Source organism: Geotrypetes seraphini, chromosome 13 (genome assembly GCF_902459505.1).
Source record: "Geotrypetes seraphini chromosome 13, aGeoSer1.1, whole genome shotgun sequence".
NCBI classification, from domain to species: domain Eukaryota; kingdom Metazoa; phylum Chordata; class Amphibia; order Gymnophiona; family Dermophiidae; genus Geotrypetes; species Geotrypetes seraphini.
Genome location: NC_047096.1, coordinates 10,707,064 through 10,851,242, shown reverse-complemented (window position 1 = coordinate 10,851,242; position 144,179 = coordinate 10,707,064). Strand labels below are relative to the sequence as shown.

The window sequence follows — 144,179 nt, the reverse complement described above, 5'->3', positions numbered from 1 at the left end:
ACTCACAGATCTGTTTTGACCCCAAAGCAACTAATAGGGATACTTGGATAGAGGTCAGGTCAGTCTGGGATCAGGGCCCCCTGATTCAACAAACCCTGGTCACTAATCCCTATGTCCCGGCCTCAGTCCTCTTTGATGCTTGCCATGCCATGGACCAAAACCCCACCTTCCTTGGACGTTGTGGTGCCCTAGCATGGAGGAGGGAATATATGCACAACGATAAATACATGTGCCTGGCGGGACAGAAGCCGTCCCACTGTGAAGGTTCTTCCGAACACTACTACTGTAACTACTGGAAATGTGTATCCTGGGCTACTTGGGGTATGACCCGACTACCCACCACCCGAGCCATATTATTCAAAGGGGTGACTACCTCTGACTGTGGCCTCCAGAACTGTAATCCACTTAACTTCACTATCCTACAGCCGTTTAAATGGAACCTCGATGATAGCCTCCGGAAAGCTCGCTATCTTGTGGGCCTACAGATATATGGTAAGGGCACGGACCCTGGTACTGTCTTACACATCAAACTCGTTGAGAGACACCGGATCCCTGAACAACACAGCATTGTGTTTCCTGACTTTTATGAACATATGAAACTAGACCAACAAGACTTTGTGCCCTCTGCCACCACCCGCAACCTTTTCATACAGTTCGCTGAAGCCATAGGAGCCACCTTAAATCTGACAAACTGTTATGTCTGCGGGGGCACAAATATGGGAGAGAAATGGCCATGGGAGGCTAAACAGGTTTCCATGCTCCGGCTGGCCAGCCTCCCGTCTTTCAACTACACCCCCAACTTACAGCGGGCACCCAGCTGGCCTCTGAAAAACTCCATTCTGGCAAAACACTGCATACAGCGTCTCGGACCATCCTTTACCACTCGTGTTGGACACCTGCAGTGCCAATCCTTATGGACTAAAAACAGCACCTCTCAGCCCGGTTGGACTTATTGGACCGGAGATCCTAAGTTAAAAATACCCAGACGATGGAATACTACTGGCAATGCTACCACATTAAATGTCTACCTCAACCTGCCTGCTTCTGCCCCTTGGGCTGCACCAGAAGGATACTACTGGATCTGTGGGGAAAATGGCATACCCCACTCTACCCTCAAATTGGACTGGCACTTGTTTTCTGGGCACTATCAAATCAGCCTTCTTCCTCCTCCCGTTATCCGAAGGAGAACATCTGGCTGTCCCAGTATTCGATCAACGGGCCCGTTCTGAAAGAAGCCTGGAAATCGGTAAATGGGATGACACTTGGCCCCCGGAGCGCATCATTGCTGTCTACGGTCCTGCTACTTGGGCTGATGATGGTATGTTTGGGTACCGGACCCCAATCTACATGCTTAACCGCCTCATAAGACTGCAGGCGGTTTTAGAAGTTATCACCAATGAAACAGCTAGGGCCCTGGGAGCCTTGGCCAAAGCGAACACTATGATGCGTACCGCCATCTATCAGAACCGACTGGCCTTAGACTATCTATTGGCCGCTGAAGGAGGGGTATGTGGCAAATTCAATCTCTCCAACTGCTGTCTACAACTGGATGATGAAGGATTTGTAGTTGAAGAGGTCATAGACAAGATTACCAGATTAGCTCACATTCCTGTCCAGACTTGGAAGGGTTTTTCTGCTGATATGTTTGGATTCAACTCACTGACTGATTGGGCCTCCAAACCAGGACTCTTTAAAGCCCTCACCATAATTTTCCTGGTATTCTCTGTCATACTTTGTGTTCTTCCTTGCCTGTTACCATGTTTATTGAAAACCCTTAACCGTACTATTAGGACTACGATTGACAAAAGTACCACCGCCCTAGTCCTGGCCCTTTCCTCCTATCACCCAGTCCCCACCTCTGATACAGATGGCCCTGACCTCCCGTAACCCAGTTAGTCAGCTAGCCTACAGAAGAAAAGTTGGGAATGAAGGATCCCTAGCTAGCTGACATGGCTGGGTCACGGTGTATATGAAAAACTCCATCTTAGATCAGTGGGTAGTAAAACTAAAAACAGCAACCTGTGACTCCATTTTACTGCTCTGAGAAATCACGTATGCATGCAGGCCTGTACTATGTATCTGTCTTAGTGCCTGGTACAGCCAGGAGGCAGAGGAATGTAGATGCTAGTTAGCCTAAGATGTGTAGATTATAGGATGGATTTATGGTTTTGTTTTTCTCTTTGCTCCTACCTTTTGGTCAGAACTGGTCAAACTGGTTCGGACTGGTTAGGACACTATATAATCTTTGTGTTTGAAATTCTCAGGGTCTTCTGTTTATGCAGCTAGTTCTGCCCAGAAGTCCAGCATATGCTTGTTTAATAAAAGCCTTTTTAAATCTCTTCAGTCTCTGGCTCAAGTCTCTGCAATACTAACGGAGGGCCTTATCCTAAAAGGTACCTTCACAAAACATTTTCACACAGTAAAATTCATACATCATGACTTTTTTTTTTTTTTTTTTTTCAATTATCTTTATTAACAATTGCAAAGGGAACATACAACCAGGAGCAGTGTAAGCATAAAAACAGATCAGCCAGAAAAACAGCACTTGAAAACTATAACAGCAAAAAGTGCACCGTACAAGAACCCAATGGGAGTATGCCCATCACAATTGACATTTTGAAATATCAAATCCCCCAATCAAACCCATCCATACCTCAAGCATTCGACTTCAAATCCCAACTAACAGACAACAAACACTCCACAAGCATACCTCCAGATAGCCAGCCACCCAAATACTCACACCCGCACACACACCAGTGCAGCCACCCTGTGGAAAAGCAAAAACAAAAAGAGCAACAGCCCCACCAAGAAGAAATATCAGGATAGGGACCATGACTTTTAATTTACCCAATAATGCATATTATAACCTGCAAGGAATAGTATATGTTAAGAAAAAAAAACTGCTTTCAAAGAGCTCTAATTTACCTGATCTGATTTTTAACACTAGTTTCTATAATCATCAAGCTGGCATTGTTGTTTATAGCAAACATTGAATGGAACAAATTTTAGCTTACATAGGGGAGCTGTTACTAAAGCTTAGCGTGTTTTAAGTGCGTAGGTATAAAAAAAAGGACATGCTAAGCTTTGACATAAGGGCCCCGAATGCTTTAAAATAAGATATTGGAGAATAATCCAAGGAAAAGAACTTTGCATTATGTCAATTTTCCAAAGATTTCCATTTTGACTGCTTCAAACGTTAAAAAAAAAAAAAAAAAAAAGGTTTTTCTTTTAATCTTGAAATATCCTGTCAGAATGGTGCAGCCAGAAGGCCATTTCTGTGTGGGGCCCAGGGTGGATATGAGTGGGCCCATGCATTTTCTCTCTGCCCCTCACCAATCGTACACATATAATACCTTGGATGGTGGGGATCCCCAAGCCCCGCCAGCTGAAGAAATTCTCGGTGTCAGGTCAAAAGCGCGCCGGGACAAAAGTGCACCCAGACAATTGAGCGCAGCACGGGGGTGCGCGCCCACAAAATTACTGTTTTTAGGGCTCCGACGGGGGGGGGCGTGGGGGGGGAACCCCCCACTTTACTTAATAGAGATCACGCCGCGTTGTGGAGGGTTTGGGGGGTTGTAACCCCCCCACATTTTACTGAAAACTTCACTTTTTCCCTGTTTTTAGGGAAAAAGTTAAGTTTACAGTAAAATGTGGACGGTTACAACCCCCCACACCACCCATAACGCCGGCGCGATCTCTATTAAGTAAACTGGGGGGGGGCTCCCCAACAAAACCCCCCTTCGGATCCCCTAAAAACTGTAATTTTCTTCGGCGCGCGCCTCCGTCTTTCGCGGGGTTGTCTATGAACCGAAATTCTCTGCTGAAAGGCAGCACCTTGCACATGCTCAGTTACTGCGCCCGAACTGAGCATGTGCAGGGTGATGGCATCAGCTGCTGGGAGAATGGCTGCCAACTGCCACAATGGCCCAGGAGTTCTGGCTGAGAATAAAAGGGTCTTAAAAGACCCTTAGTTCTCCCCTCTCACTGAAGTTCCCCCCCCCAAATAGAAAAGCGCCCCTGACCTTCACCCCCCTCACTTAAGTATGTGGCAACCAGCACTGAATATCACCAGCAATGTCCATATAACTTCCAGGCCCATCCTTGACTGCCAGTGGACCAACCTGTTACCGCCTGAATTGTCCAGGGTTACTGTCCTAAACAACCTGAGCGATTTACATCAAAATTTAACTTGTCAGGATCTTATAGGCCAGGGTGGTCTGAAGAGCCACTGAAAATCGGCAACTAGGCAGCTCAGTCTGATTTGAGAAGAAGCCTCTCCATCCACCCCTTAACTTCCTGTCATGGGGGTAGAATTGTCTTTCAGAAAACATAAAAATTTCTTAGCCAAATTGTAAACTTGTATAGATATAAAACAATAATTTGAAAAGAAATTCCTACACACGAGGAAATAACTTTTCAACATTTCTGGCTTCTGATTGGTTGGTTCCCTCAGACCAGTGTATATTTTATGATGCCCTGACAAGCCCACACTGTTGATAGTTGATGCAACCTTAATTATAGCTGTCTAGTTCATGGCCTGGAATATTGTAACTCTAGAATGACTACACATAATCTTTTCAGTGCAACACACTGTCAAACAAACATGACCTTATGAAAACTGGTTGTGAGACAGGCGTGAAACCAATGGAGCAAGTGAAGTATTTCTGGAGTCTACAGTGGCATTTAGGAATGAAATAATTGAGTCTTTAAGCCCTATAATGTAAACGTTTCACTTGAGTCACTGCTGAGAGTCAGGGGAAAGCAGCAGAGGCATAGAAGGAGAGGAAAGGGGAAGAGATAGATCAGGGCATAACATGATAGTGCAATGAATTAGCCTTACTGGGTCAACCCAACAGCTATCAAGCCCAGTAGGCCGTTCTCACGGGGGCCAATCCAGGTCACTAGTACCTGACCAAAGCCCAAAGAGTAGCAACATTCCATGCTAAACCGATCCAGGGCAAGCAGAGGCTTCCCCCATGTCTTAATAACAGACTATGGACTTTTCCTCCAGAAGTTTGTCCAAACCTTTCTTAAAACCAGCTACACTATCCACTTTTACCACAACCTCTGACAACGCATTCCAGAGCTTAACTATTCTGTGAGTGAAAAAAATATTTCCTCCTATTGGTTTTAAAAGTACAGTCACACCTCGGTTTGCGAGTAGCGCAGTTTGCGAGTGTTTTGCAAGAAGAGCAAAACACTCGAGAAAACTGTAACTTGCAAACCGAGTGTTGACTCGATTTGCGAGCCCCCCCACCCCCGGAACCGGCTTTGCTGCTCCCCCGAGGCCACCGGCGCTGCTCCCTCCCTCCTCCCCCCACTGACCGGCCCTATTTTTACCCGTGCGCCGGTGCTGAAAGTGCTGCCGCCGGTTCTCTGCTGGGCTGCTGTGGGGCCTTGAGCATCTGTGCATGCTCAAGGCCTTCTGGCTCTCACCCTCTCCGAGATTCTCAGCACCGGCGCACGGACAAGGGCAGAACCGGCCAGTGGGAGGCGGAGGCGATCTCGGTCGTGAAGCGAGGGAGCAGCGCCGGTGGCCTCAGGGGAGCAGCAAAGCCGGTTCCTGGGGTGGGGGTGTCAAAGTGGGGGGCAGCAATGGGGAAGACAGAAAAAGCGATATGGGTCGGGGTCAGGTGTCGGCTCTGCTCGGGGGTTGGGTCGGAGAGATGCACGAATCATCTGAGTTGCCATTATGGCCTATGGAGAACTTTGCTTTGATATACGAGCACTTTGGATTACGAGCATGCTTCTGGAACGAATTATGCTCGCAAACCAAGGTACCACTGTATTTCCCTGCAGTTTCATGAAGTGTCCCCTAATCTTTGTAATTTTTGACGGAGTGAAAAAGCGATCCACTTGTACCCATTCTACTCCACTCAGGATTTCGTAGACTTCAATCATATCTCCTCTTAGCCAACCACAAGTTTCTGAAATACTGACCAATGCAAGGAAGAATTTTGATCTAAAGACATTGGTGATTTCGTACTGGATGAAGGCAACCAACTGACTATTATAAATGTTCTTGGTTATTTGATATTTAAGCATCATTTAAATAACTTTGGGGGTTAATGTTTTGGGGTTTTGCTCTTTTGACCGAACTTCAGGTGGAATTCAGAGTGGATTGATTCTAAGATGGGATGCTTTTAGGCGACGACTTGCCAAAGCATGCGTCATCTTCTGATCTATCTGGTGGACTGATGAATAGACCAACAAGTCATCGTGGGGTCCTTTAATTAAGGTGCACTAACCATTTAGAGCATGCTAACGATTAGTGCGCGCTAAATGCTAAGGCATCCATTATATTCTATGGATGCCTTAGCATTTAGTGCGCGCTAATCTTTTGCAACTGTTGATTTTCCAGTTTCCGAAACAAGTTTGTCTTCATTTCTTGAAAGCGCTCATCATATACCAGTTTCTCTACTCAGAACTGTCCAATTTGGAAGACTACCCATAATCAATTAGAGAATGACACGGTGACAAAATTCATCACCGTCCTCGTCCCCGCGGATAACCGCGGGAAACCATCTTCATGTCATTCTTTAAGGAGAGAGGGAAGAATCAGAGTTTGATTGGCCACAACCACTGACCCTCAAGCTTTGCTTTGAAGAATGCTGGTGTAGAAGGACTGAGGTTGAAACAGACACTACAGAATGACAGTCTCTGGTATCCAGAGCAGATATTGTGATGTCATAATGCCTCATTCCACCAGTGCCTAAGAGCCAATCACATCAGTGATGTCACAATGGCTTCATTATCCTTGGCTCACATAAGAATCAGAGTATGAATGGCCACAAGCTTTGCTTTGAAGAATGCTGAGATTGAGCAGCAACATTCCAGAGCAGATATTGTGATGTCATAATGCCTCATTCCACCAGTGCCTAAGAGCCAATCACATCAGTGATGTCACAATGGCTTCACTATCCTTGGCTTACATAAGAATCAGAGTATGAATGGCCACAACCACTGACCCTCAAGCTTTGCTTTGAAGAATGCTGGTGTAGAAGGACTGAGGTTGAAACAGACACTACAGAATGACAGTCTCTGGTATCCAGAGCAGATATTGTGATGTCATAATGCCTCATTCCACCAGTGCCTAAGAGCCAAATACATCAGTGATGTCACAATGGCTTCATTATCCTTGTCTCACATAAGAATCAGAGTATGAATGGCCACAACCACTGACCCGCAAGCTTTGCTTTGAAGAATGCTGGTGTAGAAGGACTGAGGTTGAAATAGACACTAGAAAATGACATGGGATTATTTCCCGCGGTTATCCGCGGGGACGGGAACGGTGATGAATTTTGTCACTATGTCATTCTCTAAATCAAATCTCAAAATACTGGTGATTCTGTGGAGTGGTTAGGGCTGCGACCTCAGCCCCCCTGAGATTACAGGTTCAAGCCCAACGCTGCTCCTTGTGACCTGGGCAAGTCACTAAATGCTCCGTTGCTCCAGGTACGTTAGATTGCGAGTCCACAGGAGAGATAAAGAGAAATGCTTGAGTACGTGAATGTAAACTGCTTGGGCTATAAGTGGCATATAAATACTAAAATAAATAAATGTTCAAATCGATTTAAAGATCCCATTTAAATTGTTTGTCTGGGGCTGCAGACACTGTTTTAAAATTCTGTTACTATGGACAGGAGTGATGGGGTATCACTCCTGCCCAGATTACTCCTTAAACTACTAGGCTTGGGGGGGGGGGCACATGAGGGAGCTGATCTCAGGTGGATAGGGGTGCTGATTTTATTGGGGAGGGGGACTTTAGCTTGGGTAGGTACTAGAAGAGGAGCCTGTCGTTGGAATACCCAATCTTAGGGAATTGAGGTTGAGAAGAGGGGGTTTATAGAGGGTGCCTGATCTTGGGGAGGGGTTAGAAGGTGGAGGATCTACTTGGGAGAGGGGCTAATCATGGGTGGGGAGGACAGAGAGGGGTGATCATAGAGGATTGGAACTAGTGGATGTGCAGGAATCAGAGCAGGAGTGAAAGTGGCAATAGATGCGGCCTACTAGAAGTTTTTCAGGTACCAGCTGATTTTAGGACCTTTGGTGGAGGGATGGCATTTGATGTTCTGCTTTTCTGTGGTTACAGTCCAAGTGGGTTACATATTATTTTGAACCTGGGGCAATGGAGGGTCAAGTGATTTGCCCAGAATCATAAAGAACTGCAGTGGGAATCAAAGCCAGTTCCCTACATTCTCAGGTAATTACACTAACTATTAGGCTCTTCCAGGGTCTTATTTGCACTGCCCGGATTTCACAAAAGTGGCCGGAGAGGATATTCAGCCTGGCTTATTGCTGTGGAATACAAGTGGCTGGATTAAGCATAAGAATTGCCGCTGCTGGGTCAGACCAGTGGTCCATCATTCCCAGCAGTCCGCTCACGCGGCGGCCCTTAGATCAAAGACCAGTGCCCTAAGTCTAGCCTTACCTGCGTACGTTCTGGTTCAGCAGGAACTTGTCTTGAATCCCTGGAAGGTGTTTTCCCCTATTACAGCCTCCGGAAGAGCGTTCCAGTTTTCTACCACTCTCTGGGTGAAGAAGAACTTCCTTACGTTCGTACGGAATCTATCTCCTTTCAACTTTAGAGAGTGCCCTCTCGTTTTCTCTATCTTGGAGAGGGTGAACAACCTGTCTTTATCTACTAAGTCTATTCCCTTCATTATCTTGAACGTTTCGATCATGTCCCCTCTCAGTCTCCTCTTTTCAAGGGAATAGAGGCCCAGTTTCTCTAATCTCTCACTGTACGGCAACTCCTCCAGTCCCTTAAGCTTCTCCCGCCCACTTAAACCATACTGAATATTGATCCCCTCCCCCCCCTCAGCCTTTTCTGAATATTGAGCCCTATAAATCAAACAAGCCTCTTGGTGAGAAAGCTGAGGAGATCTCGCAATAGACATTTTCTGATTATATCTTAGGAATGCTCTTGCCGGTTTTACTTTCTTGTCTTTGTTTAAACCTCTGCTGGCTTTCAGCTGCCTTCCTTTCTCTAAACTATTAATTTTCTCTCTCCGTTCAGTTTGTTTTCTTGTGGTTGATATAAACTGCTACTGGTATTTGAACCTTATTTATTTATTTATTCCAGTAGCATAGCCAGACATGAATTTTGAGGGGAGCCTATAGTTGACACGGGTAGGCATTAGGCACTGACAATAATAAATAAGAAAACGGCAAAAACCCCAAAACTATCGTAATGCAATAGCATACTTCTGCTGCAACAAACTTAATAAGTGGCCAAAGAACCTCAGCCAGTATTTTCATGTGAGCCTATATCCAGGCTTCACAAATGTAGCCATCAGTCAAAAATTTGGACTCTCGAAATTAAATGCAAAATATAATAGTGTTATCAAAAATGTATCTCTATATATTACAGCTGTTTCTGTTGAAACTGGGGCTTGTACGAGACTTGGAGCATTTCTCAAGTAGCCGATGCCACAAATTGGAGGCATTCAACTCCAGAAATTGTAGGATGCAGAGAGATCAGTTTTTTGAGGTTAACCAAAATGTGGGATCGAATGCATGCAGGGATAGCTGAAGCATTTCTAATGTGGATATTCCGAAAACCTCATCTTTATTCTGTTCATGACCCTGTGAAGAGCAAGGCTGAATATCCCCCTCCCCTCCCGCCCCCTACACACATTAGAAGCTCTTACTTAAGAAAAGATGCACTTGCAACTCTGGACCAGTTGGAAACTAACACTCTTTCCCTTTCCCTGGATACTGGAGGTTTTTTTGGAGGGGGGTGGGCAGAGACCACGTCTAGTGAATGCTCAGTTACCCAAAAGAAGCCAGGTTATTGTCTGGTGAATTAAACCTCCCTTGTTAAGAGAGTCTCAGCTTCCTTTGCCATGTAATTGATAGAGATCTCCACTCTGTTGGCATTGGAACCAGACAGGTATCCCTTTTCACTTGAAACTAATGGTTTCTGCTTGAAAGGTTAATTACCCTACAACTTTGTGGCCTTTGGTCTTCCGTGAAGACAGAGCCCATCACAGAATCACAGCATGCGGACTGAACACACCGTGAGCAACTAAAATGTGGTTTTAAAACACAGAAGAGGAGTAAAAAGGTTGAAGACACTATTTTCTTGTGCTAGATCTGTTTGACAATTATAGATGAAAAAAGGCTAAAGAAGTTTAGGGCTTTTTAGGTTGGGGAAGAGAGGGCTGAAGGAAGGTACAGTATAATGGAGGAAGTGGAATAGGTGAATGCAAATTAACTAAACTAAACTAAACCTTAAGTTTATATACCGCATCCTCTCCACGGAAGTGGAGCTCGGCACGGTTTACAAGAACTTAAAATATAAGAAGAGAAAGGAAAAAGTATACATGAGCTTATATATAGAATGGAAGAGTAAGGGGGAAAATAGAATTACATGTTAGAGAAGAGCCAAGTTTTCAGTTGCTTGCGGAATAGTTGGAGAGAGCCCAGGTTCCGCAGCGGGATAGTAAGGTTTGCAGCGGGATAGTAAGGTTCCGCAGCGGGATAGTAAGGTTCCGCAGTGGGATAGTAAGGTTCCGCAGCGGGATAGTAAGACTCCGCAGCGGGATAGTAAGGTTCCGCAGCGGAATAGTAAGGTTCGCAGCGGGATAGTAAGGCTCCGCAGCGGGATAGTAAGGTTCCGCAGCGGGATAGTAAGGTTCCGCAGCGGGATAGTAAGGTTCCGCAGCGGGATAGTAAGGCTCCGCAGCGGGACAGTAAGGTTCCGCAGCGGGACAGTAAGGTTCCGCAGCGGGATAGTAAGGTTCCGCAGAGGGATAGTAAGGTTCGCAGTGGGATAGTAAGGTTCGCAGCGGGATAGTAAGGTTCGCAGCGGGATAGTAAGGTTCCGCAGCGGGATAATAAGGTTCCGCAGTGGGATAGTAAGGTTCGCAGCGGGATAGTAAGGTTTGCAGTGGGATAGTAAGGTTCCGCAGCGGGACAGTAAGGTTCCGCAGCGGGATAGTAAGGTTCGCAGCAGGATAGTAAGGTTCCGCAGCAGGATAGTAAGGTTCCGCAGCGGGATAGTAAGGTTCGCAGCAGGATAGTAAGGTTCGCAGCGGGATAGTAAGGTTCCGCAGCGGGATAATAAGGTTCCGTAGTGGGATAGTAAGGTTCGCAGCGGGATAGTAAGATTTGCAGCGGGATAGTAAGGTTCCGCAGCGGGACAGTAAGGTTCCGCAGCGGGATAGTAAGGTTCCGCAGCGGGATAGTAAGGTTCCGCAGCGGGATAGTAAGGTTCCGCAGCGGGATAGTAAGACTCCGCAGCAGGATAGTAAGGTTCCGCAGCGGAATAGTAAGGTTCCGCAGCGGGATAGTAAGGTTCGCAGCGGGATAGTAAGGTTTGCAGCGGGATAGTAAGGTTCCACAGCGGGATAGTAAGACTCCGCAGTGGGATAGTAAGGCTCCGCAGCGGGATAGTAAGGTTCTGCAGCGGGATAGTAAGGTTCTGCAGCGGGATAGTAAGGTTCTGCAGCGGGAAGTGAGGTTCCGCAGTGGGATAGTAAGGTTCCGCAGCGGGATAGTAAAGTTCCACAGTGGGATAGTAAGGTTCGCAGCGGGATAGTAAAGTCGTTCCAGAGACCTGTGATTTTGAAGAGAAGAGATTTTCCCAGTTTACCTGCATAGAGAATACCACGTAGAGAGGGGAAGGATAGTTTATATCTTTGGGCGGGTCTGGTGGAGTCAGGACTCGAGGAGTTAAAGGATAGTGGGATTAGGGGAGGAATTAACAGTTTACTCTTTCAAAAAGCACAAAGACTAGGGCTCCTTTTACGTAGCTGCGTTAGCGGTTTAACGCGTGTAATGGCGTGCGCTAAACTGCCGGACGTGCTAGCCACTACCGCCTCCTCTTGAGCAGGCGGTAGTTTTACAGCTAGCGCAGCTTCGTAAAAGGAGCCCTATGTCAGCTCTGGTATCTGGGTCCTCCTTACCAATTGAGTTCTCTGCCATGATATTGGGGGTCCTTTTTGATTCCTCTCTTTCCTTTAAGGACCCGATAAATTCCTTGGTCATGAAAAGCTTCTTTAGTTTGCGAATGCTGAGGAAGGATAGACATCTTTTTCATCACCGTCATTTTTCTATCGTAGTTCAATCAATTATATTATCTCATCTTGATTACTGTAACGCTATCTACCTCGGCATTACAAAAATTTGTCTTCATGGATTACAATTAATTCAGAATACTGCTGCGGAGATGATCTTTGGAAAACGTAAATTTGACCATGTGGCCCCGTTGCTTCAGAGTCTTCATTGGCTCCCGGTTTATTTTAGAATTCAATTTAAATGCACTTGTATTTCTTTTAAAATTCTACATGGTATCTTTAATCCTCTTATTCCTTTATTTTGGAACATTTACCGATTCTCCTTTGCAAGAGGTATCCAACAATTTAAACTCTCCCTTCCTTCTAAAAAAGGGATTAAAGGAGTCAAGATCTTCAGTCAATCTTTGGTCTTTAAACTCTCTTAACTCTGGAATGATCTCCCCCTTTTTTTAAGGAATTCCAGTTTGTTTCAATTTTTCCGTAAAGCTTTAAAAACTACTCTATTTGCCAAACATTTTGAAAATTGATAATTTTGAAATTTTGCTGTTATCTTCTATTTATCATTTGTAAATCATTCCCTGTTTATTTAATTGCTGTAAACTGAGTCGAGCTTTCTCAGAATGATGGCTCGGTATACAAAGTTAAGCTTTAGTTTAGTCTAGTCAGTTTAGTCTCAAACCTGTCCTGGGGGATCCCCAGCCAGCTGGGTTTTCAGGATATCCCTAGTGAACGGAAATTGATTTTTTAGCAGGCTACTGCTGCTGGATCTTGGTTTGGAGATCTCATCCGCATTAGCTGCCTTTAGATATGTTGGTATGATTAACAAACAGGCGTGGAGCCGTAGCCAGTGAAGCTCCTGAGGACGCCGTCGAGCATGATTATTGTTCATGATTTCCAAATATTTGTGACACTCTGGACTGAGTTGGATGAAAAATCAGAGTCAACTGAAGAACATCTGTAATAAGAAACATTAAGTGCAATTTTTGCTGCTAACATATGGATATACGGGTGGACGTTTCAATGAACTATAACAAGAGATATTGTAATTGAGTTGAATGAACTGGAGGGCTCCGTCTGTTTGATTATTGTATGTTTGTAATGTGATGTAAGATGATAAGGTATATAATCAATTGTTGAATTTTCATTAATAAATGATATATGATATTGTTATATTAGCTTTCCGTGCTTTAAGATAGTGAATATGCATGAGACAGATTTGCATATCTGCCACTTCCATTATGTAGTGTATCTAGATTTTCTAAAGCTTTTGAAAAGTTCCTCATGAGAGACTCCTGAGAAAATGAAAAAGTCATGGCGGCCATGTTAGGGATCAACACCCAAGGAAAGATGTGCGTCATTGTTGACACTACGCTGAAATCTTCTGCCCACTGTGTGACATTGGCCAAAAAAGCAATCAGGATGCTAGGAATGATTAGGGAAAGAATGGTAAATAAGCCCAAGAATATTATAATGCCTCTGTATCGCTCCATGGTGTGACATCACCTTGAGTACTACATTGATTTCTGGTTGCCGTATCTCAGAAAATATATAGTGAAATTAGAAAAGGTTCAAAGAAGAGTGACCAAAATGATCAAGGGGGTGGAACTCATCTCATATGAGGAAAGGCTAAAGAGATTAGAACTCTTCAGCTTGGAAAAGAGATGGCTGAGGGATATGATAGAGGTCTACAAAATCCTGAGTGGTGTAGAATAGGTACAAGTGAATCAATTTTTTACTCTTTCAAAAAGTACAAAGACTATGAGATCCAATGAAAATACTTTTAAAACAAATAGAACGAATGGAATGTTGCTACTATTTGGATTTCTGCCAGGTACTTGTGACCTGGATTGGCCACCGTTGAAAACAGGATACTGGGCTAGATGGACCATGGGTCTAAGAACATAAGAATAGCCTTACTGGGTCCATCAAGCCCAGTAGCCCGTTCTCATAGTGGCCAATCCAGGTCACTAGTACCTGGCCAAAAGCCAAGGAGTAGCAATATTCCATGCTATCGATCCAGGGCAAGCAGTGGCTTCGCCCATGTCTTTCTCAATAACAAACTATGGACTTTTACTCCAGGAAATTGTCCTTATCTTTCCTAAAACCAGCTACGCTATCTGCTCTGACCCACTAGGACTATTCTTATGTTCTTATATAGCAAATCTAAAGTGGAGGAGCACCAGGCATCAATATTTCAAAGGTGCTTGATTCAAATAGAAGCAGAGGAGTAGATCAATTAGTTTTAGCAACAGACTGGGAACTGGAAAAACCAGGTTCAAATCCCATGGCAGCATCCTGTGTACCCATGCAAGTCACTAAACCATCAATGCATCAATGCATTGGGTGAAGAAAATGGCAAACTATTCCTGTACCATGCCAAGAAATCCACAAGGTGGGGGGGGGGGGGGGGTCCCTCACTGTGTGGTCACCAGGAGTCAATCTAACTCAAGAGCACATCTGGAGATTCAAACTAGAGAATGACACGGTGACAAAATTCATCACCGTTCCCGTCCCCGCGGATAACCGCGGTAAACCATCTTCATGTCATTCTTTAAGGAGAGAGGGAAGAATCAGAGTATGAATGGCCACAACCACTGACCCTCAAGCTTTGCTTTGAAGAATGCTGGTGTAGAAGGACTGAGGTTGAAACAGACACTACAGAATGACAGTCTCTGGTATCCAGAGCAGATATTGTGATGTCATAATGCCTCATTCCACCAGTGCCTAAGAGCCAATCACATCAGTGATGTCACAATGGCTTCATTATCCTTGGCTCACATAAGAATCAGAGTATGAATGGCCACAACCACTGACCCGCAAGCTTTGCTTTGAAGAATGCTGGTGTAGAAGGACTGAGGTTGAAACAGACACTACAGAATGACAGTCTCTGGTATCCAGAGCAGATATTGTGATGTCATAATGCCTCATTCCACCAGTGCCTAAGAGCCATTCACATCAGTGATGTCACAATGGCTTCATTATCCTTGGCTCACATAAGAATCAGAGTATGAATGGCCACAACCACTGACCCGCAAGCTTTGCTTTGAAGAATGCTGGTGTAGAAGGACTGAGGTTGAAACAGACACTACAGAATGACAGTCTCTGGTATCCAGAGCAGATATTGTGATGTCATAATGCCTCATTCCACCAGTGCATAAGAGCCAATCACATCAGGGATGTCACAATGGCTTCATTATCCTTGGCTCACATAAGAATCAGAGTATGAATGGCCACAACCACTGACCCGCAAGCCTTACATTGAAGAATGCTGGTGTAGAAGGACTGAGGTTGAAATAGACACTAGAAAATGACATGGGATTATTTCCCGCGGTTATCCACGGAGACGGGAACGGTAATGAATTTTATCACCGTGTCATTCTCTAATTCAAACATCAGCATAGTGCTTCATGGGAACATTAGACAAGCCATGGTGAGTCAGACCAAAGTCTACTGAACCCAGGCCCCAGCATCATTTCTCCTGCAGTGGCCAGATCTGTTACTCAGTGATTCCAAACCTACCTGACTAGTGTTTTGTATGGACTTTTCCTCCAGCAGTTGTTCAAACCTTTTCTGAACCCTGCTGTGCATTTATTTCAGCTCTCAGTCATTCTGTTTTCCAATGTGCATAAATTCTACAATGAACCCGGCCCTCACACACAATAATAACTAATTATGAACAAAGCAGAAGTGTGCAGATGGCTACAATTAAAAAAACCAATTTGCCTAGAAGCTTAAGCATTTCTTCCTCCCCAACATACACACAGTCGTACACATTGGATTCATAGAGATTTCCAGAAGAAAACGGGAAGATTTTAAAACAAAGCGACTGAAACAAAAATATTTTAAATCAATATAAGGTAAATATATACTACATGGCTGTATATATTGGACAGTCCATACATATGCAGGGGGTTTGTGTCTTATTGCACAAGAAATATCAGAGAGACAAAATGGGATCAAAATATACAAAACGGGAGAGGCCATGATACCCAAGAAGGATTAGTAATTCCTGCTTGATACAGAATAAGGATCCTTCAGAGCAGGCAGTCTTTCTTACTCACCATTTCATCATCAATGCTAAGGCAAGTGAAATGAGGAAGATTCCCTCCATATCCTTCCTCCTAAGGCTAAGTAAAAGCTGCTTGGGTCTTGACCTGCCCTCTGCTGGCAGGCATGGCTTAGTGCAAGGAGATTCACTTGTACTTTAGGAAATTGAGTCAACATATGGTTTGAGCTACAGAGAACATGAAAGAAAGCAAATATTCTGTATCAAACAGAAATAAATACATGGCAAATATGATTTCATGTGCATTCTCTCTCGCCTAATGTCCTTGACCCAAGTGGGCAAAAAGGAATGCAGCATCTAGGCTTCTGAGAGGAGCTGCAGTGAGGGTGAAGGCTTCTGCTGAGGGGCCTGGATCAGACCGAGTTCACCTGTACTTTATTTGCCACCAAAATACGAGGCTTCTAATATATGTATCCTGGATCAAGTAGTGATTTTAATTCAGTATATATATATATATATATATATATATTTTTTTTTTTTTAAGGACACCTCAGCCCCACCACTCCACCGCTGTAATGATTTGCTACTGCGGGAAGACTTATGTGGTGCCTCATCATTGGCTGTCCATTTTATTTAAGTTTTCACAAATTGAAGAGATGGTTTGAACACTTTAAAATAGGACATAAACTTAAATAAAATGGACAGCCAATGATGAGGCACCACATAATTCTTCCCGCAGTAACAAATCATTACAGCGGTGGAGTGATGGGGCTGAGGTGTCCTTAAAAAAAAAATATATATATATATATACTGAATTAAAATCACTACTTGATCCAGGATACATATATTAGAAGGTTTATTGATTTCTATACTGGATATAAACATCAACAACAGTAATATAGCCATATTGTGAGGCTTTGACCAAAATACGAGGAGCATTCAATAATTTATCTACCTGAGTATGACAGAAAGTAGCAAGTGTGTTGCAACAAGTCTTTGCATGTTGTTGTTGTTGTTTTATTTATTTATTTATTTATTGAAATTATAATAAAAATAAGTCAATGCACTTGCATACAGATTAGATACAACCCCCCCCCCCCCCCAGTCTTTCAAAGACTGATAAAGTAAAAGAAGAAAATTATATATTTATGTAGTCCACAAACTTAGGATCCAAGAACAAGGAATAACAAATGAAAGATATATCTACATTTCAATAGGACAGATTAGGAGACAAGATATTAATCCCAAACAGCCGGCACTAGATTAATGGTACAGCCATTGAACCAATAACTCCTCCCCCTCCCCCCTTCTTTAGCCACAATAAACTCCAGTAATTGTTTAGGCTAAAAAAAATAATAATAATAATTTTACCCTCAAATGAGATACAGCGTTTTGAAGGAAATTTCAGAATGAAGGATGAGCCTAAAGCTATGACCCTTGGTCTGTAGACCAAAAAGTCTTTTCTTCTTTTCAGCGTTTCTTTAGAGATGTCAGGAAATAATTTAAATGGGATTCCAAGACCCCGTGTCAATGGGCGGAAGATAACACGGGGCTGGGAGGCCCTCGTGTCGCCCATCGACCGGGGTAGGTTAGGGGGTGGAGGAGTAGGTAAGGCGAGGTAGGATTGAGTAGTGGGCCTGTCAGGCAGGGAGGTTCAAATTGATTGGAGGGAAGCTGGGTGGCACGCGGGGGCGAGGTTATTAAAAGAGAGGACTTTGGAGGACTCGACCGTTCAGGGTCCTCCAAGGCGGTTTTTGCCCACCCACCCGCCCGTGATTTAGGCTGTGGAGTATAGCTCGGGATGGCGGATCTCCCGAGCTACGGGGTCATTGGGGCTCATCAGGTGATGAGCGGTGGGCCGGGATAAAGGGGCATGAGGGACATGCCACCCCTCTGACCTCAAGTGTGCCAATGTTGTATTTAAATTTTACATGGGATTTTTTCCCCATTACTTACCCTTTCTTTCAACTCTCATCAACCTCTTTCTACTAGAGCAGGGGTAGGGAACTCCAGTCCTCGAGAGCCATATTCCAGTCGGGTTTTCAGGATTTCCCCAATGAATATGCATGAGATCTATTTGCATGCACTACTTTCAAAGCATATTCATTGGGGAAATCCTGAAAACCCGACTGGAATACGGCTCTCAAGGACTGGAGTTCCCTACCCCTGTATTAGAGGTATTCAGACTTTAGATAGGCTTTCACACTGTATGGAAGGGGTGTCAAAGTCCCTCCTCCAGGGCTGCAATCCAGTCGGGTTTTCAGGATTTCCCCAATGAATATGCATGAGATCTATTAGCATACAATGAAAGTAGTTCATGCAAATAGATCTTATGCATATTCATTGGGGAAATTCTGGCCCCTCGAGGAGGGACTTTGACACCCTTGCTTTATGGCATTTGCTTTTGTGAAAATCTGGAATGACCTCCCTTCAGAAATCAGACTTCTTTCCTCTTTGACATGTTTTAGAAAAACTTTGAAGGCGTAACTGTGTAAGAAATTTTTAGCTGACATATAAGGGATGGCAATAGATGAATTTCCTGTCCAATTATTGCTCTCCTATATTCTTTTGAGTTAACTTTTGTTAACTGGTTCGAGTCCCTTTGGGGAATGACCCGGTATATAAGACTAAGGATTGGATTGGATCCTGCACATTGAAAGCTTCCACATTTCCTTGACTCTGGGATTATGGTTCAGATCTGATCAATCAGAAGGATTGAAATCGGTCAGGAGCCAAGACGATGTCTCTTCAGATAGGTAGAGACCTCATATTCCTGGTAATGATTTTCTTTGAAGTTCTGACACCAAGAACGGGTTTTTCTTGTTCTCTATCAACTTCCCTTTTGCAACAGTAACTACTCGTATAAATGTTTTTCTTGAGGGGAGAGGGTGGAGGGGCTGCCAAAGTTCATAGCTCTTTTATGTCATAGATATTACATGTAATCACTCCAGGTTCCACATACAATTGACTTGTACTTGTTTAAGAGGGAAAGACCTCAGTAACCTGCACCATGCACCGAATAAGTAATTTCAAGCAATGGTTTCTTCAGCAGGACAAAATCACCATCATTGGTCATAAAACCCTCACATCCAACCAAAACAATTTTTTCGACAGTGTCTACAGCACCGTACTATTCAAATCGGTAAGAGGTTGAAAAAATATATATAATGCACTTATCTGTTCACAAATAAGAGCCCTTATTTGTGAACAGATAAGTGCATTATATATATTTTTTCAACCTCTTACCGATTTGAATAGTACGGTGCTGTAGACACTGTCGAAAAAATTGTTTTGGTTGGATGTGAGGGTTTTATGACCAATGATGGTGATTTTGTCCTGCTGAAGAAACCATTGCTTGAAATTACTTATTCGGTGCATGGTGCAGGTTACTGAGGTCTTTCCCTCTTAAACAAGTACAAGTCAATTGTATGTGGAACCTGGAGTGATTATTTGTATTATTAAGAGGTTCTGTTCCATTTTGTTTTGGAGTAATAGATATTACATGGACAGGCTGATTAGCAGAGAGAGAGATGTTTCATTTTCACGACTTTTCACTGGTATTATCTTAGGTATTTTTCTTACTTGCATATTTCTTAAAGTGTGCTAGTTTCAAGTTCAAGTTAATTAGGTTTTGATAAAGCGCTTATCTAAAAAACACCCCAAAAAACGGCGTGAATAAAATGTTTACAAATAATTGACAATAAGAATGAACATATTACATACATACATTCTGTCAAAAATTACAAAGACTAGGGGACACTTGATGAAACTTTAGGGAAATACTTTTAAAACCAATAGGAGGAAATATTTTTTTTCACCCAGAGAATAGTTAATCTCTGGAATGAGTATGCCAGAGGTTGTGGTAAGGGCGGATAGCGTAGCTGGTTTTAAGAAAGGTTTGAACAAATTCCTGGAGGAAAAGTCCATAGTCTGTTATTAAGACATGGGGGAAGCCTCTACATGGAATGTTGCTACTCTTTGGGTTTTGGCCAGGTACTAGTAAACTGGATTGACTACCATAAGAATGGGCTACTGGACTTGATGGACCATTGGTCTGACCCAGGAAGGCTATTCATATGTTCTTAGGTAGGACTTTTTACAGAAACAAATGGGAGAGAGGGGAAGAAATAAAGGAAAGAGATGGGGGAAGGGGTTTCAGGTTTTATTCAAATTTGATATACTTCCTTATCGAAAATCAAAGCGGTTTTGCAAAGTATTATTAAAATTAAAAAGGGACAGCAGAGCAACATCAAAAACAACAGAAGACAGACAGACAAACAATGACTTACTGGAACGAAAGGTGACGGGGTGGAACGACAATGTTTAGATAGAAAAGAACAGAAAAGGGAAAAACCAGAAGGGAAGGGTAGCAGGAGGGTCAGCCAAAGTGGTTGTACAGAAGGAGGGGGGGAAATGCTGCAAATCATGGTTCTGCCGAGTCCTAATAGTTGTAAGCAGCTTTAAATAAAAATGTTTTGGGCTCTTTTTTTGCTTTTTCTCTAACAGATTTTCTTGGGCTGTATATTCTTTCATATTGCTCCTTCGTCGGTTCCCCAGGCTTTGCTACTGCTCCCTCCCCTTCTTCAGTTGTCTCGGGGAAACTCTTACCAGTTCAAGAAGGGAGGTACAGCCGTCAAGCCACTTGTTGGCCACGTGGGGGTCATTGTAGTGGAAGTCAAAACATCTGTGTTGTGAGTTGTCACCTTGCCCCAGGTCACGAAACAAGCAGTTGCAGTCCTGCGTTTGCCTAAGTATTGTGTAAGTGACCTTGTGATCCGTTCTCAGCTCTCTGGGGAGGACGGGGTATAAAACGAACTCATTAAATAAGATATCTTACAACAATTTTGAGAACAGAAATTCAAGGTACTTTCAAGTTCGGGGGATATATTAAGAACGCGCAAATCTAATGCCATTTAATAACTGGCGACCTATGAGAGTAGTGAAGGTCACGTGAAGGGCAATTTTGTGACCTACTGTAGGTGTCCCTATTTAGAAGTGGTTATGTGCTTAATTCATTAGAAAACCAGCACTTACATGCCTGTGGCTCTGGGCAAAGTCACGTAATCCCTCCATTGCCTCCGGGACGACACTTACGTTGTCAGCCTGCCAGGAAAGAAGTCCCTGATTACTTTAGTGAATGTCTTCATGAGCAAGGCAGTTATTAAATCCCAATAAATAAATATGCGTGCATGTCTAATTTAACCCCTCTTTTACCTGGGCGCGCTAAGCGGTTTAGCATGCGTTAAACGCTAATGCACCCATTATAGTCTGTGGATGTGTTAGCATTCAGCGCGCTTTTTGTAAAAGAATCTATTCATCTAATCTAACCCCCTCTTCTACAAAGCCGCACGGTAACGGCCCCGAAGCCCATAGAGATTTAAAGGGCTTCGGGGCTGGTTGCCGCGTGGCTTCGTAGAAGAAGGGGGGTACATCTTGGATTTTTTTATATATCGTGCCATGTCCCCAAAGGGAGCGCGACTCGACATAAAAAAATGAATAATCAAAGTGAAAGTAGTTAGATTAGAGCGAAAATAATTCATCCGACGTCCTAGAGAGAAGATAACCAACTTTCTAAGAACTGTTGAAATAAGTGTTTTCATAGATTTACGGAAAATCTGGAAAGCGAGAAGAGTTCTAACACAAGAGGGAATCCCTTGCTGCACAAGAGCTAAGTTCTAATTTAACCTATCACTTACAGTAGCATATATAGCAAATTAAAAAGGCAAAAAAAAAAAATCTAAATACGGAAGGAATGGCTTAGAGATGGGCAAACAGAGCAATTGTCCTTGGCCTCCATGCCACTGTGTGCCTGAAGCTGAAAGCACACTTTGAGCAACTGCAAGCACACTTTGAGGGCCACCTCCTTAGTGTCTGCCCTGTTTAGTACTGACCCTGGACCGTCTTTTGATACCATATTTTTCATCCAGGGCACTCAGATCAACACAACAACATTTATTAACTATTCCTTCTTTAAAAATAATAGGGACCAGGAGATCCACTATCTTTTCGGTCATAGCACCCCAGCTTTGGAACAATTTACCACTAAATTTACGTAAAATTAGAAAAATTCAAGCGCTCCCTTAAAAGCTTTCTGTACAAGGACGCTTTTAAAACATAGAAAGCATTATTTACTAGTACTAAATCCTTAGTTTTTAATGAGTTTTATGAATAGGTCGCCAAAATATTCTTTATTTTACTTTATATTCTGGTTATCTGCTCCCACCATATGTGTTTTTCCCTAAATGTTTCCTTTTCTTTCCTTAAAGATTGTAGTTCATCCCCTTTGCCTTTTGTACCAGTTTGTAATAGAACGTGAATAATTTGTTTATTGTTTTGTCCTCCCCAATTTTTTATTTTTATTTTTAAAAAACAATTGTTATACGCATTGAAGTATATGATATTGCGTAGATAACAAATCCCAATAAACTTGAAACTTGTCCAGCGGAACCTTTGTCCAGCACATAACATTTGGCAGGTCTCACATCCTTATACAAGAATTGTAAAAACAAGTCCAACACCGTCATGAGTATAATACAGCCAGTGTGAACGGCTTGATTGGTCTGACCCAGTAAGGCTATTCTTATTTTCAGTGTCACCCTAAAGAATAAAGGCTGCTTCTCCTACCCAGGGAATAGGACCCTTCTCTTCTCTTCGGGGCCCGGAGTGTGCATCTGAGAGGAAACCTGAATGCATGTTCACCATTGATAAGGAAAGAGAGGGGACTTGCCAGCAAGGCAAACGTAAGCTACAGATTGGATAGATTTAATTTCTTCCTTGTTATTCTCTGTGTGGTTTTGCACTAGCAAACCAAGTCAGCTTGAAGTTTTTCAGAGACTTTCTCATGTCAATGATGGCAACGTGCTCGCGCCTTTGCCCAAGCAGAATGAAAAGTTCAGGAACAGAGAGGATTCTCGAGTGACACAGCTACAGAGGGAGCACTTATTAATGGTGGGGTTAAAAGCACATTTGTGCCACTCAGCTAACCTTTCGTCCTGACCCAGTCATGTGCGGCCTACCGGTGGGGGCGCAGACCTGTCTCTAAACTTTAACCTGGAGGCTGGGAACAAGAAAACATCTGCTTTCTCAGCATTTTTCACATCTCTGTTACTACCAAGTGGACCTCTAATTAAAATATAGATTTCATAGCAAAGACAAGTTTGCAACAGGACCCTTTCCAACTATTTTTATCCTAGCTGGACAAGACTCAAGAATTTCATATTTTTTCCGACTATATCTTCTCCCTCCTTGGCTTTCACTAACATACCACTTTTTCTGTTTGCTTTTTTTCCTTTTTGCATTAAGTGTACCCAGCTTAGCTCTGAAACCAACTCGCAGATTTTCACATCAATCTGGACTCCAATCGGAGAGACTCATGACAGGGGTTGCCATACAACATATTACGAAAAATTGGAAAAACTGGGATCGTCTAAAATATGATATCTTTCGGTGGAATTCTTTGTGTCACATTTACAAAATGGAACGTGTTCTGGCCATACAGCAGGGGCATTTAAAGAAATTTAGGAAGGTTTGGGAACCATTAGAAAAATACTGTAAAGATTGACAATATTTTTTCTTGTCCTTTGTTGATTGTATACATCCAGGGGGGAGGGGAAGGGGGGATACTTAAGGTCTATTGAGTGGGAAACTGATGGGAGGGGAGGGGGGTATTTGTTTTGAAGGAGTATTTTAAGAGCTTTAAGTGATGTTAGATGTAAACTGATTGTATACTGTATCACACTTGCTGAAAGTTTTAAAATGAATAAAGATTTTTTTAAAAAAAATCTGAAAGACTCCTAGAACAGTTGATGAAATATTCATTGGAATAAACTTTGCTTATTGGGCATCTCATAGAGAGCTCCCATGGTGAACAGGAATGCCATACTACATAAATTAATGGTCATTTGGGAGACACTGTTTAGAAATTCTGTGTTGCAGTATTTTACCAGTTACATCATGCACTGGCCAGCTGGTACCATCAACTAGTCTCGGGATGGAGCAAATCTTTTTAGGGCAGTAGGCAGCCTTATAGATTAGTGCCCTATTTGGATAGAGCTGTTGGAAATTCTTACAGATTACCCTGACACTGGGATACAGCAAGGGCGGAGCAGAGATGTAATGCCTAATTGTACTGATAGATGGCGACATTCAGTCTTAACATAAACCAAATAGCTGTTATTCATAGACTCAGTGGTAGTCACCGCTGTCCGTGTGTATTCAGTGCAGTTTGCTCTCTGCATAACACTGCTGAATGCATGGAATATATTTAGCCAGCATGACTGGTGTTTGAATATTGCTCCAAGCATTTTCTAAGGCTGCTGAACCGTTTTTTCTCTGCTGAAGGGCTACCCCCTCACTCAAGTGAGCCCAAAGAGGCTGATTCAGTTCTATTTGTCCCTTGGATGAGGGTGTCCCTTACTAATTTTTTGGGCGTCCTCATAGAAGACGGAGAGTGGGTGTGTATTGGTGTTCTGGGAGAGAGGGAGAGATTTCTGTAATAGTGGAAGATCCTAGATACGGTTACCATATGGCTCTAGAGCAGGGGTCTCAAAGTCCCTCCTTGAGGACCACAATCCAGTCGGGTTTTCAGGATTTCCCCAATGAATATGCATGAGATCTATGTGCATGCACTGCTTTCAATGCATATTTATTGGGGAAATCCTGAAAACCCGACTGGATTGTGGCCTTCAAGGAGGGACTTTGAGATCCCTGTTCTAGAGAAAAGAGAACGGATTGAGATGACCAGGTTTTGCTTCCATTGGAAGCAATGGAAGTAAAACCCGGATGTCGCAATCATTCGAGGGAAATATTTATTTGTTTTTCCAACCATCAAACCTTGTTGATACAAGAGATTTTTCGATAAATTGCTCGGTTTTCAGGCAGGTAAAATGGACTAATGGCTAAGTACTATTATCTCACAGGCCCACTCTTATATGTCCTTTAGGAAATTAATAAAAACTGATCTATTTGATAAATTTGTAAACTGATGTTCCAGAATATTGACAGGCAAATTGTATATTGATCTTATAGCCAGAAGGTTCTTGGGGATTTCTACTGCATTTTAGTAAATCGCATTTTATTCTTATACTGTATAATTTTAGTACTATAGTATAATCTCGTTATAACGGATTTCAAGGGACCTGGAAAAACAGCCCGTTATATCCAGAGTCCGTTATATCCAAAGTTGCATTTTTTAAAAACTTTATTTTGGTCAACTTGAAACAACGTACAGTCAATGAACAACAGTGACTGCACAAGCGTATCGGCAACATCAAGAAGAAAACTCAGCAAAACATTGGTATGGTACGAAATCATTGCAAACCAAAACACTGTACCGGAAAGAAAAATACTCTGTCATTCTTTTCTGGGCTGCATTTTGATGCTATATCACCGGCATGCCACGTGCCTTGTAGGCGGAGCCTGCATGTCCGTTACAACCGAATGAAACTACAGCTAAAATTGGCTCTGGAGACCAAATTGTTTGTCCGTTATATCCAAAAGTCCGCTATATCCGATGATTTTCTGTATGTTTATAATGGCGCTCGGCCGGGACCAATGGACCTCGTCCGCTATAAGCGAGGTTCCGTTATAAGCGAGTCCGTTATAACGAGATTATACTGTATTTAGAGTTTTGTATTTTTATTCATTGATTGTATAATGTTAGTAATGTATGTGAACCGCCTAGAACTTTGTGGTAGGGCAGTATACAAAAATAAAATTATTATTATTATTTTATCATCTGGATCCTGCTCTGTGTGAGAATGGAGACTAATGCTGGCCTGTTCAAAAAAGGCGTTAAGTCATACTCCTTTTCTAAGACCTTTGATCATAGTTAACTATGTACCAGCAGTGGCGAAGCGAGGGAAAGAGGAGGCCGGGGTGGTGGTACCCAACCACCACCCACTCCTTCCCTGCCTCACTCCCGCCACTTCCTTACTCCCACACCTCTTTAGCGTTCTCAGTGTGTGCAGTAACCCAACCTGCTGCTCCAGCTAATGTCGCCTCTTCCTCTGACGTTACTTCCTAGGTGCGGGTCCAGGAAGTGACATCAGAGGAAGAACCGAGGCTGGCATGAGCAGCGGGTTAGGATTGCTGCTCGTGCCAGGAATGTTAAGGAGGTACAGGAGAAGGGAAAGGAGGCACGGGAGCGGAGAAGAGAGGAGGCAGAGTGCCGGCACTCCCCCCAAGATGGCGCCACTGAGTATGAGGGATGGGCGGCATCATGAATTGCTGGTACCAAGAGAATACATTTTCTTTTGGTTTTCCCTCCTATCTCTCTCTCTCTGCACATTCTGTTTTCCCCTGGGGGGGGGGGGTCTGTTTATTATAAATCATATGTTTTGTAAACCACTTTGTTTGTTTTTGTATGAAAGGCAGAATAGCAAACGACAGAACAATAAACATATTCTGAGGGGGAAAAAATGCACAAACGAAGCCCTTACAGTCGAGAGTGAAACATTCTCAGCAGTTCTTCTCTGCCAGCTAGACAAACTCGCAACAGAAATCCCATCTAAGCAGGACGCTGCAGACGTCAACGCAAGGGACAGTAAAGCATTTTGCTATTTACCGTGGGTGTCGCTAAGCACGGTTTCTCACTACTTCAAGTTAATGGCTTCCGTGGTAAATATAAACTGGTGATGTTGTAGCCAGGAGTAGTGTGAAATCCTGGCCACATCAACAGTGAGACAGAATGGACAGCCAGGTAATGGGGGAGGGGAGGGTTTCATTTAGAACAAATGTCTTTGCAAAGAGGATACACTGTTATTAAAAAGTGCACATTATGGGGGTCATTCTACTTTTTGTCTTTTCTTTTTTAATTATATCCTAATTTTTAATTATATCCTAAGTGGTTTACATTCAGGTGCGACCTCATCTGAAGTATTGTGTTCAATTCTGGTCTCCTTATCTCAAGAAAGACATAGTGGCGCTGGAAAAGGTTCAAAGAAGAGCGAACAAGATAATAAAGGGGATGGAACTCCTCTCGTATAAGGAAAAACTAAAGAGGTTAGGGCTCTTCAGCTTGGAAAAGAGACGGCCGAGGGGAGATAGGATTGACGTCTACAAAATCCTGAGTGGAGTAGAATGGGAACAAGTGGATCGATTTTTCGCTCTATCAAAAATGACAAAGACTAGGGGACACTCGATGAAGTTACAGGGAAATACTTTTAAAACCAATAAGAGGAAAGCTAAGCTCTGGAATGAGTTGCCAGAGGTTGTGGTAAGGGCGGATAGTGTAGCTGATTTTAAGAAAGATTTGGACAATTTCCTGGAGGAAAAGTCCATAGTCTGTTATTGAGAAAAACATGGGGGAAGCCACTGCTTGCCCTGGATCAGTAGCATGGAATGTTGCTACTTTTTGGGGTTCTAGAATTTTTTGCTACTCTCTGGGATTCCGGAATCTTGCTATTCTTTAGGAGTCTAAATGGAATGTTGCTACTCCTTGGGTTTTGGCTAGGTACTAGGGACCTGGATTGGCCACCGTGAGAACGGGCTTGATGGACCACTGGTCTGACCCAATATGGCTATTCTTATGTTCTTAAGTGAAGCAAGTATAGGACAATTAAGCCATTGTAACATCACTGATGAGGTTGGCTCTGAGGCACTGTGGAATGACATCACAATCTCAGCTCTGGAATGTTGCTCTCATTGGGGTTCCGGAATCTTCCTATTCTTTGAGATGTTGGAATGTTGCTACTCTTTGGGTTTTGGCCAGGTACTAGGGACCTGGATTGGCCACCGTGAGAACGGGCTACTGGGCTTGATGGACCATTGGTCTGACCCAGTAAGGCTATTCATATGTTCATATGATTCTACTTATTTTCTTCTTTTTAAAAAATTAATTATATTATTTATATACCACTTATATCCTAAGTGGATTTACATTCAGGTACTTGATCATAGTTCCCTATCTGTCCAGGTGGGCTCAAACTCTATCTAGTGTACCTGGAGTATTGAGGGGATTAAGTGACTCGCCCAGGGTCACAAGGAGCAGAGAGGGATTTGAACCCATAGCCTCAGGTTGCTGAGGCTGTAGCTCTAACCCCTGCGCCACACACTACCACATTTATTGTATATTTATTATCTTCATCTCCTTTTGTATCTAGTATTGTATCTTATGTTGCTTATATTAGGGCTCCTTTTACAAAGGTGCGTTAGGGCAATTAGCTTAGCAGGGTTTAAAAAAAGGTTTGGATAATTTCCTTAAAGAAAAGCCCATAAGTCATTATTAAGATGAACTTAGGAAAATCCACTACTTATTCCCATGATAAGCAGCATAACATTTGATTTACTCCTGGGATTTTGCCATGTACTTGTGACCTGGGTTGGCCACTGCTGGAAACAGGATACTGCGTTTGATGAACCTTCAGTCTGTCCCATATCTAAGGGTGAGCATTTTCAATCATTTGTGCTAGCTCTTTATAAAGAAGTAGGCGCCTACTTTTCTTTATAGAATAGGTTGGAAGAGGTGCCATAACCAGCGCTGGTGGGGGTTGAACACTCTTATAGAATGACCCTCTCTGTACCTTCATACTGTCTTAATTTAATAAGTCTCAGCATTGAAATGCACCATGAGGGTCCCTGATGAGGTTGGCTCTTAGGCATTAGAGGCTTTATGACATCACAATACCAGCTCTGGAATGTTGCCGCTCTTTGGGTTTCTGCCAGCAATTCCTTCAGTTGGCCTAACCAATGTCAGCAGAGGCCTATGGGACATTATATCAATCTGACTCTGGAATGTGTGACACCATGTTCCTGGGACCTGGATTGGCCACTGCTGGTAACAGGATACTGGACTTGATGGACCTTTGATCTGTCCCAGTACGGTGATGTTTGTATACTTACAGCTGTGTTTCTCATCTCGGTCCTGGAGTACCCCCTTGCCACTCAGGTTTTCAAGATATCCACATTGAATTTGCATAAACTTGATCTGCATACATTGCCTCCGTTATATGCAAATTTCTTTCAAGCACATTCATTGTGGATATCTTGAAAACCTGACTGGCAAGGGGGGTACTCCCGGACCGAGTTGAGAAACATTGACTTACGGTATGTACTTACTGTGTTTTAGGACGGAGGTTAGGCAGAGATGCAAGATACACTCATGTTATAAACATAGGCACAGGATTGAAGACCACCTTGGAGCAGGTGTAATTTTGTGTGGGAGTTTTCAAGGAAGCAATTTTATTTGGGCATCTAGGCCCACATGTTGCCTTTGTAAAATTAACCTCTAGCAGTTGAGCTCTCATCGATCCCATCTTCAAATGTTTTTCAGCTGTAAGAGATTCCGTACTCGGAGAAGCACATATTTCCTTCACATTCCTCGTACGTTACTTAAAACAGTGATCAGCAGCAGGCAGATGTTACTGGGTGTGTGTGAAGAGAGAGACTGGGAGGAAAAGGGAGGAGAGACAACTGGGAAAACCAAAGAGTCCTTTATTGGATACAAGATGAGGAATTAGCATGCTCCTAAACCTGCAGAAGGCTCGTTACATAACAATATTCAAAAGCGCTTATACATTCGTCGCCACGCTGAATTCATAAGTGCATTTTTTTTTTTCAAATTGGTTAAAACGTGTCAGCTACAAGATGAGGGTATGGCCAAACTCACATCGGCTTAGTTGACTTCTCTGTTACCTAACCTCCCTATCTTCTAGTGCATTAGAGGATAAGTTGTTGGCAATATTGTAATGTGCGTATGCCAAACAAGCAAGCAGAACAAGGAGCGGTCAACCTCCTGAGTGGAGAATAGTCAGACACAGAAGTGAGGTCCAACAAACGAGTGAAACCCAGGATCTGCAAACAAAAGTCCATTTTTTAAATTATTATTATTGTTTCCTTGTTCTTGGATCATATACCCCCCCCCCCTTTTACAAACACTTAGGGCTCCTTTTACAAAGCTGCGCTAGCGGTTTCAGCGCGCGCTTAGCACGTGCTAAATTGCCCCGTGCGCTAGACGCTAACGCCAGCAGCTGGCGTTAGTTCTAGCCGCGCGGCGCGGATTTAGTGCGCACTAAAATTCTGCGTGCGCTAAAAAAACGCTATCGCGGGTTTTAGCACTGGCAGCAACTGCTCCGGCGCGCGTAGAATTCCTATGAGCGTCCGAGCAGTTACCGCGCTATGCGCTCGTGAAAGAGGGGGGCTAATTTGTGGACTAAATGATTCATTTTGATTTCTTAGAATGCTTTTGGGATGTACTGGTCGTGCGCAGCCCGACCGTGACTGGAAATTCTTCATTTCTGATCTTCAAATAGATTTACTTGATTATATTTTGAAAACTTGAATAAATAATTTTAAAATAAAAATACCAACCCCAAAGTCCATTTTTTAGCAGCAATCAAGGAAAGATATGAGTGTTGGATGCAAATGAACTCAACACAGCTGTGTTTCGGTGACTGTGCCTGTGTCAGGAGTCAATCAATTTGTCTTTAGGATCTGTATAACATGGATAGAGTCTTCGAAAACTGAAATGAGACCAAAGAATAAAGCGTTAATATAAGTCCAGAGCGAGGGAGAGCTAGTCTGTTTCAAATAGCGTTCAGTTATGCCACCATTCAGATGGTAATCCTCATTCATTGTAATTATAATTCATATGTCTGCATTAGACATTTCAAATAACTGCTATTACTATTATGTAAATTAAATTTTGATAATTTATATTCTGCATATCCTACAATTCTACGTGGATTACAAATTATTCAGGTACTCAAGCATTTTCCCTGTCTGTCCCGGTGGGCTCTCACTCTATCTAATGTACCTGGGGCAATGGGGATTAAGTGACATACCCAAGGTCACAAGAAGCAGTGCGGGATTTGAACCCACAACCTCAGGGTGCCAACGAAGCTCTAACCACTGCACCACACACATTTCTATAGCTCTGAAAAGCATACGCTTTGCTGTACATTCAACATGTACAGACAGTCCCTGCTCAGAAGAGCTTACAATCTAATTTGGACAGATAAACAGGACATATAGGGGGATTGAGGGTGGGGGGGGGGTCTTGCAGAGATTGATAGGATGGGAATAGGTAATTATAAGGTGAGTGGGAGTTAGAATGTGATCAAATACAAGCCAAAAGCCCACTTTTTTTTAAATACATAACAGTGGTTTGAATTAGGCTTGAACAGGTAAATGGTTTATTAAAGTGAAGAACGATGGTACTCAAGAACAGTTTGAATGCATTCATATTGTGACTATGGAGATAGACTATTGAAACTCTTTATTTTCCTCTGCTTAATGTATGTTTTTTTCATTTTGTGATTTTATTATGTATGGAAAACTTGTAAGCCACCTCGGAAAAAGGCAGATTAAAAATGTTTTAAATAAATAAATCATCTAAACTGTATCAAGCCCTCATAGTCACGAGATGATTCGGTCTATAAGTCTAAGATTTAGATTAGATTACTGCTAGGGAGTCATCCTTCCATAAAAGGGAACATAAGAACTTAAGAAATGCCGCTGCTGGGTCAGACCAGTGGTCCATCGTGTCCAGCAGTCCACTTATGCGGAGGCCCTTAGGTCAAAGACCAGTGGCCTATTTGAGTCTAGCCTTACCTGGGTATGTTCTTTTTTTTAATCTTTATTAATTTTCCAAACTTTGACAGTGCCATACAATTAATTTAAACATAAACACTTCAAAGAAGGCACTTTAAATACACAATTAATACATAAAACAATCATTCCCCCCAATAACTAATAGATGAAGACATATTATGGAATTACTAAACTAAACTAAACCTTAAGTTTATATACCGCATCCTCTCCACGGAAGTGCAGCTCGGCACGGTTTACAAGAACTTAAAATATAAGAAGAGAAAGGAAAAGGTTTACATGAGCTTATATATAGAATGGAAGAGTAAGGGGGAAAATAGAATTACATGTTAGAGAAGAGCCAAGTTTTCAGTTGCTTGCGGAATAGTTGGAGAGAGCCCAGGTTCCGCAGCGGGATAGTAAGGTTCCGCAACGGGATAGTAAGGTTCCGCAACGGGATAGTAAGGTTCCGCAGTGGGGTAGTAAGGTTCCGCAGCGGGATAGTAAGGCTCCGCAGCGGGATAGTAAGGTTCCGCAAAGGGATAGTAAGGTTCCGCAGCAGGATAGTAAGGTTCCACAACGGGATAGTAAGGTTCCGCAGCGGGATAGTAAGGTTCCGCAGCGGGATAGTAAGGCTCCGCAACAGGATAGTAAGGTTCCGCAGCGGGATAGTAAGGTTCCGCAGCGGGATAGTAAGGCTCCGCAGCGGGATAGTAAGGTTCCGCAGCGGGATTGTAAGGTCGTTCCAGAGACCTGTGATTTTGAAGAGAAGAGATTTTCCCAGTTTACCTGCATAGAGAATACCGCGTAGAGAGGGGAAGGATAGTTTATATCTTTGGGCGGGTCTGGTGGAGTCAGGACTCGAGGAGTTAAAGGATAGTGAGATTAGGGGAGGAAGGATGCCGTGAATGATCTTAAAAGCCAGGCAGGAGCATTTGAAATGGATTCTGGAAATCACTGGGAGCCAGTGAAGATTTTAGTAATCAGGCTACATTTCCCTCCCCCCATCCACCCACCCTGGATGTATAAGGAAATCTAATACAAGTAGAGATACATGCAGTCAGTGGGCACCACACCCTATTAAATGTATTACTAAACCCCCAAACACTCCGCATTCATTCTCTCATACTTATAAGTGGTACAAACATTTGCCCACCAAAATGTGTAATTAAGTCTGTCGTAATTCTTCCAGTTTCATCATTGTAATCATTTGGATAGCTATTCCCGTCATAATCAAGAAAAGACGGCTTAAGATGTAATATCGTACCACAAATTATGGCTTCATAAGTTAACGGAATTGTTGAATCAAGAATAAGATTAATTTGTCCCCAAATTGACTTCCAGAAATGAAGTATCAATGGGCAAAAATATAACAGATGATCCACCTGGGTACGTTCTGGTCTAGCAGGAAATTATCTTTCCTTTTCTTGAATCCCTGAAGGGTGATTTCCCTTATAACAGCCTCTGGAAGAGCAAGCATACAGAAAGGCCCAGATTATCTAAACGGTGCCCTATTGCTACCTAATTTAATTGTTGGGTAAAGAAGAACTTCCTAGCATTCGTTTTGAATCTGTCTCCTATCAACTTTTCTGAGTGCCCTCTTGTTCTTTTACTATTCGAAAATTTGAAGAATCGGTCCCTCTCTACTCTCTCTATGCCCTTCATGATCTTGTAAGTCTCTATCATATCCCCTCTAAGTCTCCTCTTCTCCAGGGAAAAGAGTCACAGTTTCTCCAATCTTTATCTCTCTCTCTCCCTCCCTTTCTCTCTCTCTTTCTATTTCTCTCTGTCTCCCTTTCTGTCTCTCTTTCAGTCCCTCTCTACTCTCTCTATGCCCTTCATGATCTTGTAAGTCTCTATCATATCCCCTCTAAGTCTCTTCTTCTCCAGGGAAAAGAGTCACAGTTTCTCCAATCTTTATCTCTCTCTCTCCCTCCCTTTCTCTCTCTCTCTCCCTCCCTTTCTCTCTCTCTTTCTATTTCTCTCTATTTCTCTCTGTCTCCCTTTCTGTCTCTCTTTCTGTCCCTCTCTACTCTCTCTATGCCCTTCATGATCTTGTAAGTCTCTATCATATCCCCTCTAAGTCTCCTCTTCTCCAGGGAAAAGAGTCACAGTTTCTCCAATCTTTATCTCTCTCTCTCCCTCCCTTTCTCTCTCTCTTTCTATCTCTCTCTATTTCTCTCTGTCTCCCTTTCTCTCTCTCTTTCTGTCCCTCTCTACTCTCTCTATGCCCTTGCACTAGACTATAAGGAATCCCTGGGTGAGTCCTGTGGGGAGGTCAGAGGATGGTAGATAGAGTCAAGGTGTGCTTGGGTTGGGGGTGGGGTCTTCTGTTCGGTTTTGCTGTTGAGAGATTGCTATGGGGGGGGGGGGGAATGTGGAACCTGGGAAGGAAAGAGTTGACCCAGCACAATCTCAGCTTGTTCTATTCTTGTACCCAATAATCTAGAGAGGATGATTTTAGTGCTTGTTGAATCAGATTTGTTTGGGGAACTGGTACCTGATTCTGTAAGAAATATTGTACATATGTGGACCACTTTTCCCCACAGCTGTTGAAAGTGAATTCTTCGATCGGACTCTGGTGTTTCAAGCAGGATTAATGAATTCATGCTTGAATGGTCTTATTACTCCAGCCCTCACTTATTATCAATTTCGGAAAGATTTTAAAACTTATCTATTTAAACAATACAATATTGAATTGATTTCAAAATTATTATGATAAGCAGATTTTTTACTTATTTTTATGGAATAATGTTTCCAGTCGCTTATCTATTTTAGTATAAATAATCTGTATTGTGCATATTTTACTTTGAATAAGTTAGGGTTGTATTTTGTTAGTCAGTATCTTTTATTGAATTGTGTTTTCTTTTATAAGACATTGTTCTTTGGATCTGTATTTTAATTACTTGTTGTAATTACAATTGTGTAAACCGCCAAGAACTGATGATTTGGCGGTATATAAAAATAAACTGTTATTATTATTCTTCATTTGCCAGCTGAGAAAGCGTTCAATCTTTGATTTTGCCATTCCTCACCTCCCCACTCCCATCGCCCCAGCTACCACCACACCCCCTTCTCTTGGGAATTTTGAACTGTAAAGCTGCCCATCTCACTGGGTGCCTTAGCCAAACTATGCAGGGCAGGCTTAATATTACTTGTTTTTCTCTTGACCAAGATCCCAGAACATTTGGCATCAGACACGAAAAGGAATCCAGGGAGCGCACAGCACGCTCTACTGCCGACCTGCTCAAAGGCACCTCTCAGCCGCTGATCCGGGGCGTTCCAGTCCATTATGCCTGCGACGGCAATGAGTTTTCGGAGAATCCTTTCTTGACTGTTACGCTTTCCTGCTCTTCCTTCAGAGACAGCTTTGGAGAAAACGTAATTGTCTTTCATCTGCCTTAGTGCCCCTAGACTTTATTTATTCATGTATCCGTGTGCTGTCAAACATTTCAGGGGCCTGGAGCTTTTTTGAAAAGATGTCACAATTAAGGTAACCTTCTCATCACGGTTGTTTGGCTTTGGCATAGTTTATACATCAGAGCCTCGGCACTGACAAGGTGGTCCCAGCTCCACGCAGCATCGCCTGCATGGTCCAGGTGGTATTCATTAGTCACGTCCTGATTCGCTCCGTGGCAGACCTTCACATATATATTCATAGTTCAACAAGTGAGAAAGCTGGCCCACTGTTATTTAAAAAACAAATATTTAATCATTAAAAAATAACTTGAACTTAACGCCGAAGTTTACGCTGACTGATAATTTTATGTCCTACCTGCTGCTACAACTACTATTTATCACTTATATAGCGCTGAGAGGCATACGCAGGGGACATGCCCCCCACCCCCAAAGACTGACAGTCGCCGTTTGGTTCTAATCTAATCTAATCTTCTATTTCTGTGTCGCTCATACCTATACAGTCTCAAGGCGACTTTGACGAGAAGGGAGAGGATGGGGAGGGAGGGAGGAGAGGGGAGGTGGATAGGTAGGAGGGAGAGGGAAGGGAGGGAAGAGAAGAGGGAGGAGTGGAGGTGGGAGGGGAAAGGGAGGAGAAGAGGAGAGGGTACAGGAGATTGTCAAACAGATGGGTTTTCAGTTTTCTTCGGAAGATGATGTGGTTCCCGTCCACCCAACCCCCTCCTGGTGCTGTACTTTTAAATCTTCGGACAGCCACCGCGCAGCGTCAAAGAGCAGGCCTGCCCCAGAGCCCTTCATTTTACTTACAGGGGGCAGGCCTGCTCATTGATGCTCCACAGCGACTGCCCGAAGATTTAAAAAGTACCTCTTTGGGAGGAAGTGGTTGAGGGAGTCGGAAGCTAGTGAGAGGTGCCGCAGGATTCTGCTGGCTAGGGTGGAGCCTTTGCCCCCCCCCCCCCAACAAAATGGCATTCTGCTGCCTATGAGATGGAGTCAAGTATGATTCTAAGAACCTTGGACACCTTGTTGATATCCGGTGTGGTTAGAGTTACAGCAAGAGGAACCAAGTACGCAGCACTATGAAACCACCGAATTTTGGTTTTGTCCGCGTTTAATTCGAGTTTGTTGGATGCTCTTACGTGGCACTAATTTACAGTTGGGTGAGCAATCGCCCTTAGTCGGTATTCGACAAACTGAGCAAGCAAAATCTTTACCGTGCAACTGCAAGGAGGTGGACCGGGGAAGGGACCTGGACGGGGCGTGACTAGCACTTATGCATGAGATTATAGAGTGCACCTGAGTTAGGCACATAGATTTAAAGGCATGTTTGATTCAGCAAGCATTTGGGAGGGAATCAGTAGCAGGTTAGATTTTGAGATACTATAGAGCAGGGGTGTCCACACGTTTTGGGCTTGCGAGCTACTTTTAAAATGACCAAGTCAAAATGATCTACCAACAATAAAATTAAAAAAAAAACCCAACCACAAAGCACAGTATACACAGAGGAAATGTTAATTATCATTTATATTCCGGGTTTTTTTCAAAGTGGTCACTGCAGATGACTCTATGCACTGTCACCTCAGTAACAACTATACAAAAATAGACAAATATACTCCCTCCCTTTTTACTAAACAGCAATAGCAGTTTTTAGCGCAGGGAGCTGCACTGAATGCCTCACACTGCTCTCGATGCTCATAGGCTCCCTCTGCTAAAAACCGTTATTGCAGTTTAGTAAAAGGGGGCCATAGTGCAAAATATAGACAGCAGATATAAATTTTCAAAATGGACACATTTTGATCACTAAATTGAAAATAAAATCATTTTTCCTACCTTTGTTGTCTGGTGATTTCATGAGTCTCTGGTTGCACTTTCTTCTTCTGACTGTGCATCCAATATTTCTTCCCTTCTTTCAGCCTCCTGTATGCTTCCTCTCCTCCAGACCTCATTCCCTCCCCCAACTTTTTCTTCCTCTCTCCATGCCCCCTTTCTTTCTTTGTCTCCCTGCCCCCCCCCTTTCTTCTTTCTATTTCCTTCTTTCTTTCTGTCTCCCCTTTCTTTCTTTCTGTCTCCCTGCCTGCCCCCTTTCTTTTTTTCTTCCTGCCCTCCCCCAAGCCACTGCCGCTGCCATCAGGGAACAGGCCCCCAAGCCACCGCCACCCCAAGCTCTCCCTGCTTCACAAGCAGAAGCATCAGGCCGACCAGCATTCCTCTCCCCAACGTCAATTCTGACGTCGGAGAGGAAGTTCTGGGCCATCCAGGCAGCGATTGACTGGCACAGAACTTCCTCTCCGACGTCAAAATTGACGTCGGGGAGAGGAAGGCTGGTCAGCCCGGTAGAACACGATGGCAACACAAGTCTATCTCGGAGTCCGGGATGGGCTCCGCGATCGACTCATGTTGCCTTCACGATCTACTGGTTGATCGCGATCAACCTTTTGGGCACCCCTGCTATAGAGCATAAAAATGGATTCTGTGTGGGCAAGTACCATGGTTTCTGAAACAAGCATTGTCCATATACAGTGGCATAGTAAGGAGGGCAAGGCGGAGGTGGTATTCCTGGGCACCATGTTGGTGGGGGCGCTGGATTCCTTCTCTTCTCCATCCCCCTTCCACCTCTGCTCATTTCGTGGAGTTCTTTTCTATAGATTTATTATTTTGGGGATTGTTCACCACTGTTTATGACTTGCATAATAATGTGATATATCAAATGAATAAACCTGTAACCAACGGCAGACTTAAGCTAGTATTCTTTACGAGGGGTCACTGAAAACTTCTCATCCCAACCAAGAAGAGAATGAGGTGGAGCCATGAAACTTACAAGTTATTCCACACTTTTCGTTTCAGTGAGGCAAATGCATCTAGTAAAAGGGAAACCAAGCCTTTGTGACATCACTGGTGAGGTTGGCTCTTAGGGATTGGTGGAATGAGGCATTATGACATCACAATAGGAGGGGCCGCTGAAAAGTTCTCATCCCAACCAAGAAGAGGATGATGTGGAGCCATGAAACGTACAAGTTATTCCACACTTTTCTTGACACTTTTCATTTCATTTCATATCACTGAAATGATCACTGCTTATTTCTAGGAAAATCCAGTTTCCAGTTTTATCCCCTGTTATGTTTGCATAACCCTCTGCGCCCTCATCCTTAGTGGATCAAATGGAAATTTTCTGATTTTTGGATCCCCTTCCTTTCTTGATTAAAGGCCAAGATTTAGGCTTGGGCAAAAACACAGCAATAAGTTTGCAAAACAAATAGCGTTATCAGTTGGCCTGCACTAGAGAATGACACGGGGACAGGTGCTCACGGTTATCTGTGGGATGGGGCAAAGATGGGGACAGAGCCCCATGTCATTCTTTAATAAACTTGAGACTAGTATCAATATGTAAAATCTTAACACATCATAAGACATCTGCGAACCAAAAAAACTGCAGAAGCTGCTGTTGGATTTAAATGAACTACTGTTAAATGACTTCATTTGTGTCTTGTCTGCCTTTGATGTAGCAACAAGAGTCTCACCTGCTGTTCACACTCCTTCCATCTACAACATCCTTCCATCGTGTGCCCAGCTGCTCAAGCATCTTACTGTTACTACAACAGATTCATCCATTGTTGCTGACATCAAGGAACATTTCCAACATTTAATAGACACTTGTTTTCCTGTTCATCCACTACATCGTTTAGGTTCTTTCTACACCTATGTCTGAAAGACTAAAAGGTTAGGGCTCTTCAGCTTGGCAAAGAGACAGCTGAGGCAGTGGCGTACCTAGCATATGTGACACTCGGGGCCCATCATTTTTTGGCACCCGCCCATCTGTACGAAAAACATGATTTTTAGTAACAAGCCACATGTCACACATGAGTACCTAGGAAAAGGCAGCATCTTACATACTGCAGTGAGTAGTACAACATCAATACACCCATTGTAAAACTAAACAAGCCAGACTAGTACAGATCAATCCTGCAGTCAATCCTAACAGAAAACCATGTCTTTCGAACACACAGAACACAGAAAACACCTTTGCCTGGTATGGAATGTCATCACAAACTAACCCCTCCCCCTTTTATAAAACTGTAGTGTGGATTTTAGCCACGGTGGTAACAGCTCTGACGCTCATAGAATTCTGAGCATCAGAGCTGCTACCACCACGGCTGGCGCTAAAAAATGCTCCACAGTTTTGTAAAAGGGGGGATAAAATAGAAATACATAGACAAAGGTTAAATTGAACCAGCAAAAAGCTGGACTCTGCATACAATGTAACACCACAGAAACAGTGACACATGTCTCCTAAAGCAATAAATAAATAGAAAATATTTATTCTACCTTTGTCTTTTCTGGTTTCTGCTTTCATCTTCTCATTCAATTCCTTCCATTCACTGTCTCTCTTCTCTCTGTGTCTACATTTGCTCTGTTACTGTGCCTCTCCCTTTCTCCCCCCTTCCAAATTGGTCTGGCACCTATCTTCTTCCCTCTGCTCCCCCCATAGTCTGGCATCTCTGTCTTCTTCCCTGCCAGCATCTTCTCCCCACTCTCTATTCCCCATGTACTTTCAGCATCCTTCTCCCCCCTCTGTCTTCCCCATTTGCTTTCAGTGTCCTTCTCCCCCCTCTGTATTCCCCATGTGTTTTCAGCATCCTTCTCCCCCCCTGTCTTCCCCATGTGCTTTCAGCGTCCTTCTCCCCCCCCGTCTTCCCCATGTGCTTTTAGCATCCTTCTCCCCCCTCTGTTTTACCCATTTCCCTTCAGCGTCTTTTCCTATCCACCCCATCTTTCCTCCCTTTCTCCCTCCCTGCCCCTTACCTTTGTGGGGTTTTCTTCCCCCTCCCTCCCCCCCCCCGCGGACAAAAGTCCCTGCCCTATGGCTGGCGACATCTAAACTGCCTTTGTACAGCAGCCGGCTGCTGTATGGCTGCCGTAAAGGTCGTCTCTGATGCAACTTCCGGTTGCGACAGAGATTACCTTTACAGCAGCCACACGCAACTCCAGCTGCTGTAAGAAGGTAATTTAGACTCGTGGCCACGAGGTAAGGGGCAGGGAGGGAGAAAGAGAGCTGTTTCAAATTCACTGCTGAATTTTCTAGACCTGGCCGGCTGTGCACCCCTCCTAAGCCTGCACCCGGGGCACACTGCCCTTCCCCCCCCCGCCCCCCCCTTGGTACGCCACTGGGCTGAGGGGAGATATGATTGAAGTCTACAAGATCCTGAGTGGAGTAGAATGGGTACAAGTGGATCGATTTTTCACTCCGTCAAAAATTACACTCAAAGTTACAGGGAAATACTTTTAAAACCAATAGGAGGAATTATTTTTTCACTCAGAGAATAGTTAAGCTCTGGAACGTATTACCAGAGGTTGTAGTAAGAGTGGATAGCGTAGCTGGTTTTAAGAAAGGTTTGGACAAGTTCCTGGAGGAAAAGTCCAAAATCTGTTATTGAGAAAGACACAGGGGAAGCCACTGCTTGCCCTGGATCGGTAGCATGGAATGTTGCTACTCCTTGGATTTTGGCCAGGTACTGGTGACCTGGATTGGCCACTGTGAGAACGGGATATTGGGCTTGATGGACCATTGGTCTGACCCAGACAGGCTATTCTTATGTTCTTATATGAAAGACAATCCAATTACCTTTCCTGGTGATATAAAAACATAGGCAACTGAATCTTTGTACCAAAACCAGATAGAAATGGAAGGCTCTCTTTGTGATTTATAAACAGTTGTACAGAAAATTGTCCCTTTTTATATTTTAATAAAAATATTTAAATATAAAATCATAAGTGTTCGAGGCTTGTGCAAATGAAGACAGAGTCCTCGAGGATGGGACAGAGCTCACTGGGACAGGGTGGGGATAGAGACGGAGCCTGCAGGGACAGGGTGGGAATGGGGTAGGGATGGGGGGGACAAAGTGTGGCACAGAGAGCTGCTTCTTGTGACCCTGGGCAAGTCTCTCAAACCCACATTGCCCAAGGTACATGAGATAGGTTGTGAGCCCACCAGGACAGACAGGGAAAAGGCTTGAGTACCTGAATAATTTCATGTGAACTGTTCTGAGCTCCCCTGGTAGAACAATATAGAAAATTTGAATATAAAAATAAAGTTTGTCCCTGTCTGCATCATTTTTGAAAGAGTATAACTTTAGATGTAATGGTTTACAGTCTTGTAAATAAATTTGGATGAAAAGCAGGTTGGGTCTTCAGTCTGAGAATAGCAAATTTAAGAACGGCGCTGTAACTTTAGCCCAAGGGATGGTGTATCATGTTCAAAGCTCTCCAGGATATTTTCCCTTTCATCCTTGCAGAAGTTGCAAGAAATGAATGCATCGAAACTGTGCAAGCAACCTCACTTGGAGGTTTTAAATACTTTTATTTTTAGAGTTGATATTCAGCGTCGTTTTTAACTAGGCAGGAGAGGCTGCTGCCCAGTCAAACCACCCCTACTGGGCCACAAACACCACAGCGCTCTTCAGTTAGTGCCTGGGCAGTCCAGAAGCAGAGTTGGGGGATGGGGGGCAGACGTTAAGCCCGGCATCTCTGCAAAAAAGACTGTCTTGTTAACCAGATACAGTATAATCTCGTTATAACCGACTCGCTTATAATGGAACCTCGTCTATAGCGGACAAGGTCCGCTGGTCCCGGCCGTGCGCCTTTATACACATGCAGAAAATCATCGCATATAGCGGACTCGAATATAACGGACTTTCGGATATAACGGACAACCAATTTGGTCCCCAGAGCTGCTTTTAGCTGTAGTTTTGTTCGGCCTTAACGGACATGCAGACTCCGCCTGACGTGCCGGTGATATAGTATCAAAATGCAGCCCAGAAGAAAATGACAGAGTATTTTTCTTTCCAGTCCACTATGACATAATACTTTTAGGGCTCCTTTTACGAAGGCACGTTAGGGCCTTATAGCATGCGCTAAAATGCCGCGCACGCTAGCTGCTACCACCTCCTCTTGAGCAGGCGGTAGTTTTTTTGGCTAGTGCGCGCTAATCCGGTGCGTGCACCAGAAAACGCTAGCGCACCTTGGTGAAAGGAGCCCTTCGTGTTCTGGTTTTTTGCAATCGTTTCGCGCCAGACCAATGTTTTGCTGAGTTTTGTTCTTGATGTTGCCGATATGCTTGTGCAGTGACTGTTGTTCATTGATTGTACGTTGTTGCAAGTTGACCTAAATAAAGTTTTTAAAAAATGCAACTCTGGATATAACGGACTAGGGGGAGAGTGTGGCGCAGTGGTTAAAGCTACAGCCTCAGCACCCTGAGATTATACTGTAGCTATATAACTACCACCAATGAATACTAGCAATACCCAGGCAACTCTTCGCAGCTGTCCCAGACTTGGGTTCAATGCTGTTACTCAGATAAGAGCTAATAATTCAGCCTGAGGTAGCCAGCATTATAAAAAAAATGTTGACTACCTCCAGCTGTTTTTAATACATGTCCGAGGGCCATGGTACCCATATCAGCAAACAAGATGGCTCCATGTCAACAAAGCCAACATGTAAGAACTTACATGCAAATAACTCAGGGCAACCAATTGGCTTGATTTGTCTTCCGTCCATCACCCTGAAACGAGGTGACACCGTGATATCATTCATATCTGAGTGCCATAGAGGGTTTGTTGCTTCAGAGAGTCCTGGTTCCACAACACCGTTCCAAGTTGTTTGAGGCTATTGTCAAGTATCTTTCAGAGAGATCAAGGAGTTGAGATGCCCATCTTGGGACTCAAGATAAATAGCACGGAGGAGATGTAAAGAGAGGACAGAGGAACCAGTCTGTACTATGACTAGTCTAAGAGACCAGGAAGAGTCCACTTGGCTATTTATTTCTTTTATTTATTTAAAATATTTATTGCCCGCTTATCCAACCATTCTAAGCAGGTACCAACTGTAAATAAGAGGAGAGAAGTAATTCCTACAAAGAAAGCTTCATTTACAAGGGACTGCTGTTACAGATAAACTGATTTTTTTTTTGGGGGGGGGGCATTTTAACTCTGAAATTAAACCTTTATGTTGACTTTATTTTTATGCATTCTTCTGGGGTATTTCTCCTCACACAGGTTATTTGCAGATAGAGAGACTGGCCTTATTTTTGCCTCTTCCCATCCACTAGGACCTCATCCTTTTCATAAAAGTAGCCCTTGAAATGTCTCTAAAACTCCATACATGGAGCCAACAGTTACATTATGGATGCATATGTTCCAAGAAAAATTGCACACTTCTTTGCATTTTCTATGACAGCCAACTATTACTTTTTTTTTTTTTTTTACATTTTCTGCACTATCTAAACAAATATCCAAGGCTTTCCAGATAGGCTTAATAATAAGAGTTTAAAACAATAATATCAGCACAATAAAATCATACTGAAATTCTTTTCTATCTGCAAAACGGTTTCTTAGGCTCTGCTATTTCCTTGACATGGAGGCAGCCATTTTGTTCTGATGTCATCAGTGATCTTTACACAGACAAACTGAAATACTTATACTTTACTTTCCACTTATCTTCCTTATGCTTTCTTTAACTGGTAAACATACTTTGGAGAAAACACAGTCCTAAGAAGTAAATAAATTCTATTTTAATGGCCATAATAAAATGCAATATACGCAGCCATTAGTAACCAAAATGGCCCTCTCCACATCACTTGCATTATAGCCTATCATACTGTATAAACAAAAACCAAATATTAGTGGTTGAGTTGTACAGCAATGTTGCTATCGCTTTCCTTGGGCTAAATCTAAGAAGGGATTACTCCTTTAAACTGAGATTAGGATTACCAAGTGACTTCATCACTTGAGCTCTGGTTTTACCTTAATACATGTACTGACTTGTAATCCTGCTTTTCTTGGGGAATCTGAACTAATAACCCGTGCAAGGATAAACCCAGGACTGGGCCACAGCCTGTTCTGGGGGGGAAAAAAAAAAGTTGGCAAACCTACCACTGATAAACAACGTGCTCTACGGCCTACTCGGCGCACATTGGATGGTGTCGCTGAGATCAAACAGGTGAGCTGGCAATTTTCTCAATTTCTCCTCCATATGTTATTACGGATGTGCTCACACTCGCAGTGAAAGTTGTAAATTATACCAGGACCAGTCTGCGTGGCATGTTACAACAGATCTGGAAGATGTGTGTGAGGCAGGTCGGAACGCGTGGTACGTGTAAGCCTCTGGAGCCGATCTGACCCGTGGAATTGCCCTTTGGACATATTCTTCAGAATTCTCCCCTCTTCTCTGGGCTGGCACAGTAGAGGTTAACTGTTATTGTCTGGGGGGGGGGGGGGGGTTGTGGGTTGTTGTTTTTTTGACAGCAAGGCTCCCAAAGCCTCACCCAAATTCAGCCAATCAGAATGCTGTGTCTTTTCTTCCCTCCCATCTTTCTCTTTTATTAAAGACTTTGGATCTAGAAGAGGTGAGCAGTATGCTATGTCTGCCTAGTAGGAAAAGTACATAGTTCTTTAGCAAAGGGAAGTCTGCTTTTGAGAAATCCTGGCTCAGAAATGTGGATACTGCACCAGGGAAGCGAGGCAGGAAGTCTGGAAACAGTTTAGAATTTCTTGGACTTCTGGTCGCTTTTGCTTCATTTTGAAACATTGGCTTGGGGTGCTGGGATACTGATCCGCAGATCGAGCTTGTCCATCGGCTAAGGTAAGTCCAATGGAGTTCCTGCCGTCGTGCATTGTTTGATTCGGTGAATTTCCCATCAGAATCGTCATGTATTTCCCGCGGCAATGAAAAAATTATTCAAGCTCCCGTAAGAAAGTCCACTGTAGAGACAAATTATCTGTGGGTCACATGTTTACTTTCTTGCTTTGTTTTAAAAAGAAAGTTCCTGTACTTTATTCTATATTCTATACGTACAAAGAACCTGAGATTCCGTGATAGGATACGGTTGCTTGTGTGTGAGTTCGCTTTCTATAAGGCTAGTTTATGAGGTCCGAAGTGATAGAAATGCCCATATGTGATCTCTAGCATCCATAGAAGGGGGCTGGCCACCTAGGACTGATCTCTTCACCCAGTTCAGAATGAGGATGGGGTGCTGTCCTCTCTCTGATTCGAGTGATTCTTTTCATAAGAGAAGGAGCTCATTCTAGAAGCCCCTCCGCCCTCAAGTTTTCTACATGCTTTCTTGAATTTGGGCGCAGTGTGGAAGAGGGCAACTTGCGGTGAACGCAGTCAGGCTACGTGAATGCCTGGGCCACCGCGAATGGTGTAGCTGCGCCCGGCGTCTGCTGGATTTTGCAAGCAAGCAGGCGTGACAGCGTCAGAGGGGGAAACCCTAAGCTTAATGCCCACCCCTGACAAATGTTCCCTCGGACATTTGATGGGCTACGTGCGCAGAACTGCTTTGGGGGCCACTTTTTCATAAGCCGAGTTCAAATCCGGACGCTTGGAGCAAAAAGAATGCAAAGGGTGGAATTTCCAAAGTAAATGGTTTTAATGAAAGTGACTCCACATGAAATTATTTTGGCACATCATTTGTTTTAAATGATTCGAAAAGAACAGCTGCTTAGATCAGGCAATAGTTTGGCTTCTCCGCGCTGCTTTATAAGCCCTAATTAAAATGTTTCGCAGTACGTTTTTTGTGTACGTGTGCGCGCACTATGTTAATGCTATGTGAGTGGGATTCATGACGGTTGTGTGCACACAAAACACAAAATTACTCCCTGATTCAAATATGGACCTGAATGAAATTTGGAGGGTAAAAAAAATTAACCAGTAACTTAGGGCTCCTTTTACTAAGGTGCGTTAGTGTTTTTAGCATGCGCTAAATAGCATGCTTCTAGAATAACGCCAGCTCAATGCTGGCATTAAGGCCCTAACGCACCTTTGTAAAAGGAGCCCTTAAAAGGACCTCTACCAACATTATGCTCCCCTCCCCCCCCCCCCCCCCCCCGGTTACCATATGGCTCCAGAAAAAGGAGGACGGATTGAGACATCTGGATTTTACTACCATTGAAAGCCATAGAAGTAAAACCCAGATGTCTCAATCCATCCTTTTTCTGGAGCCATATGGTATCCCTACTAAGAGAACAGGAAGGGGGGGGGGGGGGGGAGAGGGGAAGGATTTTGGAAGGCACTGTATCCTGGAAGTGGAGACGGGTCAGATCCAGCGCTAGAGGTAAAATCTCTGGTGGGTGGCAGCACCCGATGTGGGGGTTTCCCAAACTGGAAGTCTGTCGGCTACACTGCCAGGTGGACGATACTTTTCCAGGGATAAATGGGCAAAGATTTCACCCCCACCCCCCTAATACTAATTTGATTACCCTCTTCGAAGAAAAAGCCTCATCTCTATGTGCTCCTATATCTTCAGCTGTTTGCTTGCAGACTGGGAAGGTCCAATGGCCTTTTGTCTTGTGTTTCTCTTTGGCTCAGGTATCCCGACTCAGAAGCGAGGTGCCCTCGAGGGCCTGGGGCAAGTGTTTGCGTGCTCCACCTGCCCCCTGTGTCAGGGAGGCACTAGGACCTGGCAGGCGGTGGCTGCCTTATGAGTCAGACCAGCACTGGAGCTTCCTCAGCCCTGCTGAGAAGAGTCAATGAGGAGAGACATGTGAATGGCTCACCAAGGTTTGAATGCAGTTCGCGGACTGGGCTGCCAGAGGCTGGGAACCAAGTTGGGAAGAGGGGATTTCACCTTGGGGAGCCTGTCAGAAGTGGGAGCCCAGCAAGGTGAGTCTTTCCAGCCAGCCTGGCATTGTCAAAATGAATCGTCATGCTTAGCAAGTGAGACTTGTTTGGTTTTATTTTATTTTGTCTATAGATAGCAAAAAAAAAAACCAAAAAAAAGTATAATACCGAGTTGCACGTTCAGGAAGCAGGTGGACGTGATTAAAACGTCTATTCTATTTGCAGCCAGAAAGCGAGCGATTTGCTCCCAGGACTGCTGTGGAGCTGCAGAAAGAGCCCTTGCAAAGGCTTGCTCCCTTCCCCCCCTCCCTTGAAGAAGGTGTGGTGAGCCTGAGCCCGAGAGCAGGCTTGAGAAGTTCAAAGCCTCTTTGCTCTTGAAAGCTCTTGCAAGGTCTCTGGCGTTTGCAAGCTCGGAGCTGTCAGGTGGGAGCGACGCAGCTCTTAAGAAGATAATTCCTGGGTGTTTTCTCATGGGAAGAAGGATCACCCGGAAGCCTCTTGGGTGTTGAGGCATAAACCAAGGCAAGGTGCTTTGGGGGAGCTGTGGGCATGGGGGGTGGGGGGGGGGGGCAGATGCTAAGCTAAACCCAACAGAAATGACCTCTCCTTGCTCAGAGATCCTCGTGTGTGTTATTGCCTACTCTTTTGACCCCGCCCCTTCTTATCTATCTTTCATTTGGTAAATCGCACGTTATAATTCGCGGTGTGTCGAGAAGAAATTGAACCTTGTGGGGGTGCTTGAGCACCTCCGATATTGAGCAAACCCATTACTTGAAGCAAGGAGCAGTCACTTGCGTGGAGTTTAGTCCCCCCCCCCCCCGATCAGTTTGTGAAAAGTTGGCCCCTATGTACTATGCCAATCTCTGCTTATGGCAAGGCTGACAATTCCAGGTCAGAAGTGCACCGGGATGGGAGGGGGGGGGGGTATGTCTGTCTGTCTGACTGTTTCGGTGACTCTGCGGGGAAGCCTAGATGAGTAAAAAGTGAAAGTGCCTTGGGGAGCTTTCCTGCCCTCTGACTAATCCTGATTCATGCTTGCATTTTCCAGCGCTATCCTGGCCACTTTCCCTTCGGGGGGTGCCGTTGTCTCGTGGCTTGTTGGGGTTTCTGCCCCGGGTGTAGCAGTTTCAAGGGACCTTTGCTTTTCGCTCACCATCTCTCCTGTGGGCAGGGACCAATCGGAACATGCGATATTTCTCCTAAACTAGCGCTTCGGTTTCTTTTTTTTATTTAACGCGCCTTATTCCAGCATAGCGCAGAGTTCTTTAGAACTCGGTCTGGGACGCTGATTGAAAAGGACTGTCCTAGACCAATTCCTGTAACACGCTGGTACCCGACACTGTACAAAAAGGGTGTCGCTGCCCTAACGTTGTCACCCGTGGAGCCTGCCATGAGCGTGGTAGAGAACAAATACTGTACGTGGAACCGGGTTTTGCGCGTTAGGATGCTTAGCGCACGGATTCAATTTACAAGAGATAAGAAAGGACTGCTCTAATTTGCTAATGTTGTACCACCTAGAAATGAACTGTTTAGACTGGAGAGAAAAAAAAAAGATATCAGAGAGAGAGAAAACTTGATTTTACTGTTTTATAAGCCATAAATTCGAGTTAGTCCGCTATGTCAAAAGATCTCAGTATGTATCATATCACAGATAATATTTCCTGCTCAACAACAACAAATACGAGCCATGTGATACATCACAGTGTTTATAGCAGAGTCTCCTGAAATATTTCAGAAATACCACGGCGAAAGTCTTGTGCTCAGCTATGAAATAAGTTGCATCTGTTCTCCAAATGCAATGACGTGAGCTGCAGTTCTAAAGCCCAAGTAATAGGGATTTTTTTTTGAATCTTTCTCTGCTGTGTTTACCTCTGCGGAGCAAGCTAAGCCAATAGTGACCTCTACTGGCCACTGCCACCCAACTCAGGAGAAGTATCTCAGATTGGACATATCTAATCAAATACTAGAATTTGTGCCAAGAATGGAAGCTAGGAAACAAAATGTTTGAACCTAAAATACATTCCTTTTCAGATTAGTCAAAGACTACAGATTCCTTAATTATGATTAAAGGGACTAAGGTCCAAGGAGTCACATTGACATGCTGACTTGTGACCTTGCGTGGAGGAGAAGGGGTAAATCTCTTTTACCTGCAGCTTCCATCTATTTCTTTGGGCTTTCAGCTCGGTTAAAAGTATTTTCTTTGGGAGTATGTGCCCTGACCTTTCTTTCACCAATACCTGACGTTTTCCCCATTCTGTGTAGCCTCCACTCCCAACACTCTACGTAACCCAATCTAATCTAATCCTTAGGTTTGTATACCGCATCATCTCCACGTTCGTAGAGCTCGACGCGGTTTACAGTAGGGGAAATAGGAAGGAACTACAACAGAGGGTTAGAGGTAGAAGTGTGAAGAAAATTTAGAGGACTTGGGATGCCTTGATTCCTAAGTTGGAGGGAGACTTACATTTTTTGAGAAAAGCCAGGTTTTCAGATGTTTGCGGAAAACTTGGAGAGAGCTCAAGTTCCGAAGAGGGGAGGTAAGGTTGTTCCAGAGCTCAGTGATTTTGAAGTGGAGGGAGGTCCCTAGCTTTCCTGTGTGGGAAATGCCTTTTAGTGATAATATAGCATTGATAATTCTTTTGGCAGTTCTTGGAACACGGAACCTGTCCAGTGGTGCGAAGCACCGTTGAGTGCTAGCCAAGACTGAATTGAGACCTAACCTGAGAAACGAATCCCGAACCCACTGCAGCTCACTGAGCTACCAGGCTGGCCTTTAAAATCTTTTTTGTGTGTGTGTGTGTTTTGTGGTGTAGAAAAATCTCTTAGTTAATACATCTATACATTCTATATCATCTGTCTCTTCAACCCAAGCAAAAGGGCAATCCCTTAACAAGTGACGTAATGTTTAGACATCGAGTATGACAGGGGTTGGGTTTGAGTATTCATGCCTCATGCCTCTAGGGTTGGGATGGGAAACCAGTCTCGGTAACTCGGATGGTTGAGTTGGCCATGATGTACGTTGGATTGTAGTTCAAGTTTTTGAGTTCCAGAATCTTTTAAGTGTGTCTATCCTCTTAAATGAACGGTAAAGACCACTGTTCTGTTTGCTGCCTTTCCTCTCTGCTACAGTAACATAACATTTGTGTGTGTGAAGGTGGGGGGGGACAAAGGTTTTTCTCCTGACGTGGTCATTTAAAATGCAGCTTCCTTCTAGTCCTCAATATGAGAAATAAAGGAAAAGAGCACAGAAGGCTTTGGGATCATTCTGTCTGCCTGTAGATTACATTTAATAGGTTCTGGTCTACCCTACCACCCTCTACTTTAAATCAGTGTTAAGATAAATATTTGTAAACCAGGCAGCTTCTAAAGGCTAATAGCAAGCTCTGTAATGTACATTATAAACATTAATGGTGCTCTGGAGCCTTTACCAAATGCTCACCAGTCGCTTTGGAACCAAACCTTAAAGACTCTGCCTTTTGTTTCTCTTTCCACCCTCCGCTTGCGTGTACCGTCTAGCCACTCAAAGCAGCCAGCCATGTTCAACACGGAATGGTTATGACCAGCTGGGACTTGAGAAGTCCCCTTATGGCAAAAGCCAGCCAGTGTTTAGAGAGAAGTGTGTCAGGTTTTTAATTGGAATTCTTAATCTCGTTGAAATCCAGTAAGATTTGCTATCCAGAGATCCTTTTTAAGAAGAGAGAGCTAGAATAACATAGGATCTTCCCTGAGGCATGATTGTGCACAGATATGTTTGTTCTTAAGGTGGCAACTCCCTAAATGTCCTAAAAGAATAACGAAGGAATCCCGTAGACTCATCTGAAGATAATCATGCATGTGGGTGGAGGTTCATCTTTTTGGGTAGCTGATTCAACTTCAGGCTTACTTGTTAATGGCATACAGCTCTTGACATTTTAACTAGAGAATGACACAGGGGCAAATTTGTCCCCGTCCCTGCAGGACCTCGATTTCACCGTCCCGTCTCCGCGGGTTTGTCGCTGCCCCATTCCTGTAAGCTGCGCCTTAACTGCACAAGCCTCGAACACTTATGATCTTAAAATGTTTGAGGCTTGTGCAGATGAGGACGGAGCTGGCAGGGACAGGAAGAGAGCCCGCGGGGATGGGACGGGAAAATGAGTTCCTGCGGGGACGGGGGAAACGTTGACCTCGTGTCGTTCTCTACTTGGGAGAACAGGATAAAAAAATTGAATAAATAAATAGCGTGAAATGTTTCAGCCTCTGATAACCAGAGCTGGTATTGTGATGTCATAATGCCTCATTCCACCAATGACTAAGAGCCAACCTCATCAGTGATGTCACAATGACTTGATTGTCCTTTACTTGGCTCAGGTTTACTACATTTTGATTTTTAGAGTAGTGCAGTGAAGAGAATGACACGGGGGACACATTTTTCCCCGTCCTTAATGAATTTAATTTCCCCATCCTTGCGAATTTTTGTCGCTGTCGCTGCCCCATTCCTGTAAGCTCTGCCTTAACTGCACAAGCCTCGAACACTTGTGATTTTAAAATGTTTGAGGCTTGTGCAGGTAAGGACAGAGCTTGCAGGAATGGGGCCGGGATGGGAAATTGCGTTCCCGTAGGGACAGGGAAAAATTTGTCCCCATGTCATTCTCTAATTTTAGACACTCCATAGCCACAAACATGGTAGCTGTCAATAAAACGGGATTTTCATACTGGATGTCATGGTGGATTATCCTGTCCTTTCTGCCTTCTTGCTCATCAGCTTGGCTTCGGCTCAGTTTGTTAGTGGCACAAGTCATAACCATCTGCAAGCCATTGGTTGGCCTAGGTCAGGGGTAGGGAACTCCAGTCCTCGAGAGCCGTATTCCAGTCGGGTTTTCAGGATTTCCCCCATGAATATGCATGAGATCCATTTGCATGCACTGCTTTCAATGCATATTCACTGGGAAAATCCTGAAAAACCCGACTGGAATACGGCTCTCGAGGACCAGAGTTCCCTACCCCTGGCCTAGGTGAAGTGAATTGCTAGGCTCAATACAAGTTCAATTGCACGTGTCAACATTCATTAAAAATAACAATTAGAACAGACTCACCCACATCGGTCTCCAATAAATTCATCATATATGTTTTCACTGACTTTCCATTCTTTTGTGATTTATGGATGCTGCACGTAAAGGCCGACAAAAGAGAAACATAACAAACTCTTTATAGACCTCCTTTTTAGTTTTGTAAATATGACCGTTTACAGAACGGTACCTTAGGTGTCTAAGGGCCAATGACTCTTTACTATAAATCTAAAATGTAAACAGGATTATTGATTGAAGTGCATACTTCTTCACTTCTAGTCTTCCATTCTCCCTTTAAAAGGGATTTATCACGCATACACGTCTCCCTCCGTATTTGCGGTTTCAGCATTCGCGATTTCGTTTATTCGTGGTTTTTAGCTTGCTGGCTCCTCCCCCCCCCCCCCCCAATTATTTCAGCTTGCATAGAAAAATCGCCGATTCCAAGCGTTCACGGAGAAAATCGCCGATTCCCGGCACTTTCTTCACCGTGTTATGCCTCTCCTTCAGGAACAGACCAGGCCTCCCACCGTGTTATTCGCGGTTTCGCCACATTCACGATGGTTTTTAATAGGAAACCGCGAATGACATATGAAAAAGTTATTTGCGGTTTTTCTGTATTTGCGGTTCTGTTAATCCCCTATCGCAGCGAATATGGAGGGAGACGTGTACCTTTTTTTTTTTTTTTTTTTTAGAGCTTGTTTGATATTTACAATTCAAAAAACTGCAAGGGAACTTGCTTATCAAAGGTGATACTATAAATAACTCTTTTACTAATCACCTTTTCTTTTCTTCAAACAATCATACTTATTTCAACGTATAGCTGATATGGTAAAGTGAACACTCAGACCCACAGCTGAGGTCCGGTGAAAAAATTACGGGGCAGCTGTTAAAGAGACCATCATAGTTGTTCACAGTCTCTTCCACCATACAAAGACTAAATAACATCAAATCAAATTTAAATCAAACAAATAAAATAATATATATGAGAAACAACGACTTAACTTTGAATGGTGTAGGTGATAAACATAACTGCTCCGGGCTCCTCCTTTATTCTCATTACCGACCCCCCAACCTAGGTTTCACCCACTGGCTTCTTCAGGAGGGGTACGGCACAAACACTCCATACTGCACACAGACGCGCTTCGTCAGTAGCGCGTCTGTGTGCAGTATGGAGTCGTTGTTTCTCATATATATTATTTTATTTGTTTGATTTAAATTTGATTTGATGTTATTTAGTCTTTGTATGGTGGAAGAGACTGTGAACAACTATGATGGTCTCTTTAACAGCTGCCCCGTGATTTTTTCACCGGACCTCAGCTGTGGGTCTGAGTGTTCACTTTACCATATCAGCTATACGTTGAAATAAGTATGATTGTTTGAAGAAAAGAAAAGGTGATTAGTAAAAGTGATATTTACAATTGACATGCATCTCCCACTCGCAAGGGACATGCTTCCCAATAAAACTGAATGTGCCAATCAGATGTGCTCTTGTTAAACATAGAAACATAGAAGATGACGGCAGAAAAGGGCTACAGCATATCTGAGCCACCTAGAGGGCTGGCCTAACAATCAACCCTTCTGTACACACCTGGGGTCATATTGACCCCAGCCTGATGACTTAGGGCTCCTTTTACTAAGGTGTGCTAACGTTTTTAGCGCACGCACGAAATTACCGCGCGGTACGCTTCTAGAGTAACGCCAGCTCAGTGCTGGCATCAAGGTCTAGCACGCGCGGCAATTTTGCGTGCACTATTCCGCACGTTAAGGCCCTAACGCACCTTAGTAAAAGGAGTCCTTAGTCGAGTTGCTTAATTATAAATTGTCATTTTGATTTCAAATTCCAGGTACCTTTTCGATAGTAACAGACAATGCGTTTCCTGTCGTCTGCGATAAATGCAGCTTTTGAAATTTTATGTTTTAACCTAGTTTAACGTGACTTCACTGATTATACACACATGGGGGGGGGGGGTCAAATCGACCCCACGGGTTTATGAAGGCAACATTGTCAGCAGCGGAATACAGCACTGAAAAAGTCGTGATGGATCTCCAGATCTTCAAAGTAATGGCCGACAAATGAGATAAGAGACGTTGAAAACGTGTGAAAATATTTTGTTAGGTTTTGCTAACAACAGACTTTTTTTTTTTTTTTACATTTGCACAGTGAATGTGCTGAATAAGAGAAGAAACATTTTTGAAACAGTTCCGGAACATCACCGGTTGTGCCGTAGGCCAAAATATACGTTTTATAAACACAAATGTTTCACTTGCGTGCCATGACAGCGAGAATTTGCTAAATTATTAAGCTGAAGCAACTTTCAGTGCTTATAAGATATTGAAGGGGATTGACTTAGTAGAGAAAGAGAGATTGTTCACCCTCTCCAAGGTGAAGAGCACGAGAGGGCACTCGCTAAAGTTAGAAGGGAAAAGATTCCATACAAACGTAAGGAAGTTCTTCTTCACCCAGGGAGTGGTAGAAATCTGGAACGCTCTTCCGGAGGCTGTTGTAGGGGAAAGCATCCTTCAGGGATTCAAGACAAGGTTGGATAAGTTCCTACTGGAACAGAACATACGCAGGTAAGGCTACTCAAATAGGGCCCTGGTCTTTGACCGCGAGAGCGGACCGCTGGGCACAATGGACCACTGGTCTGACCCAGCAGCGGCAAATCTTATGTTCTTAGGGGTCAAAATGACCCCCGGTATGTAAAGGAGTCAATAATTTAACGTATGCATGGAAGGATTAAGCAAGACAGCAGTAAAGAACAGCAATAGTCTTGATAGCCACACAGTCAAGAGCCATCACCCTGTACTTTAAATACAGGGAGTGAATTGGGATTTCCAAACAGCCCACTTATACAGCTAAATGGTTTTGGAACCTACCTTTCTTACTATATTTATATATTTAAATGTATGATGCTCAACTGTCTATATTTTTACAGGGCTGTTTTGAGGGTGGTAGTCCTCAAATGACCATGACTGAATTTATGAAATTCTCAGGGGAGCGAGAAGGAGCACAAAGCTGAAGTTGTAATAACATTGATATCCTTGCACAGGCCCTGGCTACATACCCATGGGAAAGGGTGGATTCAGATCTTTCATTTCCTTTCGTGCAACAGCTGATTCCCTGGGCCAAATGTAGGTATCCTCCCATACCTGGAAGTTGTCCTTGCCCTGTGTGTCGACAGCAGAGCATCTTCCATCAATGAATCGGGTCCTTTGAATAGCTCCCCCGGAACCTGGAATACAATCAAGCTTTCCATTCCAAGGGAATTGCAAAGACATCTCTAAAAAAAGCATCTCTTTTTAAAAAATCAGATGGGATGCTCGGTGTCAGGTCAAAAGCGCGCCGGGACAAAGGCGTAGACAATTGAGCGCAGCACGGAGGCACGCACCGCAGAAAATTACTGTTTTTAGGGCTCCGACAGGGGGGGGGGCGTGGGGGGGAACCCCCCCACTTTACTTAATAGAGATCGTGCCGCGTTGTGGGGGCGTTGTGAGGAGTTTGGGGGGTTGTAACCCCCCACATTTTACTGAAAACTTCACTTTTTCCCTGTTTTTAGGGAAAAAGTTAAGTTTACAGTAAAATGTGGAGGGTTACAACCCCCCAAGCCCCCCCCAATGCAGGCGCGATCTCTATTAAGTAAACTGGGGGGGCTCCCCAACAAAACCCCCCCATTGGAGCCCCTAAAAACTGTAATTTTCTTCGGCACGCGCCTCCGTCTTGCGCTCAATTGTCGTCGCGCGCCTTTGTCTATGAACCTTTATGGATATTATATGTTTTATCCACATTAATTGCTTGAAAAATTTCCCTCCTAAAGGTAGGATGCTTCCCATATGGAAGATTTGCCTCTTTTTCTGCACATAGCTAAATCTACTTTCACTGGAACTTGGCCTTCTGCACCCTGTTAATGAAAGGTCGAGAGCATCCCGGTTCATAGACAACCCCGCGAAAGACAAAGGCGCGCGCCGACAACTGAGCGCAAGACGAAATGATCATCTGTCTTACAGTTACACTCTTTTAATATGGCTAAATGGCCATAGCTTGAGCGGAATTCTTTATAAAGGTAATTAATAAATCTAGTTGCAGAGAGACGTACTGATCCCAGAGGGCATAATGGACTCAGTTCTTTAAATGAGCCCGAATTTGGGCACCCCAAAAAAAGCACGCCAAGTGCTATTCTTTAAATAGTGCTCAAGTTGCGTGCTGTTTAGTGCCAGATAGGATTTACTCCAAGTGAACCCAAGTGAACCCTGGGGCAAAGTCGCACTAGCGTTTTTAGCGCCGGCTGCCACGGAAACAGCTCCAATGTTCATAGGAATTCCTATGGAGCGTTTGAGCAGTGGAACGCTCTGGGCCGCAGTAGAGACCTCTACCTTGGCTTAGTAAAAGAGGGCCAATGATAGAACTGTGTTCGGTTTTTCTCTGTGTGTATGTAAAGAGCTACCTCAACTTACTCAGACCGCCCACAAAATAGTTGCCTTTGAGTTTAGCGGTTAGTGGTGCTATTCAGTGTTGCTGAAAATCAGAGGATAATCCTGAACAAACAATTTAACCAGCCAGGAGCTGGTTATATCGCTTTGAATGTTGACCCTAAGGAAAGCCATTGTGAAAGTACAGTGATCTTCTAAATTATTTTTGAGTTAAGAAAGGTAAAATGCTATGAGGAGGCATCTCGAGGGCGGAGTTCTACTCCTTACATTACATTACATTACTGGCTTATATTCCGCCTGTACCTTGCAGTTCTAAGCGGATTACATCAGAAAGATAGCTGGACATTTCCAGGAAGAGAAATACAATTAAAGAAGTTGGACCTAGTACAACAAAAAAGATAGCTGGACTTTTCCAGTAAAAGGAATACAATTGAAGGCGTAAGGTCTAAAGCAATTTTGATGAGAGGATTCTAAGAGGGGGCGAGAGGGGAAACGGGAGGGATTAGGACGTTTGGGTGAATTTCTTGAATAGTAGGGTCTTGATTTCTTTGCGGAAAGCCTTGAGGTCAGTTGAAGCTGTCAGTAGGTTGGTGATGGTGGGATCCAGTTTAGCTGCATGTGTTGCTAGTAAGTTGTTATACATCTTTTTGCGTTTAGTTCCTTTAAAAGGGGGGTAGGAGAAAGGGGATTGGGTTCTCCTCTGTCTGGTTGAGAGGTTCCTGTTTAGACGGTTGTTTAGGTGGGTGGGTGCCGTTCCGTTTAATGTTTTGAATAACATGCAGTTAGTTTGAATTGGATGCGGGCTTGTATTGGAAGCCAGTGTGAGTCTAGGAAGGCGTTGGTGATGTGGTCAAATTTTCCAAGGGAATAGATCATTCTGAGGGCAGTGTTCTGCACGGTCTGTAGTTGTTTTATTAGGTAGGTGGGACAAGAAAGGTAGAGGATATTGCAATAATCCAGTAGACTTAGGACTAGGTATTGGACTATGAGCCTGAATTGTTCTTTTTCAAAGAATTTTCTGATTTTGCGAAGGTTGCGCATGGTGAAGAATGCTTTTTGTGTGATTTTGTTGATTTGCACCTGAAGAGTGCAACCTCTGTCTACTGTTACTCCAAGGAGTTTGAGAGTGGGTTGTAAGGGATATTTGGTGGTTTTAATTTCTAGCTCAGTTATAGAAGGGGTTTTGTCCTTTTTAAGCAGTAGAAATTTAGTTTTATCTGGGTTGAGCTTCAGTTTGTGTTCTGTCATTGAGGTGCATAAGTGAACTCTTCTAGAAATAATATAGCCGTGACCCGCCTAGGTTGTAGGCGGGATCGAAATGTAAAAATAAATAAAACCAACTAGTGAAAAGTTACATGCTATGAGTTGATTGCATATGCTTTGATGGGTGTGTACAGGGACATAGTGCATAGGTTGTAGAATTCTGTGACTGATTGCACTTATGGGTAAGGGTTATACATTTGATAGACCGCCTTTCTTTGATGCAACCACAGCCATTTACATATTATATGAAGCAGGTATTTTCTCTGTCCCTGGGTACAAGTGGATCGATTTTTCACTCCATCAGAAATTTCAAAGACTAGGGGACACTCGATTAAGTTACAGGGAAATGCTTTTAAAACCAATAGGAGGAAATAATTTTTCACTCGGAGAATAGTTGCCAGAGGATGTGGTAAGAGCGGATAGTGTAGCAGGATTGGACAAGCTCCTGGAGGAAACGTCCATAGTCTGTTATTGAGAAAGACATGGGGGAAGCCTCTGCTTGCCCTGGATTGGTAGCATGGAGTGTTGCTATTCCTTGGGTTTTGGCCCCCATGGGAATGGGCTACTGGGCTTGATGGACCCTTGGTCTGACCCAGTAAGGCTATTCTTATGTTCTTACATGAGCCAAGTATAGGACAATCAACCCATTGTAACATCACTCATGAGGTCGGCTCTGAGGCACTGTGGAATGAGGCATTATGACATCACAATCTCAGCTCTGGAATGTTGCTCTCATTGGGGGTCCAGAATCTTTGAGATGCTGGAATGTTGCTTCTCTTTGGGTTTTGGCCAGGTACTAGGGACCTGGATTGGCCACCATGAGAACGGGCTACTGGGCTGACCCAGTAAGGCTTTTTGTCTGTTCTTATGTCCTTACAACTGTTTCTACAGGGATGGAAAGGCTTTGTAGATAGTGTTAGTGGAACACCTCTCTAGGAGCCAGATGTGCTAAGCATTTTTCCCAGAAATACAAATTGCAAGAATTCCCTTAGTGCATCTGGCTCCAAGTCTTTTCATCTGTTTCATGGTCCAGTTGTATGTGCAAACACAACATAACTCACAATTTACATTATAACAGGGCGATCGAAAGGGATGGAAATATTTGACTTTCATTGTATATAGCTGGCATAGATAATTATTTTCTTGTACATTGCTAGACGGCTCTGTTTTGATACAGTGAATATGTTAAGGCATCCATTACATTTACGTCTGAATCAACTGCTCTTGTTGAGTTCTTTGTTAGCTTCACTGAGCAAGTACGGCCAAAAGTAATGTATCTTTTGCTGCACTTGTATGACTGTCAAGACACCAATGGATTCAAGTGGATAGTTTCTGATTTACTAGGCTTTTTGTCACTTAGACAAAGGATAGTAGATGAAACAAGGGGTCAAGCCAACAAATTGAAAACAAATTAGATAAAGATTTTCTTATGCAGCACATCATTAAGGCAGTAGAATCTGTTGCCAGAAGCATGTCCAAGGAGGATTGGACATGCTTCTGGAGGAAATGTCCATATTAGCCAGGTAGACTTGGGAGAACCATTATTCATCCCTGGAAATAGAACTGTGGAAAATGGATCTACTTTTGGGATCTATTGGGTATTTTTGACCTAGACTTGCCACAGTTGGAGGCAGGAAGCTGGGTTTGAAGGACCATGGTTTGACTTGGTATGGCTTTATCCTGTACTCTTATGGAATGTCACCAAAAAGGGAACCCAAGGAGGTCTGAACGATGAGACAATCGAGGCACAACAAAGGAGTCGTGAGGATGAGATGTCAATAATTCAGCCACGGGTGTAAAGTGCTACTATCAATAAAGTGGACTTTGAACTTTACATCCGTGGCTGAATTATTGACATCTCATCCTCACGACTCCTTTGTTGTGCCTCTTATGGAATGTGCCAGCAGTTTCCAATGAGAAAGGAAATGCTACGCTAATGAATTTGGTGGACAAATGGTGCCATCCAGTACAGTCTCTCGTACAAAAATGATTGTTCTCCTAATGCACTTTCCATTTGAGAGAAGAGGACCGTCCCATTCTTCCCCTCTCCTTCTCCAGCTCTTCTCAAGCAGTGGCATGTTTTCAACCTCTCTCTTCACCTGGACAGTTTGCCTCGTATAAGACTGGCCGATAGCATTTTGTTGATTCTTCAAAGAAGTGAGCTCATGTTGTTGGCATGTGGTGGCGTCCTCGTCTTCACGGTGGGACTGCCACGTTCTCAGCAATTTAATCACTCATTCACATGACTGACCCCTTTTAGAGATTTGGTTTGGTAGAATGAATCACAGCAAACAAATTGAGCATATAAAAATAGTTCATATGGGTCTTAGATTTTTCAGTTCGTCCCTCAAATTTCAACAGCATTGTGCAGTACCGGCACAAGCTAATTATGAACTTGGCACTGCGGCAGGGTTTCTATGGTATAACACGATTTACCGTGACCGAAACTGCATTGCTTCCTTTGAGAACAATAACTTCCTTTCTAAATCAATTTAATGTGGTGTCACAGGATAATATGCAGCAAATCATGTTGATTTGTTAATTGCCCCCTTGTCGCCACGGTAGATCTCATGAACTCGGTGCTCAGAACGTAAGCACATAAGAGTTGCCATACTGGGCAAAGCAAAGGTCCATCAAGCCCAGTATCCTATTTCTAACTGGCCAATCCAAGTCAGAGAAACCTGGCAAGATCCCAAGTAGTAAATCAGATTTTATGCTGCTTATCCTAGGAATAAGGAGTGGATTTCCCCAAGTCTATATTAATAATAGTGTATGGACTTATGTTTTAGGAAAATAATCCTAACCTTTTTTTAAATCCTGCCAAGCTAACTGTCCTAGTGTGAAAAGGCAACAGTTAATAAGATTTTGCTTTCTTATTTGTGGTGTTTAGATTTTGGTGCTTTTTTATTATTTTGGGTAGGTTGCAGTATTTATAATCGTTAATGTGCTTAGCCTGTTCTCTCTGTTTAATTATTTTTGCGTTTTGTAATAATATTATCTGGTTATGGTGAATTCCTTTTGTAATTTTAGTGTAAATGAAGGAGATATCAAGTGTAATTAGTTTCTGATGTTGATTGCCTGTTGAAGCAAAGAATCCTTTTCCTGATTATGGTTGTCTTGCCGCATCTGAATAAGTGGAACTGACATTTTAGCCGTCATGCTGTGTGGCTTTCTTCAGGGTATGCTTCATTGTCTACAGTTTTGTCTTTAGGGTGAGGGGGGGGGGGAGGGAGGTTGCTGAAAAGTTCTCAGCCCAACCAAGAAGGAAAATGATATAGAGCCATGAAACTTACAAGTTATTCCACATGTTCAACACACTTGGCACATCGTATCTGAAGTGTCTGTAACCCTTCCAAAAAATACTCTTGATGTCTGGTCCCTGAAATACTCCGCCACTGTTGGCAATCACCTCCAAATCCACTTGAAAATTGTTGCCTTTTCAAACTCTTTTTTTTAAGGTTTAGAAACAGAAAATAGTCAGCTGGAGCAAGATCTGGTGAGTAGGGTGGATGGTCTATGCACTGAAACCCCAAATACATCAATACATCAATCGTTTTGCCAGCCTTGTGAGCAGATGCATTGTCTTGCAAAAAGAGAACTCTGTTCCATAGATTCTCTCTCCTTTTTTTCTTTCAATGCCTTCTTTAATTGGAACAGCAAGTTACAGTAGTATTCTGCATTAACTGTTTGGCCCCTTGGAAAATAGTCATTACAATAACTTGCTGATCCCAAAACACTGTGACCATGACCTTTTCTGCTGACTTGGGTCTTGAATTTCCTTGACCTTGGAGAACCTGAGTACCACCATTGCATGGTGTAAACATGTTTCATGAACAGTAACTAGTTGTTCCAAAAAGTTGGCACTAGCTCACTGAAAATGCTGCAAAATCACCTTGGAAATGTCCACTCGATGTTGTTTCTCATCAGCATTCAAACATTTGGGCACCCTCTTGACTGACAGCTTCTGCATACCCATCTGCTCATGGATTATACACCCAACGCATTCCCTGGATATCTGTAGTGTTTCAGCAACTGTTGTAGCTGATATTCACTGATCTGCCCAAATCAGGTCATGGACATGGTCAACAATTTCTGGAATTGAAACCTCCAAGACCTTGCTGAATCTTTGGTCTCGAAATCTCCATTCTGAAAGTTTGCACGCTAGTTCTTCACTGTGGAGTATGATGGGCATTTGTCATTCAACGTTTGCATCATACATTCATGGATTTCCTCTGGAGTTTTCTTCTGCAGGAATAGGAACTTCATGACGTCTCACAGGTCCACACTTGAAAATTCCGCACTTTTTATTGACATGGTTCAGTCAATGATCTGAAGCAATGTGAAAACATAGCATTATGATTTTGCAAATTGGCACTTTACAAAATCTTTTCAGCTACAATGGCAAAATAATGCCCAGAATTTAGGAAGCTGGTTGGGCTGAGAACTTTTCAGTATCCCCTCATATGTATTGTGCATTCTCAAACCCAATTGGTTGGAATTTTAGGTGGGTGGGTTTCTCTGGAGAGCAGGAGATGTTGGCAGGAAATTGAGGTGAGAAACCCCAGCCAATTAGGTTTGAGAACCCACTATATATAAAGATAAATTGCAGAGCTCACAGCATGATGGCTGAAATGTTGGTTCCACTTATTCAGATGCAGGAAGACCCAGAGAACTGTAAGAATCATCATGCATCCTTTTCCTCCCCATCTTTTCCTCCCCTGTCTAAGACTACAGCTGCAGGAATTTTGTACATTCCCAGGAGGTAAATGGACCAACATGGTACATTCCAAAATAGCCCCTGGGAAGCCGAGTCTGAGTGAGGGACTAAACTCTGGTACATTCCTAATATCCAAAGTGTTTTGTTGTTGTTGTTTTGGTTTTTTTTGACAGTAAGTGTTTGAGAGACTTTTTTGGGTGTAATTTTTCCCTACTCTGTATGTTCCTCAAGGAGATATTTTTGAAGGAGGTATGTAAAGTTTTCTTCAGGAAGAACTAGGGGCTCTAAGCAGAAGAGCTGGTCTTAAGTACTGAGATAGGAACATTGAGTTTGGCAAGTGAGATACCCAGAGGGAGAGCCAAAGGAAAGAAGCAGAAGTTGTATCCACTAGGGAACAAAGAGGAGCTCATTACTTATCCCAACCCTGTCCTGGAGGACCACCAGCCAGTCGGGTTTTAGGGATAGCCCTAATGAATATGAATGAGAGAGATTTGCATATAATGGAGGCAAGAGGCATGCAAATCTGCTCCATGCATATTCATTAGGGCTGTCCTGAAAACCTGACTGGCTGGTGCTCCTCCAGGACAGGGTTGGGAACTACTGTATTAAAGCACAGTAATGGACTGTATATTTTGCATTTACTATTGATGGAAATTCTATATCTTGGGGATGTTTCCTAATTTTTTGAAAAAAGATTTTACATAGAATATCCTCGCAGTGGACTTCTTTCAGATAAGAGAAGAAAAATCCTTGAGAAATTTAAATCAGAACTAAAAAGTTTCCTATATAGCAGAGGTGTCAAAGTCCCTCCTCGAGGGCCGCAATCCAGTCGGGTTTTCAGGATTTCCCCAATGAATATGCATGAGATCTATTAGCATACAATGAAAGCAGTGCATGCAACGCTCGGTTTGCGAGGCACGATTTGCAAGAGCGTTTTGCTCGTCTTGCAAAACACTTGCAAACCGCGTTACTCGCAAACCGAGGTTTGACTGTACTTTTAAAGCCAATAGGAGGAAATAGTTTTTTCACTCAGAGAATAGTTACACTCTGGAACACATTGCCAGAGGTTGTGGTAAGAGCAGCTGGTTTTAAAAAAGGTATGGACAAGTTCCTGGAGGAAAAGTTCATAGTCTGTTATTGAGAAAGACATGGGGGAAGCCACTTCTTGCCCTGGATTGGTAGCATGGAATGTTGCTACTCTTTGGGATTCCGGAATCTTTTGTTACTCTTTGGGGTTCTGGAATCTTGCTATTCTTTAGGATTCTGAATGGAATGTTGCTACTCTTTGGGATTCCGGAATCTTTTGTTACTCTTTGGGGTTCTGGAATCTTGCTATTCTTTAGGATTCTGAATGGAATGTTGCTACTCTTTGGGTTTTGGCCAGGTATTAGGGACCTGGATTGGCTACCATGAGAATGGGCTACTGGGTAGTTGGACCATTGGTTCTTATGCAAATGGTAGAGCGCTCTAAACCCTTGTAGTGTTTGTTCTATCTTCTCCTTGTCTCTTATTTCCTTTTCCCCTTCTTTTCTATCTTGGATTGTAGGTCTTTTCCTTTTCCCCACTTTCATTCCATTTCTGAAAGGCAGTAGAACTAGAACTTAATAATCATAAATGATATGAATGTGATATAAAAAAAAAAACACCACCACCACAATATCCCAAATGCACTGAATTTTCTTAGGGGTAGTCACTGGAAAGCAGGTCGACTTTTTTGAGATCCCGAAGTTAAAACTGAGGAGTCTCCATCCTGATGCGGTTAATACGAAAGCGTGATCGTTGCTGGGGGGGGGGGGGGGGGTCTGCTGCTTTTTGTATATAGGGAGTGAATCGTGTTGAATGAAGATATTTAAGCAGAGAAGGACATATGTTCAGATCAGGCTCATTGGGCACTATGCCAGTGCCATTTGAGATCATAATTAGTATCTGATGGTCCAACTACCCCTAGAAATTCAGTGCTTTGGGGATATTTGTTTTTCATAGTGTGTAATCCCTTAGCGAAATTCTACACTATATTCCACAGCATTGTATGCCATATGTGATGTAAAATACACATACTTGATCCCGATCTGCCTTTGCTATTTTGGGGACATAGTCCATAGATATCGTCTGTCTTGTCTCTCCATTAGAATTTTTATTTTTCCTAAGTTTTATACAAATTGTTTTGTGCACCTTCTGAAGCTTGCACCTCTGTAAGATTCAGGTTATACCATCATTGTATTCATGGCTACATTAGATCCCTCTTTCTTGTGAGTTGTGGGTTTGGATTTTTCATTTGTCCGTGCTTGTTTAAATACCTTTCTATTATAACCTATCCTCTTGAATAGCACAATTTAACAAGCAGAGCTAACATTTCTGGCAATAGAGGAGAATCCTTGTTGCAGCAGAAGATTCTTCTGTTTATAATAATACTAATAATTTATTTTCTTATATATCACCCCACCAACAGTTCTGAGCGGTTCACAACGAGACTAAAACAGAGCAGTTCAGCGAATAATATACAATTCCACAATGATAATACATTGTAAGCAATCAATAAAGTAGTGGCTAATATTCAATTTAAAATCCTAAAATCTAATGATTACAACTGGTGCAAAATGCAGCGGTCAAACTGATCTTCGGGTTGAAGAAGTTTGACCTTCCGACTCCTACATTGGCTGCCGATCTGATCATCCAGTACATTATGATATGCTCACCTCCATTCCCAAGTGTGATTATATAAACATATACCGGTATATACTTTTTGTGATATATACATTTATATTTTTTGATGGAAACTTCATAAAATTAAAATAAAAGGACCTTTAATATTTTTGCAAGCATTTTTGCAAGAATTTATCTGAAACACCGTATATGTAGTAGCTAGTTCTAGCACCTATAAGGAACTTCCTATCATTAACGCTTTACAAGTCCAATTTTGAACATCGTGTTACCCATTTTCTTCCATACAGTCTCATATTGGGTAAGATGTCATTTTAGGTCTGGTCCCTCTAATATCTTAATACCTTGGGAGGAAGGCAGGGGATAGAGAGAGACAGAAATGCTGGACTCTGGATGTGGGAGGAAGGGAAGAGGGACAGGGCACAGACGAGATGCTGGGCACAGAGTAAGAATGGAGGCAGGGACACAGAGAAGGAGATGCTGGGCACAAAGTAAGAATGGAGATGTGAACACAGAGAAGGAGATGCTGGGCAGAGTAAGAATGGAGGCGGGGACACAGAGAAGGAGATGCTGGGCACAGAGTAAGAATTGAGGCGGGGACACAGAGAAGGAGATGCTGGGCACAGAGTAAGAATGGAAGTGGGGGACACAGAGAAGGAGATGCTGGGTACAGAGTAAGAATGGAGGCAGGGACACAGAGAAGGAGATGCTGGGCAGAGTAAGAATGGAGGCGGGGACACAGAGAAGGAGATGCTGGGCACAGAGTAAGAATGGAGGTGGGGGTACAGAGAAGGAGATGCTGGGCATAGACTAAGAATGGAGGCAGGGGACACAGAGAAGGAGATGCTGGGCACAGAGTAAGAATGAAGGCAGGGACATAGAGAAGGAGATGCTGGGCACAGAGTAAGAATGGAGGCAGGGGGCACAGAGAAGGAGATGCTGGGCACAGAGTAAGAATGAAGGCGGGGACACAGAGAAGGAGATGCTGGGCACAGAGTGAGAATGGAGGCAGGGACATAGAGAAGGAGATGCTGGGCACAGAGTAAGAATGAAGGCGGGGACACAGAGAAGGAGATGCTGGGCACAGAGTAAGAATGAAGGCAGGGACATAGAGAAGGAGATGCTGGGCACAGAGTAAGAATGAAGGCGGGGACACAGAGAAGGAGATGCTGGGCACAGAGTAAGAATGAAGGCGGGGACACAGAGAAGGAGATGCTGGGCACAGAGTGAGAATGGAGGTGGGGACACAGAAAAGGAGATGCTGGATAGGTCAGATAGGGATTGAGAGAGAAGATAGACGGCAGACATGGAAATCGAAGAAATGTCAAGGGCAATTTTATTACAAGGGTTGTTTTGCTACAAGGCTATTTTTTCTGGGCTATTAGGTCGGGGTGCTTGCTCACTTCTACACAGGATGTTTTTCTTCAAGAATGAGAAAAAAAGAAGGAAAATAAACAGGGACATCACAGCGTCCTTAAATGTCAATGAGATGCTGGGTTTTTACAAATTATTGATATTTTTGTTGGTGGTTCTATCATGAACATTCATTTCAAGGCCTTGGAAGGTTGCATTATATTTGAATGTGTGAGCACTTTAGAGGTTTCTTGTGTTTTATGCTCATTTGGATGATGGTACTGTTTTATTGGTTTCATGTTGTCTTCTATTTATTTGTTCAATTTTCTATACCGTTCTCCCAGGGGAGCTCAGAACGGTTTACATGAATTTATTCAGGTATTCAAGCATTTTCCCCTGTCTGTCCCAGTGGGCTCACAATCTATCCATTGTACCTGGGGCAATGGTGGGATTAAGTGACTTGCAAAGGGTCACAAGGAGCAGCGTGGGTTTAAACCCACAACCTCAGGGTGCTGAGACTGTAGCCTTAAACATTGTGCCACTCTAGAAATTAAAATGTGAGCCAAGTATAGGACAATCAAGCCATTGTGACATCACTGAGGAGGTTGGCTCTAAGGCATTGGTGGAATGAGGCATTATGACATCACAAACTCAGCTGAAACTTTTCACACTAGTTATTCATTCAGTTTTTCCCAGGGGAACAGAACGGTTTACATGAATTTATTCAGGTATTCAAGCATTTTTCCCTGTCTGTCCTGGTGGGCTCATACTCTAATGCACCCGCTGAACAAGGACGTACGCTGATAGGGCTAGTCTCAGGGCGCTGATCGCGTGAGTGGACTGCTGGGCATGATGGACCACTGGTCTGACCCAGCAGCAGCAGCAATTAAGTGACTTGCCCAGGATCACAAGGAGCAGCAAGGGTTTGAACCCACAACCTCAGGCTGCCGAGGCTAACCACTGCGCCACACTCTCTTGAAATAAGGTGCTGTTTCAATGCTTTACCGAGGCAGAAAAGTTAAGAGTGAACTGATCCTAGAAGCAAACTCAATGCTTGTTTTCTATATTTGGGTGTCAGGTCAAAAGCGCGCTGGGACAAAGGCGCGCCAGACAATTGAGCGCAGCGCGCGCCGCCGCGCCGCTCTAAATTACTGTTTTTAGCGCTCCGACGGGGGGGTGTGGGGGGGAAAACCCCCCCACTTAATAGACATCGCGCCGCGTTGTGGGGGCGTTGTGGGAGGTGGGGGGGTTCTAACCCCCCACATTTTACTGAAAACTTCACTTTTTCCCTGTTTTTAGGGAAAAAGTTCAGTTTACAGTAAAATGTGGAGGGTTACACCCCCCAAACCCCCCATAACGCCGGCGCGATGTCTATTAAGTAAACTGGGGGGGTTCCCCAACAAAACCCCCCGTCGGAGCCCCTAAAAACTGTAATTTAGAGCGGTGCGGCGGCGCTGCGCTCAATTGTCGGCGCGCGCTTTTGTCTTTCGCGCCGTTGTCTATGAACCCTATATTTGTGTCTCTGGGCAGCAGTTTTTGCTTTCACTAGAAATTGGGGACTTAGTTATTCTTTATCCTTCTTTTTGCAAACCTCAGCACTCTGATTAATGAGAAATGCACATTGCACATACATGAGACTTGCCAGATTGACTCAGCCCAAAGATATAGTCAACTGAGCATCTTGGTTGGGCCAAGAATTTAGAGGATGTATATAAGATAAGCGGACCCATCCAACTCTCTTGCCTGTATATTGCATGCCAAGTTGTCTTGTCCCTTATTTCACCTCCCTTCAACTGCCCCCCCCCCCAAAAAAAACCCACTGAGATGGAGCATCTGCCTTTTCAGATTAAGCCTCTTTATCCCAAAGCTGACACTGGGGTAACTTTTCAGCCAATAGTGATGAGCAATTTATTTTTAGCTGCTGCTGGTTTTATGCCTGGTTACTCGAGGCTGGGCAATGTCGTGACACAGGCATTCGGGGGAGGGGAGGTTATTGTTCCCAATGTGCATCACTTTGCATTTGTTGACATTAAATTTCATCCACCACTTGGACGCCCAGTCTTCCAATTTCCTAAGGGTCCGCCTGCAATTTTTCACAATCCGCATGCGTTTTAACAACTTTGAACAGTTTAGTGTCATCTGCAAATTTAACCACCTCATTCGTTGTTCCAATTTCCAGATCATTTATAAATAAGTTAAATAGCACCGGTCCCAGTACAGACCCCTGCGGCACTCCACTGTTTACTCTCCTCCATTGAGAGAAATTACCATTTAACCTTACCCTCTGTTTTCTATCTGATAACCAATTCCTAATCCACAACTAAACTTTGCCACCTATCCCATGACACTTTAAAAGGAGATCGATTCCGTACAAACGTAAGGAAGTTCATCACTCAGAGAGTGGTAGAAATCTGTAATGCTCTTCTAGGGGAAAACACCCTCCAGGGATTCAAGCCAAAATTAGACAAGTTCCTGCTGAACCAGAACGTACTCCGATAAGGCTAGTCTCAGTTAGGGCACTGGTCTTTGACCTAAAAGCCGCCGCGTGAGCAGACTGCTGGGCACGATGGACCACTGGTCTGACCTAGCAGCGGCAAATCTTATGTTCTTATGACAGACAGCAATTATTTGATTAAGACCAATATTCAACCTCTAATCGAATAAGTGAAACCAGACAGAGATAGGACTGGTTTTTTTCTGGTCAGACTTCTGTCCACAGTGGGTGGTAAGGGGGTGGTCAGTCCCGGGCACTTTGTTGGTGAGAGCGCAACATTCCATTCCTTCCCTGCCCCCCCCCCCCGCCACTCCTGCACATGCATGCCATCTGCCTTCCCCTGTACCTCTGTAACGTTCCTGATGCGAGCAGTAACCCGCCCCAACCTGCTGTTGCGCCAGTCTCGACTCTTTCTCTGATGTCACCATGAATACCCAAAAATCACAAATAACTTTAGGGCCAGTGGTGACACCCCCCCCCTCCCCACACACACACACACAACTTACCGTTTAAAGCAGGGGTGTCCAACCTTTTGGCTTCCCTAGGCCGCATTGGCCGAAAAAAATGTTCCTGCAAGACTAACTTTAAAAAAGGAAGTTGTGGAGGGGTCTGGTAGGGGGATAAAACCCGCAAATAATCAAAGTCGCAAGCGCCAAAACCCACGAATGCGGAGGGGGGGAGTGCATTGTCCAACAACTCCTAAACTAAGCAAGAGGAAACATGGTAACACGACAGTGATGATGTGGTTCGGGCAAACGGTTTCGCTTCCTGAATAGGTGTAGAGTGTGGAACTTCCGTCCTGATTGTGAGGGAGGGGACTACAGGAAACTCATCATAGCGCAGATACAGGATTTTCCTGGTTGCCCAAGCAATGAAAGGTTACTTTTCTTTGTACAATTTCATGGACTATTTAACTTGGTATAAGGATCTCTGCTGCTTTTTGAAGGCTTGCAAAGTTAATTACTGTTTTTGAAGACTTGCAAAGTTAATGACTGTGTCTGAATTAAGGAAGGCATGGGACAGGCATGTGGGATCTCTTAGGGAGAGGAGGAGGTAGTGGATGCTGTGGATGGGCAGACTGGAAGGGCCATTTGGCCTTTATCTGCCATCATGTTTCTATGTTTCTATAACCATAATGCTCTATGACATCACAATGAAGGTATAAAGAGCCTTGGCCTATGGAAAGAGGAGATGCAATGTTAAGAGCCTTGGCCAATAGGGAGAGGAGGAGATAATGAATGCTGCGGATGGACAGAATGGATGGACCATTTGGCCTTTATCTACCATCATGTTTCTATGTTTCTATATAGAAACAAACTAACACACCACTTCAGCCAGAAAAGTGCATCTCACTCCACCGGCCTCAGAACTGGAGCCTACGCACAGTAGTTTTATCATAAACTCGAGTGATCGGCGTAGCTACTTTGCTTCTTGCTCCAATCATCGGCCGAAAAGAACTAATACTGGAATTCGTATAACTTTAATAACGTAATTATTTAATATTATTTTTAGAAAATTTTTTATTTTTTTTTTATATCATTTTAAAATGCACCTCAGTATCTTTGCAATTTCATACACATTATTTTTATTTACGTTTATGCACTTCTCCAGGATTTCAAAAAATTGACAAGCAACTTATCTCAAACAGCGCTTGTCTCTGGATGTGCTTTTCAAGCAGTGCTCATGTATTGCACATGCCACGCGGCCAGCGTTTCGCGGACTCACTGCTTGTCCGCTGCTTCAGGGCCAGCACTGCGGCATCCAACTGTCACTCGATTCCACCGTCAAGAGACAAGCGCTGTTTGAGATAAGTAGCTTGTCAATTTTTTCAAATCCTGGAGAAGTGCATAAACGTAAATAAAAATAATGTGTATGAAAATTGCAAAGATACTGAGGTGCATTTTAAAATGATATAAAAAAAAATAAAAAATTTTCTAAAAATAATATTAAATAATTACGTTATTAAAGTTATACGAATTCCAGTATTAGTTTTTTTCGGCCGATGATTGGAGCAAGGAGCAAAGTTGCTACGCTGATCACTCGAGTTTGTGATAAAACTACTGTGCGTAGGCTCCAGTTCTGAGGCCGGTGGAGTGAGATGCACTTTTCTGGCTGAAGTGGTGTGTTAGTTTGTTTCTATTTTGGATTACTACCACTTGGGATATTTGCTTGTAGATCTATGTTTCTATAACCATAATGCTCTATGACCTCACAATGCAGGTGCAAAGACCCTCAGCCTATAGGAAGAGGAGATGCAAATGTTAAGAGCCTTAGCCAATAGGAAGAGGAGGAGATAGTGGATGCTGCAGATGGGCCATTTGGCCTTTATCTGCCATCATGTTTCTCTAACCACAAAGCTCTATGACCTCACAATGCAGATGCAAAGACCCTCAGCCTATAGGAAGAGGAGATGCAAATGTTAAGAGCCTTAGCCAATAGGGAGAGGAGGAGATGGTGAATACTGTGGATGGGCCATTTTTCTATGTTTCCATGTATTTTTCATGTAGCCACCTGTTTTGGACTTTGGTGCACTCATTTGGGCCAAGAGAATCCAGGTATACATGGGGTGCACCGAAGGTTAGGATGCCTACCGATTGCACTTTAGAGCCACTAAGCATGATTCGAAACAGTGTGCCTAACGTTTTATAGAATTGCTCTTAGCGCCATGCTAGTCAGTGGCTAACTTTTAGCAGCCATTTATAGATTTCCCCAAAAGTGCTTCTGCGAGGGGGGGGGTCAAGAAGTCAAATAAGGGCTGTACACCAAAACGCAAAGCTTGACAAATTTAAAATGGATAATAAATCATAATAAGGTCTACAGTGATCCATGGAACAAACCCATGTCCCTTCCAGTAAATATATTGGCAAAAGGTACGATCGTAACTTCTTTTTTTTTCTTCTCAAACGCTCACAAGATTTAATTCAGCCCATATGCAAAATGGCAGAGAATTCCGCAAACTCAGCCCTAAAGTGAAAATGCCTGAGTTCATCAACAAGTCTTTCACACCACGTTTGGCAGAGGCCCACGTAATATGCAACTTGGATGGATCAGGGGCTTCTTGGCCACACACACACTTCACTGTAAAAAGTCTACAATACTTTAGACTTTTGATGAAGCGCCTGCTTAAAATGAGAAGGATTAACTTAAACTCGGTACTTTTGCCTCGCCAGGCGCTCTCCCTACCTTTCATACCTGCCAGTGTTCTAGCTGTTGGATTTAATTAAACTTAGGGCTTCTTTTACTAATGGCTATCATTCCGATGTCCATTAATTCCCTGTGGACGTCGGAACGATTACCACAGCAGCAGCCACTAGCGCAGCTTTGTAAAAAAGGGTGGTTAATTTAAACTAGTCACTTATTATCCATTTAGGGCAGGGGTGTCCAACCTTTTGGCTTCCCTGGGCCGCATTGGCCGAAAAAAATGTTTCTGGGGCCGCACGAACACGCAAACGCTGCAGCAAGACAGAGGAGGGAGCCGGCAAAACGGTAAACACCCGGGGGCAGCAGAGGAAAACACTGCATCGCCCTCGACCGGGGCCACACAAAATACTTTACGGGGCCGCATGCAGCCCTCGGGCCTGAGGTTGGACACCCCTGATTTAGGGCCTCTTCTATTAAACAGCGCTAGCAGTTTCTAGCGTGGGGAGCCGGGCTGAATGGCCTGCGTTGCTCCCGATGCTCCCGGAGGTCCTAAGGAAGTTCTTCTTCACCCAGAAGGTAGCTTTGAGTTAGACGTAGCTCCTCTGGGAGTAAATTCCAGAGCATGGGAGTTACTCATACAATTTCTCATACAATTTCTTATGATGCTCCTTCAGAGGACACAATGGTGTATAAAGGGCTAGTTTGTTCTTTAAATATTCTGGTCCATTTTGTCTGAGGAAAAATCAAACCTAGATGTGCACAAAATTTGTCTTCTAAAATCTTACTCAGGAACCGATTACTTGTCCTTAAAACGTATCTCCATATGACTCACCTAAAGGATCCCCTGTGCCATTAGAACCAGACAGAGCAAAGTACAACTTAATTTCTGGTGGAAGGGCCTGGAACATAGTGCTGCCTTTTTATTGGGTTCCAGAGCAGCAGGAGGAGAGGGAATAAGCCTGAAGCAGAACAGAGAACAGTCGCCCTTTTCCTGTTATGCTTGCCTCTGGTCTAGGGTTTTCATATGGCTCCAGAAAAAGGAGGACAGATTGCTGTCATTGGAAGTAAAACCCAGATTTCTCAATCCTTCCTCCTTTTTCTGGAGCCATATGGTAACCCTACCCTGGTCCACCTGCCCTGTCCCTCAGGGCCCACTGTTGTAGTTTCATTTTCTACAAATTAAGCCCTGGAGCAGAGGCAGGCTTTTCCCATGCCTATATTATACCCGCCCTTTCACTTGTAAGGCTTGTTCAAAGAAAACTTACACTATAATTAAAGACTTCCCTTCCTATAAACTGAGGTCTCCTGAGGTGAGCAAGCTACATTTGCCTTTTGTTTGATAAACAGGTATTAAAACGGTTTATACTGTACTGTCTACCCTGGATTACTGTAATATTGTCTATTTGGGGTTACCAAAAAAGACTTTATTAAGACTTCGATTGGTTCAGAATACTGCGGTCCGTTTGATCTTTGGTCTCGAGAAATATGATCATGTCGGTCCTTTTTACGCAAGATTGCATTGGCTGCCTTTTGAGGCCAGGGTGCTTTTTAAGTTCGGGTGTATTTGCTACAAGGCTCTTTTTGGTTTATTACCCTCTTAGTTGGTATTTTACCTGAAATTGTTTCAGTCAAAAAAATGCACCAGAAACTCAGGCATGTTCATCTTCCCTACCCCAAGGACCTGTCATTATAAAACCTTTCTGGACAAGACATTAGAATATCAGGCTGGGAAGATGAATTCCTGGATGAATACTTTGATTGCCCAAGCTTATTCTTATCTTACATTTAGGAAATCACTGAAAACTTACCTATTTGATAAACAGGAATGTTGATCCTTAACTGCACATTAATGATGGGGGGTTTTATTAGGATGCATTTTATTTGTACTTTTTAATTGATATTTTATTTAACTGATGTTGTAACTATAGTAGCTGTGTGTTTTGAAGCTGTATTTTTACTCTAATGTCTCAGTTTCTTTGTTGTGAACCGCCTAGAACTGTTGGTGGGGCAGTTTACAAGAAAATAAATTATTATTATTATTATTATTATTATGTAAAAATGGCAAAAAAAAACCAACCCCAGATAAAGATTTGACAACTCCAGTTTTGGTGAACCAAGGACAATGCCAGAGCAACCACTACATCTGCATCCCGTAAATGGCAAAAGATAGATAAAGATTTGACATTTCTAGTATCGTATATCACTTCTTCATTCCCTAATGTCATAGAAACATAGAAGCATGATGGCAGATAAAGGCCAAATGGCCTATCTAGTCTGCCCATCTGCAGTAACCATTATCTCTTTCTAGTCATGTTCATTTTCGTCTGTCTTGGAACCTCCTTTCTCTCTCTTTTTTTTTTTTTTTTAGCTCAGGACACAGTACTACTCAAAAGAGTCCAGAGAAGAGTGACTAAGATGATTAAGGGGCTAGAGGAGTTGCCAAACAGCGAAAGATTAGAGAAACTGGGCCTCTTCTCCCTTGAAAAGAGGAGACTGAGAGGGGACATGATTGAAACATTCAAGATACTGAAGGGAATAGACTTAGTAGATAAGGACAGGTTGTTCACCCTCTCCAAGGTAGGGAGAACAAGAGGGCACTCTCTAAAGTTGAAAGGGGATAGATTCCGTACAAATGTAAGGAAGTTCTTCGTCACCCAGAGAGTGGTAGAAAACTGGAATGCTCTTCCGGAGTCTGTCTTTTTGAGGACATGTCCGGGGTCCAGACGGCTTTTCAAAACCCAGCCCTTTGTCCGGGTTTTGAAAAGCTTCTAAGAAATCACCAGGAAGGAGGGCATCTGAGCATGCGTTGATGCCCGACGAGAGCAGGCAGCAGGGGGCGGGACTGGGGCAGGGATGGGTGGAACTGGGGGGATTTTCCAAACAGAAAATCTGGTAACCCTAGTTTTGGATGGGTTTTGGAGGGCTCACATGTTGCATCACAAGTGTACTATTGTAGTTAGAGTGGGGTATGGGCCTGGGTCCCCATCTCTATAGTCCACTGCACTGACCACTAGCCTACTCCAGGAACCTGCTTGCTGGCCATGACGTCTGAAGCTGTCATTCCAGTCTGTGCAGGGTGGGAGGGGGGGTCAGTGATTACTGGGTCATGCCTTAATCCCTCCAGTGGCCATCTGCTCAGTTGGGGCATCTTTTTGGCACTTATTCGTCATTGAAACAGATCTAGCCTCAAACATCCACATTGGGCCCTGGATATTTTCTACAATGTTCCATTACGGCAGGACAACGTCCACACCGTAAGCCTGCTCTAGTCCTGCCCAAAATACACCTCCCCCCCTGAGGTTTACACGCACGGCAGATGAACAGCACAGAAAATTGTCTACAAAATGTGCTTTGAAAATAGCAATTTGTACGTTTTGAAGGAACAAACAAAAAAAAAAACCACAAACCCCCCAAACCCCATCCATCTGTCACTTGTCACTTTTTGGACTTTTTTCTGTTTAGAAAATGAACCTCCTGTTGTCCCAAGACTGTTGTCCCAAGACTGGCAAATTTCCAACCAGTATTTAAGGCTGAATAATTAACTTTATACCAGCACAGTGTTGGGTGCGGCTGTTGCTGCTTTGTTGGGCAGACTGGTTGGGCTGTGCTGGATTTTATCTGAACTATGTTACTGTGAATAAGGGGTTAAGATTAAACAGCTGTCTTAATCCTTTATTTGCCTGTTTGACACCCATGTTTTTAATAACACGAAACTCCCTGATTGTCCTGTTTGTTCGTCTAGAAAAGATTGTAAATGCTTGGGGAGCACAGACTGTCCTTTTCCTATTCAGCGTACAATTTCATGAGTATTAGATAAGAACATAAGAATTGCCATTCTGAGACAGACCAGAAGAACATAAGAAATGCCTTTGCCGGATCAGACCGAGGTCCATCCTGTCTGGCGATCCGCGCACGCGGCGGCCCATTTAGGTACTCCTGTTTGGAGACCGGGATTCCCCGTATCCCTCAATTCAATTTTCCAGAAGGTGTGCATCCAACTTGCGCTCGAAACTCGGAACAGTAGTCTCCGCCACAGCCTCCTCCGGGAGAGCGTTCCAAGCGCCAACCACTCGCTGTGTGAAACAGAACTTCCTAACATTTGTCCTAAACCTGTTGCCACTCAGTTTCAGGCTATGACCCCGTGTCCGTGTCACCTCCGAAAATGTTAGTAATGCTGTTTCCTGGTCTATTTTATCGAATCCTTTTAATATTTTAAAGGTCTCTATCAAATCCCCTCGCAATCTTCTCTTTTAGAGGGTGAATAGCCCCAATTTTCTGAGGCGTTCTTTGTAGCTCAAATTCTCCATACCTTTGACTAGTTTCGTGGCTCATCTCTGCACCTTTTCCAGCAGAGTTATAACCTTCTTAAGGTATGGAGACCAGTGTTGGATACAGTAGTCCAAGTGAGGTCTGACCATTGCTCTGTAAAGTGGCATTATGACCTCTTCCGATCTACTCGTGATCCCCTTCTTAATCAAGCCCAACATCCTGTTTCCAACAGTGGCCAACCCAGGTCCCATGAACCTGGCAGAAACTCAAATAGTAGCAACGTTCCAGAGCTGGTATTGTGATGTCATAAAGCCTCATTCTACCAACGCCTACAAGGGAAACTCATAAGTAACATAGTCCATCCAATCTGCCCATTAGTTATATCCATTAAAAATTCATGATTAAATTAACTTCTTTGATATTTCTGGGTCATAGACTGTAAAGTCCGCCTGGGTTCAAGTTTCAAGTTTATTTAAAATTTCTTCTACCGTCCAATCAGCCTTCTAGGCGGTGTACAAATTTGTAAAAAAACAGAGGACATACTTTAACAAAAATACACGTTTGAGGTGACAATACGTCACCAAACTATAACTATAAAAACTTTTAAAATCTATTAAAAACAAAGACAAACAAAGACAAAAGGTAAAAGGCAAGAACTACATTAGGCAAAGTAAAAGAGACAATTAAGGAAAAAACAAGAGGGAGGGCTGCTGTTATACTCAATAGTATTTTCGCTTGAATGCCCTTAAAAGGACAATTAGGCCTCAAAGGCATCAAGGAACAGAAATGTCTTTAGCTTCATCTTAAAACTGCTGAAGTTGCCATCTAATCAAGCCATTGTGACATCACTGCTGAGGTTGGCTCTTAGGCATTGGTGGAATGAGGCATTATGACATCACAATCTCAGCTCTGGAATGTTGCTACTCTTTGGGTTTCTGCCAGGTAACATAGTAACTTAGTAAAATACAGCAGATAAAAACCTGAATGGTCCATCCAGTCGGCCCATAAGTTATACCCATTTAAAAAATACATGATTAAATTAACTTGTCTCTTCTTTGATATTTCTGAGCCTTAGACTGTAAAGTCCACCTGGTATTGTCCTAGGTTCCAAATGCTGAAGTTGCCGACCAAGCTCACTCCAGCCTGTCCAACCATCCTTTTTGTAGTATATTTACAATAAGTCTGGCCAGTAACATCCTCATGTCTCAAGTTAGTGGAGTTCCCATTAATGCCTTCCGTAGCCCATTCTACACCAAATCACCCCATATGGGACACAGGCCATGCAAGTCTGTCCAGTACTGGCCTTAGTTCTTTAATATACATCCTTCATTTTCTAATTAGAAATCCAAACTGACCAGATGACCACTACATGCATCGAGGTAAGGCACCCCCACACTTCCCCCTCCCCCCCCCATACAAAAAGGTCCATACCTGACTCTAGAACAGCAGCATCTGGTATGGGGAAGCCTAGTAGAGCAGCCCATAGGTGTCTTAGGTAGCCTGGTGGGTGGGTGGGCTAGTGAACCATAGAGAGGAGGCCCCAGACCCATAAGGCACTTAGTTACATTTATGGTATCAAGTATAAGCCCATCAAAACCCAGCCAAACCCTACTGTACTGCCATATAGGTGCCACCTCCAGCCATTAAGACTATTGGGGTGATCCACAGGTGGGCTTAGTAGATTTTGGGGGTATTTAGGGGGGGCTCACCATAAATTATAAAAGGGTTATGGTGAGAGATACATCACGTAACAGCCCCCACGTGGTGGCATGCCCTACCTCTGGCTATGAGATAAGAAACTTGAAATTCAGCCTTAAAACATTTCTTTTCAAAGATGCTTACAAGATCTATTCCTAAGGCTTTTTCGCTTATGAGACTTGGACAATTGGCTCTACATTAAAGACTCCCTTACCCCTTTCTTTTTAGTTTTATGCAATGTATCCTCCCCTTCTACCCTTACATAGCATATTACGTCTGTATTGTTCATGTAAGTCTGTTATCTACTTCTTTTACATTTTTAAATATTTTTTTTTACAATTTCAGTGTAACTGTAAACCGCTTTGGATTTTAAGGCGGTACATCAAAACCAAATAAACTTGAACTTGACACCGTTTATGTGAAGTTCACAGCAGTGCCCTCTAAGGTGCCCCACTGCTCTGTTGGGATGTCTATGCTGGCCCCTCCCACATCCCATCTTGTCTCTAATATGTCAGTCCGTCTTGCTCCTTCCTTTCTTATTTTATTATGCCATTACTTTAATTTTAATATTACGCTTTGTAAAACTTTTATTTTTTTAACTCTTTTTAATTAAATATTGAATCCACTGTAAACCGTTTAGGTTCCAGTTTGATAGACGTTATATCGAAGAATAAAGAAACTTGGATTACAACACCTACACCATAGATGGCTCCTGGCACCTACTTTTTTTTTTTTTAACAAGTTTTTAATTTGTTTATAATGACATCAATTACCACACTGATTAAAGCCAATTAAAACAATTGAGATTGGCATCGGTAGGGTGTCTACCGCTCCTAACTTAAGGCATCGTTTATAGAATATGGCCCTCAGAGCCTGTGATTTGTTTTGAACGGGCTTTGTGAGAGAGTCATAAGAGGGAGAATATTAGAGGGGAGAGGGGAAAACCCCAAGCTCTGGGTGGTAAAAAAGTCAAGGACCATTTTCTTTAAATTTTATTTCCTGGGACTAGCTCGTTTATTCAGTTATACAGAGGCAAACACTAGCCCAGACATTTCAGAAAAGTGCCGGGATGATTCTGAATTACACACTGCTGGGGGAGTAAAATTTATTTTTATTGATCTAAGTAGCGCCTTTGATCTTGTAGATCATTTAAAATTGTTGGCATGTTTGGATGCAATTGGAATTCAGGATAAAGTAGATTCCTGGTTCAAAGGATTCCTTACTTTGCGCTCTTATCAAGTCAGAGCAGACAACACTCACTCGAGCGTCCCTCAGGGTTCACTGCTTTCTCCACTTCTTTTCAAGGTTTATCTATCTTCCCTTGGTACAAGATTAGTTCATTTAGGCATCAAATTGATGCTATTACACTCATAATTCCTACTCCATCCTCCATCTAGAGTATTGGTCACGTTGTTGAAGAAACATTTAGGGTGATTGAAAAATGGATGAAGGAATATAAATTGAAATTAAACACCGAGAAAGCCAAGTTCTTTTGTGCATCCTCTCGCAAAGGGGAGCATGAATCCTCCATAACTGTACAGTTCATTGTGTATTCTATTCACTCTATTAAAATCATGGGGGTGATTCTTGATTGTAATCTAGCTATGAAGAATCGATTGGACTCTGTTGTACAAAAAGGGTTTAATACATTATGGAAATTGCATACACTGAGGGCATTTTTTGATCTCCCAGCATTTAAAATGTTGGTTCAATCCTTGGTCTTAAGTCAACTGGATTACTGCAATATAGTTTTATCTTGCAGGTATGAAAGAGAACATCTCCAGACTAAGAATTATCCAAAACGCTGCGTTCAGACTTATTTTTGGTTTAAAGAAGTATAACCATATTGCCTTTTTCTACCGGGATTTGCACTGGTTGCCAGAGGAGGCGCGTATCATCTTTAAACTGGGCCGCGTTTACTACACAGTATCTCTAGGTCAAGCTCCGCAATATCTGGCTGAATCTTTTTGTATATCAGCAGAAAGGTGTCCTCGTAAAATTCATCCTCTTTTTACATTTACATCCGTTTCTCTGTGTGTGTGTTATTTCTAACAACTAGTATACATTGTTTGGAGGGCTTTTTGATAATTATTACAAAAAAAAATTTTTTACATATTTTTCTTGTGCAACGTGCTGGCTGGTGAAATTTTAACTGGGAAACCTAAAAAAAAAAAAAAAGCCATGGCAAAATTACACTGGCTTTTACTAAACCGCGGTAAAGTGGAACTGAATGAGCGTCAAAGCATTTACCTCACTGGCTTGTGGTAAGAAGGCGCTCTACTTCGGTTTGGTAAAAGGAGTCCTTAATTTTTAATGCGCCAACCGTAGTACCATCTTTCACCACCAGAGGGTTGACAGTATGCAAGTGGGAAATCAGCGCCAATGTTCCGGGAAGAAGCGTAGAACTCCACGGGCATCCTCCACTGGCATTCCTACTGGTGGGGGTATGATATTGTACTTTCAATCAGAAAGGACAGGCATGAGCACTGTAGTACCATCCCCGCCACAGAAACACCAGAAAAGGATTGCTATGCAAATATAAACTTTTTTTTTTGGGGGGGGGAGACTTTAATCAGAATGACGAGAGAGATGATTAAATTTGCAGATGACACTAAGGGCTCCTTTTACAAAGCCGCGTTAGCGGTTTAATAGCGTGCTCAAATTTGCCGGCCGCTATAAAGCCGCTAACGCGGCTTCGCAAAAGGAGCCCTAAATTATTCAAAGTTGTTAAAATGCATGCGAACTGTGAAAAATTGCAGGCAGACCTTAGGAAATTGGAAGACTGGGCGTCGGAATAACAGATGAAATTTAATGTGAACGAATGCAAAAGTGATGGATATAATTACCAAATGCTAGGGTCCACCTTAGTTGTCAGCGCCCCAAACAAAGATCTAGGTGTCATCGTAGATAGTACGCTGAAATCTTCTGCCCAATGTGCAGCGGCAGCCAAAAAAGCAAACAAGATGCTAGGAATTATTAGAAAAGGGATGATGAATAAGACGAAGAATATTATAATGCTTCTGTATCGCTCTATGGTGCGATCTCGCCTTGAGCATTTTCAATTCTAGTTGCTATATATAAAAATGGTGCGCCCGCATTTGGAGTACTGCGTCCAATATTGGTCGCCATACCTTAAGAAGGATATGGGGATACTCGAGAGGGTTCAGAGGAGAGCGACACGTCTGATAAAAGGGATGGAAAACCTGTCATACGCTGAGAGATTGGAGAAGCTGGGTTTCTTCCCTGGAGAAGAGGAGACTTAGAGGGGATATGATAGAGACTTACAAGCTCATGAAGGGCATAGAGAGAGTAGAGAGGGACAGAAAGAGAGAGAGAGAAAGGGAGACAGAGAGAAATAGAGAGAGAGAGAGAGATAGAAAGAGAGAGAGAGAAAGGGAGAGAAACAGAAATAGAAAGAGAGAGATAGAGAAAGACTGGAGAAACTGGGACTCTTTTCCCTGGAGAAGAGGAGACTTAGAGGGAATATGATAGAGACTTACAAGATCAAGAAGGGCATAGAGAGAGTGGAGAGGGACAGATTCTTCAAACTTTCAAATAATAAAAGAACAAGAGGGCACTCCGAAAAGTTGAAAGGGGACAGATTCAAAATGAATGCTAGGAAGTTCTTCTTTACCCAACGTGTGGTGGACACCTGAAATGCGCTTCCAGAGGGCGTAATAGGGCAGAGTATGGTACAGGGGTTTAAGAAATGATTGGACAGTTTCCTACTGGAAAAGGGGATAGAGGGGTATAGATAGAAGATTACTGCACAGGTCCTGGACCTGTTGGGCCACCGCGTGAGCGGACTGCTGGGCACGATAGACCTCGGGTCTGACCCAGCAGAGGCATTTCTTATGTTCTTATACAGTGAAATTAGAAAAGGTTCAAAGAACGGCAACCAAGATGATAAAAGGGACGGAAGTCCTCTCGTATGAGGAAAGACAGCTTCAAAAAGAGATGGCTGAGGGGAGATATGATTGTAACTTTTGATCGAGTAAAAAAAAAAACCCAACAAAACCCAATTCACTTGTTCCTGTTTTATACCACTCAGGAGTTTGTAGACTTCAAAGACTAGGGGACACGCAATGAAGTTACAGGGAAATACTTTTAAAACCCATAAGAAGAAATATTGTTTTCACTCGGAGAATAGTTAAGCTCCGGAACACATTGCCAGAGTAATGTAATGTAATGTAATTTATTTCTTATATACCGCTACATCCGTTAGGTTCTAAGCGGTTTACAGAAAATATACATTAAGATTAGAAATAAGAAAGGTACTTGAAAAATTCCCTTACTGTCCCGAAGGCTCACAATCTAACTAAAGTACCTGGAGGGTAATAGAGAAGTGAAAAGGAGAGTTAGAGGAAAAATAAAAATAAAATAAACATTTTAACAAGACAGCATTGATCTAAATACTTTGGAAGGTAGAAGAGAGGAGAGAAAGGAATAGAAGCAGAAGGTGTATCAGAGTATGTGGTAACAGTGGTTAATGGAGATGGGTTTAAAAAAAAAAGTTTGAAACATTTCCTGGATGAAAAGTTCATAGTCTGCTACTGAGACAGACATGGGGGAAGCCAGTGCTTGCCCTGGGATCGGTACCATGGGATGTTGCTACTGATGGCACCTAACACACATTTTTGACCTGGATCGGCCACTGTTGAAACAGGATACTGGACTAGATGGACCATTGGTCTGACCCAGCAGAGCTAGTCTTATGTTCTTAACTGCAAATTGCTATACACAGTAGGGTTTACTCAGACTAAATCAAGGCCTTCAGGCAAATCTGGAGCCAGCTTCTAATGCTATAGTTAAAGGATTGGGATATCATTGTTTTCTTTTTGGCTAAACACAATCTCCCCCACAATACTCGGAGGGAAAGGGAGAGGGATGGATGTTCTTGATGTCCCTTTGCTTACTTTGGTGCTTAACTGAAGACATGAAATTGCGGTGTTTCCCCTCCCCCCCCAAAAAAAAAAAAAAAAAAAGACAGTGTCTTATATTAATTTTGGGCACAAAAAAGGCACTAGGTCTTATTTTGGGGGTATGCACATGATCATCTCTCCCTTCCTCTCCTTCACCCCAATTCTTCCTCTTTCCTTTCTCTCCCCCACATGTGCAGCATCTTTCCTCCCCTCCCTCCCTCCCATCCCCCTGTGCAGCAGAAGTTTGCCCAGCTTCTTTCCTTAACTCCCTCCCATCGCTCGTGCAGCATAACCCTTGCCTAGCTTCTACCCTTCCTTCCCTCCCTCCCATCCCTTGTGCAGCAGAACCCTTGAGCACCCCCGCCCCCCCACCACACGGCCGAACCTCTGCTGACCCTCCATCCTTCCCTCCCCGCCGACCGCGAGCGAGCCCTTCGGCCTTGTCCATCGGGGAATTCAATCTGCCACGTTACTGATGACAAAGCTGAAGCAGCCTGTTTAGAGTGCTGCCGGCCCGACGCTGCTTTGGATGAAGATAGGGCTCGCTCGCGGTCGGCGGGGAGGGAAGGATGGAGGGATAGCAGGGGTTCGGCTGCGCGGTGGGGGCGGGTTGAAGAGTTGCTGCTTGCGAATCCCGGGACTAGGGCTTATTTTTGGGGTAGGGCTTATATTAAGACCTACCCCGAAAATGGTGCTAGGGCTTATTTTCGGGGAAACACGGTAGAAGCTGATTGAGACTGAGGGTGGTGAGAATGATTAGGATTATTTTATTTTTAATTTTCTTTGTGCTTTATTTTTGTTGGGCTTGTTCCATTTTGCTATTTTTTTTCCTGCTTTTTGATATTGAAGCTTTCCCTTCTGTTGTGCCTTTTATGCACCTATGGTGTTGAATTTATTGTATTATCTTTTCCCTCTTCATTCTCTTTATAAAGATAAATGTAAGTACAGTAATTATTTCTTTCATAGGTACTTTAGTTAGGTTCTGAGCCCGTTAGGACAGAGAGGGAAATTCAAAGTACCTGATTAGATTTTTGGCCATTACTTAAATCAACTACAATTATTTTGTAAACCGATTCGAATCCTTTGGGAGATTTAGCGGTATATAAGACACCACATTAAATTAATCAAAACACTTTCTTATTTTCTGGCATTTTTGCATTTGGCACAGTTGACTTCAGCTGTGTGCCGTTCCCCTTTTTCCCTTCTGCATCAGATCCTTGATTTAGCTGGCAAGGATGAACAAGAAGTTAGAGTGTATTTTGTTTTTTTACTAAACTACTGGAAAAAAAAAAAAAAAAAAGCAGTGGGGTGTTGTGGTTGACTTGGCAGACTGGCACATCACGGGTGGTGAGAAAACGAGAACCAAAGTTGTATTTTTAAAGCCATTATTACTTTGTGTAAATGCATACAGCTGGACTCATTGAACCCCCTTTCTGCACAGTAACGATTAGTAAAGATTTTCAGCTCCGCTACATTAGATATAATATTACCTTCGGTTGTTTAAGCCAGGTCTGGGAATTTGTTCCAGAATCCTCACGCTATGCATATGGTCTAACACAGGGATAGGGAACTCCGGTCCTCGAGAGCCGTATTCCAGTTGGGTTTTCAGGATTTCCTCAATGAATATGCATTGAAAGCAGTGCATGCATTAGATCTCATGCATATTCATTGGGGAAATCCTGAAAACCCAACTGGAATACGGCTCTCAAGGACCGGAGTTCCCTACCCCTGGTCTAACATATGAAATCGGCGATTCCTCCATATTTTTTGACTTGACCTCTTTGGTAGACTAATATTACATTTAGAAATTCTGCTTTGAAAACATGTCTTCAAATGCCCTTTATAAAATGACGAGTGCATAATGAAAGGGAGTAAAATATTTAAACCCTGTCTGGCTGAAAGGGGAGGGTCGCAGATTCATGGAAAGTGAATTCTCAATCAAGATGCTCAGGGCAGGATTAATTCGTCGAGGGCCCCTAGGCACACAAGTACCCTGGGCCCCCTGCCCCGCCCCACCCCACCATGTGCCCAGGCGGAAACAGGAAGCTGCGTCAGAGGGAAGCTTCGGGCAAGCAGCACCGCTTGCACAATTACAGTTCCCGTTGCCTTTCTTACTTTGCTTGCTTGGCTTACTTTCCGTCGATGGGGGGGCTGCGTTGCCGATCGGGGTGGGGCTCACATTGCTGATTGGGGGGGGGGGGGCCCGCGATGCTGGAGGGGCCCATCGCCGTTTGGAAAAAAACAATGTTGATGCCCTCCATCATCGGACCCCCTGACCATTTCGGGCCCTAGGCACGTGCCCACTTGGCCTATTGGTTAAACCTGCCCTGAAGATGCTTGGAAGCAGTAAGTGGAGCAGGTCAAGCCATTCGGACAATAGTGAACCGGGGGGGCTCCTTTTACGAAGATGTGCTCGCGTTTTTCAGCGCACGCGCCGGATTAGCGCGCGCCAGCTGAAAAACTACCGCCTGCTCAAGAGGAGGCGGGAGCGGCTAGCGCGCACGCTATTCCGCGCGTAAAGGCCCCAATGCACCTTCGTAAAAAGGAGCCCTGGATTCGGAAGCGTAACAGAAGCATCCCTATTTATGGAACTGGGTGCGAAATTCGGAGCGTTGCTGTAGACATAAGCTGCAAAAAGCCCAGATCACTAAGGCCTGAGCTAAATTCATAGAATTATCAGAAGGATAACAAGCCGTGGGTTACCTAAGTAATGAACCACGCTGTGCTTAATCCACAGAGTTATAAAGTTGTCAATAGTTAATGTGTTAATACCGCAGCATTACTGAACATGTTATCATAAGCTTAGCAGATTACAGTGGCAGTGTTGCACAAACATCAGATTCAATGTGGTAAATCCAGAGTGTTATTATAAGAATACCAACTTAAAATATACTAAAGCTGTAGGTTATATCATCCAAAAGCTAATTAAAGTTTGTTAAATCTATGGAGTTAATTTGTGACAGATGAAGTTCAACGTGGAGAAATGCAAAGTAATGCATTTAGGTAGTAAGAATAAGGAACACGAGTATAGAATGTCAGGCGCAACTCTGGGTAAGAGCGAACAAGAAAAGGACCTGGGTGTACTGATAGATAGGACCCTGAAGCCGTCGGCACAATGCGCGGCAGCGGCAAAGAAAGCAAACAGAATGTTAGGCATGATAAAGAAAGGAATCACGAGTAGATCGGAGAAAGTCATAATGCCGCTTTATAGAGCAATGGTCAGACCCCACTTGGAATACTGTGTCCAACATTGGTCTTACAATCTAAAGAAGGATATAAAACTGCTGGAGAGGGTGCAGAGACGAGCAACGAAGTTAATAAGAGGTATGGAGAACTTGGAATATGAGGAACGACTCAAGAAACTGGGACTGTTCTCCCTTGAGAAGAGGAGGCTGCGAGGGGACATGATTGAGACGTTCAAAATGCTGAAAGGCATCGATAAAATAGAGCAGGAAAATAAATTATTTACATTGTCCAACGCGACACGGACAAGAGGACATGGTTTGAAGCTAAGGGGGGACAAGTCCAGGACAAATGTCAGGAAGTTCTGTTTTACGCAGCGAGTGGTAGACGCCTGGAATGCTCTCCCAAAGGAGGTTATTAAGGAATCCACTGTGCTGGGATTCAAAGGCAAATTAGATGCACATCTCCTTATGAGAGGCATAGAGGGATATGGGTGACTAAAACTACATCAGGTGTATACCTGACTGGGCCTCCGCGTGTGCGGATCGCCGGACTCGATGGACCATGGGTCTGATCCGGAGATGGCAGTTCTTATGTTCTTATGTTCTTATGTGACAGCCTGGTAGCTTAAGTCCAGCTATCAAACGCGTGTCTTGAGAGAGAACTGTCCAGTCAGTTTGACCCACAGAGCTTTTTTTTTTTTTTTTTTTTTGCTCTTCCAGTATCTGATTCGCATGAAGGGTGACATAAATGACAAAAGGGATGGGACGACTTCATATGAAGTAAGGCTAAAACGACTAGGTCTCTTCAGCTTGGAGGAGAAACGGCTCAGAGGGGGATATGATAGAGGTCTATAAAATAACGAGTTTTCTCTTTACTTTATAGATTTGTATTTCATTCCTCCTTACCTAATGTTATGAGTATGTTAAAATTGATTGTATTCTGTATCGTTTTTTCTTTTAAGTATTCTTATTTATTGTATTGTCACCCAACAAATGTAATTTTAAACTGTACATCGCTTAGAAGTATGATTAAGCGATTAATCAAAAAAAATTATTAAACTTGAAACTTGAACTTGAAACTTGAAGTGGAAAGGGTAGATGTGAATCGCTTGTTTACTCTTTCCAAAAAATACTAGGACTAGGGGGGGGACGTGTGATGAAGCGACTAAGTAGTAGATTTAGACCAAACTGGAGAAAATATTAAACTCTGGAATTCATTGCCGGAGAATGTGGTGAAATGAGTTAGCTTAGCAAGGTTTAAAAAAAGGTTTGGATAATTTTCTAAAAAGAGAAGTCCCTATAGGCCATTATTGAGATGACTTGGGGAAATTCACTGCTTATTCCTACGATAAGCAGCTCTGTTGGAAACAGGATGCCGGGTTTGATGGACTTCTTATGTTCTTGTAAAGGTCTAAATCAGTTCAGAACAGTTTGATGTAAAAATCAAGGTGTTTTTTTTTTCACCTGCTTCAGTGAGAAACATTTCTAGTACAGCCATTTAACCACTTCAAATATATGATGCTGTTTCTACAGGACACCCTTATCATATTCTAGCAGTGTTTTGGTGTTACCCTCTTAAGAGGCATAGAAGATCTGTTTGGTAATTCTCAAAAAGCGTTAAACTCGTTAGATGGGCCTGTCTAAAAATTGCCCCCTCAGAGTGGCTAAAAAGTTAGACGCATTTTGCGGTCTAACAATTCAGGCATCTTGTTTCTTTTGTCCAGCCTTGACAAGAGTAGAGGCTGCGTTGAAGAATCTGTACAAATGTCCCACACTCATAGGGCAGGTTGCACTCCAGTTGGCGACTTGTTTATTTTCATCTTCTTATGTATTGCAAATGGTTAAGTTTTGTTTATATGTTTAATGGTATGAGCAGACGGGCAGACAGAAGAGCACCTCGCCTTGGAGTATAGGCAAGGGAGGTGTCTTTTCAACCAATGATATAGTCTTTACTTAAAAACAGTGGGCCCAACAAGGATCCCTGTTTCGGCGTATATGAAACGCCTTCCTCAGGGGACACTTTTGCTTTATAGACGCTTGAGAACAAAACTCACGAGTGCGGTCGAGCAACAGCATTCATTTTTACAGTGCTCTGAACGCTGCTGCTCGACCGCACACGTGAGTTTTGTTCTCAAGCATCTATAGAGCAAAAGTGTCCCCTGAGGAAGGCGTTTCATATACGCCGAAACAGGGATCGTCGTTGGAACCACTGTTTTTAAGTAAAGACTATATCATTGACTGTCTTTACTCCAAGGCGAGGTGTTCTTCTGCGGACAGGACAGAGAAACTGAGTTATTAACATTAACATTTGATATACTGCTTGTGGGGACGGGGACAAGTTGGTCACTAGGAAGATCTGCGTGATGTCGGAATTCTACTAAATGTGCCCAGCCTTTATAGAAAGCTATAATAGCATGTAGGTCATGCCTAAGTTTGAGTGCCTGACTTACACCTGGCTCTATGAGACATACGTCACTGTAGGCAATATTTTTTAATATGGCGCCTAGTTTTGAAGAACACCCCCGACCTTCCCAGGCTCGTCCAATGATCAGGTCTCCTTTTGGGTTGCACACGGGAAACGTTAGTGCACAGAGAACTTCCGCATGCAATTCCAGTTAAGCGTGCATTATCGACAATTAGATGCCTAGTTGGTGCTTGTTATGACTCGTCAATCAATTGACTTGTACACAGATCTTGAATCTGGGTGCAAATTCTGGTGCCTTTCAGTGACCTATATAAAATCCAGGAGCTACGGTTGCATCACTTTAACCAGGGTGTGGAACACGGCATGATCTCGTGGCACAGCAGGAATATATCTCGGAGTATATCTAGTGTGTGGTGCAGTGGTTAGAGCTACAGCCTCGGCACCCTGAGATTGCGTGTTTGAATCCCTCTCTGCTCCTTGTAGCCCTGGGCAAGTCACTTAATCCCCACCCCAGTGCCCCAGGTACATTAGATAGAATGGGAGCCTGCCGGGACAGGGAAAAATGCTTGAGTACCTGAATAATTTGTAATCCACATAGAATTGTAGGATATGCGGATTATAAATTATTTAAAAGCACCAACTAAACTGGACTGGACTTTAAAGCTTAGGTTTATCAGTTAAAAAAAAAAAATACTGGCAGGTTGTTTTCAGGATTCGAAAAAGACAAACCCCATGAACAAAATATAATGCCTTTAAAAAAAAAAAAAAAAAGTGATGAGGAAAAAGACTGTGATTCATACTTAGAGAAGTAATTGCCAAGAAAACTGTCAGTGCGGCTAAAGAGGCTGCATTCATATGACTGAAGTTCATAGAGATATGTAAAGAAGTGCATAGAATAAACGTTTTTTTCATTTAAGTAAACTAAAATGAAATGTATTCAGTTTCACGTTTATTCAGACTTGATATACTGCTTTTATATACCAAAGCGGTTTACATCTTTACAATATTAAAAATTAATTTAAAACTTGGGGGACAAACGAACCAATACTGACAATTAAGACAAAAAAGTAGGATTGAAAAAAAAAAGCGATAAGGGTTCAGGAAAAAAAAACGACAGGGGTGAGGGAATGTCAGGAACAGGCGTCTTCGCATGTTTCTCTCCCCCCTCCCCCATTATTGATCATAAATCTCATAAGCGTCTTTAAAAAGTCAAGTTTTAAGATTTGATTTTAAAATTGTTTAAATTGGTTTCTTGCCGTAGTGTGGGCGCAACTACCGAGTAAATGGTTTTTCGCGTTGTATCATAAAATAGCCGTCTGACTGAAAGAATACTCAGGAGATATTGCTTAGAAGATTTGTGACCTTGAGGATTCATAAGGGATTAAAAGCGTGTCAATGAATCAATACGTCGTGCTCCGTCCCTGGCAGTCTTCAAATCCCAGCTAAAGGCCCACTTTTTTTGAAACCGCTTTCAACTCTTAACTCCCCCTCACCGCTGTCAGATACCTAGACCCGCTATAACCTCCCCAACCCTGAAATGTCCTGTCTAAATTAGATTGTATGCTCTTCTGAGCAGGGACTGTCTATTGTATGTTAAAATGTACAGCGATGCTTATGCCTTTCAGCGCTATAGAAATAATTAATAGTATTAGAGTGATTAAGTTGAATTTTGAATGCTAGTAAGAGAGTTTTGAATGAAATTCTGTGAGTGATGGGTAACCAGTGGGCTTTTTTAAGAAGAGGAGAGACAGGTGGCACAGTTCAGACACTGACACTGAGGTACCAGACCCACATTCAAACCAGCCTTTGTTCTGATCTGGTTGGTAGAATGCTGCCATAAAGAGAGGCGGGGGACTGGCATTTTGTCTTTTGCGCTTGTGCTATAGAATTAAAGTCACCACTGTCGTTTTGTTTTAATCTGCTTTTGAGTGACCCGCATGCCTCCCTTTCTGTGCTGTGATAAAGCAGCACGGCCTACTACTGTCGATGATTTCTAGAGCGCTACCAGACGTACAAAGCACTGTACAGAGGCAAGACGGAGACGGTGCCTGCTTGAAAGAGCTTACAATCTAAACAGACAAAACAGACAAACACACAGGGTGGGGGGATACAGTTAGGGGGAATGATTAATCTGCTGGCTAGGTTGGTGGGCAGTGGGGAGTAGGGTTATTGATTGACGTCTATATCAAAAAGGTGGGTTTTTAGTCTGCTTTTAAACAAGGGAAGGGGCTTGGCGGACAAACTCAGGTAATTTATTCCAGGAATAGGGGGCAACTAGATAAAAGGAACGAAGTCTGGAATTGGCAGTGGAGGAGAAGGGTCCGGATAAAAGCAGCTTATCTGAGGAGCAGAGTGCTCGGAGAGATGTTTAAGGAAAGATAAGAGAGGAGAGGTTCTGTGGGACTGTGGCATGAAGACACTTGTAAGTTAGTAATAGGAGTTTGAACTGTATGTGCCACTAGACAAAAGCAGCGCTATACACATTCTTTGCAGGAACTTCTGTCCCTGATGAGCTCTCAATCTTAGTTTTATACCTGGGGCCATGAAGGGTAGTCACAAGGGGCCTCGGTGGGAACTGAACTCAGTTCACCAGGATCTCAGCTTTACCATTACTACTACTGTGGCCTAGTGGTTACATCTATAACCTTGGCCCCCTGAGATTGTGGGTTCTGCCCCTGCACTGCTCCCTGTGATCCTGGGTAAGTGACTTAATCCTCCACTGCCCTAGGTACATTAGATAGACTGTATGAGCCCACCGAGTCAGACAGGGAAAATGCTTTTGAGTGTGGTGGTGTACAAGTCCCAATCTCTTTTACTGATGTCACAATGCTTCATTCCACCAATAAAAGCCAACCTCATCAGTGATGTCACAATGGCTTCATTGTTCTATACATGGCTCACTTCTGATATTGTGTTGGAGGAGAGTGTGGCGTAGTGGTTAGAGCTACAGTCTCAGTACCCTGAGGTTGGGGGTTCAAACCCCATGCTGCTCCCTGTGACCCTGGGCAAGTCACTTCATCCTTCACTGCCCCAGGTTCATTAGATAGATTTGAGCCAACCGGGACAGATAGGGAAAATGGCTGAAGTACCTGTATGTAAACCAGTTTGAGTGTGGTTGTAAATCTACAAAAAGACGGTATACAAGTCCCAATCTCTTAATATTAGGGGATATAGTTAGCAGGGATGGTACGCTACTGTTTAGGGTGATGAGCAGCAGGAAGCAGGGTTAAGAGTTGAAGCCTACTTTTGAATAAGAGAAGGGGCATGACTCACAGACTCGGGCATATGGAGCGACGAGATGGAAGAAGCAAAGTCTGGTATTGGCAGTGGAGGAAGAGGGTACGGATTGGTTGTATTCCCTTTGAAATGTTTGTGTATGACTCACTGAATGTACGGTCTTCTTTGATGTAAACCGCTTAGAGCTTATGGTAGGGCGGTATATAAGAATAAAGTTATTATTATTATAAAAGCAACTTATCTGAGCAATGGAGTTCTCGGAGAGGCGTGTATGGTGAGACAAGAAAAGAGAGATACTGAGGGGTTGCAGAACGGACACATTTCTACGTTAGTAACAGGAGCGTGGACTGTATGCGAAGGCAGACAGTGAGCCAGTGAAGTGATTTGAGGAGAGGGCTAACTTGAGTGTACACTTCTCCCTCTGTATTCGCTGTGATAGGGAATTAACAGAACCGCAAATACAGAAAAACTGCTTGAATAACTTTTTCATACGTTGTTCGCTGTTTTCTATTAAAAAAAACATCGTGAATATGGTGAAACCGCGAATAACACGGTGGGAGACCTGGCCTGTTCCTGAAGGAGAGGCAAAACACGGTGAAGAAAGTGCCGGGAATCGGCAATTTTCTCTGTAAACGCTTGGAATCAGCGATTTCTCTACGCAAGCTGATGTAATTTGGGGGGGAGGAGCCAGCAAGCTAAAAACCGCAAATAATCAAAACCGCGAATACGGAGGGAGAAGTGTATTTCTATAGTGCTACTAGATGTACGCAGCGCTGTACAGAGTCACAAAGAAGACAGTCCCTGCTCCAAAGAGCTTACAATCTAAACAGACAAGATAGGCAAACAGGATCTCATGGATACAGTTAAGGGGAACGGTTAATCTGTTACAATCAAGCCATTGTGACATCACGGATGAGGTTGGCTCTTATTGGTGGAATGAGGCATTGTGACATCACAATCTCAGCTCTGCTTCCCAAAGACTGAAACTCTTCACACTACTACGATGAATGACACTTCTCCCTCCGTATTCGCTGTGATAGGGGATTAACAGAACCGCAAATACAGAAAAACCGTGAATAACATGGTGGGAGACCTGGCCTGTTCCTGAAGGAGAGGCAAAACACGGTGAAGAAAGTGCCGGGAATCGGCAATTTTCTCTGTAAACGCTTGGAATCAGCGATTTCTCTACGCAAGCTGATGTAATTTGGGGGGGGGAGGAGCCAGCAAGCTACAAACCGTGAATAATCGAAACCGCGAACGCTGAAACCGCGAATACGGAGGGAGACGTGTAATGAGGTTGGCAGAAGATAGGATGTGCAGCAGAGTCTTACACAGATTGCAGGGGGGGGGGGAGAGAGGCAGTTCAGCAGGAGACCTGTTAGAAGTACATGAAGCCTGTGCTCTGAGACGAAGGGGGCGAAGCTTGAAGAATTGTGGATCTGGCCTCTGATGCAATGGCTGATCTCAGCCAGAGGTTTGGACCATGTGCTCCCACAACAAAAAACATCGCACGTGTACGTTTCTGTTTTGAAAGAGTTCAGCAGCTCCCAGTGATGGGATTGACTGCAACAGTAGCAGAGTTATGGGATAAATGTCATATATCACAGGCTCCAGTGATTCTCTCTCGGGTGTGGCTTTCAACACACCCATGCAACCTGGTAATTCTAAAAGTTTACACCTTGATGGTTTCAGTGCTAATAAAGTTCCCTCTCACTGGTTTGAGAGAATTTAGGACACTCCTGTTGTTGTATTCAACTTTTTCGGAGGCACTGGTGGTCCTCAAAGTCTTCACGACACATTAAACTGCTTTGATCACGTCCTCCACAATAAATTCTAGAGCTGGTAATTATGCATTGAGTGAAAAATAATTTCCCCCCTCTTTGTTTTAAAGCTAATGCTATGTAATTTCGTGGTGTGTTCTCTAGTCTCTCTCTGATTTTTGAAAGAGTAAACAGTTGATTCGCCTTCACCCCTTCCATTCCGCTCAGGGTTCAGTTGATCTCTATTGGCCATCTTTCTCCAGGCTGGAGTATCTTAACCTCTTTAGCTTGCCTCATATAAGAGTCGTTCCATCCCTATTTCTCTCTCTCTCTCTCTCTTTCTCCAACCCTCCTCCCCCACAGGGTGCTTCTCTCTGTCTCTAACTCCTTCCAAGCCCTAATCCCCACCCTGCAGTTGCCCTTCTCTCTCCTTTCAACCTCCTCTCCTACTGTTTCTGTCTCTCCTCTCCCATTCAGCACTACCCTACTCCATGCTCTTCTCTCCTGCACTCTTTCCTTTCCATAATGCTTCTCCAGCCATCCCTTCCTACCTCCATGCTGTTCACCAGCCCCCTCTTCCATCCCTTCCTCCTTCCATGCTGTTTGTCCACCCTCCCTCCATGCTGTTTGTCCAGCCCCCTCTTCCATCCCTTCCTCCTTCCATGCTGTTTGTGCAGCCCCCCTCACTCCCTCCCTCCCTCCATGCTATTTCTCCAGTTCCCTACCCCCCCCCCCTCTGATGCTGCTTCCCCCTCATGATCTCTTTGTCTCCCGAGTCCCTCTTCGCTGGACGACTGCTGTAATTTAATCTTCGGGCAGCCAGCGGCAGCAGCAACGAGGTGAGCCGGCTACTTCCAGCCTGCCCTGGAAGATGCCTCTCTACAGCGACTTTCTGTTCCCGCATAGGCAGGATATGTCCGGGGTTTCATGGACACCTGGTAGCCCTAAGTTATGCCAATATTCAGCACTGACCGGTTAAGTGCTTAGCGGCCAAAGAAAGGCCTGATATTGGTGCAGCCTATTGTAGCCACTAAACATAGCTGGGTTTAGTGCTGAATTTCTGAGCCTATCCAGCTGTGTTGCGCAATATAGCCAGTTGGTGGCTAACCACCAACTGCAAATATTCAGCAGGCGATAACCAGTTATCTTTCACTGAATACCTAGAGCAGTGTTCTTCAACCGCCGGTCCGCGGACCAGTGCCAGTCCACAGAAATTTCCTGTCGGTCCACAGGGCCAGCACGTGCATCAGGCCCAAAACAGTGTTCTTCAACCGCCGGTCCACGGTGCGATCGATGCGGCGTTATCTTCGAGCCAGCTCCCTCTTCCTCACTGATTCAGTGCACAAGGAGGGAAAAAAAAGACCTCATCGGGGTCGGCAGACTTCACTATACCCACAGTCTAATCACAGGGCCAAAAAAAACCCTCCTCCATCCAATGAACATTATTTGCATTTGTTCAATATGAGAAAATTTTTTAGTAAATTAGAGAAGCGCTTACCATAACTTTAAGCTAATCCCAACGGGGCGCTACCGTTTCACGGCTGGCTTCGTCAGGGGAAAACCCGTGCTTCAGCTGCAACAGTATCAACGCGTCGTGCAATACATTGCCTTAACATAAATCTAAGCCTGACGCTGGCGCCCCGTTGGGATTAGCTTAGGGCTCCTTTTACTAAGCTGCATTAGCGGTTGTAGCTACGTGGCTAGAACTAACGCCAGATCAATGCTGCCATTAAGGTGTAGCGCGGGCAGCAATTTGGCACGCGCTATTCCGTGCGTTAAATCCCTAACGCAGCTTAGTAAAAGGAGCCCTTAAAGTTAAGTGCTACTCTAATTTACAAAAATTTTTCTCATATTGAACAAATGCAAATGATGTTCATTGGATGGAGGAGGGTTTTTCATTGGATGGAGGAGGGTTTTTCATTGGATGGAGGAGGGTTTTTCATTGGAAGGAGGAGGGTTTTTCATTGGATGGAGGAGGGTTTTTCATTGGATGGAGGAGGGTTTTTTTTGGACCTGTGATTTTAAGAAGACTGAGAATAGTTCAAAACGCTGCAGTTCGATTGATATTTGGTCTGAAGAAGAACGACCACATTAGTCCATATGATCGATTATTGCATTGGCTAGCGTTGGAAGCAAGAATACTATTTAAGATTTCTTGTATTTGTTTTAAGCTGATTTCAGGAGAGTCTCCAATTTATTTGTGCCCTCACTTAGAATTTTATAGACCATCAGGGATTACGAGAAGTTCCAGTTTTATTTACCTATCCTAAGCCAAATGGTGTCAGATATTAGTGTTCCAGGCAGGCAAATTACAACGTTGGCTCGGTGAATGTCTTCATTACACTGACAAAATGCACCTTGATAGTAAACCACTTGTATTGTAACCCACTTGCATCCCACGTACTGACATAAGAACATAAGAAGCGCCATCTCTGGAACAGACCCTAGGTCCATCAAGTCCGGCGATCCGCACACGCGGAGACCCCGCCAGGTGTACCCTGGCATAGTTTTGGTCCCCATATCGCTCCAAGCTTCTCGTAAACAGAAGTGCATCTAGCCTACCCCTACCCATGTCACTTCATGCCACTCATAAGGAGATGTACATCTAACTTACCCTTAAATCCTAGAATGGTGGATTCCGTAATTACTTCTTCTGGGAGAGCATTCCAGGTGTCCACCACTCGTTGTGTGAAGCAGAACTTCCTGATATTTGTCTTGAACTTGTCCCCCCAAAATATATCTTTACTGTAACCCACTTGTATCCCATGTACTGACTAAACATATCTTTATTGTAAACCATTTCTATCCCATGTACTGTCAAATGTATCTTTATTGTAAACCGCTACGAACTTCACAGTATAGCGGTATAAAAGAAATAAATTATTATTATTATTATTATGTCTTACTGTTCTTTTCGGAAATTAGTAAAGTCTGCTTTGTTTGACAAATTTATCCCATAATTAGGTCTTTTTAACATTGTAATTACTTTATTAACTTTTAATCCTGATTTTATCCTATGATATGGATGTACTTCACTGATTGTTCAGTTTCTTATGGTGTAAACCACCTAGAACTCTTGGGTAATGGCGGTATAAAAGAATACATTTTTTATTTTTATTATTATTATTAGACAGTGGGTTGCTGTGGCAGTACTAGGTTTAGTGAAATCCGCCGACCCCGATGAGGTCTTTTTTTTTTTTCTCCTTAAATAAAAGTAAAAAATTTAAGTCAGGATTAACATAAATGTAGTGATTCCATCTTGTTAATTACTAATATACGACACTGTGCTATTTGGCACTTTAATGAGAGCTAAAAGTCAAATATCATCTCACAATAACAAATTTCTCTTTATTATGACAGGGGTTGCCATACAGCTTATTTTAAGGAATTGTTAAAACTGGGATGGATTAACCTATACCTTTTGGTGGGAGTCTCTGTGTCACGTCTTTAAAATGGAACGTATTATAGCTATAGAACGGGGGCATTATAAGAAGTTTCTGGATATTTGGGAGCCATTGACAAAATTTTACAAAGAGTGATTGTTGAATTTGGCCCTTGATCATGCACGTCCAGGGTGGGGGCTGGAAAATATTTTTTATTTTTAATTTGAGTGCAATTTTTTAATATGAAGATGGGGGGGTGATATATGTATTTGTCATGGATTACAATTTTGATTAAATGTAGGTGCTATTATAGTGTAATATGATTGTATAATATGTTGCACTTATTTTTGGCTTGAAAATGAATAAAGATATTTTTTTTTTTTAATTACTCTCTTTGCTGGTTGGGCACCACTTGTGTTTATCTTGTGATATATTTTTGTGGGCCCGTTGTTACTCCGAATTTTTTTGTTGTTGTATAAATACTATTTAACCAGCCCTGAGCCATTCTTGGCTGGTTACCGGTAAATTGTTTTTGAATATTTGGGGGAGGGGGGATTGTGTTTATTCACATTTGAAAACAAGGACTCCCTGATGCACGCAAGAAACACAGCCTTGTCGGGTCGACAGTAAAACTCGTAACCGGAGTGTGGCTCCAGTGACGACGTTATCCCTCTGGACCATCTCCGTTTTTAGCTGTTTCTGTTCTCGGGGCAACGTTTTTGCTCTTTTTCTTGTTTTTCTTCAGATTGGAGGCTGCGCCGTGTACATCGGCGTCCTGGGGCCTCACTGTGGTTTATTCATCCCAGGCCTCGTGCCCTTCAAAGATCATCCCCAGCTGTAATAAGGCCAAGGCCTTCCAGGAACATAGTAGGGGAGGATTAGATAAAAAAAAAAGACAGCATGACGAACTTCAGACTAGCAAGAAAAATAAATGCAAGGATATGGACTTTGCAAAAAAGGAAAGCCTGCCTGGAAACCGTCGGACACTAAAGCCTATCCCATGTTTGAGTACAGTTGGATCAGAAGAGACATTGTTTGCATGCCTTGCATAATCTTTCAGATTGAAATTTCATCTTTCTTGCAATTGTTATCGCCTGTTTACTGAGCGTTCAATACAAACAGTTTATGAGGCTGAGTGATGCCCTAGGGCTCTCGTGCCACGAGTTCTCAAAGATTATGCACGGGGCATGCCTGGGCACCACTTCTATGAGAGACCGCCAGCCGAAAATAGGTAAAAGCCAGATCTGACACATTCCACGTTTCAGAGAGCTGCCAGACCTGCAGCTTCTGGGGGATTTGAAGGATCTGGCTTTTACCTAGCTCTCTGTCAGGGAAGACTACGTTGCAGACGGTGATTCGGTAGAGGGCGCTCTTCCTTCTGAAACCGTACTAAAAGCCCACGCTGCGGTATCTTTATTTTAAGATTTGATATACCGCCTCTCCTTTGTCAGATCTAAGCGGTTCACAATTTCATAAAAACACATTCAAATTAAGAAAGGAGCTCCCATCAATGTAAAGACCTCCAACATACATACCAACCCCCTACTCGTTCAATCAGTCTTTCTGAAGTACGAAGCTCTACCATTATTGTTCTGATAGGATCATAACTGAAAAGCCTACTTAAAGAAATACTTGTATGCCTTCAAATTAGCTTTAAACTTCTTATGTGATCATTTTCCTCTTAACTCCCAGTGAAGCATATTCCACAATGATGGTGCAAGCCAGAAAAAAAGCTCTTTTTTGTGGCCACCCAGTGAGCCTTGGAAAGTGGAGGTGTTACCAACCTGAAGTCCTGGAAAAACCTCAGGCACTGTGTTGGTGTATGCAATGTGGTCCACCTTTGAAGGTAAGGTGGTTGATGTTCCCTGAGTGATTTATGGGCTAAACAATGTATCTTTAAACATACCACTGTCTTTTGAGATGATACCAAACCAAATCGTTAGGGGCACACTTCGCTTGGAGTCACCAATATCCTGTCCTCTAAGTCAGTACAGAAAGCTCAGACTTCATGTAAAGGTGCCTAGGGTGTCCTATTTGAGGTGAACCAAGGTATTGACTAGTATCCATGCAGGTTTGCATGCCATCAAGTAACACAACTGTTCACAAGAACATAAACATTGCCATACTGGGACAGACTGAAGGTCCATCAACCCTGGTATCATTTTTCATCTCTATCTGTTAAGTTGTGATACTGAATAGAGTGGAAAGGGTAAATGTTAATTGCTTGTTCACTCTTTCCAAAAATCCTAAGACTAGGGGGCATGTGATGAACCTACTAAGTCGTAGATTTAAAATAAACCAGAGAGAATATTTCTTCACACGACGTGTAATTAAACTCTGGAATTTGTGGCAGGAGAATTTGGTGAAATCAGTTAGCTTAGCGGAGTTTAAAAAAGGTTTGGCTAATTTCCTAAAAGAGAAGTCCATAGGCCATTATTGAGATGGCTTTGGGGGAAATCCACCGCTTATTCCTAGGATAAGTAGCATAAAATCTGTTTTACTACTTGGGATCTAGCTAGGTACTTGGGAAACAGGATACTGGGCTTGATGGACCTTCGGTCTGTCCCAGGATAGGAATTCTTATGGGAGCAGAGTGTAGGACAATCAAGCCATTGTGACATCACCGATGAGCTGGACTCTTAGGCATTGGTGGAATGAGGCATTATGACATCACAATGCCAGCTCTGGAATGTTGCTACTCTTTGGGTTTTTGCCAGGTACTAGGGACCTGGGTTGGCCACTGTTGGAAACAGGACCCTGGGCTTGATGGACCTTCGGTCTGTATGGCAATTCTCATGTTCTTATTTCACGTGTAACGTCTGCTTATTCAGACACCAGCAGCAAAAGAGGTCAGAGTGGGATGTTAGCCCAGAGCTCCATTCTGTGCTCAGGTGAAATATGGACCACTTGGGGAAAGTCCAGCATGATGTTCAGTTTCCCTGGACGTCCATGAGATCCTTCTAGCGCATGGCCACTAGGATGATCTTGGGGGCTTAAGGATTTCTCATACGAGGACAGGCTGCACAGATTGCGGCTCTACTCTCTCGAAGGGCGTAGGGAGAGGGGAGACATGATTGAGACGTTTAAGTACATCACTGGCCGCATAGAGGTGGAAGGCAACATTTTCTCTTTCAAGGGTCCGTCGGCCACAAGAGGACATCCGCTGAGAATCAGGGGGCGGGAAATTTCATGGGGATACCAGGAAGTACTTCTTCACAGAAAGAGTGGTAGACCCTTGGAACAAACTCCCAGAGCAGGTGATCGCGGCCAGCAGCATACAAGATGTTAAAAATAAATGGGATGCCCACGTCGGATCTTTACGAGGGCAGTGTAGAGGTGATGCCACCTGTGAGCAACCCCTTAGGAGGTTGTTAGGGGAGGGTTAATGGAGTGGGCAGACTTGATGGGCTATGGCCCTTTTCTGCCATCATCTTCTATGTTTCTATGCTGAGAACTTGGAAAGAATGACCAAGGAGGGGGTGAGAAAAGGAAGACAATAGCATTTTCCACAACTAGACTACGGTTGGTTCTGTTTTTGTTCCTGAAGATTTGATTTCTTTTCCCAAACAAAAGCCGATCTTTCCAGCAGAAGGAGATGGCAGAGTTCATGAGATCGCAGTTCAGGATGCCTGACATTCAACCATGTTGCAAGGAATTCTGTAAATGAAAACCACGTGCGAATACTTCCAAAAGCAGACGGTGCAAATAATGCAGTCCATGCGGCAGTGTGCCTGGATCGACACTGATACCTTTTTTTTTTTTTATAAGTTACACCTACTTTTTAGTGATTATTAAGTAAACACAGTCTTAGGGAGACCATTTTCAAAAACACACAAGCAAGTACACAGTCATTTACAAGCGTAACGTAGAGGGGCATTTTTGATTATGACTTCTAAGGGCTCCTTTTACAAAGGTGCGCTAGCGTTTTTAACGCACGCACTGGATTAGCGCGCGCTATAGCGCACGCTAGCCGAAAATCTACCGCCTGCTCTAAAGGAGGCGGTAGCGGTTAGTGCACGCGGCAATTTAGTGCGCGCTATTCGGCGCGTTAAGGCCCTTTGTAAAAGGAGCCCTAAGTCTGAATTTGGGCGTTTTGTGAAGTACGTCCAAAAATCAGCTAGAGAAAATGGTCATTTTCGAAACCACAAAACATCTTCCCCCCCCTCCCTCCAGAAAAAAAGAAAATGACCTTTCTAGAAATGCTCACCCTTAGGCCGTCTAACGTTTTTTTTTTACCATTTTTGAAAAAGTTAACTTCCACATGAAAAACGCACCACAAAAGCCATTAGGATGTAGGAGGGGCCAGTATTTATTTTTTTTTTAGTTCAATAAATTTTATTGAAGGTTTTCAAGTAAATTTATAAGTCTTGAAACATTAAGTCAGGATAATAAATTCTGTAACAAATGGTCTCATTCAAGGAAGCAATGTCTGTTAATAAGTCTACCCGCATACTCCGCAACTCAGAAATCAAATCTCAGTTGGTCAGTAACCTCCTCTATCTAGGGGGAAAAAATGATTTTCATGCAAATTGTTCAATATTTAAATGATCTGGAAAAGATTATCTGGTTGATCACTATTCTGAATTTAGGGTTGAAAGAGGGTACAGAGCCTGATCAGAACTGAATTCTGAAGGTGCTGAGCAGTGGCGTTGGGAAAGGGGGATGGTCCGCCCCAGGCGCGATCTTTGTAAGGGTGCAGGCACACATCTCTCCCCATTCTTTCCTGACCCCCCCTCCTTCTGCGCTCAAGCCACCCCTTCTCTTCCCTCGTACTTCTTTAATTTTTCCTGTGCAAGCAGCATTATGAACTTGCTGCCCGCGCCGGTGTCGCCTCTCTCCGACCCCCACACCTAGGAAGTGACGTCGTAGGGATAGCCAACACGACGCGGGCAGCATGCTCGTGATGTTGCTCGCACCTGGAGAATTACAAAGGTACGGGGGAAGAGAAGGGGGCGCACGCGAAGCAGGAGCAGGTTGGGAAGAAGCAGGGGGCAGAGCAGAGGACGGGGAGGGGCGCCTCTCACCCTCGCTACGTCACTGATTCTGGGGGATCTAATTTTACTAGATACGATTGAAAAGACTAGATACAATAAATTATTTGCTGTTGTTCGATCAACCACTTTCTGTGGAAATAGTACATCTTTTTTCCACACACTATTATCGGTGAAAGAATGGCAAAACGCGTGTGCTTTGTTTGGTAGCAATGGTGTCAAACGGCATAAGGTATGTCCATTGTAGAGCACAGTACAGGCAAAAAAGCACAAAGGGCTTCGGTGAACATGGATTTGTGTTTCTTGAGCCAACGCGAGACTCGTTTCGGCGTACAACGCCTGAATCGGGGATCTGCTAGTGAGCAAAATACGATGACCAAACTTCGGGGATCAGAATCGGTCCTAAAGCCCGAGCACAGAGTCCTGGGTTGCTTGAGTTAATCGTATGTTGCTCATTGGCCAAACCCTGATGCAGGCGCTGTATGGTGAAACACAGCTCGTGTTGGGTCAATAAACACAAAGCCATGTTCACTGAGGCCCTTTGTGCTTTATTTTTTTTTTTTTTGCTGTATTGTGTTTTGGTATGCTCAGTCCCTGTCTGTGCTGGTCCCTGTCTTTGCAAACCACAGCCCACCCCTTTGGCCTATATCGCAGGGTTAGCCTAACTTGACAGTTTTTTAAACATTTTTTTTTCACTTGTTTCTTCCTGTCTTTATTTATCCTCTTCTTTCAAATTACAGCTGTGTATCGAGCAAAGATTGAACGGTTTATGTTGAATATTCTCATGGAGAAGCCCTTGGCTCTGCGATTCTGCCTCTTCCCTGACAGTATTTTTGTTGCTCTAGACGCCGGGACTTTCTCTCAAAAGTCCCCGAACAGAGGAATGAAGCTGTTCGGTGTTTCCAATTTCAAGGAGATTTGGTTTCCACCAAAACTGAAACTGATATAATAGAAGCACCTCATAAAATTGCTAGAAGGGAGATAGGCCCCACTCTGAAGCCTGCTGCATTCCACGACAGGCCCTATTACCACACTACACAAGAAAAAGAGAAGCTGTTTTTTATTGGCCTTGTAGTACGTGTGACATGGTTCCTGAAACGGGGCTGGTGTTTGCTTAACATTGGTCTTCTCAACTGCATCTGTTAACAAGTTGATACGCCAAAGTGGGTCAAAGGGTTATTTCTAATTTCTGCTTTCCAGCCAGGTGGAGTGGAGGGTTCTGCAAACTCCTGGAACTGATCTTGCCCCCGAGTCAGTTTGTTAAAAGTGCAGTGTTAGTTTTATGAAAAACAGATCTTTTCCCACCTCCTGAACTCTAGATAGTAAAGACTCGGGGGCAGGTAGGGTAAAGGGTAGGATGACAACCCTTCTCCAAATGACTAGCATGGTAGCAAGAATCTTTCTGGGACTTAATACCGATGCAATAAGTTTTAAAAGAGAGCTGGTTAACCCCACGATAACTGAGGTTTCAATCTCCAGTTTCAAACTAGCCTCATTAAAAGAATGGCCTTCCTTATAATCTCCACGTAGTCTCATTTTTCAAAACATTCCACCACTCCCTATAGGAAACAGTGTATCTCAGACAGTTTATTAAACATTATTTATCAAATTTTTGAAGACATTCATCCAAGGTGACGTGTAGCAAGCAATATGGTTATGTTTATTAAAAACGTTATATACTGCATAATAGCCAAAGAGGATCCAAGCAGTTTACAATCCATGTTGGAAAACTATTTAGAAAAGAACTATGCAAAAACAGAAAAGGGTAAAAGAGAAAAAAAAAGAACCTTTTTTTTTCCAAATACATAAAATTCTATGACTATCAAATATCAATAATAAAAATTAACTAATTAATGCAAATCAAAACTATTTAAAATAAATAAATCCATGACTCCATAAATACAGATTGCAATCCCAAACTCATTTCTTCAATTTGAAAAAGCCAATTGAAAAAAATGTGCTTTTAGATGTCTTTTTAGATAACTTGATATGGGCAATTTACTATTTTATAGGGACTAAGAACATAAGAAGTTGCCTCCGCTGGGGCAGACCAGAGGTCCATCCTGCCCAGCGGTCCGCTCCCGCGGCGGCCCATAAGGCCACTGCCTGAACAGTGGTCTCTGACTAATTTTGTAATTTACCTCTAATCCTGTCCCTATAACCTTACCTGTCCTCCTATCTGTACCCTTCAATCCCTTTGTCCTCCAGGTACCTGTCCAGACCTTCTTTGAAGCCCTGTAGCGTACTTCTGCCTATCACATCCTCCAGCAGCGCGTTCCATGTATCCACCACCCTCTGGTGGATGTATCCATGTATCCACCACCCTCTGGGTCTTCAACCAAAGGAAGCTTGACAGGTTAACAATAAATAATAAAAACTAAACTGAAATACAAGAGAGTTAGTTTTCAAAATGTTTAGCGAATAAAAAAGTTTTTAGAAGTTTACGGAAGAGTTGGAAGGAACTGGGACACCTCAAAATTAGGGGAAGTTCATTCCATAGTTGGGGAAATTTAAACGCCAGAGAGCTGCTAAAATTCTTAACTCCTTGAATTCCTTTCCTAGAAGGAAGAGAAAGTTTAAATCGATGAATGCTTCTCGCATATGAAAATCTATAAACATTCCATAGCAAAGGAGCAAGAGGAGCAAAGATACCATGTCAAATCTTAAAAACAATACGTAAACACTTAAACTGAATTCTAAAATAAACCGGGAGCCAATGGAGAGGGTATCACGACCAGGACGAAGGAAGTCATCCTGCCACTGTATCGTGCAATGGTGCGCCCGCATCTGGAATACTGTGTCCAGTACTGGTCACCGTACCTCAAGAAGGACATGGCGGTACTTGAGGGAGTCCAGAGAAGAGCAACTAAGCTGATAAAGGGTATGGAAAATCTCTCATATACTGACAGACTAAAAAAGTTGGGGCTGTTCTCCCTGGAGAAGCGGAGACTTAGAGGAGATATGATAGAAACCTTCAAGATCCTGAAGGGCATAGAAAAAGTAGACAGGGACAGATTTTTCAAATCATGGGGAACCACAAGTACAAGGGGGCACTCGGAGAAATTGAAAGGGGACAGGTTTAGAACAAACGCTAGGAAGTTCTTTTTCACCCAGAGGGTGATGGATACATGGAATGCGCTTCCGGAGGCTGTGGTAGGCAGGAGCACGTTACAGGGCTTCAAAGAAGGTTTGGATAGGTTCCTAGAGGACAAAGGGATTGATAGGAGTAGAGGTACCCCTGGGTTGGCCACTGTTGGAAACAGGACACTGGGCTTGATGGACCTTCGGTCTGTATGGCAATTCTCATGTTCTTATTTCACGTGTAACGTTTGCTTATTCAGACACCAGCAGCAAAAGAGGTCAGAGTGGGATGTTAGCCCAGAGCTCCATTCTGTGCTCAGGTGAAATATGGACCACTTGGGGAAAGTCCAGCATGATGTTCAGTTTCCCTGGACGTCCATGAGATCCTCCTAGCGCATGGCCACTAGGATGATCTTGGGGCTTAAGGATTTCTCATACGAGGGACAGGCTGCACAGATTGCGGCTCTACTCTCTCGAAGAGCGTAGGGAAAGGGGAGACACGATTGAGACGTTTAGGTACATCACTGGCCGCATAGAGGTGGAAGGGGTACAGATAGGAGTAGAGATAGGTTATAGGGATAGGATTAAGAGGTAAGTTATAGAAATAGTCAGGGACCACTGCTCAGGCAATAGGCCTGATGGGATGGACCTCTGGTCTGCCTCAGCGGAGGCAACTTCTTATGTTCTTATGAGAGAGAAAAACAAACTGAGACAGCTGCAGAGCTGTTCAAATTACACTGTTCCCCCCGCAAATTTGCGGTTTGCGGTTTCACTCGTTCGCAGTATTCTCTGAGCATACCGCAAGTGATTTCCTTCACTCGCCGGCACTCCAGCTGCCCTCTCCTGCCTCCCCAGGTGAAAAACCGTATTCACGGTTTTTTGATATTCGCGGGGGTTCCTGGAACCCCCGCGAATATCGGGGGACTACTGTACATTCTATATCACTGGGGAAAATGGTTCCTAATCTAATCTAGGATTTGTGGATTGCTCTCTGCCTATAAAGGATCAAGGCGATTTAGCCGTACATAGGACAAGAAAGTACAAATAACAAAGATATCAAAAACAACAACAAGCTTTTCTGAACATGGGACACAGTCATGTATATTATTTGCATATTGGACTTGGGTTGGGGAAAGGAGATTGACAATAGTTAAGTTTCCGAGTTTTATTTAAAAATTTGATAAAACGCTTATATAAAATTTTCAAAGCGATGCACATCAATAAAAATACATAGATGAAACAAATAATAGACTTTAAACATGACAAAACTAGAAGGCAGGGCAAATGGGAAGGACTACAATTTTTAAAAGGATGGGGTTGCTGGTAACCCAAAGTTTAATCCTCAGGAATTAGTTAACAATGAAAGGATGTAATTCATGGGGGTAAATGAATTTCCAAAGGCGTCATTAAAGAGAAAGCATTTCCGGGAACTCTTAAATTTCTCTACTATCGTTTCTTCTCTTAGATGGGTAGGGAGATGAATCCATTGAAGGGGGGCTGTTACCGAAAAGATTTCGTTTTCGCTTTGTATTTATAAACCTTCAAGGAGGGGATTGTAAGAAGATGCTGATTAGAGTGGCTCTGGGGAGAAGGGGGGGTGGACTCCGGGGGTGTGAGAAAGATCGCTGAGCAGACTGGTTTTACAGTTCATCTCCAGTGTTTTAAGGGGGGAGGAATTATTCATTTCTGCACATCTTGGCATGTGTTAAAATACAAAGCTGAAATGCAAATAAATCGTTTTCTGTTATTTCAACTTAGAAATGATGCAAAAGGACAACAACAATTGTCACTGATGTGTTCCATGTTGCGTATGACTGCACATCCATAGGGACCAACTGGCACTCGGTGGCCTAGTAGGGGAGGGGGCAGTCCGTCCCGGGCGCCATCTTGGTGAGGATGGTGGCACCCCCGCTCCTTCCCACTCTTCCTGGCATGAGCAGTGATTCCATCCTGCTGCTCGAGCCGCATCGGCTCTCCCTCTTGGGTCCCGCACTTCTGGGTCCCGCACCTAGGAAGTGACGTCGGGGAGAGTCGACGTGGGCAGTGACTTGACGATGCTGCCCCTGCTGGGGAAGTTAAAAACTGTGGGGAAGGAGCGGGCAGGCGGAGAAGGGAGCAAGGGAGGGGCGCCTCTCACCCTCACTACACCACTGCTGGCGCTCACTTGCCATCATCTGCTTTGTTGATTTTCTTGATGTCTGCACATTTCTTACCTTATATACTGTTTGATCCATGCAAGCTTTGTCGCGTGCTGTCTCTCTTCCTATCGCAATAACCATGTCTGAGCTGTAACTTAAGGATTTTAACTACAAAAAAATCCAACGGAGGAGAACTAATAGCATAGGAAAAAAGGAAAAAGTCTCCCCTCGCCCAAATGGGTACTACTAGGCTTGATGGACCATTGGTCTTATCCAGTAAAGCTATTCTTATGTTCTTATGATTTGGTCAGGCTAATAGTGTAGCTGGGTGTAAATAAGATTTGGACACGTTTCTGGAGTCCCAAGTCCCTCGGCAAGTATTAACCAAGTAGACATAGAACCCATTATCTCTTGCTTCTGAGAATGAGTCTCTCCATGAAGATCTTGATACAGAAGGCTTGACTTCTTTGAAGGTGTGTATAAGCATTTGGGTAATCGTGAGCCGGTTGATATAGTGTATCTGGATTATCAGAAAGCATTTACAATATAATGCAGAAAATACCGGCATGGCAGGGAAAGAAGTAATACATAGAACAGATAAAATACATCAAGTTGAATATAAGGAACTTGATTGAAAAAATGAAGCAGAATGGATTAAGATACCAGCCTATCAAAGAGTTGAGTCTTTAACGATTTTCTAAAATCAAGATAGGAAGAAACCTCTAACAATTTTTCCAAGCCATACATTCAATTTAGCGGCTTGAAATAAGAGGGTTCTCTCAAGGAACTTCTGCCACCGAACCAACTGAGAATTTTGTTTTTGTTTTGTAAATGGGGAGCGTCCTCGGTCCCAGAGCCCGCAATGGAGAAACGCAGCCCCTAATGCTCAGCTGCCATAATCATACGCCCACCAGGGTATCAGTATGAAGCATCCTAGGACAACCCCAGTTTTTTAGCATGGTTTTTTTTTGAGGTTGTCCTAGGATGTTTCACATTGATACCCTGGTGGGCGTAGGATTGTGGCAGCCGAGCATTAGGGGCTGCGTTTCCCCATTGCGGGCTGTGGGACCGAGGACGCTCCCGTTTACCCAAAATAATTTTCTCAGTTGGTTCGGTGCCAGGATTGTCTCTGCCCCCTACCCATTTGGGCGAGGGGAGACTTTTTCTCTTTTGAGCTGTAACTAAGCAATCGCCAGATGCCACTTAGTGCATATGTTTTATTGTCATGTCTGTGGGCTCCTTTTACGAAGCCGCGCTAGGGTTTTTAGCGCGTGCTAACCCCCGCGCTAGCCCAAAAACTACCGCCTGCTCAAGAGGAGGCGGTAGCGGCTGGTGCGGGCAGCAAATTAGCGCGCGCTATTAAGTGCGTTAAACCGTTAACGCGGCTTCGTAAAAGGAGCCCTATACTGTAAATTATTGTCATGTCTATATTGTGATTTATGTAAATTATGTCATCTCTGTTCTGTCGAGATTATTATTGGATGTACTTTGTAACTGGTTCTGGGCTCCTTTTGGGAGGACGGGCTAAAAAATTGAATGAATGAATAAATAAATATGTAATTTTGTAAACCGCGTGTATTTATGCGGTATATAAATTTTTAAATAAATAGTACGGTTCATAGACAAAACCGCGGAAGACAAAGGCGCACGCCGACAACTGAGCGCAAGATGGAGGCGTCCGCCGAAGAAAATGACAGTTTTTAGGGGCTCCGACGGGGGTTTTTATTGGGGAGCCCCCCCACTTTACTTAATACAGATCACGGCGGCGTTGTGGGTGGTTTGGGGGGTTGTAACCCCCCTCATTATACTGTAAACTTAACTTTATCCCTGTTTTTAGGGAAAAAGTGAAGTTTTCAGTAAAATGTGGGGGGTTACAACCCCCCACAATGCCCCCACAACGCGGCGCGATCTGTATAAAGTAAAGTGGGGGGTTCCCCCCCACACACCCCCGTCGGAGCCCCTAAAAACTGTCATTTTCTTCGGCGCGCACCTCCGTGCTGTGCTCAGTTGTCGGCGCGCGCCTTTGTCTTCCGCAGTTTTGACCTGACATCAATAGTACTTCAGCAGTCCATTCCTTTATCAGCTGTGCTTATAACCATTTTTCTTCTTTCATCTGGGGTGGGGGATATAATTTGGAGGGGAAGGTAGGGGGGTAGAGATGGAATTAAGGGGGGTGTAGAAAAGAATGGATCAGTTCACATGGAAATTTAATTTGGAGGAACGATATAAATTTGTATGAAATATTATTATTGTGATTCTTATTGTAATTAATATATTTTTGTATTATCTTATTGTATTTCTCACTTGATTCTTTCAATAAAAATTGTTCTAAATTAACCATTTTTCTTATGTTCTTTCCTCAGGTACATAGAGTAATGTCCATGTTCTTCACTCTGATTATAGTTCTCCTGATTGGCACGCAGGCTGTACCAAAGATAGAGGAGAATGCTGCAGGGGGTACTGCAACAGAACCAACTATTCCACGTTCTCGCCGGACTAAAACGCCGCAGGGCTACAAAGAGGTTCAAGGCCCGTTCTCGCACCACCACGCCCACAGGAAGCAAGGCTGGCAGGGAGTAGCCCACGCGCACAACGTCACGGTGGACCCCAAACTCTTCAAAAAGAGGCGATTCCGCTCGCCCAGGGTCTTGTTCAGCACGCAGCCGCCTCCGCTGTCAGGGGATTTACAAAGCCCAGAGTACGCGGACGGCAACGACGCTCTCAACCGGACTAGCCGGGCCAAGCGGACCGCGCACCCCGTTGTGCATTTTGGGGAGTTTTCGGTCTGCGACAGCATCAGCATGTGGGTAGGCGAGAAGACCACCGCCACCGACATCAAGGGGAAGGAGGTGACCGTTCTGGGAGAGGTCAATATAAACAACAGTGTATTCAAGCAATATTTCTTTGAGACCAAGTGCAGGGAGTCCAAGCCGGTGTCCAGTGGATGCCGGGGGATTGATGCCAAACACTGGAACTCCTACTGCACCACCACTCACACTTTTGTGAAAGCATTGACGATGGAAGGCAAGCAGGCCGCCTGGAGGTTCATCCGCATTGACACTGCCTGCGTGTGCGTTCTCAGCAGGAAAACGGGACGATGCTGAGACCAAATGGATCCCCTCTCGCCCCTCTCCAGTCCCCTTCCCTACCTCAGCCTGTAAATTATTTTAAATTATATGGACTTGCATGGTATATTTATAGTTTATACAGTACAAAAGAAACCAAAAAATGCAAACAAAAAATGACAGAGTCTCATTATTTATTAAACTGTTTTGGAAACTTTCATTGTGTGCTTTATTGAACCGGCTTAGCTGATCCACAGGTTGAGTTTGTTCTGGCTTTAGCCAAGTGGGAAGAAACAGCCGTTAGATAATATAAGATGAAACTCAACCTAGGCACGTCGAAAGGGAGTTACACTATTATCGACAGCTTTTCCAAAATTACAAATATTTCAAAAAAAGTGGAGAAGAAAGACCTCCTTAAAATATTTTTCACCGTATCCAGCTACCAGCACTGAATTTGAGGCCCGCAGCAGTTATCTAGTTCTGGCCAAAATTTAGGAACTGTTTCTCATGGAGTCCTACTTACCCAGTAAGTTATTCTGGGAGTAGGCATAGATGCGTTTTGGGTGTACCCCAGCACTAACTGGATAGGGTCACAGAAGTCAGATTCTTGGGTCAATATTCCGCCAGTGGAGGTCAGTGTGGTTTTTTTTTTTTGCCGCCACCAGTAGCACTCCCAGAAAAAATAGACAGGGACAGATTTTTCAAATTAAGGGGATCAACAAGTACAAGGGGGCACTCAGAGAAATTGAAAGGGGAGAAGTTTAGAACAAACGCTAGGAAGTTCTTTTTCACACAGAGGGTGGTGGATACATGGAACGCGCTACCGGAGGATGCGATAAACAGGAGCATGCTACAGGGGTTCAAAGAAGCTTTGCATAGGTACTTGGAAGACAAAGGGATTGAGGGGTACAGATAAGAGTAGAGGTAGATTATAGGGATGGGATTAGAGGTAAGTTATAAAATTAATCAGGGATCACTGTTCAGGCACTGGGCCTGATGGGCCGCCGCGGGAGCGGACCGCTGAGCAAGATGGACCTCTGGTCTGACTCAGCGGGGGCAACTTCTTATGTTCTTATATCTGGTTATACATAGGCAAACAATGTAACCACTTATCTTATGAATGAGTTCTCAGAGAATAGTTAAGCTCCGGGAACGTGTTGCCAGAGGTTGTGGTAAGAGCGGATAGCGTAGCTGGTTTTAAGAAAGGTTTGGACAAGTTCCCGGAGGAAAAGTCCATAGTCTGTTATTGAGAAGAGACATGGGGGAAGCCTCTGCTTGCCCTGGATTGGTAGCATGGAATGTTGTTATTCCTTGGCCACCATGAGAATGGGCTACTGGGCTTGATGGACCACTAGTCTGACCCAGTTGGCTTTCTTATGTTCTTATGGAAGACATCTTATATAATAAAACCTAAGCGCAAATGCGCACTCCTACCTGCGTGATGCGTAGGTCCGTGGCAGGCAGGAGTGCGCATGCGCGCTTAGGGTTCTATTAGCATGGGACAACGGCCCCACACTCGTGGACCCCAAAGTAATGTTCTGCAGGTCTGGCCGGCTACTTTACACTCCCTGGCCGAAGTTATTTTTAAGTCCAAATCCGCAACAGACAGCGGGAGGGAGGGAGAAAGAAAGAAAGATAGACAGTGGAAGGGAGACAGAAAGAAAGGAAGAAAGACACAGGGGCAGGGAGAGAGATAGACAGAAAGAAAGACAGTGGGAGGGAGAGAGACAGAAAGAAAGACACAGGGGTAGGGAGAGAGAGACAGAAAGAAAGAGCGGGAGGGAGAGAGACAGAAAGAAAGAGACAGGGGTAGGGAGAGAGAGACAGAAAGAAAGAGCGGGAGAGAGAGAGACAGAAAGAAAGAGACAGGGGTAGGGAGAGAGAGACAGAAAGAAAGAGCGGGAGGGAGAGAGACAGAAAGAAAGAGACAGGGGTAGGGAGAGAGACAGAAAGAAAGACAGACAGACAGACATATATTCCAGCACCCGTTAATGTAACTAGTATGAAAATAATCCTCTGAAAACAACTTATGTGAAACAGTGTATACCTATGAGGTTATTTCATAAGAACATAAAAATAACCTTACTGGGTCAGACCCATGGTCCATCTAGCCCAGTATCCCGTCTACATGGCAACGTGACAGACGTGATTTTATATAGGACACCCATGTGCGATTTCTCAAAAGCCGCTTAGACGGTTGCTGAGACCGGGCCTCCTATCCAGAATCAGGCCCTAAATGTTTAAAGAGGGGTTTTTTTTTCTGCTTTGGATAATTCAGTGGAGGGTTTTTTTTCTGATTGGTTAGTCATATTTTGATGAAGTCTTTTTTTTCGCCTACTCAGGTGTTCAGAGCTCCAATTTCTCTGTCAAAAGCCAGAACTACAAATCATAGACTTAACTGAGATGAAAGCAGGACTGGCCCAGCTTGCCCTTAGGGTAGTCTTTCTTTCTCAAGCTAGTTCTGGCCTAGCTCCTCTGCGTTTCAGAATATTCATAATAAATATAGATCTGCGTGTGGTGGAGGCAGTGAAAATGCAGGAGACTCATCGTAACTCATTGTGGATATCCTGAAAACATGACTGGCTAAGGGGCACTAGGAGTGGTTTGAGAGTCACTGCCTCAGACAATGGATCTGTCCAGCCCGTCATAAGTTAATACTGTGAATCTCGTGGATGGAGCCTAGAACGGCAAGACAGGAATGCTGATGGCTTGTGCTCCCTCTTGCCCCGATGTTGTATGTGTGTGTGTGGGGGGGGGTGATGCATCGCGGCAGGAGAGATGCCTCAACTCTCCTACCGCGATGCCATCACTCCTCTACCGGAACTGTCGCGACCCGCAGCAGGAGAGATAGGGCATCTCTCCAGCCGCGGGTCGCGGCAGTTCGGGTAGAGGAGTGATGGCATCGCGGTAGGGGAGATGAGGCATCTCTCCTGCCGCGATGGTTGCGGTAGGTCGGTTGGCGGGCCGCTGAACCGATCGCGCCAGCGGCCATCAGCTCAGCGGCCCCTTTTTCGGCACTTAGACCTGGTTTGACTACATCTAACTCAAAAAGGTCTAAGTGCCGATTAGGCAACCTGTAACTGTTTTGGTTATACCTGTTGTACGCCCAGGTGTAGGTTGGCCCACCTCCTGCCCACTGCCCGTCCTTTCCCCTCCTCTAAACACATCTCTTTTCTCTCTGTGCGTCTAGAGGCAGGGAAAAGGCCTAAGCTGTTTTTAGATACGTCTAAAAACCAGCTTTGGTTATGGGTACTTGGACGATCAGGCTTTTTGATCATCCAAGTAGCCATTTAGGACACTTTTTAGACTTTTTTTTGGGGGGGGGGATTATTACCCCCTTAGCTTTTATAGGTCAAATGCATCTTTAAATAAGAAGGTCTTAAGATTGGATTTGAATCTTTCAAGGTTGAGTTCTCCCCGAAGGTGATTAGGCATTCAGTTCCAGAGTTGAGGGGTTGTAATGGAAAATATTGATGAGCGTGTGGTATCGTGGATTACCTGTTGTGGTGATGGTAGTTCATTGGGTTTGAGAGTGGAGTATCCCCACAATGAGCATGCATGAAAGATTTGCATGTTCATCGTGGATACATGAAAACCTGACCAACTTGGGAAACACTGGAGACACTTGGTATCAAATCTAAGAATACAAAGGAGTCATGGGGGGGAGGGAAGGGAGACTGCCAAGCTAAAAAAAACCCATGTATTCTGAAATGTACTACATGTTAAGCTGTCATAACCTTCCATTAGAAGACGGTGTAATAGTCTCTGGTGTAAAAGCATTGGATGTGAACTCTTGAAACTCTGGCATTACCAGCTCCACTATTTAGATTATATAAAACAGTAGGGCAGTTTTCCCCTCCCCCCCAAAAAAAAACACTTTCCCTGGTGTTATGGTATCTACCCCAGGGGCTATAGTATGCGTTATTCACTAAGCCCTTGACAAGCAGAGGGAAGTAACAGTCAGTGGCATATCTGATGGGGTGGAGCATCCCCTCCTACAGGCAGTGGGAAGGTGTGTGGATCGGTTGCGGGCTGACTGTGTGTGGCCGTCAGCTCTACTGGTCCCCTGCCATGGAGGTCAGAGGAGGTGGGGGCTAACAGAGCTGACAGCAGCACACAGGCGGCACCCCTGAGCTCTTTGAACCAGGAGTGGACAACCCCTCCACCCTCCCATTGGTACACCACTGGTAACACACATATGCTCTGGCCCCACAGCCAAGTAAACCCTGCGATCTGGCTTTCGTTCTGCTACACTTGTTTGGCTGAGGGGCCTTGGGATTCCCAGGGCTACTCAGGGCCGCTACTCTCCTGCTGATGTTCGAAGTGCATGAGGGGTTTTTTTGCATGTGTGCATGGGATCCCCTTCAACCACAAGTGCCACATTCACAATGCATGTGCCTTTATCTTTGAATTTGGAAACCTTGTTCTAACTAAGAAATGGTGTACTGCAAAGTGATATCGAGATTGGTATTAATTTCTGTGAAAAAGGAGCACATGTCATTTAGCAAAAAGGTGGACTTATTTACCAACCTGGGAGCATCAGTCCGTAAAGCCACAGCCTTCATGCTTCCATGCACTGTTTAAAAGGGCTCTCCCAACAAAGCCCCTCTGACCTGAAAGCCCCCCTGACAAGGAAGGCCCTTCCTTCCCCAAGTCAAGGCCCACCAACCTGGGCCCCCTGTCAAATCAGCCAAGGTCCCTCTTGAGTCTACTTTGAAAATCCCTAGTTATCTAGTGGGGTCTGGACAGAAGCATTCCCCAGTTGCACCCACCTTTGCCAGAACCAGTTTCAAAATTCCACCAGTAACCCCTAGTGCAGTGGTCTCAAACTCAAACCCTTTGCAGGGCCGCATTTTGGATTTGTAGGTATTTGGAGGGCCACAGAAAAAATAGTTAATGTCTTATTAAAGAAATGATAACTCCTTATAGTTTATAAATCTTTCCTCTTTCCCCTGAAGGCCTGCATGTTCCCCACTTCTTTGCAGCGTCCTCCAGCTTCCCCCCTGGCCTCCCAGTCTTAGTTTCAGCTAATTACCGCAGCCTGCAGAGAGGATCGCCAGTGCTACAGGCCACGGTAATTATCTGAAGGTAAGAGTGGGAGGCCAGGGGAAAGCCAGAGGACACTGCAAAGAGCTAAGCAGCACTAGTAGAGGCTGCGGGCCGCAAAATAGTACCTGGCAGACCGCATGTGGCCCCCAGGCCACGAGTTTGAGACCACTGCCCTAGTGGTACTACTGCTGGCGGGTCAGGTTTCTGTATGAGGGCTTTTGCCTGACCCCTAGTGGTAGTACTGCAAGACTACTTCTAGAGTTCACGTGTGTCAGCATGAGCAGAAGCGACAGGGGTTTGTTCCTGCCTGGACCCCTAGCAGACTCCAGGGATCTTCAAAGTAGGGCTGGGAGGACAGTCTGATGCTCCCTGAGTGGTGGAATAAAGCTGCTTGCAAGATGGCTGACAAGCAGTGTTATTCATATACCACAGGAGTCGGTAAATTGTAGTATTAAACTAGAGTTAGTTGCCGATTCCCTCAGAAAATCAAAGTGTGGGGGTGGGGTTTTTTGAGCCGCTCTATTTTGCCCCTTATTCTCCTCTCAAAGCCTTTTGCTGAGCGTGTATTCTCATTCACTACTTATTATCACGGAGACCGAATGATGTACAGAGCAGGATTTATTGAGGTGTCCTAAACCTGGTGGTGGTACCCTATAAGTCTTCTGCCCGGGGCCATAAAGGTTATATAGCAATATTAAATTGCTCAACTTTGGCCCATACTGATCTGTCTCACGTTTATTAATATTAATTAACTTTTATCTAAACTAAAGCCAGCAGATGCTTTTTCAGAGGTCAATAGAGGGTTCTGCCAATTTTTCTTTTAGCCATATTATAGGTTTGTCAAGTTTTTCCAGAGTTTTTTTTCTTGGTTGCCTTTTTTAAAAAAAATAAACATACTTTTACCGCAGCTTGATAACTTCCCCTGTACCAGGGATCTCAAAGTCCCTCCTTGAGGGCCGCAATCCAGTCGGGTTTTCAAGATTTCCCCAATGAATATGCATTGAAAGCAGTGCATGCACATAGATCTCATGCATATTCATTGGGGAAATCCTGAAAACCCCACTGGATTGCGGCCCTCAAGGAGGGACTTTGAGACCCCTGCCCTGTACTGTGTTCTTAGGTTTGGGAAATTGTCTAGTGCAGTGATTCCCAACCCTGTCCTGGAGGAACACCAGGCCAATCGGGTTTTCAGGCTAGCCCTAATGAATATGCATGAGAGAGATTTGCATATGATGGAAGTGATAGGCATGCAAATTTGCTTCATGCATATTCATTAGGGCTAGCCTGAAAACCCAATTGGCCTGGTGTTCCTCCAGGACAGGGTTGGGAACCACTGGTCTAGTGCAGGCGTAGGCAATTCCGGTCCTCGAGAGCCGGAGCCAGGTCTGGTTTTCAGAATCTCCACCATGAATATGGACGAGATGGATTTGCATGCACCGCCTCCTTGCGATGCAAATCTATCTCATGCATATTTATTGTGGAGATCCTGAAAAACCTAACCTGGCTCCGGCTCTCGAGGACCGGCATTGTCTACCCCTGCTCCAGTGGAATGGCTCTCAGGACCAAGGCAGCAAGGGTAGGCCTCCTGCTCCTTCCACCGACCGCTCTTTCAACTTCGGCCAGTCAGTCTGTCTCCCATCGCCCGAGGAACCCACTTACACTGTTGCCATTGTGTTTGTTTGCACAAGTTGATGCTGGTGAAAATAGCAGAGCTAGGCTCAGTCAGCCAACAGCAGCCCTATCATCTCTATGAAGTGGAGCCAAACCACCAGCCAGCCAGGTCAGTGGACAGGCCTCAGCGACATAAAACACTGCCTGTGTTTTCCCGCAACTGCACAGGCTGCCCTTCCCCTGTCGTTTGAGCCAGGATCTGCAGTGACTCCGTCCTGTGTGGGAGCAGGTACGAAGCGACGCTGTGAGCTCATTTGGGAAGGCCTATATTCGACTTGAATATTTATCCCCGTGGAGCATGTGCAGAGTTAGTGAGGGTCCGTTCACCAAATGCTATGGTTTGCTACAGCTTGGTAATCACCACATTGATCTGCTTTCTCTGATGATACATTCGGGGGGGAAAATACATGAACAGCTCATTCTTTTAACTGAGGATGGGTGAGTCCTGTACTGACGAGGCTCATCGGTGAACTGCACGGGCTTTACAAAAGCTTTTGAGCTTGGACACAACCACTGAAGGGCAAATTCTAAAAATAGCGCTCAGAAATCAGTCTATAAAAGACACCTATAGTTAAATACCTAGGTTGGCATGCTTAACCAAGCTAGGCTTGGGTTACCATATATATATATATATATTTTTTTTTTTAAATCTTTATTGATTTTCAAACTTCGACAGTGCATTAGGTTACCATATTTTTTAATGGAAAAAAAAAGAGAATGTCAAATACAAAACATGTGGAATAAAACTTGCTCAACTACAAAAAAAATCACCGTACACAAATCTGAGTCAAGTTAAGTGAAACCAATCACACTGATATCACTTTAGCGTGAGGCATGAACCTCAAACGCCCAAACCCGCGCAATACACTGGTGTTTTTTCTGGCGTAGTTAAATCAACTAGAGATGAAGAAAATAAAAATTTGTCCAAAACAAAAAAACTAATATAAACCAGAGAACAAATTCGTATGAAGTTGTATTGAATTACCAGACCTCAAATACCCAAGGCATTACTTGAATGGTTTTTCATGCCCTTACTGGGGTGGTAAAATTATCATTGGTCTTGGTAAAGTGACCTGTGCTGTGAAAATTTATTTAAATATTTATAATGTCAATTTTCAATAAATATAAAGTGCATTAGGTGCATAAGGTGCTTTAGGCCACGTCTGTGATACGATGACATCATATGTATGCATACATGTGACATCACTGGATCACATCCGTGCATGCTCAGAGGCCCACCAGATGCGGCCTGAGCTCTGGAAGACCTGGAGCCGTCCAAAACCCAAAGTGCCGGGTTTTCTAAATCCTTCCGCTGCTGGGTCAGACCACCCGGACAAGCTAGGCGCCGAACTTAATTATTGAATAAGCCCTAATCAGTGCTATTAATTGGAAATTACAATTAAAATCAATCACAATTCATTAGATAGTAGGCACTTAACTTGGTAGACATCTACCAGAAAGTTATGCACAGATTCTGGGTGAATCTTGGGCATGTTTTGACCTAGGCACACTCATTTAAGCCAAGAAAACCCAAGTATAAATAGAGTGTGCCTAACCCCACGTAAAATCCAACGAGAAGAAAACACGTGGGGAGCGGGACAAAACATGTCAGCCTTGAAACAAAGCAATCTGCCTCAGGGGTGTGGTTATTGGCCCACTAGGTGTCACTCCAGGGCTGGGAAGACAAACTTGAAAAATAATGCTTGTATCATTTGCAGGACTCGTGAAAAGCTCAAAAGCAGGGTCCTGCATATGTTACAAGCATTATTTTTCAAGTTTGTCTTCCCAGCCCCGGAGTGACATCTAGTGGGCCAATAACCACACCCCTGAGGCAGGCTTCCACTTGGAGGCCGAAACACGGGCCGTGTCGGGTCATCAACCGGATCATTCCACAATAAGGACATTGCGTTTATAGGACTTCTTATTCACGTGCTTCGCTAGGCCCTGTAGTCTGCCAGGACAGCCGGCCCCAGGCAAAATAGTTAGAAAAGAGCCTGTAGGGGAGAAAAATTTCATAGGTCAACTGTGCACCCTAGATGGAACCATCCTAAGGACCCTTGGTGCTCATCCCTTGTTTTCTTAAATTCTGATACCATTCAGGCATAGTAGTGCAACATTTTGGTTTGACGAGCCTTCACTGTTTAATGGGGGGGGGGGGGGGGGAGCTGGGAGGTGCCTATTTTTATGGATGCTACAGTGAATGGGTTCTATCAAGAAATGTTTCTATTACCCAAACTATTTTTAGAGTCATTTCCTTGAAATACTGCCACAGGGATCCCACTGAAATCCTGCATTGAGAAGCCTTCAGGTCCACCACGGCCCTGAGACCTAAAGGAGATTACTGCTGTTACCTGCCATGGTGGGCTTCGAAGTCCAGAAGCAGCGCTGTGCAAGCTTGTCTTTTTTTTGAACCGCTGATAATGCTGTAAAAATTCTAGTTTTTGTGTCGTTTCCAGGCCTAGTGGGTGGTAAGCCGATGGTGGGACAGCAGTTTTCCCACAAAAGCCAGATTTTAGCCTGTGGCTATACAGTGTCTTCTTTAGGTGGTAAACATTATCTAAACCTCTCTGTTAAAAAAAAAAAAAAAAAAAAGAGAACAATCTGGCATGCAGTTAATGGTATCATAGCGCAAACGTGAAAACCAAAACATTTTTACGACGTTGGCAAGCTCTGCATCAGTTTATGCCACGGTGGGGTTTTAGCGTCGAACATGGCACGAGAGAAGGAGCTTTTCGGAATAAAACGGAGGAGCAAAGTAAATAAAGTCCTTCTTAGAAAAAACAAGGAAGCAAAGTTTATAAGAAGCAGGAGATGTAAGCTAACATGCAACAGATGTTAAGGCATTTTTGACAGGAGGCCTCGGGAGATGCTACAGTTCATTCTGGGCACCTGCTTTCACTTTGTTCTTTTAAGTCTGCTGTTACTATCACTTGCTTTGCCAGCTGTCACTATATGAAAGAGCTCTGCTGTTCTTCCTCCTTCTAACAACTTCCCTGGTCTCGCGCCCCCTCCCTCGGAGAAAGACACCCGTCGCTTTCAGGCAACACACATGACAATACGACTTGAGTACTTTAAGCAGCGCGGATAAACCCGTGGATAACACCCCTAATGAAAACCCACAAAGTCACATCGCACAACGGGTGTCAAACATGTAATTATTATTAGATGGGGGGGTGGAAAGATTTCACTGGGCAACACATCCCCCCCCCCCCCCGCATACACACACACACATGTACCTCTTGCAATGTTCGCAGACGTGAGCAGCATCTTTCAAGACTTTTCAGAAGAAACTGAAAGTTTCTCTTGGGTTCTACCACTTTGGAAATCGAATTCCGTTTTATCTTTTGAGTTACCTAAGCCCCTGTACGCCGCCTTGGGTGAATCTCTTCATAGAGGTTATTCATTAATCCCAATAAAGAAATAATATTTCCCAGTCACTGACTCAACGGTGTAGTGAGGGTGAGAGACGCCTTGGGCAGTCCTTCCCTGCCCTCACTTCTACCCCCTGCTCCCCCCTGCAACAAGCGTGCCCCCGCTCCCTTCCCCCATACCTCTAGCGATTCACCGCTGCGAGCGACAAGAACTTCAATGTGCTCCTCGTGACCCCGCTGCCTCTCCCGCTGATGTCATTTCCTGTGCATGGCACCTGGAAGTGACGTCGGCGGGAGAGATGATGCAATCGCGAGAAGCACATTGGAGTTGCTCGCGGCGGTGAGCAGCTAGAGGTACAGGGGAAGGGAAGAGGGGTACGCACATGGCGAGGGGAGGAGTGGTCAGGGTGGGGGCAGAGATGAAGAGGGGTGTATGCGTGTGGTGCCATCGCTTCGCATCCGCACATGCTCAGATGCCCTCCAGACGCGGCCCTGAGCTCAATGGTTTTTAAAATCCGGGCAAACGGCCAGGTTTTGAAATCCCGTCCGGACGCCTGACAGTCCTCTATAATGATGGCATGTCTGGGTAAAGCTGGACATCTGGGAGTACTTGTAGACAATTTAATGAAACCATCAGCGCAAAGCGGGCGGCGGCGAAAAGGACAAACAGAATGCTAAGAATGATTAAGAAAGGGATCACAAACAGATCTGAAAAGGTTATCATGCCGTTATACCGGGTCATGGTACGCCCCCACCTGGAATACTGCATCCAACACTGGTCGCCGTACATGAAAAAGGACATAGTACTACTCAAAAGGGTCCAAAGAAGAGCGACAAAAATGGTTAAGGGACTGGGGGAATTGCCATACAGTGAGAGATTAGAGAAACTGGACCTCTTCTCCCTTGAAAAGAGGAAACTGAGAGGGGACATGATCGAAACATTCAAGATAATGAAGGGAATTGACTTAGTAGAGAAAGACAGGTTGTTCACCCTCTCCAAGGTAGGGAGAATGAGAGGACACTCTCTAAATTTGAAAGGGGATAGATTCCGTACAAACGTAAGGAATTTTTCTTCACCCAGAGAGTGGTAGAAAACTGGAACGCTCTTCCGGAGTCTGTCATAGGGGAAAACACCCTCCAGGGATTCAAGACAAAGTAGATAAAGACAGGTTGTTCACCCTCTCCAAGGTAGAGAGAACGAGAGAGCACTCTCTAAAGTTGAAAGGGGATAGATTCCGTAGAAACGTAAGGAAGTTCTTCTTCACCCAGAGAGTGGTAGAAAACTGGAATGCTCTTCCGGAGTCTGTCATAGGGGAAAACACCCTCCAGGGATTCAAGACAAAGTTAGACAAGTTCCTGCTGGACCAGAACATACGCAGGTAAGGCTAGACTCTAGTAGGGCAGTGGTCTTAGACCTAAGGGCTGCCGCGTGAGTGGACTGCTGGGCACGATGGACCAGTGGTCTGACCCAGCAGCGGCAAATCTTATGTTCTTATGACCACTAGACCGTTCAATGTACATGAAGTGATTTGGACCAATCAGTTCTACTGGAACAGTAGCTTGGGTCATGTGCTGATGTGGCTGTGGCTCAGAGTAATGGTTGCAGAACTTCTGAAAGAAATTCCAAAATAATGGGGTCAAGAAAACCCACGGCTCCTGTGGAATTCTGTGCTAAGACACTCTGTAATTATTCATCAGCTCGGCAAACTGCAGATCCCCCCTATAAGCAAGAAGCAGAATTTGCTTATGTACGACATGTGAAAGGCAGAAAGAGAGCGCGAGAGATCTCTAATTCAGTCTGTGTGCATTCCTCGCTAGGTTATTCTACCTCAAATCAATTCCAATGCATAATTAAGGCCTTAACCCTCCTCCCTTCCCTTCCCACACCACAACGCTCCCCTGTCAGGGATATTCTGTTAATCTGGGGCAGAGTTGTCTGCACTTTTCTAAGTAGTTGGCCATGGTAATTCGTGGCTTGTGTTGCTCTAAAACAAAGATTCAGAAGAAACTAAACCCCTGAATGGGAGCGAGGACTTTCTGAACAATTTCCTGTTTTTCAAGAGGACTGTTAAAAAAAAAAAAACAAATGCGCAAGACTACTGTAGAGCCAAGAATTACTGCGGCTTGGGAACAGTAGGCTGAGAACTGCTACGAGGGTCAGGTTTTAGCACCGCAGAGAATGATCCTTTGACTTAAGACTGTCTGTAGGGATACAAAGCGCAAACAAGCTCCAACCCCGCTGCTCCTGACGCTTCGTCACCACCGAAATGGTTTCAGCATCACAGCAAAAAGAAAACTATGTTTCTCAGCCCTGTCTACAGCCTGGTCTGGCCTAGAGGAGCAGGCCGAATGGTTAGTTCTCAGGACTGACAAACAGGGAAGCCAGCGTTCAGATCCCTTTTTTTTTTTTTTTTTTTTTTTTAATGATCTTGGGCATATTATGTATTCATACATTGCCTCAGGTTTAGACGTAGACCGTAAGCCCTCTGGGGACAGGAATGTCGCCGGCTCTGAGCTACTATTGAAAAGACATGAGCAAAATCACAACAGCTCTGGTCTTTAGGATATCCACAGTGGACGTGCAGCTGAAACGAATAGCCTTACTGGGTCAGACCAATGGTCCATTAAGCCCAGTAGCCCATTCTCACGGTGGCCAATCCAGGTCCCTAGTACCTGGTCCAAAGAGTAGCAACATTCCATACAGAATCTCAAAGAATAGCAAGATTCCGGAATCCCACAGAGTAACAAGATTCTAGAATCCCAAAGAGTAGCAACATTCCATACAGAATCTCACAGAATAGCAAGATTCCGGAATCCCAGAGAGTAACAAGATTCCAGAATCCCAAAGAGTAGCAACATTCCATATAGAATCTCAAAGAATAGCAAGATTCCAGAATCCCCCAGAGTAACAAGATTCTAGAATCCCAAAGAGTAGCAGCATTCCATACAGAATCTCAAAGAATAGCAAGATTCCAGAATCCCCCAGAGTAACAAGATTCTAGAATCCCAAAGAGTAGCAGCATTCCATACAGAATCTCAAAGAATAGCAAGATTCCAGAATCCCAGAGAGTAACAAGATTCCAGAATCCCAAAGAGTAGCAACATTCCATATAGAATCTCAAAGAATAGCAAGATTCCAGAATCCCCCAGAGTAACAAGATTCCAGAATCCCAAAGAGTAGCAACATTCCATATAGAATCTCAAAGAATAGCAAGATTCCGGAATCCCACAGAGTAACATAAGAACATAAGAAATGCCTCCACCGAATCAGACCATTGGTCCATCCAGTTCGGTGACCCGCACACGCGGAGGCCAATCCAGGTGTTCCCTGTTTACGTCCTAGGTGTTCCCTGATGAAGTCCCTGTTTTCCCGTATCCCTCAATGTGATTTGGCAAGCAGGTGTGCGTCCAACTTGCACTTGAATCCCATAATGGAGATTTCCGTCACCACCTCCTCCGGGAGAGCATTCCGAGCGTCCACCACTCGCTGTGTAAAACAAGATTCTGGAATCCTAAATACTAGCACCATTCCATGCTACCCATCCAGGGTAAGCAGTGGCTTCAAGCTTCAAGTCTTGCTCAATAACAGACTATGGACTTTTCCTCCGGGAACTTGTCCAAACCTTTCTTAAAACCAGCGACGCCATCCGTTCTTACCACATCCTCTGGCAAGGCGATGGTATTAGCTCCGACGCTCATAGGAATTCTATGAGCGTCGGCGCTAATGCTGTCGCAGCCAACGATAAAAAAGCCTAAAGTGGCTTCATAAAAGGGGGGGAGGGGGTTGTTTTATTTTATTTTGCTTTCTTTCATTTACACTCCTCTACCACATGTGATGTTATATTGCCTCTTTTTTCATTTTGGCCCCCCCCTTGTATCTAGCTGCAGTAGAGCGTTTTAGCATGGACCGGCGCGATAAATGCTCTGACACTCATTCAATTTCTTGAGCATCGGAACATTTACCTCACCAGCCCACACTAAAAAGCTCTGCCACAGCTTGATAAAAGGTGACTTTTATGTTTTCTTTCATTTACACTCCTCAATCCCCTTCTTATGTAGTTTCCTGATGGGGGGATTACGTCAAGGAATTGTCTGGATGGGAACATCTGGAAGGAGTAGAAATGCGGTGGGCAAAACAGAAAAGTGTTTTTGTAAGGGCAACAGACCTTTTTGTGAGGCAAGTAAGTAAAAGTAAGAGGAAAAGAAGACCGCTTTGGTTTTCAGAAGTAGTAGCTGAGAAGGTAAGGAATAAGAGGTTAGCTTTCATAAACTACAAAAGATCACAGAAAGAGGAAGACAGGCAAAAATATCTGGAAAAGTTAAGAGAGGCTGGTCGAATAGTCGGGAAAGCAAAAATGCAGGTGAAAGAAAAAAAAATAGCTGACACTGCAAAATGGGAAGAGAAGGCATTTCTTAGATATATCAGTGATAGTTAGAAGTGCAAATGTGGTATTCTGAGACTCAAAGGTGAGGGGGAGAAATATGTAGAAGCTGATAAAGAAAAGGGTGAATTGCTTAACAAATATTTCTGTTCTGTGTTCACGGCTGAAGCACTGGGAGCGGGACTGCGGAAGACAAATGTGAACAGGGATGGAGGAGTGGAAGACCCTGATCGATTTTCAGAGGGTTGTGTTCATGAGGATCTAGCTTAATTAAAGGTAGGCAAAGGGATGGGGCCGGATGCTGTACATCCGAGGCACCCTTAGGGAAGTTCTGGTGGCCCCGCTGACTGACCTTTTCAATGCTTCTCTAGAGTCGGGAGTAGGACTGGAGGACTGGAGAAGGGCAGGTGTGGTCCCTCTCCACAAATGTGTAAGTAAGAGAGAAGTAGGCAATTCTGACTTCTGTGGTAAGCAAATTAATAGAAATGCTTTTAAAACAGAGAATGGTGAAGTTTCTGGAATCCAGAGTAATTGTTGCAGAACTGCTGTGAAAGGAATTCCAAAATAATGGGATCAACAAAACTCATGGCTCCTGTGGAATTTGGCAGCTAAAATTTAATGCTAAGAAATGCAAGGTTATGCATTTGGGCTGCAAAAACCCAAGGGAATGGTGCAGTTTAGGGGATGAAGAACTTATGTGGGTGATGGAAGGGCGGGACTTGGGTGTGATTGTATGTGGTGATCTTAAGGTGGCCAAACAGGTTGATAAGTTGACGGCAAAAGCTAGAAGGACGCTAGGGTGCATAGGGAGAGGTATGGCCAGTAGGAAAAAGGAGGTATTGATGCCCCTGTATAAGACTTTGGTGACACCTCATTTAGAATATTGTGTACAATTCTGGAGGCCACACCTTCAAAAAAGGATGGAGTCGGTCCAGAGGAAGGCTACTAAAATGGTATTGGTCTTCATCATAAGGCGTATGGGGACAGACTTAAAGATCTCAATCTGTACATTTTGGAGGGCATAGAATGAAGTTAAGAGGTGATAGGCTCAGGAGTAATCTAAGGAAATACTTTTCTACAGAAAGGGTGTTAGATGCATGGAGCAGTCTTCCAGAAGAGGTGGTGGAGACAGAGACTGTGTCTGAATTGGCCTGGGATAGGCACGTGGGATCTCTCAGAGAGAGAAAGAGATAATGTTTACTGTGGATGGGCAGACTGGATGGGCCCTTTGGCCTTTATCTGCCATCATGTTTCTATGACTCTTTATTTAATTTTGTTTTCCTTCATTTACATTCCTTATGTTGGGTTAATTCTTTATTTTATTTTATGTTTTCTTCTGGTGTTGCCTGACTCTCTTTTATCCTGCTTTGTTTTCTCTCATTTTCTCACCTCCAACCCTCTGTTATGTTGTGTTGTATTGTGTTGCCTCTTTATTTCATTTTCTGTCATGTTTTCTTTCATTTACACTGCTCAATACCCCTGTTATGTTATGTTCCTGACTCTTCATTTTATTCTGTTTTGTTTTCATTAAAAGTAAAAATAGGAGTGACCCAAGAACTTTCCAAGAAAGCACACGAGAAGGCGAAGAGATAAAATACAAAACTTACCAAAAAAAACCCCACCAAAAAGGTGCCCAACGGGCCCTGAAAGAGCAACAGTTTATCTCCAGGAAGGCCATAATAGATGCAGGACGGTGCTCAACCCAGTTGGCCCAGTAGCCCTGTGTCTCATGCCCAATAAATATCACCGGGTTGAGGATAACTGGGTTAAGGGTGAATTCTAAACCTGAGAACTGGAGTTAGTTTTCTTTCATCCACTTCTAGGTCATGGCAGATAAACCCTTTCAAGTTCTCCCCCCCCCCCCCCCCACCCCAGGTTTTTTCTTGCCACTCCCAACGGGTTTTGGCCTGCTACATCCTATGGTGCTCCCAGGACAGGTTTTAGGGAGCCAAACAGGGCAGTTGCCTGGGACACCAGTACCACATGGGGCACTTTGGAGAAAGCTGAATGATGATGTCACTGATGCAGTGCTTCAGGGTGCCTGGCACTGGCTGGCTCCACTCCTTAGTTTCTGCCCTGGGTGTTCCAGAAAAATAAATTTGCAGACAATTACAGGTGAGATACACACCAAGACTCAGGCTTCTTCATTAAACAAAGCACCCAGCATATCGTTCTGGACTGCCAGTTCTCAGAGTCCAAGTGAGAAGAGTATGCAAACCTGACTGATATGGTGCAATGAAACGCCATTAAAGATACAGTTTTCTCAGGCAGTCTCATGCCCTGATATTTCACAGAGGCACACACTAGATATCTGCCGCATTATTTAAGAGCCTCTCAGGTCGCTTATGAAATACCGAAAATGATAGGAAATGACAAAAATGATAGGAGGCTTGCGCCAGAAGATGTATGAGGAGAGACTGGAAGCCCTGAATATGTATACCCTAGAGGAAAGGAGAGACAGGGGAGATATGATTCAGACGTTCAAATACTTGAAGGGTATTAACGTAGAACAAAATCTTTTCCAGAGAAAGGAAAATGGTAAAACCAGAGGACATAATTTGAGGTTGAGGGGTGGTAGATTCAAAGGCAATGTTAGGAAATTCTACTTTACGGAGAGGGTGGTGGATGCCTGGAATGTGCTCCCGAGAGAGGTGGTGGAGAGGAAAACGGTGACTGAGTTCAAAGAAGCGTGGGATGAACACAGAGGATCTAGAATCAGAAAATAAGATTAAATATTGAACTAAGGCCAGTAGTGGGCAGACTTGCACGGTCTGTGTCTGTGTATGGCCGTTTGGTGGAGGATGGGCTGGGGAGGGCTTCAATGGCTGGGAGGGTGTAGATGGGCTGGAGTAAGTCTTAACAGAGATTTCGGCAGTTGGAACCCAAGCACAGTACTGGGTAGAGCTTTGGATTCTTGCCCAGAAATAGCTAAGAAGAAAAAATAAAAAAAATTTTTAATTGAATCAGGTTGGGCAGACTGGATGGACCATTCGGGTCTTTATCTGCCGTCATCTACTATGTTACTATGTTACTATGTCCAACTTTTCCTGGAAGCGCTTCATGGAAGAAAACCTTTGTTGAGCCCTTACTCACAGCCTTATAGCAGCACACGCAAGTTGACTGTTCCTAGATTACAGCTATGGTATAGGCACATCTCCCATATTCTGACAGCATCATTCATCAAGTTTGTTATGGTTTTTGCAACACCCATTTACATAATTCTTAAATGCCTAGACAACCTTCAGCCTTGCTCTCCCTTTGATTCACTTTCAGATCGTTGTACACACTCGACCTGAGATTTTGTAGGCTTACTCAACAATCATGACAAGCCAGATTTCACAGTTCCCATTCTTTTTGTGTGTATGGGTGTAAATATATACTGTCTGGCTCCTCAAGTTGGGCACTTCTGATAACTGGGTCTCAGCTGCTTCAGTTCACCAAAATTAAATAATCTGTCAGGTTCTTTGGGAGTTTTCAATCCATATCAACAATCCTAGGACCATAGAGAGGTTTACCAGGGATTAGGCTATCATTCCTCCACTGGTATCAGATGCTGCCGAAATATCCAGAAACACCACCAAATACTTTTTTACCCTCATCTAATCCTTCTCTCAATTCATCAAGCATGGATACCAACAATGTCTCCATACTATGGTGTTTTCTAAATGCATACTGATGAGAAAGGCCTAAGATTCTGTGGGAGGGACCTTAGGCGCCTGGGCCAATCAGGCCCTTAAGCGCCTGCCTGCCATTCAGATGAAGGCAGGATGGATGGAGGAAGCATCCAGCTGGCCAGCCAACTACTAAAGGTAATGGGGGGGGGGGGTTCGGGTGAGCTAAAGGGGGTGGTCAGGCTGGGCTAGGTGGGGGGGCTCCAGCTGGGCTGGGGGGTCTGGCTAGACTGGGAGGTCGGCGGCCTACTTTCGCAGGGGGGGTTTAGGGGGTGTCCAACAGGAGGGACTGGGTATCTCTTCTGCCGGGGGATGTGTCAGTGGGGTGGCGGCAGGAAAAATTGGGCACTCCTCCTGCTGTGGACATTCAGGGGTGAAGGGGCTGGTTTCGGGGGTCCTGGCAGGAGGGACTGGGCATCCCTCCTGCTGGTAGTCTTCGCAGCAGGGGGGGATGAGATCCTGACGTGGCCGCTGCCGCTAAACTGATCGCAGCAGGGAGATCCTTTGCCGCCGTCAATTCAGCAGCAACACGATTCTCTAACCGGTTAGAGTGGTGGTTAGGCAGCTTAGGGCGATTCTTTATAGGGCACCTGTGTGTGATTCTCAGACGCCGCTTAGGCGCCCTATACTGAGTCTGGCCTCAATGTTTGCATCATACATTCATGGATTTCCTTTGACGTTTTCTTCTGCAGGCATAAGAACTTCATGACGGCTCGGACTTCCATACTTGAAAATTCCATATTCCTCAGAGTTTTAGTAAGCTGAATCGAGTTTATATTTGCAACATATCATTTACTTGTCTATCATTCAAGAGCGTGGGTTGGACTGCCGATGCAGGCACTGTGCGCTGAAACACAGCTTGTGTTGGGGCAATAAACATTTGTCCTGGTTCATTGAGGCCCGTTGTGCTTTTCTTGATCCATGATTTGGTGCACTTTGGTGTACTGCTGTTTTCATCAGTCACCAGAAAACCACCCCAAGGTCACTGTTCTTGCTTTGGTAGCCTAGAGAAGTGGTGAATGCAATGGGCCTAGGAGAAACACTGGCTGCATGGGTAGAAGACTGGCTTAGCGGCAGACTTCAAAGGGTGATGGAAAACGTTATTCCCTCAAAAACATCGGAAGTGACCAGTGGAGTGCCACAGGGCTCGGTCTTGGGCCCGATACTATTTAATATCTTTGTAAGGGATCTGCCTCAGGGACTTCATGGCAAAATTACATTATTTGCCGATAACGCTAAACTATGCAACGTTGTGGGCAACGCAGCAGAACCAGACACTGCAACCATGCCCGACACTATGAAGCAGGACCTGCTTTTACTGGAACAATGGTCCAGTACTTGGCAATTTAATTTTAATGCCAAGAAATGTACGGTGATGCACCTTGGTAGCAGAAATCCATGTGGAACATACATCCTGAATGGTGAAAACCTAACAAGAACTGTAGCAGAACGGGACTTGGGAGTAATCATCCAGGAAGATATGAAAGCTGCCAATCAGGTGGAGAAAGCTTCAGCAAAGGCAAGACAAATGCTGGGTTGCATCAGAAGGAGCTTTATCAGCCGAAAGCCTGAAGTTATACTGCCGTTATACAGATCCATGGTAAGACCTCACCTGGAGTACTGTGTTCAATCCTGAAGGCCACATTATCTGAAGGACGTGAAGAGAATGGAGTCGATTCAATGAATGGCCACTAGGATGGTCTCGGGACTTAAGGATCTCCCATATGAAGAATGTCTGAGCAGGCTACGCCTGTATTCTCTCGAAGAGCGCAGAAAAAGGGGGGACATGATAGAAACATTCAAATACATCACAGGCCACATTGAGGTGGAGGAAGAAATCTTTTTTCTTACCGGTCCCACGGTGACAGCTCAGAGGGGGAAGAATTCATGGGGACACCAGGAAATACTTCTTCACTGAAAGGGTAATTGTTCGATGGAATGGTCTTCCATGTCAGGTAGTCGAGGCCAGTAACACACTTGACTTCAAGGGACAATGGGACAGACAGGTGGGGTCGCTCAAGAGGAATGCTTAATAGACGGATTCTCGAGGGAGGGAGGGAGGGTTCTTGAGGGGGCAGACTTGGTGGGCCGTTGGCCCTTTTCTGCCGTCATACTCTATGTTTCTATGTTTCTCCACCCAATGCACGCAAAATCTAGTCATGCATATTCATTATTGATATCCTGGAAACCAGACTAATCATTGTGGATTTCCTTGCAGTACTCTGCCCAGCCAAATCTAGAACCACTAATCCAGACATATCACTGGTTCTCCTCGCCATGCTCTTCTCAGCAAAATCAAAGAAAAAAATGACCAGTTCTTCAATGTCAGATTACCATATATTTTGCTTTCTTGCTAAAAACCATGAGACAGAAAATTCCAAATTCCCTCAGGATGGCTCTTGCAGTGTAACTGACACCCACGCAGCATGTGACAGAAATGATTAAAAGTTTAGAGAAAATCCTTACTTTTCTAAATTAAGCACCAAAAAAAAAAACTAACCCTCCCCTTAAGTGCTATCACTGTGGTTACAATTGTTTATTTCCAAAGTGGAAGTTTTGGACAGGCTGTTTGGATTTGCAAACCAGCTGTGCATTATTTAAAATAAGTCCTTCCAGACTCCGAGAGCTCCTCAGGCTCTTCCCTTTGAAGACTCCCAAATGTGGGCCAGAATTTTCAGAAAATAGATTTCAAACAGTGAGCAGCGCATGTTGGTGAGGCAGGAAACCTTAAGAGAATAATTTTCAAAAAACATTTCCTTGGTTAAAAAGGTCATTTATAAAAATGCCCACCCAATATGTGAAGAAATTGTATCTACTGAAATACACAGGGAAATTTTATCTACTGTAGGGAGGAGGGGGGGTCAGAGGGACATTCTGGATGAGGAGGGATTGGAATTCTGCATGTACTTATTAACGTTTCAAAGGAATGTGCATATTTTTATCCGAAGTATCCACACAAATGAACAACTGTAAATGCATGCAAATATGTTTCCTGATATCATTTTCAAAGCAAAAGTACACACAAACTTCAGATGGTGGGGTCTTCATGCTGGCACAGCTTTTGCCCATCACTTGGGAAGCAGGCGCATTAATTAGGGCTTAGTAACCATGCAAGCTTCACATGGCTATGTGGCACAGAGGCTATCACATGGCCGGTTCATAGTCAAATGCGTGCAAGACAAAAGCGCGTGGACAATTGCGCACGCAATTGCGGTTGCGCTGAATTGTCCGCACGCTTTTGTCTCGCTCGCATTTGACTTGCCACCTACATGGCCATACACTAATCATTGCTATTATGCTAGAGATCTACCTTTCATGTTAGCCCTGGGGCAGCAATTTCTGCTTTCTTCCCTCAAGTTTGCCTCTATAGCTGGCTGCACAGTTTGCCTAATGGTAAAGCCAGCCCTGCTTTAAGGTAACTGAGGCCAATGTGCTTCAGCCTGTGAATGAATACAAGTTATTACTATCCAAAATTCTTCTGATGGCTTATGTGAAATAAGCTGATGATCTCAGTTTAGTTGTGGCTAATATGCTGGGCCCTGCTGATCAACTATTGGCACTGAGAGGTTGTAGTCTTTCAACTCTGGGGCCAGAAAAGGCTCCCTGGTATTGATATATGAGTATCTGCAGATGGAAAGCAGTGGAGTGAAGGTTGAGGGTTACACAGACTGTTGGTGCTACGAGGAGCTTAAGACTAAACATATGCTTTAAATGAGTAGGCCCAAACACATGGAATGTATTTTTTTTTTTCAGAGGCTTGTGGTTGTAGTTCTCTGCACCCTACTAGTAAATCTTTGACACCCATTGAATGTTCTCCATGATCCTATTGATTCTGGATTTTTCTGGATCAACTGGACCATATGCACACCATATCCAAAGATCGTCTTTCACATGAGGTTCCAAGCGTATGCAGGGGTCCTTCACTAGAGACTTGGGAGTACTGGTCAACAAGTCAATGAAGCCGTCCGTGCAATACACAGCGGCGGCGAAAAGGGCAAATAGAATGCTAGGAATGATTAAGAAGGGGATCACAAGCAGATCAGAGAAGGTTATCATGCCACTGTACTGGGCCATGGTACGCCCCCACCTGGAATACTGCATCCAGCACTGGTCGCCGTACATGAAGAAGGACACGGTACTTCTCGAAAGGGTCCAGAGAAGAGCGACTAAAATGGTTAAGGGGCTGGAGGAGTTGCCGTACAGTGAGAGATTAGAGAAACTGGGCTTCTTCTCCCTTGAAAAGAGAGGGGACATGATCGAAACATTCAAGATAATGAAGGGAATAGACTTAGTAGATAAAGACAGGTTGTTCACCCTCTCCAAAGTAGGGAGAACAAGAGGGCACTCTCTAAAGTTAAAAGTGGATAGATTCCGTACGAACATAAGGAAGTTCATCGTCACCAAGAGAGTGGTGGTAAACTGGAACGCTCTTCAAGAGGCTGTCGTAGGGGAAAACACCCTCCAGGGATTCAAGACAAAGTTAGACGAGTTCCTGCTGAACTGGAGTGTACGCAGGTAGGGCTGGTCTCGGTTGGGGAACTGGTCTTTGACCTAAGGGCTGCCACGTGAGCGGACCGCTGGGCACAATGGACCACTGGTCTGACCCAGTAGCGGCAATTCATATGTTCTTATGTTCTTACATGGCTTCAAAGCCAGGCATTCTTTCTTGAAAGATAATGCACCCCAGTGACAAACGATATCTTTTCAAATTTGTACAATGTATCGATTGAAGAAAATTCCTACTGTATAGTTTGCTGGATGATGTCATGTGATCATGAGACATTGCCCAATGGCAGGTAAGTGATGTCAACAGAACATGACGGTGCAATGCTGATGCATCACAAAGTTTTCAACGTCAACTGACAGCTTAGGCTAGTTAACAAATTTATTTATAGGTTAATCATTTGTAAATATTTTAGGTTATGACTCAAGAAGGCCCCTGAATACCCTGGAAGCAGCCATTCTTCACAACAGTGCTATGAATCACTTCATATAGCCAGAGCTAGTTGAAGGTTCCCAAAGACCTAGCCTAGGCCTCTTCAGTATTCCCAGAGAGAATTCTTGGGCTGGTGGGGATGCTAACCCCTAGCAGCCTAAGGTACCTCGGCTGGAGCAATTTCCTTCTTCCAGGCCTGAGCCCAGCGACAACTGCTGGCCAATGCACTACCTAGTCAGGCAGCAAGTCCTAATCCTGATCTCACAGGCCCTCTCCTCTTTGCCTTACATGAACAGGAATGAGGGAGACCTGAGGATTTTAGAAAGATTTTGTTATATTTTTAGAACTATCTGATCCTGGTGGCTTCTTTAGCTCCACGTCTCAATTACAGGGGAACTCTATGTCAGCTGAAAGAAGGTCTAGATCAGTAGATTCGGTAGAAGTCCTGGGTTACAAGCTACTGCCTCATCTCACTGCTGGACTCTCTGGGTCACCTCATGCAAATCAGGCCTTCCTCTGTGCTTCCAGAAAACAAAGATGCTCAAACTGATTATTTCCTTGACTGGCCAGGAAATCTATTATAAGAGATGGATAATCACACTCTTCATGGTTTGGCAAACCCTGAGGGTGGTTTTAAGTGGTTTTAATGCTAAGAAATGCAAGGTCATGCATTTAGGCCGCAAACACCCGAGGGTGAAGAACTTATGTGCATGACGGACGAGCAGGACTTGGGTGTGATTTTAAGGTGGCCAAACAAGTTGAAAAGGTGATGGCGAAAGCTAGAAGGATACTAGGGTGCATAGGGAGAGGTATGGCCAGTAGGAAAAAGGAGGTATTGATGCCCCTGTATAAGACTCTGGTGAGACCTCATTTAGAATATTGTATACAATTCTTGAGGCTGCACCTTCAAAAAGATATAAAAAGGATGGAGACAGTCCAGAGGAAGGCTACTAAAACGGTGTGTGGTCTTCGTGATAAGGCGTATGGGGACAGACTTAAAGATCTCAATCTGTATACTTTGGAGGAAAGGCGGGAGAGGGGAGATATGATAGAGACGTTTAAATACTTACGTGATGTATATGTGCATGAGTCGAGTCTCTTTCATTTGAAAGGAAGCTGTGGAATGAGAGGGCATAGGATGAAGTTAAGAGGTGATAGGTTCCGGAGTATTCAGAGGAAATACTATTTTACAGAAAGGGTGGTAGATGCATGGAACAGTCTCCAGGAAGAGGTGGTGGAGACAAAGATTGTGTATGAATTCAAGAAAGCCTGGGATAGGCTTAGAGAGAGGAAAAGATAATGGTTACTGCGGATGGGCAGACTGGATGGGCCATTTGGCCTTTATCTGCCATCATGTTACTAGAACCATAAAGTTCTATGACCTCACAATATAGGTGTAAGGAGCCTTAGCCAATAGGGAGAGGAAGAGATAATGGTTGCTGCGGATGAGCAGACTGGATGGGCCATTTGGCCTTTATCTGCCATCATGTTACTAGAACCATAAAGTTCTATGACCTCACAATATAGGTGTAAGGAGCCTTAGCCAATAGGGAGAGGAGGAGATAATGGTTGCTGCGGATGAGCAGACTGGATGGGCCATTTGGCCTTTATCTGCCATCATGTTACTAGAACCATAAAGTTCTATGACCTCACAATATAGGTGTAAGGAGCCTTAGCCAATAGGGAGAGGAGGAGATAATGGTTGCTGCGGATGAGCAGACTGGATGGGCCATTTGGTCTTTATCTGCCATCATGTTTCTATGATTCACTGTTTGTCACAGTAATCAGGGCAAAATTATATGGATTGGATTCCTTTGGTTATCGCCTCCTTCCCCAAAAGCATTTGCAGCTGCATTTTGTGCATACAATTTTGCTAAGGAAAATCATGCAGGAAACTTTCTCCCCAATTTAATCCTGCCTCATGAATACCTCTGAAAACGGTGGGCGAAAGGACACATGTCACTGACGTGTGTGCATACTTTTTACTTTTGAAAGTGGTTCCATTAATGTCTTTGCTTCTCTCCGTTGGTTGTGCTCTTAAGAAGGCAAGTACGCTTTGCTCGTTCTGCTCCATTAATGTCTTCACCGTTTACCATACTATGCTAATGCTCTGCATACAATGAAGCAACAAGCAGTTGAACTGAATATAGACTAAACATATGCTGACCACATTAGCCAAAATAGCTTTTCGTTTGGAAGCCATGTTACGATGAAGCCTGCATTATTTTCAGGTCCCGAGTTTCAATCCTCTCTATACTCTGCATCCTGTGGTTAATACGATCCAGCTTGCTGTTAATTATTTTGTTTCTCTCTAATTGCTCCAGACAGCATCATTCCGTGACTCCGTTTCCAAAGCCCGGGCCTTCCCAGTGAGTTATATCAGCTTTTGAACTGGCTCTCGCAAGCATTTAGCCTGGCTAGAAGTATTTTACCTTCTGGAACATGCTCAGGCTTTTGTTCACTGCTCAATGTGAGCTGCCAGTCATGTCGTCGGATGTTTTCTTAGCAGGGCCAGGGAAGAGCATGTGATCTGTGGGAAAGAAAAGAGTCAAAAACAAGGCCCAGATTATATTAAAAATAGGCAGCCAGGAACAGGGCACAGAGCACCTGTCAATCTTAAATTAGGTGCCCTGTATACTATAGAATCATGCCTAGCGATGGCTAAAGTGGACTTAGGCGCTGGTAGGCATCTGAACCTTAGGTGCAGCCTAAGGCCTAAATATTAGGGTTATCAGATGTCCGGATCTCCCCAGACATGTCCTCTTTTTGAGGACTCAGTTGGGAGTCCGAGCAGCGTTTAAATTTTAGAACGTTTGTCCAGGGAAACCGGATATCTAGTAACCCTACACTCAGGCACTTATCCAGAGTCCTCCTCCCCTCCCCCACCTCCGCACACCTATCCAGAGTCCTCCCTCCCCATGCACCTGTCTGGAGTCCTCCTCCCTCTTCCCCCCCCCCCACCTATCCAGAGTCCTCCTCCCTCCCCCACCCCCGCACACCTATCGAGAGTCCTCCCTCCCCATGCACCTGTCTGGAGTCCTCCTCCCTCTCTCCCCACCTAATCAGAGTCCTCCTCCCTCTCCCACCCCCCACCCTTGCATACCTATCCAGAGTCCTACTCCCTCCCCCACCCCCGCACACCTATCGAGAGTCCTCCCACCCATGCACCTAGCTGGAGTCCTTCTCCCTCTCCCACCCCCCACCCCTGCATACCTATCCAGAGTCCTTCACCAACCCCCACCACCCCTCCCCCCGGTGCTCCTATCCAGAATCTTCCTCCCTTCCTCCACCCCCGCACACCTATCCAGAGTCCTCCCCCACCCCACATACCTATCTGTAGTCCTCCTCTCTCTCCTTTCCCCCCCCCGCCCACACACACCTATCCATAGTCCTCCTCCATCTCCCTCCCCCAAGTGCATTTATCCAGAGTCCTCCTCATCCCTGCAGGTGAATAATACTTTTACAGGAGAAATGCTAGGAATTGTTTCCTGTGTTCCTGGGCAGCCATTGTCACATCAGGAAAAATCTGTATGGGCTATCCATACAAATGTTTTCTTATATTTAAAGTAAGTCTTCCATTTGCAAAGCTATTAGACAAATATTATTTCTTCCCATACCAGGACTGTTTCATATTCTCTGTAGTAAAATGCTGACTGCAGCTAGGAATGTCTCTTTTCTTTTTGGGTCTGTTTCCAGTTGGATTATTGGCTGTGTACCAAGGAGACTCCATCTGTGCTGTCCGGTGTTCAAGCAGTATTTTTGTGTACATGGGAGGAAAGATGTGAGCTCCTATATCAACAAAGAGAAGCACCATCTTCCCTTTGATTGACTTTGCATTAGGAGGACAGCAAGGGGATATGATCGAGACCTTCAAAATACTGAAAGGAATCGACAAAATAGAGCAGAAAAAACTACGTATTTACATTGTCAAATTTGACACGGACAAGAGGACACGGAATGAAGCTAAGGAGGGACAAGTTCAGGACTAATATCAGGAAGTTCTGCTTCACACAGAGAGTGGTTGACACCTGGAATGCTCTCCCAGAGGAGATTATTGCGGAATCGACTGTCCTAGGATTCAAAAGCAAACTAGACGCACATCTCCTTACGAGAGGCATAGAAGGATATGGGTGACTAAAAATTACACCAGGTGTACACCTGACAGGGCCTCCGCGTGTGCAGAACACCGGACTAGATGGACCAAAGGTCTGATCCGGGGATGGCGCTTCTTATGTTCTTATGTGTCTGTCACCGTAATTGGGATAGGATTACGAGTAGAGACCGGGCACCTCAAATGGAGGTATATCCCTTCTAGAACTGGAAGAATTTTAGTATTATGGTGAGATTTTTTTATTCACAGTAAGTACCTTCGAATAGAAAGCGCTCCAGGGTCCCATAATGTTCTCTTGGTATTTCTATAAGAATGTAGAAATTATCTCCTTGGAAAACCAGATCTCATTTAAGAAGACATCTTGCAGACATCTCTTCTGATTTAATGGTTTATTTTTTTTATTTATTTATATTCTGCATATCCTACAATTCTATGCGGAATACAAATTATTCAGATACTCAAGCATTTTTCTCTATCTGACCAGGGGGATTGTGAAGATCTGCAACGTGACATAAACACACTCGAGAAATGGGCTACAACATGGCAAATGAGGTTCAATGTGGATAAGTGTAAGGTGATGCATGTCGATAACAAAATCTTATATACAAATACAGGATGTCCGAGGCGGTACTTGGAGAGACCCCCCCAGGAAAAAGACTTGGGAGTACTGGTCGACGAGTCAATGAAGCCATCCATGCAATGCGCAGCGGTGCCGAAAAGGGCGAACAGAATACTAGGAAGGGTTCACGAACAGATTGGAGAAGGTTATCATGCCGTTGTACTAGGCCATGGTATGCCCTCACCTGGAATACTGCATCCAGCACTGGTCACCGTACATGAAGAAGGACACGGTATTACTCGAAAGGGTCCAGAAAAGAGCGACTAAGATGGTTAAGGGGTTGGAGGAGCTGCCATACAGTGAAAGATTAGAGAAACTGGGCCTCTTCTCCCTCAAACAGAGGAGATTGAGAGGGGACATGATCGAAACATTCAAGGTACTGATGGGGATAGACTTAGTAGATAAGGACAGGTTGTTTACCCTCTGCAAGGTAGAAAGAACGAGGGGGCACTCTCTAAAGTTGAAAGTGGATAGATTCCGTACAAATGTAAGGAAGTTCTTCTTCATCCAGAGAGTGGTGGAGAGCTGGAACGCTCTTCCGGAGGCTGTTATAGGGGGAAACACCCTCCAGGGATTCAAGACAAAGTTATACAAGTTCCTGCTGAACCAGAACATATGCAGTTAGGGCTAGTCTCAGTTAGGGCGCTGGTCTTTGACCTAGGGGCTACTGCGGGAGCGGACTGCTGGGCAAGATGGACCACTGGTCTGACCCAGCAGCAGCAATTCTTATGTACCTAGGGCACTGGGGGATTAAGTGACTTGCCCAATGTCACAAGGAACAGTGTGGCATCTGACCCCACTACCCCACTACTGGCCGAAAAAAATGTTTCTGGGGGCCGCGCAAACGCTGCAGCAAGACAGAGGAAGGAGCTGGCAAGACGGTACACACCCGGGGGCAGCAGAGGAAAACACTGCATCGCCCTCGACTGGAGCCACACAAAATACTTCACGGGGCCACATGCGGCCCTCGGGCCACAGGTTGGACACCCCTGCCTTAGATCAACCTGTGTTAATGATGCTCAGTGAGTTAGAACCTTCTGTCCTAGTTACGATCAGAAATCAGCTGACCTCGCAAAGAACTCTAGAGGACCCTGAGCGGAGCGACTTGTGCGGTTCTGCTATCTACACTTCTCCCTCCGTATTCGCTGCGATAGGGGATTAACAGACCCGCAAATGCAGAAAAACCGTGAATAACTTTTTCATATGTTATTCGCTGTTTTCTATTAAAAACCATCGTGAATATGGTGAAACCGCGAATAACATGGTGGGAGACCTGGCCTGTTCCTGAAGGAGAGGCAAAACACGGTGAAGAAAGTGCCGGGAGTCGGCAGTTTCTCTACGCAAGCTGATGTAATTTGAGGGGAGGAGCCAGCATGTTAAAAACAACAAATAATCGAAACCGTGATTGCTGAAACCGCGAATACGGAGGGAGAAGTGTATTGACCTGAAAATCTTAGGTTGCAACCAAGCGAATTACTTTCAAAGAAGAGCAAAGGCTCGTCAAGTTTAACCCGCCCACAGCCATTCAGAATTGGACTAATATGTTTCAATTAACAATTATTCTGGTCACTAATTCAACAAGACAGAATTCAAATGTCATTCCAATGGGTTTGAGTTTACCAGGCCTCCTGCAGCTGTTTTTGACCCTGGGTAAGTCACTTAACCCTCCATCGACCTAGATACAAAAGCTTAGAGAGCGAGCCACTATGGCCAGAGAAAGTACCTGCTTATAATATATATAAATCAAATACATTTAACTTCCTCCCCCCCCCCTCACTTTATGAAGTCGCATTAGGCTCTTTTATCGCTGGCCGCAACAGTATTAGCTCTGACGCCCATAAAATTCCTATGAGCGTCGGAGCTAATATCACGGCACGACAAAGGAGTCGTGAGGATGAGATGTCAATAATTCAGCCACGGGTGTCAAGTTCAAAGTTCACTTTATTGATAGTAGCACTGCGAGGATGCCCTCCTGCCCGACACGATTTCGAGGAAGCTTTTCAAAACCCGAACAAAGTGCCGGGTTTTGAAAAGCCATCCGGACTAGAGAGTTGCAGGGAACAGAAATCCCACCCATCCCCCCCCGTCCCCGCCAGGATCCTCTCCGTCCCCACCTGTCCCCGTCAGGATCCTCTCCGTCCCCACCCGTCCCCGCCAGGATCCTCTCCGTCCCCACCCGTCCCCGTCAGGATCCTCTCCGTCCCCACCCGTCCCCGTCAGGATCCTCTCCGTCCCCACCCGTCCCCGCCAGGATCCTCTCCGTCCCCACCCGTCCCCATCAGGATCCTCTCTGTCCCCACCCGTCCCCGTCAGGATCCTCTCCATCCCCACCCGTCCCCGTCAGGATCCTCTCCGTCCCCACCCGTCCCCGTCAGGATCCTCTCCGTCCCTACCCGTCCCCGTCAGGATCCTCTCCGTCCCCACCCTTCCCCGCAAGGAATTACCTCCATCCCCGCCCGTCCCCATAAAAAGCAGCAATTACTTCTGACAGGATCATCAATTCCACAGTTTCTTTTGTGTTTGCGCTGCTGTTTTCCTTGTGGAATCTCTGGTGGAACCCTTTTTTTGTTTTCTGTTCAGGTAATTAACTTATAAACCCCCTCTTTTACTAAGGCTGACGTGTCCATTATATTATATGGACGAACCATGCTTCCAAATCCTTCCATCCCCGTGGGAGTCCCATGGGCCAGAGGGGGGTCCCCGTGGGAGTCCCGTGGGTTAGGGGGGATTCCCGCGGGAACCCCGCAAGACTCACGGGATTCCCGCGATCCCCATTCCCGTGCAAACCTCTAGTCCGGACCCCTGAACATGTCCTCGAAAAGGAGGACATGTCTGGAGAAATCCGGACTAATCTTCGCCCTATTCTTGATCATGGAATAGGGGTCCCGGTGGTGCACTGCCATCCAAACCGCGGGGCAGGAGACTGATTGGGACCTTGCGAGGTGTTGGAGAGGTGTCATTTCGGAACAGTGCGCCGCTGTCAATGATGAGTGTTAGGTGAGCGGTTTCAGTTATAAACTGCTAGAGCAGGGGGGCACAACTTCGGCCCTCGCCAGGCCAGGTTTTCAGGATTTCCCAAATGAATATGCATGAGATCAATATACATACAATGGAAGCAATGCAGGCAAATAGATCTCATGCAAATTCACTGGGGAAATCCTGAAAACCTGAATGGTTTTGGCCCACAAGGACCAGAGTTGTGCATCCCTGTGCTAGAGTCTGGTCTTTAAGGTCTCAAGGCTCGTATGTGAGTGTTCAGAAATAGTATTGTTTTTACCAATTTTCGGAAAGGTAGTAGGCTCTCCTTAGCTCAAATGTCTGGGGCAGGGGTGTCATACAATGAAAGCAGTGCATGCAAATAGATCTCATGCATATTCATTGGGGAAATCCTGAAAACCCAACTGGATTGTGACCCTCAAGGACAGACATTTGAAACCCCTGGTCTGGGGAGAGTTGGTTCCATAGTTCTTTTTTTAATGTTTTTTTCATCCACCAAGGTTCTAGAAAAAGAGGACCACAAGGTTCTTTCCATGCCATTGGATTTGGCAGTCTAACCAAGAGTGAAATAAGACACGTAAGTAGACATTAATGTGACATAGCTAAATAGGAACTTTAAAATCTGTCTCCCCCTTTTTCTTGTTTATACTTCACTGTTTAGATTCACTCCAGTTTTAAGTCAAAGGTCATTCCAAATTCCTTTTAGTCATTTTCACAGCACCAGGGAATAATCAAAATGCTCTGCTATTGGTTTTTTGATGGATTATCTTGACTTGAGCTACAAACAAGGCCCATGTGAACATCTCAAGCTTTCTTTCAGGAATTCTGTGGAAGGGAAACATTTATAACTTCATCCTATTGTCTCTGGCAGGAGGTCAACATGGTGACGGTAAGAAGAGCAGAGTTCTAGAATGGCACGGCCCATTGATTCCAAGTTGGAATGCCAACAGCCAATGGAGCCTCTTCACACTCAACTTTCTCTTGGTGAATTTCTGGAAATGCTGAAACTTTAGCCATTACAAATACTTTAAACACAAGAAACAATTTCATCTTTACCGTTCAGTGTTATTGATGAAACAATTATCATCTTCCGTCAACGGCTTGAATGTAACTCACCTTGAACTGGTAAGGTCACGGTGTGAGCTAAATCTAAATTCAATGAAAGAAGCATACATAACCTATCACAAGCACTTAAAATACATTTTGCAAACTTAAGTGTGGATGTGAAAGATTCTAGTCAACTAATGCAAAATTTACTGTAGAGGCCAGCAATAAATGCAAATGGTATTGGACTCACAAGTTTATTAAAAAACTGAATATACCGCTTAAAAGAAAACTATCGAAGTGGTTTACATTAAATAAAATTATGCATTTAGCAAAGAGCTACCATAGCATAGAAGAAAGAAAAAGTCACTGCAATATCAAAAGCACTCAACAAGATAAAGATTAAACTTAAATGCCGACACTGCCAGGAGGGGAGTCTGATTGCGTCCAAGCAACAAAGCGACACAGTGCCCCTATGATTCATACACCTTATATTTTTTTTTTTCACAAACGGTTGTAAAATAAACAGGAAAGCCATTACCATTGTTCCAGCTTGGAATAGATTTAGCTCAAGTCATTACCAGTACACTTCTCCCTCCATATTTGCAGTGATTGGGGATTGACTAACCCGCGAATACAGAAAAACCACAAATAACAGCAACGGATATATATATTTTATGCTAGCAGGCTCTATAGGGCGGACGAGGGTTCACTTATTTGCATAGGGTTAAGGGTTGCCCCAGCCCTCTCGCGGCAGTGAGGAGAATAAGTAGCAGCCACTGCCTGACTCCTGGCGCAGAGCCTCAGGCTGAAATGGTCTCCGCGGCCGCCCTACCTCTGCTCCTACGCCCGTCCATCGCGTACCAACGTCAGCCTCATGTTTCACCTCGGTCTCCCAACACCTTCACCACCACCTCCCCGACACCCTGCCTTACGTCATGCCGATAACCAACCCGGGCAAGCAACTGACATATGCAAACCACTGACATGTGTGGGAGCAGGTCATTGCCCAGGAAACCGCTGCTCTGTCGTCAGGGACAGGACCAACCTGGGGGGGGGAGTTGGGGAGTTAAGTGGGAGGTGAGGGTGCAGAATTGAAAATGCTAAAAAAAAGCTAAAGTGGGAAGATTTTTTTAAATTTTGAGTGCAAATTTTTGGATAAGTAGAAGGGGGGGGATGATATATGTATTTGCCATAGAATATAATTCTGATTGAATTTAAGTGCTGTTAAAGTGCAAATGATTGTATATGTTGCACTTATTTTTGGCTTTAAAATGAATAAAGATTTACAAAAAAAAAAAAAAAAAGCCTTGAAACCTGGTGCTCTGTGAAAGCTGGTAAGCAGTGATTTTCTCTGAATGAAGGGCTTGGAAAAACGCGCCAATATTTTTATCGGTACGGTACCGCACTGTGCTCCTTGATGATGTAATTTGGAGGGAGGAGTCAGCACGCTAAAAATTGTGAATAATCGAAATCACGATTGCTGAAACCGCGAATATGGAGGGAGAAGTGTATATTAGAAGTTAAAGAAAATGAGGGTTTGATATTCAGTGCTATTTAACCAGGTGCTGTGGAAGAGGATCTGACTGGGTCAGGGGTAGGCAATTCCAGTCCTCGAGAGCCGGAGCCAGGTCGGGTTTTCAGGATATCCACCATAAATATGCATGAGATAGATTTGCATCTCGAGGAGGCAGTGCGTGCAAATCCATCTCGTACATATTCATGGTGGAGATCCTGAAAACCCGACCTGGCTCCGGCTCTCGAGGACTGGAATTGCCTACCCCTGGACTGGGTCATACCTGGATTTTCAGCAGGACATAACTTTGGGCTAGCAATAGGATCTGTCTGTACTATAGTATAAGCCTGATATAAATGCAGAAGAGGGACAATTATCTTGCTGTCTCTCCTCTGCAGTTTGTACAATTGAGGGGCGAAGACAGGAAAAAACATAGCACGATGTTCATTCCTAGCAAAAAATTGGCAGAAGAGAGCCATAAAGGCCCATCTAGTCAGTCTGCTTTCATTCCTGTTATAATACCATAGGCCCCATTGGATTGATCTGTTTGTGTGTTCCAAGCTTTCTTGAATTCTGTCACTGTTTATTATCTTCAACACTTCCCCTAAGAGGCTGCAACACCCTTTTCATGCAGAAATCATTTACAATGCTGCTCTTGAGTCTAGCCCTCTCCCCCCCCCCCCAAACACTTTTTCTAGAACATTCTATCCTCTGAAAAAGGTCTGCTTTTCTTTTGCCTTATTTAGATCTTGATGGCATTTGAATGTCTCTATCCTAATTCCCCCCTCCCTCTGCTTGCCTCTCTGAAGGGAATTGACTTAGTAGAGAAATTCAGACTGTTCACTCTCTCCAAGGTAGGGAGAACGAGAGGAATCTCTCTAAAGTTGAAAGGGGATAGATTCCGTAGAAACATATGGAAATTCTTCTTCACCCAGAGAGTGGTAGAGAACGAGAACGCTCTTCCGGAGTCTG

The 144,179-nt window shown here is 44.1% G+C and overlaps 1 protein-coding gene across 3 annotated transcripts; it reads left to right on the top strand.

The window, feature by feature from the left end:
- Window positions 1-46,493: 46,493 nt before the first annotated feature.
- NGF (nerve growth factor) lies at window positions 46,494-110,060 on the top strand. Of its 3 annotated transcripts, none has more exons than XM_033917413.1 (2): window positions 46,494-46,626; window positions 109,139-110,060. In XM_033917413.1, exons 1-2 carry the CDS (start codon window positions 46,531-46,533, stop codon window positions 109,877-109,879), a joined length of 837 nt encoding a protein of 278 aa, XP_033773304.1. In that variant the 5' UTR covers window positions 46,494-46,530; the 3' UTR covers window positions 109,880-110,060. The 3 variants fall into 3 exon arrangements, with proteins under 3 accessions (XP_033773304.1, XP_033773305.1, XP_033773306.1); XM_033917414.1 differs by lacking the exon at window positions 46,494-46,626 and adding an exon at window positions 46,951-47,106; XM_033917415.1 differs by lacking the exon at window positions 46,494-46,626 and adding an exon at window positions 46,951-47,111.
- The last annotated feature ends 34,119 nt before the right edge of the window (window positions 110,061-144,179 follow it).

What these genes read in the sequence shown, in the direction of transcription:
- NGF (XM_033917413.1), top strand. Translation starts at nt 46,531, where the DNA reads ATGCAGTTCGCGGACTGGGCTGCCAGAGGCTGGGAACCAAGTTGGGAA. An exon ending in AGAAGTGGGAGCCCAGCAAG is followed by an intron (nt 46,627 to 109,138) that starts GTGAGTCTTTCC and finishes TTCTTTCCTCAG; the next exon opens with GTACATAGAGTAATGTCCAT.